The 144,179-nt window shown below is 37.8% G+C and overlaps 1 protein-coding gene and 1 pseudogene across 2 annotated transcripts; one reads left to right on the top strand and one right to left on the bottom strand.

Annotated features, from left to right (window-relative positions):
* The first annotated feature begins 32,952 nt into the window (after positions 1–32,952).
* Positions 32,953–141,423, top strand: KLHL4 (kelch like family member 4). 2 transcript variants are annotated; one of them, XM_051827398.2, is made up of 11 exons: positions 32,953–33,757; positions 98,450–98,617; positions 98,959–99,095; positions 105,850–106,046; positions 110,067–110,279; positions 115,578–115,764; positions 122,438–122,662; positions 123,447–123,609; positions 125,327–125,539; positions 138,425–138,596; positions 140,005–141,423. In XM_051827398.2, exons 1-11 carry the CDS (start codon positions 33,336–33,338, stop codon positions 140,062–140,064), a joined length of 2,157 nt encoding a protein of 718 aa, XP_051683358.1. In that variant the 5' UTR covers positions 32,953–33,335; the 3' UTR covers positions 140,065–141,423. The 2 variants fall into 2 exon arrangements, with proteins under 2 accessions (XP_051683358.1, XP_051683359.1); XM_051827399.2 differs by lacking the exons at positions 138,425–138,596; positions 140,005–141,423 and adding an exon at positions 125,886–126,332 and having other exon boundaries at positions 32,969–33,757.
* LOC103351929 (28 kDa heat- and acid-stable phosphoprotein pseudogene) lies at positions 67,190–71,058 on the bottom strand (annotated as a pseudogene).
* Positions 141,424–144,179: the final 2,756 nt, after the last annotated feature.

Raw genomic sequence — 144,179 nt, 5'->3', positions numbered from 1 at the left:
ACCCAGAGGAAAGCTCTGCAGTTTCCAAAGGATGATAGTGATTAACAGAGAGCCTCTTATCTTCACGAAGGGGCTATGATGATCCATGCAGGTCTGAGTGTCCATAGATGTTGCTCAGGGATGGATCAATGCTAAACAACTATTCCAGTTGTTATGATTGATGGATCAATCAAGGCAATGATCTATAAATGATATAGGCTTAAAGGTAAGTTTAAATTGACTCTGATTCAGTAAAACAATAAAAATCCTATTGAAACTTTTAAGAGAATTTGTATACTCCTTAGATATAAAGTATCTCAGAGAAAATGCCAGCACTGATCAAAATATGTAGGTTACAAGCTACAGCTCATAGTCCTCTTCTTGAACCTGGCGTAAGTTGCAGATGGGAGAGAGAAGCAGGGATGAGGGAAAGAAAAGAGAAGTGTTTCTACTTCACTAAGCACTTTGCATGCCATCTGAGTATCAAAAAATCTTCCTCAACTTTTTTCTATAAATAAACATAATGAGTCTACATATTAAGTTTATTGTGGCAACTTCTTAGCTTATTTGTCTTGTAATTTACTTCTATTAATTAGGAATCATATTATGTGTTTAATACCTGAGGATTATGTTAGGAACTAATTTAAAAATATATAGTATCTTTAAATCAAATATCTCAATTAAGAGCAGGACAATATCTATGCTTCGAAATATAAATTAAGAGGCTAATCCTCCACCTGCGGTGCCGGTACCACGGGTTCTAGTCCCAGTTGGGGCTGGATTCTGTTCTGGTTGCTCCTCTTCCACTCCAGCTCTCTTCTGTGGCCCAGGAGTGCAGTGGAATATGGCCCAGGTCCTTGGTCCCTGCACCTGCATGAGAGACCAGGAGGAAGCACTTGGCTCCTGGCTGCGCTGGCCGCAACACAATGGCCATAGCGGCCACTTGGGGGGTGAACCAACGGAAAAAGGGAGACCTTTCTCTCTGTCTCTCTCTCTCTCTCATTGTAACTCTGCCTATCAAAAAGTAAAAATAAATAAATAAATATGAAATGTAAATTAAGAGAATTTTCTGTCTGTGGTTCAGCCTTAGTATATGCAAGTAGAAAAAAAAGTAAAGAATAAATTACAAAAGAATCCAGAAGACTGTAATCAATACACAATTCTTCTTAAGTGCTGAAACTTAACTGAAAAGTGATCACTGTTAAATATAAGAGTGGGAATAAGAGAGGGAAGAGATGTGCAATTTGGGACATGCTCAAGCTGACTTACCTCAAACGGTAGAGTTAGAAACATACCAGGGGATTCCAATTCAGTCCCATCAAGGTGGCATGTACCAATGCCATCTCACTAGTCCAAGTGATCAATTTCTGTTCACAATTGATCATAATGATAGGACTAAGAACCAAAGGGAACACATAAACAAGAATAATGTCTGCAAATACTAGCTGATAGAATAAAAAAAGGGAGAGAACGATCCAACATGGGAAGTGAGATACACAGCAGACCCATAGAATGGCAGATGTCCTAAACAGCACTCTGGCCTCAGAATCAGCCCTTAAGGCATGCAGATCTGGCTGAAATGCCCATGAGAGTATTTCAGGCATGGAAAGCCAAGACACTCTGGGGGGAAAAAAAAAAACCTAAATGAAAGATCTCCGCGTGTGAGATCCCAGTGGAAAGAATGGGTCATCAAAGAAGGAGGTACCTTTCTCTGAAGGGAGGAGAGAACTTCCACTTTGACCATGCCTTGTCTAAATATGATCAGAGTCGGTGAACTCAGGGGGCTTCCATAGCCTTGGCAGCTCATGACAAGAGCCTAGGGTGATTACTGAGGCCATAAACAAGAGTGTCAATTTGTTAAGTCAACAACAGGAGTCACTGTGCACTTACTCCTCATGTAGGATCTTTGTCCATAGTGTGCTGTACATTGTGATTTAATGCTATAACTAGTACTCAAACAGTATTTTTCACTTTATGTTTCTGTGTGGGAGCGAACTGTTGAAATCTTTACTTAATGTATGCTAAACTGATCTTCTGTATATAAAGAGAATCGAAAATGGATCATGATGTGAATGGAAGGGGAGAGGGAGTGGGAAAGGGGAGGGTTGCGGGTGGGAGGGACGTAATGGGGGGGACCATTGTAATCCATAAGCTGTACTTTGGAAATTTATATTCATTAAATAAAAGTTAAAAAAAAAAAAGAATCCAGAAGACAAAGCAGTCAGATATATAAACTGTCAACACAAATAGAGCACTGTCAAAGGCTATTTAAAAAGGGATAATGTAAAAATCTCTTGGGATTGGTTTTTGACCTGGTAATTAAGACACCAACTCTCGGCCAATATGCACCCTTGGAAGCAGCACGTGACAGCTGAAGGTGTTGGGGCCCTGAAACCCACAAGGGAGACCTGGATGATGTTTCTTGATCCAAGATTTGGCCTTGGCCCAGCCTTCATCATTATCAGTATTTGGGAAGAGAACAAGTAGATGGGAGCTCTGTGTTTATGTGTGTATGTGTGTTCGTATGTGTGTGTTAAATAAAAAGTAGTCTCTCAGAAGATGTTAGGAGGAGGAGCTAAATATAGAAAATTTGACTTTAGGTTCCAATAGAGAGTGAAATATAATTTGTTTTTCCATTGTGTGTGTCACCCAATCTAATATTAAGTATGAAATAGAAAGCTCAAAGGTTTGGAAAGATTGCCTACTGAAACCATGGTTTCATAAGATATGAAGTAACTAAAAGTGGTTTTTAAAAGATGTATTTTATTTACTTGAAAGGCAGAATGACAGAGAGAGGGAGGGAGAGAGAGATCTTCCATTAGCTGGTTCACTCTCCAAATGGCCACAACAGTCAAGGGTGGTGCAGTCTGAAGCCAGGAGCCTGGATGATGACTCTTTCCAGGACACGAACATGAATGGCAGGAACCTAAGTACTTGCTTAGACAATCCGCTGCTTTCCCAGGCACATTAGCTGTTCAGAAGCACAGCAGCCAGGATTTGAACCGGTGTTCCAGTATAAAATGCGTGTGTCACAAGTGGTAGCTTACCCATTGCACCCCAACATTGACCCCAATTAAAAGTTATTAATACTATGTCCAGCACTAACTATCTGTGAGGTCCTCTGCAAATCACATAAACTATTTTATCTAATAATATATTTCAGTTATAAAGTTAAAGATGGAAAAGGAGAAGACAGGAGGGTGGGAGGGGGAAAGGGAGAGGAAGGGAATACTGAATCCATTAGAAACTAATTAAACTTTAAAAAAAAAAAAAAGAAATATCTTCATTCAGTGTTAGCCTTTAGTCATAGCTAAGAACATGTGAAAATGACTCCACTCCACAATTCTCTTGAGGTCTCAGCAGCTGAATGTATTGCCCAGGATATATTTGAGATAAAGCATGTATGTGTACCCTTAATGGTGATAAAATACCACAACCTATAAACTCTGCTTTCCACATAATCTGTTTTTCTGTGCCTATAAGCTATTGGAATGTGGTAAAACTCAAAGATTCCCTGTCACAGCATCACAGAAATGTTTTCATTCTAAAAGGCTTGGTTTTTCTTTTCTTTTTTTTTTTTAAGATTTATTTATTTATTTGAAAGTCAGAGTTACACAGAGAGAAGGAGAGGCAGAGAGAGAGAAATCTATCCGCTGGTTCATTCCCCAATTGGCTGCAACAGCCAGAGCTGCATTGATCTGAAGCCAGGAGCCAAGAGCTTCCTCTGGGTCTCCCATGCGGGTACAGGGGCCCAAGGACTTGGGCCATCTTTCACTGCCTTCCCAGGCCATAGCAGAGTGCTGGATTGGAAGTGGAGCAGCCGGGACTCAAACCGGCACCCATATGGGATGCTGGCACTACAGGCGGCTGCTTTACTTGCTACTCCACAGCACTGGCCCCAAAAGGCTTGGTTTTCAACTGAGACAATTAAAAGTACGGTCACTGTAACTAGAATTCAACTTGGTGCTTTCTAAGTTTTAGTTCTTCCTGCACATCAGCTTACCATTGTGGAAAAGAGTCCGTTCTTGTAACAAAATAAATGACGTGTATTTCTATTATGGAGGAAATTGTTCAAAAATGAAGGTTAACACACTAAGCTACAAGAATGTATGTCTTTATATAAGTGTATGAAACCCATCTTTCTTAAATGTAGAAATGGTTCTCTATTTTTACCTTTATAAACATGGATGACTGCTGACTTCTATGGGATTTATTTTAAAACATCTTTTGGTTTGGAATCAACTCCAATCTTGCTTCTCCTGTGTATATCCTTAAATTTTGTGTCACATTAGTGATTTGATATTTCCACCACCAATTTGGATATCAGGTAACAAATACCCTTGAGAGTAGTGTAGGACCCCAAAAGCGGTGTCCTTTTGTGACGACCCCAGAAACACAGACTCCGGACCAGACGATGCAAAAGGCAGGAGGCAGTTTTATTTCATTTGCGCAAATGGGCCCTCTTCTTGCTGCCGCAAGCAGCGGGGGCAGAGAGGAGCCCCGAACAATCATTTTACACAGTTTTTAAAGGGCAAAACCACAAAATTAACATACTATAGGGTGGCGTAAGTTTATTGGGCAACTACAAGGGGAGGAGGTCGTCGAGGAGGAGGAGAAACAGGGGGCTACGTGCCCTACGTGTCTAAGCTTGGATATGGGGAGGAGGTCCTTGAAGAGCAGAAAGGGGTGGCTACATGCCCTACGTGCCTCGTGGTTTCTTTGTTAAGCTTGAACAAGCACAGGGGAGGGGGCTTAGGTGCGTACCAGGATGTTCTGTCGCCCTTATCTCTGGGTAGTAGCCCTTATCTCTGGGTAGTAGCTATCTGCCTTCTCTGTGAACTTAGTTTACTCCCCATTTCCCAGGACTGTTTTATTAAGGCCATTCTTATGGCAGCTCTTGGCTCTCGGCCGTTCCTTTCAGTAGGATCAGAATTTGGGTACTTAACTCCAAAGGACAAAACTGGATAAATAGCAAATGGAAAGTGGTTTGGGACACTGATATTTGTAAGGTTTCCGGCGCATAACAAATTTTCCTAGGCAGACGAATCAACTAATTCACAGGCTTTTATTGGGGTTCAGCTCCCGGGCAAGGTTCCACGGCCCCAACAGAGCAACAGAGCGGGGGCCAGGGAAGTCGCACATCAGAGATTGGAAGAGCTCCTTTTATAGATTCAGGGCATGGGGGTTAAAGGTTGAGCTGGGTCTGATCCTCATTGGTTGACCTTTAGGCACCCGCAGGGACCTTGACAAGGACTTTCTTCCCCGGAAGTAGGCCTCTCCATTCCTGGAAGTGTAGGCCTTCCCTCCTTGTGGATCCCAAAGCTATCAATATTTAATTTGGATAAAGGGGTAAGCACAAGTGGTTAAGATGCCCCTAGAATGCCTGCATTCCAAATCAGCATTCCTGTGTTTGAGGTTGATGTCACTTCCAATTCCAGCTTTTTGCTAATACATCTCCTGGGAACCAGCAGGTGCTACAGTTATGTCCCCCTGTCACCCACGTGAGAGACTCAGGTTGAGTTCCTAGCTCTTGATTTTAGCCTGGACCCAGGACCCCAGCTAATATGTATATATGGGGAGTAAATCAAAGGATGGAAGTTCCCCTACTCTCTCTGTCTCTTTCTGTCTTTCAAATAACAAATAAATAATTTTAAATCCATGCATATTTTTTCATACTGAGCACTTTTATTAACTTTTTGAATACCCCTTGTGTCTGAGAAAATAACTTAGAATAATTCTTTTAAGGAAACTCAGTGAACTTCAAGAAAACAAAGAGAAAGTATTCAAGTAAATCAAAAAATAATAAAAGACTGAAATTACATATTTAAAATAAAGGTTGAAATGATAAAAAAGTAAAAAAAATTCTAGAATTGAAGAATCTAGTGCAAATAAATAAAAAATTCAATAAAGAGTGTCAATGGCAAAATTAATCAAGCAGAGAAATATTTGTGAATTTGAAGAGAACTTATTTGAAAATATACAGAGGAGAAAAAAGTAAAAAAAAAATTCATACAGCTTATGAAACTTATGTGAGAGCATCAAAAGAAAAAATACTTGAATTATAGGATTTTACATTTTATGCTTTTTTTATATATATTCTTTCTTTTTGAAAGGCAAAGAGGCAAACAAAAAGAGATCATTCAACTGTTGTTTCCCTCTCCAAATGCTCACAACAACCAAACCTGGGCCAGAACAAAGTAGGAGCCCAGAACTCAATCAAGGTCTCCTATGTGGGTGGCAGGGACCCAAGTACTGTAGCCTTCACCTGTTGCCTCCCAGGGTGAGCATTAATTAGCAGGAAGTGGGGCTGGAACTGGAACACAGGTACTCTTACTGGGTGTGAGCATCCGGAGTGGCATTTGAACTCTTATGGGAAACATCCCACCCCCACCACCACCACCAATTATAGGATTTTAAAAAGACAATAGAGAGATAAAGATGTAGAAAGACTATTTAACATAGTAATCACAGAAATCTTTCCAAATCTTAGAAAACATATATATAAATATCCAGGTACAGGAAGGTCAAAGATGTTAATCAAATTCAAGCCAAAGAAGACTACACCAAGATATGAAAATCAAGTTGTCAGCAAACCAGCACAAAGAGAAGATACAGAAATCAGCAAGAAAAAAGAAGCAAATCACATATAAAGAAATCTTATAAGCCAGAACAGAATGGGATGATATATTTAATGTGCTGAAGGAAAACTATATTTCTACCAACCAAGAAGACTTTATCTAGAAAAGTTGTCTATCAGAAGTGAAGGAAAGACTTTCTCATGTAAATGAAAACTCAAGGAGTTCATTACCATAGGGACTGTCTTTCAAGAAATGCTAACTCGTGTTCTTCAAGCTTAAAGAAACATTTGATAATAAAAACATACAGAAGTATAAAACTCACTTCGGTACACATTTAGAATCCTCTGATATTGTCATGGTGTTTTGCCAATCACTACTATAGTGCTTACATGACAAAGCTACTAAAAGTAATAATAGCTACAATAATTGGCTAAGGCACATGTAATATAACAATATGTAAATAATGACATTGTGAAGAGTCAGACAGGTTAATAGGCAGTCAAGTCGGTCCTGGTGGAAATTAAGATGTAAAATCCTTGCTTCTCCAAAAGTCACCTTTAGCATGATCAAGGTACCAAATCCCAATGCGTGTTTCTCCCCAAAAGCTGCTTTTAGCAAAACAAAAGTGCCTGCCCCACTCCTTGAGAGCTTCTAATCTTAGCATGAGAATAGCAAGGGAGTGGTGATTCCACACTTCCAGAAGGCTCTTTTGTGCAAGCCAGAAAGGGCAAATAAAAAGTAAAAAGATCATAGTCCAGCAGGAAGATTGGCAAGGGCTGTAAACAAAACTCAAATGAAAACATGTTCAACTTCACTCATATAAAGTAAATTTTTAAATAGTTATAAAATCATTAAGCTATAGCAGTATATAATTCCTATAATTTATTTGACAAAAATTTAAAACAAAAAATATCTGTTGTTATTAACTATAGTCATTATGATGTGGAATAGATCTTTTGAAATTATTCCACCCATCTAGCTAAAATTTTGTTTTTAACCAACATCTCTGTAATTTTCCCAGCTTCTCGTAACTACTATTTTTCTCTCTGTGTCTGTTAGTTTGACTGTTTTGGTTTCTACAGATAAGTGAGATCATGCAATATTTGTCTTTCTCTATCTGGCTCATTTCACTTAACAGTGTCGTCCAGATTCATCCATGTTTTCACAAATGACAGGAGCTCTCTTTCTTTTAGGCTGAAAAATATTCTATTATGTACATATACGACATTTTCTTTATTTATTCATCCATTAATGGACATTTAATTGAGCCAATATTTTGGCTATTGTAAATAATGCTGCAATAAACAAGGAAGTACAAACATCTCTCAGTAGTGGTTTCATGTCCTTTGGCTATACACCTAATAACCAGATCATATTTTTATTTCTAATTTTTTAGGGAATCTCCTGGCATATTTCATGATTGTGCCAATTTACTTTTCACTAAAAGTGTACACTAATTTTATTTTCTCTATATCCTTACCAACATTTGGTATCTTTAATGTTTTATTTTCTATTTTTAAAATTTTTTGGTTTTTAATTTTTTTCTGGAATTTATTAATACATTAGATTCCCAGGGTCACCGCAAATACATGGTAATTACTACAACACAATTTTTATCAATTCAAATGTTAATGTGATATTTATACAAAGAGAAAAGATTCAATGTAGTCCATATATACAATTTTTTTTAAGATTTTATATATTTATTTGAGAGGTAGAGTTACAGACAGTGAGAGGGAGAAATAGAAAGGTCTTCCATGCGCTGCTTCACTCCCCAAATGGCTGGAACAGCTGGAGCTGAGCTGATCGAAAGTCAGAAGCTTCCTCCGGGTCTCCCACACTGCTGCAGGGGCCCAAGCACTAAGGCCATCTTCTACTGCTTTCTCAGGGCATAGCAGAGAGCTGGATCAGAAATGGAGCAGCCAAGATTAGAACCGATGCCCATATAGGATGCCAGCACTGTAGGCAGAGGATTAACCTACTGCACTACAGCACAGGCCCCCATACATACAATTCTAAGATAATGCTATTTCCTTCCTCCCTCCTTCCCACCTCCCACCTTCTCCTTCCTTCCTTTCTTCCTTCCTTCCTTTCTTTCTTTTTTAATTTTTTAATTTTTGAGATAACATATTTATTTTATAGCCAAGACGTAATGTTCCACTAAATAAATTGTACATATTTCTGGGTGTACAATGTGAATTTTTGATACATGAATATATTGTGTAAGGATAGAATCAGAATGATTGGCTTATCACCACCTTAAGCATTTGTTATATTTTGTCTTTTCAACAGTATCCCTTCTAACAGGTGAGAGATGATCTCTCTTTGTGATTTAATTTGCATTTTCCTGATGACTAGTGATACTGAACATGCTGTCATACACCTTTTGGCCTTTTCTGCATCTTCTTTTGAAAAATGTCCCTTTAAGATATTTGCCCTTCTTTTTAATCTTTACAAAGCCAACATTTAATATTTTATCATTATCATAAAGTCTGTATATCTTAAAAACAAAGAAAATGTGTGAAAAGGGGAAATGTACTGAAATTCATGCTATTGAGATACTAATCTAATACACTGTAATATATTCTGCTAACCTTTTTTGTTTTGCCTGTGACCACACATGTAGGCAAACTGTTTAATAATGACATTCTGTTGACATGACCTTTTGCAATGTACTATTTTTACATAACTACATATATACACATGCACACATAGTGTCTTCAGTTAACAAATTTAGATTTGCAAAATGTTTAAAAGATTCTTGATGTCATAGCAAATTGGATTATGATTCCATTTTTATTAGGATTTTGTTTTTGACTGTTACAAACAATGCTTTAATAAGCATTTTAGTATATCTTTGTATGTTTTGGTTATTTCACTATAGTATTCTCTATGAACAGAACGGACTCTGAGTAAAATTGTTTTAAACTTTTAATTTCAGAAGAGTTCCTTGGAGTGTACAATTATATTATTTATTTAAGAACACATTTCTTTTTAGTGTTAGGCATTTTCCTTTATAAACGTCACTTTTAGTATTGTTTTCATTGGAGCCAATATGTTTGGGATGTTGTGTTTTCATTTTCTTTTTTCTTAAGAACTTTTTAAATTTCTTTTTTGATTTCTTATTCAATCCACTGGTTGGTCAAGGCTGTGTTGTTTAATTTGCATACATTTATTTTCTTCTTTTTGTTATTGGTTTATAGTATTATTTCATTACTATCAGAAAAGACACTTGGGATGACTTTATTTTTATTTATTTATTTACTTATTTTGACAGGCAGAGTGGACAGTGAGAGAGAGAGAGACAGAGAGAAAGGTCTTCCTTTGCCGTTGGTTCACCCTCCAATGGCCACCGCGGCCGGCGCAGTGCAGCCAGCGCACCGCGCTGCTCCAATGGCAGGAGCCAGGTGCTTCTCCTGGTCTCCCATGGGGTGCAGGGCCCAAGCACCTGGGCCATCCTCCACTGCCTTCCCGGGCCACAGCAGAGAGCTGGCCTGGAAGAGGGGCAACCGGGACAGAATCCGGCGCCCCGACCGGGACTAGAACCCGGGGTGCCAGCGCCGCAAGGCGGAGGATTAGCCTAGTGAGCTGAGGCGCCGGCCGAGATGACTTTAATTTTAAATTTATTCAGACTTCTTTTGTGACATAGCATGTCACTCATCCTAAAGAATAAGCAGGTTGCTGCAGCTGTGTGGAATGTTCTATAAATGCCCATAGAGTTCTTTTGGTCTATAATGTGATTTAAATCTGTTTCCTTATGAATTTTTGGTTTGTATGATCTATATGTTATTCAAAGTTGGGCATCAAAATCTCCTACAATTATTGTATTGCTATTTATTCCCTTGCGATCCACCAACATTTGCTTTATATAAAATAAGTAGGTGCTTTTATGTTAATTACAAATAAAGTTTTCATTTCCGTACGTACCTATTAAAGTGATCTTTTAGCAATATATGATAACATTCTTTGTCTCTTGATACATTTTCTAACTTAAAGTCTGTTTTATCTGATATAAACGTAGTACCTTTGCTCTTTTTCAGTTACCATTTTCTTGGAATATCTTTTTCTACCTTTTTTCAGCTTATATGTGTCCGTAAATCTAAAATGATTCTCTTATAGGCAGTGTATAAATTTGTCATTTTATGCATTAAACCACTATGTATCTTTTGACTGGTGAACTGAATGTATTAACATTTAAAGTAAATATTTGTAGGTAAGAACTTACTACTGCCATGTTTTCGGTCATTTTCTCACAGTTTTGTAGTTCTCTTTCTCTTTTCTTGTTGTTGTGCATGGTGTTTGATGATTTTTCATAGTAATATGCTTTTTTTTTTAAATTTTTTGACAGGCAGAGTGGACAGTGAGAGAGAGACAGAGAGAAAGGTCTTCCTTTGCCGTTGGTTCACCCTCCAATGGCTGCCGCAGCCGGCGCGCTGCAGCCGGCGCACCACGCTGATCCGATGGCAGGAGCCAGGTGCTTCTCCTGGTTTCCCATGGGCTGCAGGGCCCAAGCACCTGGGCCATCCTCCACTACACTCCCTGGCCATAGCAGAGAGCTGGCCTGGAAGAGGGGCAACCAGGAAAGAATCCGGAGCCCCAACCAGGACTAGAACCCGGGGTGCCGGCGCCGCAAGGCGGAGGATTAGCCTAGTGAGCCGCGGTGCCAGCCTAGTAATATGCTTTTATTATTTTCCCTTTACCTTTTGCTTATTTACTATAAGTTTTTCTTTGTGGTTATCATGAGTCTTGCATGGGACATCTTATAGTTACAATAATCTATTTTAAGCTGATAATAACTTCAATCATGAATGAAAGCCTATGGTTTTACTTCTTCCTTTCCCACACTATTATTTATTTCAGAGTGCATTTATTTTAATATTGGGTGTTCACTAGTAAGTTTTTATGGCTAGAGTTATTCTCAATACTTTTTAAAACTTTTATACTATTTAAAATGACTTGTGTGTCATCAAACCATTCTAGTTTGTTTATACTGGACTGCTGGATGAGCTCCCTGGTAGGGTGGTGCTGTTAACTACATTATGTAGTGCAGCTGAGGTGTCCGCTGGGCTGCCTGCTTGGGTGGAGTCTCGGCCAGTGCTTTCTAGTTGTTTGGAGCCAGAGGGTGCATTACACAGTCAGGCACAGCCAATTACAGGGGCCTTAAGGTACAAAGAGGTGGATAACCAGTGTCCTGCACTGGAAATGTAGCTACCACTGAGGTTCATGTGCTAGTAACAGAACCCTCACAGTTTTGCTGCTAGCTATCCCCAGTGGGAAATTTGTGCCAATTCCCCCTGTATTCCACCGGAAGAAAAACAAATTTGCATCTCTTGAACAGCACCTCAAATAAGTGGAGAAGTTGAGCATCTACTTTGGTCGATTTTTCCTGCACTGAAGGTCCTTGGGGTCCTTCTCCACGTGGCTCTCTGCAAGCTTTGAGGGAGGGGCGGTGAGAACTAAGTCAGATTGCCCCTTTTATCTGTTATAAGGCAATTTTCTCAGCAATATCAGAATGCTGTAGACTCACTCTCATATTTTGTATTTCACACAAAAGCATTTTTCTATGGATAATTGTTAAGTTAGTATTACTGTGAAGGGACTAGGTCTGAGAACTTCATATTCTACCATCTTACAGATGTTGCTCCTCTACTAACATTTCTTCCTTTTCCCAACTTATCTCACAACCTATTATTATCAGTCTTCACTGAATGCTATTTATTTCTTTCTTTGAATATACAATAATTTCTGCCTCATGCCTCATTCCGTAATATATCTCAAACTTTAGATTACACACTCATCTATTGATCCTCTGTAAATCCTCTGCTAGTTGTTCCATCTCATTTTGATTAGTCTCAGTATGAATGTTCAAAAAATAGTATGCCAAATTTCTATAATTAAAATAATTATAATATTATTTTCTGTGCTTTCATTGTGTATCCTAAGATATTTTGTAATTGTAAAGTGTGCTTTGAAGAGTGGGATCATTTAATCTACTGGGATATGCAGAATATGCCTGTGGAGTTCCTCAGGAAAGTGTTAGGTAGAAATATTTTGAATGATATCAGGTGCATAAAATATTCATAAAATCAATCGTCTGTTAATAATAACATTGAGTCATAAAAATAGAACTCTTTAAATGTTCTATTATTAACTGGAGTGATGATTGCATTATTGAGACAAATCTAATGACTTCACAAAGAATATTTCCAAGACCAAAATTTGCATTATTTTGGGGTTGTCTCACTATTATAAAATGTGATATCATTCTGATGATCACATTCTTTTTTATTAAGATTTATTTACTTATTTATTTGAGTTACACAGAGAGAGAAGGAGAGGCAGAGAGAGAGAGAGAGAGAGAGATCTTCCATCCACTGGTTCACTCCCCAAATGCCTGCATCGGCTGGAGCTGCACCGATCCGAAGCCAGGAGCCAGGAGCTTCCTCTGGGTCTCCCACATGGGTTCAGGGGTCCAAGGACTTGAGCCATCTTCTACTGCTTTCACTGGCCCCCATATGGGATGCAGGTGGCAGCTTTCGGGTAAATAACTAAATCTTTAAAAAAAAAAAAGAGCTATGGACTATCTCCTAACAAGAATGAAGACGGCCTTTTAGAGGATGCAAGAACTGCTTGAAAACCACTAATAATTAAGAAATCCTGAAATAAGAAGGCGGCAGGATCATTGACTGTGGAATAGGTAAAATCTGAAATGAGCCTTGAAAGATAAGTTAGATTTGAATAACGAGAAAGGAAGTGATGGCTATTCAAATCAGAGAGAACAAAGGCAAAGAGGTAATGAACAATTTTTTGTTCAACAAGTTGGCAAGAATTGTAAGTCACATTTGGGAAATTGCAAGCAATACAGATCAACAGCTAAGATTAGCACATAGATGACTTTATATACTGCTAAATGAAATGTTCAGAATAACCTTCACCTTTATCCCAATAGAACTAGCTCAAGTACTTGCTCCATCAATTTTGCTAGTACATCTCCCCCCTGCCATTGATCAGCGTCACTTCAAAACTGCAGCTAACTCTACAAATTTTAGGAACCGAAAAAGAACAATCTCAATTAGGCGTTGCTCCTTTTTATTATGAAAATGCTTCTTGTCTGTATTTTCAACTTAATTTAGGTCCGCCCTTTTAGAACCAGGATCTGAAACATTATGTTTTTTCCATAGCACGCTGCCAAAAACATGTGCAATAATAGCTGGCATTCGCATAAATGATTCTTTTCAAAAGTACAGCAAGTTGCCTACAGATTTTGCTCACATGCAAATTGATCTCTTGATTTACTGTTTTGAATTGCTACTGGATAGTCACATTTTAGTATGCAAAAATAGATGATTTGTTCTCTGGGAGAAATTGGAGCTATAAATATGCTGAATCACTATAATGTCCAAAGATTATAGTGATACCTATTACACTGCATCAAATAATTTTAGTGGAATTCATTTCTCCCATTAATGGAGAGGAGAGGAAGAGAAGACGTGTAATAGGTAATTTCAGAAATTACTTTGATTATGTTCTGGGTTACAGTAGACACAGTGACATGTGGATTCAATGTCTTCACAGATTCACTGGAGATGCAAACACACAGGGTGGGAGCACATTTGATGACTTGGGTAAGGCAGTCTCTTGAGTTTTCTCCACATCCCTTGCAGCAATGTCCCTTCTGCTTCATTCCCTCTCCCACATTCAACCTCAGGGCTTTTCAGACGTTGTACAGCATCAAGACTACATGGCAGGTGTAGTGAGATGCCTGCATCTCATATCAGGATTGCCATTTTGAGTCCCAGATACTCTGCTTCTCATCCAGCTTCTCATAATTGGGAAGATGATGGCCCAAGTACTTGGATACCCTGCCACCCATGTGGGAGACCCAGAAGGAGTTCCAGGCTCTTGGCTTGGGCCTAGCCCAGCCCAGGCGTTTGTGGGTGTTTGGGGAGTGAATCAGTGGATGGAAGACCTCCCTCTTTCTCTGTCACTCTGCCTTCCTTAACTCAGAAATGTATCACACATTAGTCCATGCCTTTCAAGTCATACTCTCACAAACTTAGCTCAGGCCCAGGCCATCTCTTACCACAGCTAATGTTTTTCTGCCATCTTAGCATGTAAAGCCCTTCTCATCTCTCAAGGACCAATTAAAATGCTCTATTTTCCCCAAGTATCATGCCATTCTTATTTTGTATTGTTATTTCTTTGTGAGAGTTCATAAAAATTCTTCGGTATCGTATGATGTCTTGTGTTCTATTCAACATAAATCTCTTCATTTTACCTAAACTGAGTTATATGTCAAGTTATATATGTAGGTGACCAACAGTGTTTTCTGCCCTGTTTTCCTATTGTTTGCTTAGTTTTGAATTATTACTGTCAATCTGCCACTCTGTTGCAGGATACACGCACTTACACACACGCATATACAAACACTCAGAATATATTTTCATAATTCATTTTAACGATGTTCCACAGCATCACTAATATCACTGTGGACCCTGAATTAGCAAATACTGAAGCCTGGCCTCTGGGTGAAATACAGGAAGAGGTTCCAGTGAGCCTCTGATCAATTCATAACACTTTTAAAAAGAATGTGTGGGGTCAGCATTGTGGCATAGCCGGCTAAGTCGCTGCCTGTGACACCGGCATCCCATATGGGTACCGGTTGGAGTCCCAGCTGCTCCACTTCTGATCCAGCTCCCTGCAAATGTGCCTGGGAAAGCAGTGGAAGATGTACCAACTGCTTGGGTCCTGTACCCAAGTGGAAGACCCAATTGGAGTTGTAGGCTCCTGGCTTCAGCCTAACTCAGCCCTGGCTGTTGTGGCCATTTGGAGAGTGAAACAGTGGATGGAAGATAACACTCTGCATATATATTTCCCCCTCTGTCTCTGTAACTCTGCCTTTCAAATAAATAAATAAATCTTAAAAAAAAATAAAGTATGCTACTATGTAAAGACACCTTACCTGTTATCTATTACCGATTTATTAACATTGACGTCCTAGCCAACAGCTCTATAATTCATACATGTGGTAAGCTTATTTAACAAGTGCATTTTTCCATAAGGTGCATCACACATCTACTTAGCAAGCTAGACAGTATTCAGCACTGTGGTGGGGTTCATTTTAAACAGCAAAACATCACAAACAACACAAAAAATGCAACACATGTGGCACTAAATAGGTCACAAAAGGCTCTCATTTACAATATAAGAGCTCATATAAGAAAGCATAGCATCACCTTATTAGGTATCAGCTGAAGATATGCATATATTTCAAAGCCTCAATTGTTTTTCTCTCCGAACATGGTTACAAACAGGCATAATAGCACTATGGATATTTATTTTTGTTGTTACAAATCAATTTTCGCCAGTATGAAATTGTGGAATTCACTAATAATGAGGATCAACTGAATTAAAAGATAACATATTTTCCTTGAACTTTTCAAAGATCCACTTATCTATACCCTCGTACACACACACACACACACACATACACACTCACATGCACACAAAGTCTTTAAAAGTGTATGGAAAGTGTGCATCATATTTTTAAAAATTATTTTGTCATTTATTAGAGAGAGAAAGAGAGCTTCATTTGTAGGTTCACTCCCCAGATGCCCATAATGATTAGGGCTGGACGGAAACCAAAGCCAGGAGCCAGAACTCAACTTAGATCTCCCATTTGGGAGGAACCCAAACGCATGAGTCATTGCTACTGCCTCCCAGGGTCTGCGTTACCAGTAAGCTGGAGTCAGTCAGGAGCCAGATTAGAGTTCAAACCCACGCTCCCTGATGTGGAATGTGGGTGACTTAAGTGCTAGGCTGAATGCCTGCTCCCTCGTCATCTTTTAACTCCATTTCCATGAATTTTTTGAAGTATTCTCATATATCCACACAAACGCACACACAAACTCACAAACACAAATACTACATATACAACACTATATATACTTTTTTTAAAATTATATGCAATACTGAACAAAAGACGTTCAGATGCTATAATGTTGTTATAGAAAAATCAGAAGCTGGGTGCCTAAATCAACTCAATTTCTGGACTACTTGTATAAAATACAGAAAGTTAAAAAATTTTATAATAGGGAAGAAATGCATTTTGTGAAAAACAATCTGTTTCCCTGTCTAGTATGTACTTTCATTTGGTAAACATGTTTAAATTTCTATGACTATAAAATAAATTATCCTTTTTTTAAAGATTTTTCTTTATTTTGAGAGGCAGAGCTACAGAGAGAGGGAGAGACAGAAAGAAAGGTCTTCCACCCACTGGTTCACTCCCCAGATGGCCACAACATCTGGAGCTAGGCTGATCCAAAGCCAAGAGTCAGGAGCTTCTTCCGGATCTCCCATGTGGGTGCAGAGGCCCAAGCACTTGGACCATCTTCTACTGCTTTCCCAGGTCATAGGCAGAGAGCTGGATTGGAAGTGGAGCAGCCAGGACACAAACCAGTGCCCATATGGGATACTGGTGCTTAACCCACTACTCCACAGAGCCAGCCCAGAAATTATCCCTAGTAATATACACACTTCCTTTAATAAATTACCATGTCTGTAAAAACCATTGAAATCTAAGAATATTACTGTAAATAAATGATAAGTTTTGTTGTTCTTCACATACATGCAAGCATTCTATTTCTACAGTCTTTGTGTCACTCAGAATTAATTTACATTTGCAATGTTAAATGTAGAGATGAAAATTGTGTGTTTTAATACTTGTTATCCAATCTCTCTCTGGCTTTCTCCACCCTTCCCAGACTCTGGTAATCACTGTTCAAATGAACTTGTTTTAAACTTCCATATATGTGGGAGATGATGCAGCATTTGTCTTTCTGTGTCTGGCTTATTTCATTTAACATCATGATCTCCAGTTACATCCACTTTACCACAAGTGACAGAATTTTATTCATTTTTTGTAGCTAAATAATATTCCATTGTGTATATTTGTGTATTTTCTTTGTGCAACCATCTGTTGATGGACATCATGGCTGATTCTCTATCTTGGCTACTGTGAATAGTGGTACAGTTAGATAAAAAGAATAAATTCCAGTATTCCTCAGCAAAGTAGATCGCATGTAATTCACAATAATGTATTTTATGAGCAAATAGAAGACAGAAGTGGAAGGCTCCAAGCATAAACTAATGGAGAGGGGGAAATATTAGCTATATTGGTTTGATCAGTGTGTATTTTATACATTTTCTGAAATATCATTTGGTATGATTATCAAGTATTAATTAAGAATTTTAGGGGCCGGCTCTGTGGCGTAGCAGGTAAAGCCGTTGCCTGCAGTGCCGGCATCCCATATGAGTGCCAGTTTGAGACCCAGCTGCTCCACTTCCGATTCAGCTCTCTGTTGTCGCCTGGGAAAGCAGTGTAAGATGGCCCAAGTCCTTGGGTCCCTGCACCCACATGGGAGACCCGGAGGAGGCTCCTGGCTCCTGGCTTCAGATCAGCACAGCTCCAGCCATTGACAGCAACTAGGGAGTGAACCAGCAGATGGAAGACCTCTCTCTCTGCCTCTCCTTCTCTCTCTGTGTAACTCTGACTTTCAAATAGATAAATAAATCTGTTAAAAAAAAAATGGTGTCTAGTAACCAGAAGGTGATGATTCACTTGATTATATATTTTTATATATGTTACTCATTATAATTTATGACTCTAGAAGTTCATGTATGTGGCTCGTATCAACAAATCAGTTTTCCCAAGTGAAAACTCATGGTGCTTTTTCATTGCTTTTTCAGGCTTACTGTATTTTATGTTGAAAAATTACTTGACAGTAGAGTGATGTAAGAAAGAACACAGACTTTAGAGAACAGGTATACCCAGTGCTTTCCATCTCAGTTCCATAATTTAAATATGTGAATCTTGGATAATTTAAGTATTAATAATTCAGTTCTTCAATCATTATAATGAAGTTAACAATACTTACCTTGGAATATCATATTGGGTACTAAATAATATATGTAAGATAATCATAAAGATCTACTTTGCTTCTTAAAGAATGCCCCTTTTCCTTTCTTCCATTGCAATTTTCACCTGGGGGAACCTGTGGCGCACTCACCATAATTCCTGGATCCCAGAGGAAGCTATAATAGCCTTGCATACATGTCCACTACTATCACTAATTAGCCATGAAAGTTTAAACACCAATTTTAGGAAATTTCATACAATTTTTTCAGTGACATTTCATTTTCACTCTCCACTAAAACATTGCTCTCTTTGGAGCATGCTACCCCATGGTGAAAGATATTGTTCATTAACGTCCAGTTAATAGTGTCGGGGACCACGCAGCATGTGACCTCTTAGTGGAAAGACAGGGCTAGACAGGCCAGACCAGATAGTACTGATAACGCAACCTTGTGTGACCTCATGCCTTAAGACCTTGTAACCTTTCCCCTACTTGCACAAGCATTGCAGCTACAAGATAAGCTCCCCCTCCTTCCCCCGCCTGACACCCTGCCTCTATGATATATAAGTGTGTGGATGAAAAATAAAGTCTCAGCTTGATCGGCACCTGTCTTGCTGCCATCTTTGTGTCTCCTGTCCCTTTCATTTCTCCTTCTAGGTGCTGGGCCCCAGTTGCTGTCCCGCGGGACGGGACAAATAGGAGGTATTAGATATTTTCAGAAACATGCACATTTGAGATTTAAAATGAAAAAGTAACCCTAGCTTAAACTCTTCCTTTGTCAATTCTCTGACCAACTTTTCTCAGACTATTTCCAGCTTAAACTATTTCTGAATTATCCATGATGACATTTACTCTATTCTCTGCAGTGTAACTGATACTGTTCATCTAGTCAAATGACCCATGACCGCTATGCAATTTTTCATAAGATCCATAGAAGACATTGTAAATAAGTGCTGAATTTTCATGGGAATTGCATTATTTGAAATGATTTCTGCTTCTCTTTTAGTTGCTATTGTATTGCGTGCATTTTGTTAAAAACAACCTTATGATGTGATTAACATAACACAATTCATCCATTTAAAATGTACAATTCAAAGGATTTTTAGTATATTCAGAGATGTGCATAATCTTCTCCTTCTCAGGATGGTCAGTATCTGTGGCACACACAAGCTGCTCTAGAACAGGAAAGCCTGTAGAAGTCTGTTTTTGCTAACTCTTATTCCTACACATTTTTCTGTTCTAACAGTACAGAGGGTCCTTTCTTCCCTCCATAACCAATTTTCCTGGAGATATTGTCCTGGTCTCTGCCTGCCTTATTTTCTTAGTTCTGAGTGCTTTGGTTACCTTTTACTCCATCTGTAACATCTGTCAGACTGCTCGTTTGTCAGACTGAATTTCTGTTTTGGGGCTCTTTGACTTCTTGTTCGCTTTGGGCATATTGCCAAATAAAGCTTTCTATTATGCTTTGTTTTGTTTCACATGTTGGTGACTCATACAGTGAAAAAAAAATTACCAGCTCATTTCACATTAAGTAATCAACAGCTGTCTTATAGTAGAAACTTACATCATATTTAACTGGAACCTGATTTGAACCAGTGACCTAAAGAAAGAATATACTCAGGGGCCAACCACTAAGTCTCCGAACCATTTGTTTCCCTATGTACTTGCAAATGTTGAAAAATTATTTTATTTAATGCTACATTGATTTCTAGACAAACTAAAATTTACTAATAATTCAGTGAATGTAAAGTTCTTTTGAGTTATTATATCCCACCTTTAATTAACAAGCATTCCTTGCCTCCTCCAAGAAAGTGCCCTACCATCTACGTGCTATTTTTAGGTGAAAGGAAATGCAAATGTGTTCGTTTCACTTTCATTTCACAACTATTAATTCTATTATTATTCTAATATAATTTTATTTAGGGGTTCCAGCTCTTCCATATTTTTATGCTTTTGAGACTTTCTAGAGAACTTTAAAAAACATTTCAATGATGGAGAGATTTCAGATTACCAAATGCACTGATTCAGGAGCAAATTGACTCTTGAAAACAGTGGAGGGAAATAACCCCAGATTAAATCAGAGTACAGAAAAATGTGAAAGAAACTTGCAAAAGAGTATGATGGTGCTAATGGAGGGAGGATAAGGGCAGAAATAAGATTTACATTGTGGAATATTATCAAAAAAGGTCAACATTAGACTAATCATTACTACTTAACAAAAATGCTTGATAGCATGCGATTGTCTCTCTCCTCCCATCCTCTCTCATCTATACTAAATAGAAAAAGAGTTTAATTCAGTGTTCTTCAGTTAATCAGAATCCTACCTCTGTCAGCAAATTCTCTAGGGATTGAGTAGATTGACTTGTAATAACATGAGTCCCTAAATCTGTTTTATTCACACTATACTATATAGACAGATACATAGTTTATATATGTATATGGTGGTATCTCAGAAAACACTATTTTAGGCCATTCTCTTATTTTTTTCAAAATATGAATTTAAATAAAGATATGATCGCGTACACAACACATGCTTTATGAAGAAAAATTTTTTTAAGAGTTTTTATTGGGCCAGCGCCGCGGCTCACCAGGCTAATCCTCGGCTTTGAGGCGCCAGCACACGGGGTTCTAGTCCCGGTTGGGGCGCCGGATTCTGTCCCGGTTGCCACTCTTCCAGGCCAGCTCTCTGCTGTGGCCAGGGAGTGCAGTGGAGGATGGCCCAAGTGCTTGGGCCCTGCACCCCATGGGAGACCAGGATAAGTACCTGGCTCCTGACATTGGATCAGCGCGGTGTGTCGGCCGCAGCATGCTGGCCACGGCAGCCATTGGAGGGTGAACCAATGGCAAAGGAAGACCTTTCTCTCTGTCTCTCTCTCTCACTGTCCACTCTGCCTGTCAAAAAAAAAAGTTTTTATTATTTGAAAGTCAGAGTTAGAGAGAGAAAGAGAGAGAGAGAATCTTCCATCAGCTGGTTCATTCCCCAAATGACTGCATCAGCCAAGACTGGGTCTGGGCCAGGCTGAAGCCCAGAGCCAGGAGCTTCATGGGGTCTCCCACATGAGTGAAGGTGCCCAAGCACTTGGTCTATCCTCTGCTGCTTTCGCAGGTGCATTAACAAGGAGCTGGATAGGAAGTGGAACAGCCAGGACTCCAACTTAACCCACTTTGTCACAATACTGGCTCTGAGGAAAATTACTGAGTATACTAAATATTACACCAATCATGCTTATTCCTGTACACCATTAGAAAATTTTTAAAAAATAGAAAAAAAAAAACAAAAAACTAAGACAGTTTGGGAATTTTACATTGATAGGAGAAAGAGAATGAGAAATAGAAATTATCATAAACTCACTCCTTTCATGAAAGCTGGGTTGATTTTGTGTGCCTCCAAAATATTTTCCATCTTTAAGAGAAGGGTGAAATGTTCCTAGGTGAATATTTCCAACTATTTTCTCACACCTCACCCAGTATTCTACAGTAAAGAATGACACAGCCTAGACTTTGTCTATCCAATGATAGCTGAATTGAATAAGGTTTATAATGGTAAATAGGGCTAATGTCTGATACAGCTTTGACTGGTACTCTGTAGTGCAGAGTAGGGATGTGGAAAACACAACCTATAATTTCCTTTGTCATTAAAGAGTCAACCTTGAAGGATTTCACGGTGAGATATTTAGTCACATACAGAATTGTCCTATACTAGTAGGACAACACGTACAAAGTGCTTCTTTAGAGAACAGCTTCATATACCCTAACATTTGCAACAAACACAGTGGAAGAGTGATATTTTGTCTTTATGCTGAGAATGGATGATTAAAGTCAGTTATAAATCTTTTTTTTTTTGTTTAATATCCTTACCCATTGAAGGTAGCTTAAAAAACAAGCATGACTTTGTTGTCTTAGATTATGTCAACACAAAGGCAATATTATCTAGTACTTTTTTTATGTAAAAGAACATTCTTATTTTTGCTTCTAGCATAACTCACAGACCCCATCCACATAAATTATTTGAGAGCTAAGGTGCTAACTATTGGGTCTCTGTGATCTGAGCTCTGTTTATAAATTTCAAAAAAAATTTCATAACTGTTATTTATAAAATGAAAAATATACAATATTATATGCATTACAAAATCAGTTAATAAGATAAATTTATATACCACAGTGTATAGAAATGAAATATTTCAATAAAAATGAACTTGAGTCCCTCAATTATACTCTCTACCTGAATGTGAACATAGCCTTGTAGCTGCCAACAATAAACCTTCCCCATTTGTGACTACTAAATTGTCCCGTCCCGCGGGACAGCAACTGGGGCCCAGCACCTAGAAGGAGAAATGAAAGGGACAGGAGACACAAAGATGGCAGCAAGACAGGTGCCGATCAAGCTGCCTTTATTTTTCAACCACACACTTATATATCATAGAGGCAGGGTGTCGGGCGGGGGAAGGAGGGGGAGCTTATCTTGTAGCTGCAATGCTAGTGCAAGTAGGGGAAAGGTTACAAGGTCTTAAGGCATGAGGTCACACAAGGTTGCGTTATCAGTACTATCTGGTCTGGCCTGTCTAGCCCTGTCTTTCCACTAAGAGGTCACATGCTGCGTGGTCCCCGACACTAAATACCTCTCCAGCAGTTGCTAAATGTCTGGGACAATACTGCAGTTGGGTATTGCTTATTAACATGACCTTTACAAAATGAGAAACAAGGTCAAGATGACTGATGACAGTGTATTAAAGCTGGTATTATCATCCTCCATCACTCCTTCAATAAATATTTATGGATTGCTTACGATCCATGAAGCATTTTGATTAATTTTAGAGATACAACAATGAACAAATAAAGAGTCCTTGTTCACATAAAGTGGAGGATACAGTATTAAAAGATAATTATAAATTTATGTAATAATTGCTTCCACAAGGGAAGTAACATTGAAATAGAGAATGGAAAAACTGGTGGGCATCAGACATGAGAAAATGCTTAGAACTTATTTTTGTCTTTAAACTATATATTCAGAGGTCAGCGTTATGATGTAGTGTCGAAAAGCCGCCGCCTGCAGTGCCAGCATCCCATATGGGAACTGGTTGGGTTTCTGGCTGCTCTTTTCTTCCCCTTGCCCTTGCCCTTGCCCTTCCTCTTCTCCTTCTCCCCCTCCTCCTCCTCCTCCTCCTCCTTCTTTCTTCTTAAAGATTCATTTATTTATTTGAAAGGCATTTAGAGATAGGCAGAGGCAGAGAAAGAGGTCTTGCATCTGCTGGTTCACTCCTCAGTTGTCGCCAATGGCCGGAGCTAGGAGCCAGGAGCTTCCCCTAGATCTCTCACACAGGTGCAATGGCCCAGGCACTTGGGCCATCTTCTACTGCTCTCCCAGGCCATAGCAGAGAGCTGGATGGAAGTGGAGCAGCCAGGACTAGAACTGGCATCCATATGGGATACCGGCACTGTAGGCAGTAGCTTTACCCGTTATGCCACAGTGCTGACCCATGCTCCACTTTTGATCCAGTTCTCTGCTATGCCCTGGGAAAGCAGTGGAAGCTGGCTCGAATGCTTGGGCCCCTGCAGCTGAGTGGGCGATCTGGAAGAATCTCCTGGCTCCTAGCGTTGGATCAGTATAGCTCCAGCCGTTGCAGCCATCTAGGTAGTGAACGAGCAGATGGAAGACTTTCTCTGTCTCTCTGTCTCTCTGTCTCTGTCTCTGTCTCTCTGCTCTGCCTCTTTGTAACTCTACCTTCAAATAAATAAATAAATCTTTAGGAATATATATATTCATATTGATGAGATATATATTCTGGATCAGTTAACATGACAATGCAGCTTGTGCGTTGCTGACAAATGCAGTTATTTTTCTCTATATGTTTCATAGAATTTCTTTGGAGAAGTTAACATCTGAAACCAAGGCAAACGCAAATCAAGAGTCAAGAGTCAAATATTTTCTTTTTAAGCAAACAGAATCTTGGTTTGTTTTTAGGATCACAGTTGCTGTAGTTTTCACTCAGCATCGAGTTTTAAGAAAACATTTTATTTCTTAACCACATCTGATGAATTTAAGTACTTTTAATGAACTTTAAGCAACCCTTTTGTGTATAGCTATATTTCTCTTAGAAATGATACTGTTAATCAATTCCTATTCTCTCATTATTTCATTGTAAAGTCAGTTAAATATGGCTATACAATAAAGGTAGACTAAGAGGTGGAAAATATGTTGTTACTGTTTTGATGCATGATTTTGCTTTCATCAATTTTTAAATCATTATTATCACTTTAACATGACTTCCATTTAGAAGATACTAAATTTTTTAGATGATAAAAGGCTGCAGACCAAAACTATTGTGGAGATTGTCAACTACTGTATGTACATTATGAATGACATGGTATTTTTTAAATTAAACTTATGCATAGACATTGTAAAATTTTCAAACCTAATAAAGGTAAAGTCACAATTAAGAATATTCTCTTTGCTAAAAAAGAAAGGCAATCTGAAACAGAATACAATTTTAAAGCAGTTCATTTGAGCAAACAATGATTCTTGAATCAGGTACCTCCAAACTGAAGTAGTTCAGGAGCTCCATCAAGGGAACAGGGGAGTAAGGTTTTTATAGGGGAAAAAAAAAAGCACAGAATGCAGAAAAGAAAATATTTGAGTTGTGGGCAGAAGAACTGCAAATAAACAAATTACTAGGGATTGAATGTGTTCCCCCAAATTCATATGATGAATCCAGTGCCTCAATGTTATTATTAGCAAGTAGGTCCTCTTGGAGGTAATTATAGTTAGATGAGGTCATGAGGGGTGGAACCCTTATCATGGAATTAGTGCCATTATAAGAAAATAAAGGAACCAGAGCTTGCTTTTCCTACACCGTGTGAAGACACAGCAAGAAGGAAGCCAACAGTCAGCTAGAAAGAGAGTGCTGACAAAGAACCCAACCATGCTTGTACCCTGATAAAGGACTGTTTGATCTCCAGAACTGTGAGAAACGTATGTTTCTTGTTTAAGTCATTTAATCCATGGCATTTTGCTATAGCAGTCTGAGGAGACAAGGATACAAATGTCACAGTGTGTTTGATGTATGTGAGCAGTAAAGTGTTTTGAAAGGATAAGAGAATTGTCTTATACTTGGTACAAATGACTGAAAAGGGGCTTAGTCAACTGGTGACTGGCAGTGCCCAGTACAGGTATAGATAATGCAAATTCCCCAGTTTTCTTTGACATTTGTACGTATCAACTCAGTGAAGATTGTTTATATTATGAAATGTTTCAAAATGATAGAAAAAAATAATTTTATAGAGTAAAATCTAAGGTTGAAAAGATGCCTATAAAACATCCTCATATATTAACACCTTTTATACTTATGATAGGTCATTTTGAAATGCAAATAAAAATCTCTTACTCTGTCACATTCTTATGTTGGCTCATTCTATTGTAGAAATCTTTCAGAAATCAAATTTACAAAACATGATGATGATGAGAAATATGGCAAAACTTAAATAAGAGTTGAAATAACAAAAAGGCACGCTCTATGAGCAAGATTTTGTAAATATTCAAAGTGAGAATACCTAGGGGAACACAGTTCCCAAGCTACCTGAAAATCACTGAAGTCCATTTCTGTAGGCTTACCCATCCTCTCAACAATGAAATGCACTTGCTCTAGCCCTCATTCCATGCTTGGTTGGAGATCCAGTATTCTTCCCCAGTGTGATGGCTTGAATCGTGCCCCCTCCTCCTTCACATGTGAAAACTTAACCCTAAGTACCTCAGAATAAGGCTGTATTTGAGGATAAGGTTTTTAAAGAGGTGCATAAACCAAAAGGGGGACATTAGGGTGAGCCCTCATCCAATCTAAACAATGAAAAGAGCAAGTATGGACACAAAGAAAGACACCAGGGATACAGGTGCACAGAAAAAAAAAAGGCCATGAGGGGGATAGAGCAGGAAGGTAAGCAGCTGCAAGTCAAGAAGAAGCTTCAGAAGAAACCAACCCTGCTGATACCTTGATCTTTAATTTCCAGCCTCCTGAACTGTAAGAAAATAAATTAGTTTGCTTAAGTCAGCCAATCTGTGGTATTTTTATGTAACTATATCAAAACAATTCTATTTTCATGTCAAGAAGAATTTGCTGTTCCCTTTTCATTCTGACAAGCAACTGTCCAACAAACATTTTTGTACACATGTATCCTCCTACATATGTGTGAAACTTTCCCGTGATCCTATATTTGGGAGAGAAATACCCAGTCTTTGGTTATGCATAAGTTCAACTCCATTAGATGATTCCAAAATCGTTTTAATAATGCATATCTCCATTATCAGTGAGAGTAACTTCCCATTACTCCCATAAATGCACTCTAACCAATACTTGATATTTTAAGGTATTTTAATTTGTGCCAATTTAATGGATATGAAAATCCATTCAACCACTGATGAACAATCAGGTTGTTTCCATATCTTGAATAATGTAAATAATACTGTAATGAACGTGGAAGTGCAAATATCTCTTTAACATACTAACTTTCAATATAGACCCAGTAGTGGGATTGCCAGATTATATACTAGTTCTACTTTCAATATTTGAGGAACTTCCAGACTGTTTTCCAAAATGGTTATGTTTAAATTCACACTAATCATGTGTAAAGATCCCCCTTTCCCTACATCCTCACCAATACTTGTCTTGTCTTTTGGATAATAGCCCATCTTACTGGAGTGACATGATACCACATTGTGGCTTTGATTTACTTTTAGTAAAGATATTGAGGATTTCTTCATATGTCTATTGGTAAATCTGTTGAACATTGCCAAATTTTCATTTCCACCCTTGACCTCTGAAATAAGCTCCATATTGAAGTTTGCAAATATCAGCTAAACATATTCATGCCAGTATTTCATTGAGATATCAGCCTCAGTCTTTTCCAAGCTAAACATGTAATTTCATTTTCTCTACTTTCCCATTCCGCCTGATCAGTTGGTCCTACCTTTCTCTTTACTACTGCTTTTATCACAAATGAAGTAAAAACTTGTGCTTCATGTCAGCATATGTATCTAATCAGTCATCTGATGCTACCTCATGCTTTCTTTCATGTCCTCCCCAACTTCCCACTCTCATCAGTCTGGTTCATGTCTCCGTCATCTTTTATCTATGCTATTCCAGCAGCCTCCTGATTTTCCCTTTTCCTCTCTTTTCTCTGTAATCCATCCTTCACAATATTGTTCTGTTTACATTTCCTTCAAATGTTATTTGTGGTTCTATAATAGCACTTATTTAATCTTGTTTCATATTATAGCTAGTTTATAAATATGCCACCCACTTGATCATAAGCCTTTTGAAAAAAGTTAATTCTAAATGTCTACCATTACCAAGCAGTAGATAAATATTTCCTGAACCAAATTGTGCAACTTTAGCTGTGTTAGCTTCTCAAAATATAGAAAAAGCAAATATCTATGGAGATAGTGTATATATATCAAATATATATACTTATATTCAAAATTTATATTCAACATTTATCTGAAGCTATAGGAATCTTTTATTCTGAATTCAATTGTCAAATCTAAACCAAACAATTATAAACAACTTATATATTGGGAACTTATTTATACAAGATAAGCTACCAAAATGAGGAGGCACACTACTTTATATTTCTTCCATATGTAGTGATTATGAAGATATAACAAATATACTTGCATGTATGTGAACACTTTTGAATGAGTTTCCTAACTGATATAAAAATATTTTGCTAAAAAAACCCTGATTTTATAGAATTGAAATGTATGCTCATATAACTGGAATAGACTTTAGTAGAGACACTAGTTCTTTACTTACTTAAATGCCTAGCTACCTGAAATCAGTGTGCGTGTGTCTGTGTGGCCTGACAGCTAAGGCATGTGCCTATGTGACTGCTTCAGTCTGTATCATTATCTGTGTCCTTTTGTAGTGACGGTAAACAAAGAGTTTCTTACCATTTAACAGAGAATTTACTGCTTGAAGTTTTTTGTTTTTAATCTATGGGCCATGATTCAGTTGGTGCTCATTCAGATACATGCATGTCTCACTCGCTGTCAGCATTTTTAAAAACACCCATGTGAAATCTTCAGTGTAGGATTGGTAAATGTGAAATACTATACTGTTCTATGCTCAGAAGTTTGGGTCTTTTTGGTAACATTTTCACTACATTATTTGACCTCATTTTGCAGAGGACTTTGACCAAAAGTCAGCATTAGTATTTTTTTTACCCTTTCCAACATTTTTGTACTGATTTTCAATACAGGGATATAACAAAAGATATTTTAAAATTATGTGTTTAGCATAAAAGCTTTTGCAATCACATATTGTTTTTGTTTTACCATTTTAGTGCTGCTCAATATGGCTCACACCAAGTGAATCATTCCAGCTCAAGGCTATGATAGATTGTTGATGTGTTGCTTTTAATACATGGAAGTCTATGTATTAGTGTATGTTATTTTTAAGTGGTGTAATCAGATAATGATGGGAAAGAAAGAAAACAAAATATGTCCAAATAAATGTGAATAATGTTAATGCTACAGTGCCGTAGCAGCTGACTGATTTGATTTGCTGGCCAGGTTTTTGCTGAGAATTTATCAAGAGAGTCAACGGTTGTCAGGTTACCCTGAATATTCAACAGGTTTGCAGTCTACTTGTATAATCAAGAAGTAGCTGGGCAACTATTTTAGCTACTTAGCTATTCTGCATTGTTTTTCATTTTAAAATTTTTGCATTCATTGAGAAAATAAATTCATGTGATAACAAATTCAATTATGATTTACTATTCACTTATTCTACATAGGCTAAATATTAGTTGCAAGGTAGATAATATGACAATGGGGAGGAAATGGTGAATAAGACATGACTTCTTTTTTTTTTTTTTTTTTTTTTTTTTTTTTACAGGCAGAGTGAGAGAGAGAACAGAGAGAAAGGTCTTCCTTTTTCCATTGGTTCACCCCCGCAAGTGGCCGCTATGGCCGGTGCACTGCGGCCAGCGTGCTGCACTGCTCCTAAGCCAGGAGCCAGGTGTTTCCTTCTGGTCTCCCATGCAGGTGCAGGGCCCAAAGACCTAAGCCATCCTCCACTGCACTGCTGGGCCACAGCAGAGAGCTGGACTGGAAGAGGAGCAACCGGGACAGAACCGGCGCCCCAACGAGGACTAGAACCCAGGGTGCCAGCGCCACAGGCGGAGGATTAGCCTAGTGAGCCGCGGCACCGGCCAAGACATGACTTCTATCCTCACAATTATTTTTTTCATTTCTGCTTCAGTTTGCCTAACTCTTTCTTGTATAATCATAAATTTAGACAGAACCTCAAAGCTTCATAAAATATCATTTCCTTTAAATTTCTTAGTCATTCTACATTTCTGTGCTCACAATCCAGGAAAATGGCCCTAGTTGTCATACTTTCATGAAGTACACACTTGGTAAATCTATTCAGAGCACTGTGCTAGCAAAATTTAGATTTTGACAGATATTAGTCATTCATCATCTTATTGCAAGTGGACACAGGTAAATACAGAATTGTATCTAAATCATAGCAAACTCAATAAATGTATTAGAAAAACAAGCTTATTGACTCCTCATATCCCTTTATCTTTTTGTTTTTTAAGGGAAAGGGTTTACTGGGGGAAACCCGACAGACCTGAGGGAAGGGCTGAAGGAAAAGAGGGAGAAGGAGAGTGTAAGAGATCAGGAGAGAGAGTGAAAGAGAGAAATCAAGAGACAGAGAAAGAGTGAGAAAGAGAGACAGAGAGAGCCACGCATATCCCTTATCTTTTGAACTCTTTATTTAGTGGATCCATTAAGCCTTTGATTATAATGTAAATTTAAAATGCACAGGCTTTGTGGCAGAATGGATTACTGAAACACCAGCATCCTATATGTACCCCAGTTCCAGTCCTGGATGCTTCACTTCCAATCCAGCTCCTTGCTAATGGCCTGGGAAAGCAGTGAAAGAGGCCTCAGGTGCTTGGGTCCCTGCATTCATGTAGGAGATCTGGAAGTAGCTCCTGGCTTAGGCATGGCCCAGCCCTGGCTGTAGTGGCCATTTGGGGATGAACCAGCAGATGGAAGACCTCTTTCTGCTTCTCCCTCTCTCATTCTGTAACTCTGACTTTCAAATAAATTTTTTTTTAAAAATTCTATTTGAAAAAATATAAATTAAATATTAAATTAAATAATTAACATTTCTTTAAATAATAAAACCCAATGAGGTATAATTTAAAGCTACTTAGATGGCCAATTCAGTACTGCTTTTTGTTACTACTACATATTACACATCTATCAGAACATTTCATTCACTCTATCTAATACTTACCACTTGCTTCATCTTTATCCATTATTGAATGGTAGATGCAGTGAGTCTAAAACACAAAACCTGACTCCAGGCAGTTTCCCTGGAATGTTACCTATTTAAGTAATAGGAAGGCAATTCATGTTTAGTTGCCAATACTCACTGACATATCTGGAGCTTATGAGAGGAACCATTTGAGAGTTCCTTCAATTATTTACAAGCTAAATATGGACAACACACTTACCAAAGAGAAAAGGTTATAAGTGTCAAAACTGGGTTTAAAGAACCTGCTGGAAAAAATAGATGGAAAGTTGTATGTGGGAATATCCTATTTGTAACTCATATAAAATTCAATTATACATCCACCAGTGTGTGTTTAATAACTTCTAAGTATGAGAAAAACCTAGAAATTAGTGAAGGTTCTCTAGAGAAATAGAACTATGGGATGTGTATGAGAAAGGCAGAGAGAGAGAAGGAGATTATAAGGAATTAGCTTACTCTTTTCGTTTGATTATTGTTTATAGGCCTTGACTCTCTTCCTACTGGAGTATGGTGTTTTTACTTTTTATTTTTTGAGTTCTTTATTTAGTAAGGTCATTAAGCCATTGACTGTAATGCATGTTAAAAATATGTCATCTAAGCAACACTGTTTTAAAAAGAAAAAGAAAATGAACTAGCTCATGTGATTATTGAGGCTGAGAAGCCAGCAGGCCGGAGACCCAGGAGAGCCCATGGTATAGGTTCAGCCTGAATGCTAGGAGGCGTTAGACCCAAGAAGAGGCGATGTTTCAGTTCAAGTCTGAAGGCCATATAAAAAGCCCACATTCCAGTTTGAAGGCAGTCAGGGAGGAGGAATTCCCTCTTAGGCCCAGGAGGATCAGCCTTCTGCCTATTCGGCCATTCAACTGATTGGATGAATCCCACCAAATCAGGAAAGGAATCCACTTTACTCAAGGTATCAATTAACATTCAAGCTCATCAAAACCATCCTCACAGAAACACCCAGAATTATCTTGTACGCCCTACCCTGGTCTAGTTGACACAGAAATTAAGCATAACATAGAAAAATAAGACAGGAAAGAATTTATATTAAAAAAAAATCCTGGAGATAAAAGTGCCTTCCAAAACATAAAGAGATTCATTTCATTCAATTTCTCATTTATTTCTAAACCCATTGTGTGTTGGTGCCGGTGGAAACCTAGAAATCTGCTCAGCTTCTTCACATTGTATATGAAGAAACTGAGATGCGAGGAAGAAAAGTGAGCTGTGTAAGGTCACACAGCTCATTAACCATAAAACCAGAAGCATACAAATTCCATATTCTTTCTAAGGATACTCTAATAAAGCTTCCTACTTACGACCAGTATGCGTGGCATTGCGACTTGGATGAAATTCAAACAGTGTCAAGATTGCATTGGTAGATGAATTTCTGATACATGAGAGTCTGTTGTAGAAACATTTACTTCTGTACAGAGTCGTGCATTCAGATCTCGAAATACCTGGGGCACTGTTATTACCCAGCAGTATGGTCATTTGGAGTGAGTTCAAAACCTGCCCTGTTGCATCCTCTCATAAGGATTTCTGAGCAATGAAAATAAACCTTTAACACTGCTTGTGGAAATAAAGGGCATGATAAGGAAGTGTTTGTACTGGCTTGGAGCCAGAATGGACTGCTCATTGTTAAGCTTTGGTCACTGAGGAGACATCTCTTAATCTAACCAGCTTAGAAATGCACTGCTCTTTTCATATGTAGGCATAAAACATCGTTACTACATTCTCTAGAGGGGTGTGTGTGTGTGTGTGTGCATGCAGAGATACATAGAAGTGTGTGTGTGTGTGCATGATTATGAATAACCAACACTTTCTTATGTTTCTGAAATTGTTCAGTTTTCAATGCAAAATTTTGTATAGAGACATCCACATTTTCAGAAGAGTTTTGGATGTAATTAATTACAACACATCAGTGTGGAGGAACTGATGACAAGATGGTTTTCCTTAATGAATTACTCTCAAAATTTCCATAAGAAGGATCCCCAACTAGAGCATAATGAATTCCCCTGTCTCTTAGGACAAAGTGGCACAATTTTAGAAGTGGGCTGGTGAAATGAACCTGGCAGGGGGCGGTGTGAAGGGAGAGAAGCTAGAAGGAAGTGAGTTTCAACATCCCACTTCTACTCACTTGCCTGGCTTTCAGCTGCAGCTCCTGTACTTCAGGACTGAAGAAGGTGGGCTAGATTGTTGCAAGCCCCGGCGGGAGGGCTGCGAGCCTGAGATCAAGCAGCTGGAGTGTGTTGTGGTAGCTGCTTTCCTGTGCTAAGCTGATTTACTTGTTTAAGGTCTGACCTCATCATCCTGTCAGTATGGGTTCCCACCTACACTGTTAGCGACAGCTTTCTGCTTCAGCTGGAAGGCTAGAAGTATTCACAGTGTTCCATAGGCAGCGGGGGAGGGGAGAGAAAGCAAGCAAGACTGCTCTCCGGGCACTTGTGCTTTTGTTAGTTCTACGAAGAGGCAGAGAAACAAGAGATAACAAAGGCTCCGTTTCCTTTCTGTGAGAGAAGGCTTTTGTCTTGCCTCCTGCTACGATGTCAGTGTCCGGCAAGAAAGAGTTTGATGTGAAACAGATCCTCAGGCTACGCTGGAGGTGGTTTAGTCATCCTTCTCAAGGCTCGCCCAGCACTGGAAGCTGCCTTCAGCAGGAAGGATATGAGCATAGAGGGACCCCGGTTCAGGGCAGGTTGAAGAACCACTCTCGGGACAGAAACGGACTAAAGAAAAGCAGCAGTCCTGTCCACCACAATATACTGGCACCAGTGCCAGGACCGGCTCCTGCCCATCAAAGAGCCCTTCAGAATTGGCACCACCAAAACCTGCTAGAACATCTTCAAGCAAATGAAGATACTCCTAAAGCAGTTACAGGAGAGAATTTGTTCAAAGAAGCTTATGAAAAACGCTCACAAGATTTGGAGATGATGGCTGATGACAACATAGAAGATTCTTCAGCAAGGTAGGAGTTTTAGTCGTATCACTGAAAGCCATATAGCATAGGTCAACTTATCCTCGAAAATACTGTCTCACTTCGAGTTTAAATAGAAAGTGCTGTAATAAACTCCGAATTTGTATACAGCCAATCAGGGACTCCAAGGAACCCTCTTCTCTAAGTCTCTAAAGGAAAACTGAAATAATATATATGTTTTGATAATTGTTGGGAATTATTTTGGGGGTGCTGAGTTTCTTCTCCTAGTCCATCCCCATTCAGTTAAGAATTTTGTTTCAGTTCTAAGATATGTTTATTGTGATTAGCAATTTTCTGCAAATATCCTCTGTGGCTGAAAATGTTCAGATAGCTGCAATTCTTTGTACAAGTGTCGTGAGTCGTACAGAACTCTTTTTGACTTTGTGAGTCAGGCCAACTGTGACAAAATCAAAGTGCAACTGCTCAGCACATCTTTGTTCCTTAGTTCATCGTTGCCATGTGGACTTTTGAAACTATGCTGTATTGATATGAGAATATAGAACAGCTTCCTTTGACATTTGAGATTCCTTGCAACAAATCAGGAAGCTCTTCCACATAAAATAAGAAATAAAATGTTTCTTACAGCAATAAGATCCTAAAGTAGAAAATGGCACATAACAGCTATTTCAGGACATTAAAGTGCAATAAAAAGTGACAATATATTGTAGTTTGGGTAAAGCTTATTAAACATTGGATTTTACATTTACTGTTGTGTCCACTGGTATTGTTGGAGGGGAAGAAACTTATGTTCTGCTCTCTTATATTGCCAAATATAACTTAGCCTAGTGAATCTTTACTTCTCTGGCTTTTTTCTTTTTGACTATCAAAAATTTCTATATTCTCAAAATGCTTTAGGCACAATTGAAAATCTTCTTAATGTAACTAAATAGTAGAAATGGCACAGAAAAGGAAATATTTTTGATATGTTTCAAATCATACAATAGTTGACAGGAAATTATGCCAAATTATTTGGAAACCTGGATATTTGGCATACTGTGTCTCTCTAGGGGACAGAAACATTTGCCCCTTGACATAAGTTTTCCCAATATATCCTCCTTGTCTTACTGCCATAAGCTCAAACCATAATATTAAAGCAACATATAACCACATCATGGCAAAAGATGACTAAACTCTGCAAAATGATGTCTTTATAGAACTCATCTGTCTTGAACTGTAAACATGAAGATTTTGTGAATGACTTTGAGTGTAATATAAATTGTCCATAATATAGACTTAAGAATAAAGTGTGTATTTGTGAATTTCTGTACACATTTTGCTATCTCCTAGGGAAATGCTATGTATCTCTTGTGATTGAAAGTTGCATTTGGTACACATAACAGATTCTCAAATAACAGGCAGTCCATACTTTAAGATTTAGCAGATTTTTAAATTCTCTTTTCTCACCATGAGCAACAGTTTTTAAAAGTGCTGATGTTTGCCATTAATAAATACTTTTAACTCTGCTGTAGGGAAGTCTAAATTACCTACTGTACTCTTCTAACAAACATCTTTGAGAATCTGTGAATGAAATTTATAGCACATGTATATTAATTAGATAATAAGAGAAAATGCTGGATAAAACATCAAATTTAAAAATGTCACCAAGCAATTTTTAAGAAATATATTTCTCTTCTCTTTTGATTTCATGCTTGACTTTTTTCATGTTCTAAATAAATGTTCTATTAATTGTCCTACCTATGGTTTCTGTGGAAAGTTAATGACTTCTTAAAATAAGTACAGGAAGTGGTTTTATTGATATGCTAGGGATACGTTAGGCAGAAAGAAAGGGGTTCATTGAATATGTTATTAAGTGAAATGTGGTGGTTTGCTACCCTTTCATTGTCCATTCTAAATCTCCAGGTCTTGGTCAAGGAAAATTCTAGGAGTTTTCTGACATCTTGTTTCTCTAACATTTCTCTTCTCCAGTAATATTGGGGAGTACAAGGAATGGATCTGGCTAAGTTGACAGTAGCCTGTCATCCCTTCACTATAACACCTGTGGTTTTTACAAAAAGGAAAATTGTGGTCAATATGGAGAATTATCAAACTAGTGCAAGGTAAACTCTGACATTCAGGGTAAAGTAAGGGTCTTTATGCCACTCCACTTTCTACAAATATTACAGACAATGAATAGAGAAAGGACCAAATTACAAACATGCATCTAACAGAAAAACTCACTATTTGTCTTAAGAAGAATATTGAAACCAATATTAAAAGCATAATAATATCTTCCTTTGAGGATTTAAATGCAACTATACTCCTGTGTAATTGAATTATGTGTGTGCAATGCATTTAAAAACAGCTCTGTATCATGATTCCATGCTGTGAGAATGTACATCAATATGTCTAGTATCAGAAACTTGGGCTCAGTGATAGTTTCACTATTGTCCTAATTATCTACTAACTGCATCTTTACATCCCCATAACTACCTTACTTAAGAATCCTTTATTGCAGTCATAACATTCAAGATACAGAATATTTAATAGTGTGTTATGATTATGATTCCTACATAATAGAATATTTAGTCATGAAATTATATATATAAATATTTGAAATTTCTCATAAATAAATGATGGCATAAGGACACAAGTGGATGCCACATTTTTAATATTAAGATTTTGCTAAACATCATTTGCTAAAACAGACTTATTTCCTCATTGTGTTTGAAGACATAAAATAAAATGCAAATAAGTTGTTTATGGGTCCAGAACATAGCCTAGTATAAAATTGGAGGTTAACATAGTTGTTTAGTTTGCAGAAATTGAAGGGAGTGGGGAGCACGGGCTCATCCTACCTGTTGGGGCTTTAAGTTTTGGCAGAACCTAGTAACTGTGCTGATATGTGATTTTGTGTGTGTTTGCTAGACACATGGTTAGACAACACTCAAAATTCCCACTGCACTTGAGTCCTTTCCAATTTTAAAGTGAAATTTGCCTGGAAACAAATGCAGCTGTCACTGTGTATGTTGATATTCCAAAGAAAGGAGAATTGGATGAATAAGACTTAGAATTCACTAATTCATTCCAGAAATACTGAGCACCATTGTGTGCCAGGAACTCTTCTAGGTATTAGTGGTAAAACAAGATCAAATCAGAGAAGCTGTTTTCATGGAATACACATTCCACTGGGGAGAGAGGTGCAATAAAATGAACTAAAGCTACAATGTTATAGAGCTATAAATCACATGAATAAAAATTGGAGGAGAAGAGATTGATGGAAAAGGTGCTCCTTCAGATAGGAAAGACTTTTCTGGAAAAGTAATCTTAGAGCAGAGATTTAACTGAAATGAAGGAAGAAGACAAAATGTCTGACTCAAGAATTTGAAGCAAATGAGAGGTTACTGTTCCTGTGTACACCATTCATGGTTTTCTATACAAATTAATGTCATATGTCCCAGCACAGTCCATTGATTAATGTTCAAAACATCCTTTAACATAACTTATGAAGTAAAAAAATATGTCCTGCCTTGTTGTTCATTATAACAATTTTAGCATCACATGCATGGCCCGTGGTCACAGAGGTGACTTTCCAGTCATCCTGTAACCATGGTGCCATTTTGTCCTCTGGGGATCTGGCTATTCAGCTACTTGATCATACGCCTCATGGACAGGGGCCTATGCCCTTGTGAAAACAGGCACATGACAGTCTATTTGCTTTCTTAACCAAGCCATTCAGATAGGATCAAATGTACTGTGGGTCTTCATCCTCATTGCACACCCATCTGTGATATGGAATCTGCTTGGGAAATATTTACTCATAAGGGAAATCCTGAATCCAAATGAGTGAAACTTATTTGAAGACACTCTCTCATGCATTGGAAAGTGAACTCTGTGGATATTTTCAAGGAGATATTTGCAGAAAGAAAGAACAGCAATTTCAAGGGCCCTGAGATGGTAGTGAGCTTGATATGTTCAAACACAAGGGAGGATAGTACATCTGGAGTAGAGTGCTCAATAGAGTGGTAGGAGATGACTTTGGAAAGGTAACAATCATGAGACAACAGCATTACAGCATTAAAAGTAAGAAGAATCTTTTGATAAACACTGTGCCAGGCATGAAGCACTTTCCATATATTTTCTCATGCTGTCAAGGAAAATCTTTAATGTGAAAATAGCATTCACAACTACAGTTCATATTTATCCAGATATCATTTTGTTGGATGTCTGTTTGTTGCTTATCTTTATCCTAGGCAAAGAATAGTATTGTTTTCTAAAGTTCAGAGCTAGGCTTGCTTCACTTTACACTGCATTATTCATTAGAGACTGCGACTGCAAAGGAAAGAACAAGGAATAGACTACGGTTTTATGGTTGTTTATAGAAAGATTAAGATGAAAATATAGTTTAAAATGATTGAAAATGCAAATTTACAAAAGATTTTCATTTGATTTACTAAATTTAAAGCATATAAACAAATAATTTATATTTAATGCAATGATTCCTAGCCTTTTCAGAATTAGAATCTGTGTTGTTTGATTTTAATTTGTTGTTACTTCTGGCCTCATTCCTGAGAGTGAGATATCTTAGTCCTCATGTCTCATTCCTGAGAATGTGGTATCGCATACCAATTGACATCAGCATCTATTAGGATACATTTGATGGATGACAAATTGGGACTTTCTTCTATATATAGCAATCTGGTGATACTTTCGGGCCACATTTCTTTAAAATGTTTGTGGAAAATGGAATTAAAGTATGAGTTTATGTAGATGCAAATAATATTTCATATTTTCAGAAATTTTTTTCATTCAAAGCACTCATATTTTAATTCTTTGCCATGAACATTTTAAAGTACCTTTGTATTATAAATAAATACCTGTGACTATTATGTCTAATATTTGAAAGGCAAGTATCACTTCACTTCTACATGTGGATATAAAAATAAAGGACTAAAATATGTTGTGCTTTATAATATGACTCCAAGAATAACATAGTAATTATATTTAGCTGTTGCAAATTGTGCAACTACTCACTTAATACGCAAGTTTGAAAATTATTTCTTAGACTTCAATGTTTTTTTTCTGACCCCTGTAAGAATTCTGCCCCTTAATGCTAACCTTGTTGATGACTTTCTCATGACTTCATAAGTGAAAATAGTTGCAACCTTTTATAAGCTAGATATACACACATATGTTTATGTTTATATATATATACATATATATGTGTATGTATTTATTGTGTACTTGTATATTGGTGTGAAATTCTTGTATTTAAAAAAGGGAAACCAGGGGCCTGTGATGTAGTGTAGTGAGTTAAGCGGCAGCCTGCAATGTCAGCATGCCATATTGGAGTGCTATTTTGAATCTCAGCCGATCTACTTTCCATCCATCTCTCTGGTATTACATCTGGAAAGCAGAGGAAGTTGGCCCAAGTACCTGGGTCCCTTTTATCCATCTGAAGTTCCAGGCTCCTGGCTATGGCCAGGCACAGCCCTGGCTGTTGTGGCCATTTGAAGAGTGAAGCAGCTGATGGAAGATCTCTCTCTTCTCTCTCTCTCTCCTTCCTCCTCAAATTAGTTACTTTAAAAAATAAAGAAGGGAAATCAAAATTAAGGGAGATGATTGTGAAACACTGGATCTTCCACAAATAGCCTTTATCCTAAATACAATATTCTGCAATATGTACCTGGGACATGTTGTAGTGTCAAAAAATAAGAATTTCTTAAAAATGCAGTGGAGACAAGTCAAAGGGACACAGGAACCAACTGAAAAATTCTTCTAATGGTCAAAAATGGAACAATTTGAACAACACAGTGATACTGGATTATAAAGCAAAATATAAAATAAGTATGCAGGATTTCATACTGTTATAGACAGATGATTGAATAAATGAGAGAAAAGAAAAACCTGCTGTGCAGAAAAATTTCAAATAATTTATGTAGGTACTCTGCTCTCAAGAAGTAGGAGCAGAATACTGAACCCTAAGAGTGGGCTGCACATAATGACTTCTTTCTAAAATGTGAGCTCTGCATGGCAAGGGGACAGGAAGATGTATATTTACACTGTTATTGGAGAAATCTGATATCAGAAGTGTATGTTTATATCAATAGCATGTACACCTCTTTTGATGTGATGAGAATAGTATTATAAATCTGTCTTCTTGCTCCCCCAAGCCCATTATCGTAATATTATTGTGAGAAAAAGATAAGTTTAAATATAGGAACATTCTACAAAATAGCTGGTCAGTAATCCTGAAACTAGCAGTGTTGTCAAAAGTCAAAGAAATTATCGCAACTAAGTAGAACCCAAGGAGACATGCTGAATAGTTGTAAGGTGGAACAGAAAGGGGATAACTGAGGAAATATGAATAAAGATAGACTTTTGCTAGTAATCATGTGTCAGTATTGATTACTTAATTGTAACATTTACCATACCAATATAAGATGTTAGTAAGGAAGGACCTGGACGTGAACTGTATGGGGACTGAAATACTATCATTAAATTATCATAGGCTTTCTGTTTCAGAAGTACATAATATTTAAGCAAGGGCTGTCTTATTAAGTCGATTTCTCAAATCAACAGTAGAGGACCATCTGATTGGGAAAACTGGATATTAGTTCTTGATTGTTTTGTGTTTTTTTTTTTTTTTTTTGGCAACTAGTTAAAAGATTACCAAGTCAAAATCAATGGGGTGTTACATTCTCCAAATATATAAATGCTATATACTGTCAACAAGATAATATCTTACAGGGAATTCTAGGGAAGTTAGCTAAAGCTATGTAATACTCAGTGACCACATACGATGTTAAGTCATATTCAGATGGCATGTGAGATTGTTATTTGATGTACACTAACTTTAATGGCCTAGCAACTACCAACTTCATAGTAGGGTTTAACAGACAAATCATTGCTTTAAAAAACACTTTATTTGAGAGTGGAGTAGAGAGAAGGCACTCCCATTGCTGATTCACTTCCCAAATGCCTGCAACAGATAGCCCTGGGCTAGGCTGAAACTGGGAGCTAGGAACTCAATCCAAGTCTGTCATGGAGGTGACAAGGATCCAAATACTTGAGCCATCACTCGCAGCCTTACATGGTGTACATCAGCTGAAAACTGGAATCAGGAGCAGAGCTGAAACCTGGACCCAGGCACTCTGATATGAGATGTGGGTGCCTTTAAGCCAAATGCCTGATTTTCTTTCTTTTATAGTCACTGAGAAAAACCCAGATCCTAATAAAGTATCATATTTATTGGAATTTTCTTTTTTCTTTCTTTTTTTATAGTCTATTTATTTATTCATCCATTCATTTCTGTAGAATAACACTAGCTGTTGCTTCCTCATGTATATTAATACAACTGTGGTTGGGTTGTCCCAACATTTGTTTGCTCTATTCTTTTCCAGAGAATAGGTAAGTCTTTTTCTTTTTCTTTTTTTTTTTTGGGTATTTTTTAGAAAGATTTATTTTATTTAGTTGAAAAGCAGAGTTAGAGAGAGAGAGAGAGAGAGAGATCTTCCATCTACTGGTTCACTCCTCAAATAACTGCAACGACCAGAGCTGGGCCAGGCCAAAGCCAGAAATTAGGAGCTTCATCTGGATCTCCCACATGGGTGCATGGGCCCAAGGAATTTGTCCATCTTCCACTGCTTTCCCAGGCATGTTAGTAGGGAGCTGGATCAGAAGTGGAGTAACCTGTGCCCCTATGGCATGCTAAGCGTTACAGGCAGCTGTTTAATCCATTATGCCACAGGCTGGTTTGTTTATGGTATTTCTTCTAGAACTATGTGTTATATCTATTTCCATTTTTTTACCTTTTATTTAATGAATACAAACTTCATGCATTTCTTAAGTACAGTTTTTGGAATATAGTGATTCTTCCCACCATGCCTGCCCTCCCACCCCCATTCCCACCCTTCTTGGCATTTTCAAATGATTTATCAAGTCCTTGATAAAGAAAACATGAAAACACAGCCTGCAACTCGTTTCTTTATTTCTTTACATTGCTATCTATGGATTGTCATATGTGACAAGTTTCCATCTATAAATCTTTGTTTTCCCTTGCTAAATGAAATATATAGCCACTGAGCACATTTTATTTGTGATGATTGAGTTCTATTCAGATAATTTCACTAAACAGAATGGAAAACGTGCAGCCATAATAATTGGAAATATTTTGTAAATAGACTTAAAAGAACTACCTAAGAAAAGACGACTGGAAGTGAAGAAATCTAAATCAAAAAATTTTCAGTTATTTGGTGCTTTAGGGTGGAATAGGTATTCTTGAAATGTTACACAAAAATCAATACATAAGAGTTTACTCTGTGGTCCAGCATTGTGACAGCGGGTAAAGCTGCCGCCTGCATTACTGGCATCCCATATGTGTGCCAGTTTGTGTTCCGACTGTGCCATTTTCGATCCAGCTCCTTGCTAATGCACCTAGGAAAGCAGCAGAAGATGGCCCAAGTGCTTGGGCCCCTGCACCCACATGGGAGACCCGGGTGAAGATCCTGGCTCCTGGCTCTTGGCTTCGGCCTGGCCCAGCCCTGGCTTTTGCTGCCATTTGGGGAGTGAACCCATGGTAGAAGATTTCGCTGTCCCTCCCTTTCTCTTTGTAACTCAACCTTTCAAGTAAAATAAATAAATCTTTTTTAAAAAAGACTTTACAATGGAAACACTGTAAGATAGATATATATCCTCAATTACTATATAGTCATCATTATTTGTGCTGAAACACAGCAATATTGATGACATGTTTATTATTCAGGAGTGAATGCAGAGTTCTTTGTTACTCCTAATTAACTTTTCTTAGCCAGTCACTATCAGTCACAGTGACTTATCCCTTGTGTGCTTTTGAATGCTACTGTACAGAGTGTATCTCTTGCCCTCTTCACCCTGTCTATTGCTATTGATTCCTCAGGAGACATATTAAACACCTTGCAATGTTTTTCAGTAGGTCTTTAATTTAAGCAATTGGTTCTTGGTAATGCCCCCTGCTACCTTACTAAATGGAAGCTCTGTTAAATCTCTTGTCTAGCTTTTCCCTAAAACACCTGACTTCTGTCAGCACTGTGGGATTCGAGTGTCCTTTATCTCCATATCTGTAACAACACTAATAAACAACTGCATGAGGAACAGATTGTCACATGAAATTTGAAGCAACACAACTATTTAATTTCGTTTTAAGTCTGTTGTATTAATCAACAAGCCAGCTGCTTACCTAAGGAGTTGGTGTTCTTTTGTGTTTTCCTCCATTCAAGAAGTATTAGTCCTACTTACCTGTATTATGCTTTCCTAGGCACCCTAAAGAATAAATAGGTAAATAACACATGCCGGTTACCACTATAGGCGCCCAGTGTAGCTAACGAAATGAATTGCATTCAGTTGAAAAGCTTCATGGCCACAAAAAAACACTGCATTATCAGAAAGTTTGAAGTTGCTTACTCATTGAGCCATGTAGACATTCAAAAGCATGAAAGTATCCTCTGGCCATGGACATCTTGTAGGAAAAATTGATGGAGGATATATGATTTGATACAGATATGATTTTGAGATAGATATGGGGCAAAATGAAATCTAGGTAGAAAGATAAGTTCAAAATGCCTTTCTCTGAAAAAAAAAAAAAAGGCAATGCAGCCTGAATAGTTAGTTAAGGTGTACTGAAATGGGATATTTTAGTTTTGTTAAAGTGAGTAATACATATTGGAGAACAGCAGAAAATTAGACTGGGAAGGAAGTCAGGGCTAAATTGTGGTGATTTCTTAAAATACAAAATAGGGTCTTTGTTTTTTCATTTTAGAAGTTAGGGATTTTTAATCTGTAAGAAATTTCTGAAATATTTTATGAATATAAATTTTTTATTAAGGGATTCTATTCACTTTTCTTAGATTCTCAAAAAGTTCCATTTCTCAAAAAGACATGAGTACAATGAAAAGTTACTGAGAGCTACCAAACTGTGAAGTAAAATAATAAAAAAAAAAAACACAAAAATTGTCACTAAACTTCCTGAGCAGCAGAAATAAATAACCCGAAATTTTTAGTTGGTGAGAATTTCTCAAGTAGTGTTTCCTAGGAATTCGGAAACACATAACTTTTATCTTCCAGGCTAATTATTGACTCATGTTAACTAATCTACCAAAAAGATTCCAGGTTTTTGAAAAATCCCTTCAAATGAATGTCTAAGTCATGGCTTGATTGCTATTCCTATTAAAAAAAAGAAATAGAATAAAATAAAATAATGAAAGTTGCAAAGACTATACACTCATATATATACATATATATACACATACATACACATATATATGTGAGTATATATATATATATACACACACACAGAGAGACATATGTGTGTATGTGTGTGTATATATATACATAATACATTAGGAAAACAAAGAAAAAATGTAGGTAAAATGTTGTGGTGTGGCACGTTAAACTGCCAGATGGGATCCCCACATCCCATCTCAGACTGTCTACTTCCAATACAGGTTATGCCACACTTCCAATCCATTTTCCTGCTAGTTCACTAGGGAGGCAGCAGATGATGCCCCAAGATCTTGGGTTCCTGCCACCTATGTAGGAGACCCGGGTGGAGTTCCTGGATCCTGGTATCAGTCTGGCCTAGCTCTAGCGGTTGTGGCCATTGGGGGAATGAAGCATCGAATGAAAGATCTCTCTCTGTCTCTGTCAATATGCTTTTCAAGCAAATAAGTAAATATTTTCAGGAATTATGTTGTAGTTGGGTCCCTGCCACATGCATGGAAAACGTGTATTGCATTTTGGCTGTCAGCTTCAGTTTGGCCCAGCCAGGACTGTTGTGTCCACTTGGAGAGTGAATCAGCAGATGGGAGCTCTCTGCATTTCTCTTTTTGACTGTCTCCCTCCCTTTCAAATTAAAAAACAAATCAAGGCCAGCGCCTTGGCTAGCTAGGCTAATCCTCCACCTGCGGCGCTGGCACCCCAGGTTCTAGTCCCGGTCGGGGTACCGGATTCTGTCCCGGTTGCCCCTCTTCCAGGCCAGCTCTCTTCTGTGGCCCGGGAGTGCAGTGGAGGATGGCCCAAGTGCTTGGGCCCTGCACCCGCATGGGAGACCAGGAGGAAGCACCTGGCTCCTGGCTTCGGATCGTCGCATCGCCAGCCGTATCGGTCATTTGGGGGGTGAACCAACAGAAGGAAGACCTTTCTCTCTGTCTCTCTCTCACTGTTTAACTCTGCCTGTTAAAAAAAAAATCAAAACAAAAAAAGCAAAACTGCTCAACTTCCCCGTTGTTAATAGTGAGCTTTTATTATTCTCACCTCCAAGATGTATCAATATAGATTTGCTGTAAGGGAAAGGAACTCAAAATTTCCTTTTTGAACCAAATGAATGAATTAACCAAAATCAGGGTATAGTCTGGGTGTTAAGAACATTAAAATAAGATCATTAAGTAAAGGGAGCTTTGATTAGGAGTTGCAGTCAGTAGATCTATTCAGGGCCTTAAGACAGGAGGTCAGAATCTGGAATAAAGATGACACAGATACACAAGTGTAAAGCTAATGTTGAAAACTCAGAAGAAAGAGAAGTACCACTGTTAAATCTCTAAGCTTACAATAGAGGGAGATCCCAGTAAAATAAGCTACTCCTGGGACAATTCTCTTGGCTAGTACTGCTAAATAAGAGCTCAGATTTTACTGAGCTCCAGAATCATCTGATAAACTTGATAAAAAATACAGTTACTCAGTATCCACCACCAGAGGATTTGAGAATTTGATGTTTTTGGTTTCGGGTGGGACATAGAAATGTGAATTTTTAACTTCTTAAGTAACATTGATTTAGGAACTAAACTTCAAGAAATAAAAAAAAAAACCTAAGTTAACTTCTAACTGCCCATTTTATCAGTATTCCTAGAAGAACACTTCATATATTAATAAAGGTAAAAACAAAAAAGTCAAGCTTGAATTTACATCGACAAGTTCTTACATGTTGAGCAAGGTAATTCCTAAAAAAATAGAGTTCACAGCATAATTAAGCCTTGTGCCCCTCCTATGTGTAATGGACTGTTAGGTTCTGAGGAAGGCGGGTAAAGGGGTAAAAATGTAGGGAGTCAGGTTAGTGGCAGTCCAGGTGGTCCCGGTGGAGGGTGGAGTTTCAGGGTGCAGAATGCTTGCTTTCCCCAGAGGTTGTCATTAGCATGGTCCAAAGTGGCTGCTTGCCCTCTCCTTTGAAGCTTCCAGTCTTTTCATAAGAATAACAAAGGAGTGGCAATTCCTTCTGAGATCCAGTTTACTGTGAAGTAAAGTACTGTAAAGTTAGGTATCCCACCCTTCTGATGGCTCTTTTTGCTTTATCTTGAGCAAGCCAGAGAGGATAAAAGATTGCAAATCAGATCTTTTGATGGATTTTGTCCCTGCTTTCTTACTGAATCTCGAGTTTTTTTTCTTCTCCAAAATTGTGCTTAGAAACCCCAGTACCACTGGCCCCTTGGCCTCTTCGGGTTTTGCCTCTCTTAGAGCCCCCCTTGATTCCTCTCTGGCTGGAGGCCTCTGACTTTAATAAATCTTGCTTTTAAACCTTCAAATCTTGCTTTTCTCTTTGCCTTGTCTGCTTGGAAATTCTTCTTCCATGTGAGACCAAGAACGCAGGTAATAATGTTTTCTCCACTGTCATTTCAACTATAATGAAAATACAGATGCTGCCCTTATGGAGTTCATAATACAGTTGGAATGGAAAAATACACTCCCCAATAAGCAACTTAGTTTAGAGCCCCTGATGTTTACCATAGAGGCTATCCAGGATAATTACAACCCAAATAGGATTAATGATTCAAGGTCTCTTGGACTTTAAACATAGAAAGGTTAATCCAAGAACATAAAAAAAGTCTTCGTGGAAATTTTTTATGTAGTTTCAATCTTTAAAATGCTGAAACAAAATTAGTAGTGATAGGCTGCCTTCACTGAGGCTGCCGTCACAAGTGATCAGTTTTGAAAGTTGGGCAATAATCCCTAACATGATACTCTATATGCACACATAGTTATTGAAAACACTGCTTGCATTCTGGCATTCTGTCCACTGACTTAGCGTCCCCTGCCTCAGTTCCTATACTTAATTGGCTGCTCTTTTACTTTCTCTTTACTTTTTGTAGTTGCTACTTTAGAGTTGTTGCTCTCTTCATCTAAATTTTTTCATTTCTGTATGGGTTAGCATAATAAAAGTACATAAATCTGGAAAAGTGCAACCTCAAATTGGAAGACAATTAAGAAGAATAAGTGTAGCATGTAAAGCCACACATGTGATGCTGGCATCCCATGCGGGCACCCGTTCAAGTTCCAGCTGCTCCACTTCTGATCCAGCTCCCTGCTAATGGCCTGGGAAAAACAATGAAAGATCGCCCAAGTGCTTGGGCCTATGCACCCACACGGGAGACCTGGAAGAAGTTCCTGGCTTCAGTCTGGTGCAGCCCTGGCTGTTGCAGCCACCTGGGGAGTGAACCAGCAGATGGAAGATCAATATTTCTCTCTTTCTCCATTTCTGACACTTGCCTTTCAAATAAATAAAAAAAATATATTTTTAAATGAAGTCTTTCTCTACAAGCGATGACTGATTAAGAAGAAATTTGCTACCTGGGGGCTGGAATTGTGGTATAGCAGTTGAAGCCACCGCTGGTGATACCAGCATCCACGTGGGCACTGGTTTGAGTCCTGCCTGCTGCACTTCTGATCCAGCTCCCTGCTAATGTGCCTGGGAAATAGCAGAGAATGGCCCAGGTATTTGAGCTCCTGCACCCACATGGGAGACCTGGAAGGAGCTCTTGGCTCCTGGCTTCAGTCTGGCCCAGCTCCAGCCATTGTGGCCATTTGGAGAGTGAACCAGCAGTTAGAAGATATCTCTATCTCTGTAACTCTGCCTTTCAAATAAATAAATCTTTAAACAAAAACAATCTTTTACCTAATCACCTCTCTGAAACACCGGGCCCATCTTGTAACATGGTGAAGAAGACTTGATAGCAGTTAGCATGCATCTTAAAATTGATCAACATGCTTTTTATTTCTACATAAAATACTATACAAATATTTGAGCTTGCCATAGATGAGCAGAACAAGTACATATGCTGTAATAATTCTAATTTATGAATATCTGAAGAGAAAGGAAATTCTCAGAAATTCTCTTTTGTTTAGTTCCATTTTATTATGTCTGTAATAATTGCTTATTTACAGATATCTTAACATTTTAGACATAGAGGGGACTGCTAAAAAACTATGCAGGTGGCAAAAAGTATCTAAAACATGGAGTGACTCCAGCTAATGTTGGCAAAACAAGAGTTATATGCTAAATGTCCTAACTCCTGAACTTTTACCACACTACTCTTACAACAGCAAATTTGACTTCCTTTTGATTAAACTCTGAGTATTCAATTATCATTAATTCAATACTGAAACCAGGAAGTACTTAGAGCAGGTGGATCACATAATTTCCTGGAATAAAATATTTGAAATAATGTGGCACTTTAAATCAGTTAACTGCCACATAAAATATGAAAACATTTCAAAAATATTAATATCATTGTGGTAGTAAATCACCTTGTTTATTTCAGTGTTTGCAGAAAATATCTGAAATACCCAGTGAACTCGTAAGTAAATGTCATGCAATATACATTGTCTATGACTTCATAGGAGCTTCTGTATACTCTCAGCAGTTCAAGAGCATGGCAAAAAAGTCCCTGGTTGGGAATGCATCTGCTCTTTTTCGTTTCTGCCCATTAATAAGAGGAGTAATCAAGAACTGAGTGAGTTCCTATTTATGGTGTTTTTATCCTAAAGCGCATTGATTGTTTTTGCAACTTTATTCAAAATGTGGAAGTAATTCAAATCCTACTGACACTTTCTCTGTAAACTAACCAACAATTACCCTACAACAGTTTAGTCTCTATTCTCTTATTTTCCCTTCACCAGTACAAAGCTGATGATAAATATGTGTGTATGTGTTTGTGTGTGTGTGTATAAAATCTCTATGGGAACATTCAAAGTTATCCTATAATTTTCTTTCCTTTAAGCCAAATTGTGAGAGTTGACATAACGTTCTTATATTTCTCTTTTTAGTTTTCTACTGACAGGTATACACTAGTAAAGGCCTGACTGTCATATATTTTTACTTTTGTGTTTAGTGACTTGCAAAGATAAATGAATAAAAATCGATGGTTCTATGCCAATTTCTGTGTCATTAAAGAGGATACTTGCAAAAACATAAAAGTTAATGAAACATCTGATATTGCTTCCAGTGAGGCACAAATAATCTACCTTTCCCCTTGCCGAAAGTCATCTCCTGTTAGCATTCTAGCACAGCATAGATGTTTACAGGTATATGAGAATTCTGGTCATTATTAGTGAAAGTATAAATGTGAAAAAAGTGTGGAGAAGGCCCACATGAGGCATATATTTCAAAAATTAAAATATAATGTTTCATGTTTTTCATTTTGAATGAATGAATATGATAGTATTCCTAATTTAACTGGAGGAAAACTGAGTAACTGTCATTTTTTAAAAAATTTATTTATTTATTCACTTGAAAGGCAGAATTACAGAGAGAGATCTTCCATTCGCCAGCACACTCCCCAAAGGTCCACGACAGCCAGTGCTGAGACAGGACAAAGCCAAGAGTCATGAGCTTCATCTGGGTGTTCCTTGTGGGTACAGGGGTCCAAGCACTTGGGCTACTTTTCCCTGATTATCCAGGTGCATTAACAGGGAGCTGGATTGAAAGTGTAGCAATCAGGACTTGAACTGGTGCCCATATGGGATGCTGGCATCACAGGCACCCGTTAGCCTGCTAGGCCACAACCCTGGCCCCTTAAGCCATTCTTAAGTAGCTTAATCATCACACTCTTCAAAATTCAATTTCCAAATTTTTGAAGAACAGAATTTAAATATCCATATGTATGTTTTTACTTTTCATACTGAATCACAATTTTTAAAATTTTATTAATAGAACAGATTTCAAGTATCTCATAGATACAATTCTAACAAGATAACCATACTTCCCTCCCTCCCTCCCTCCCTCAATCCCCACCTCGTTCCTACCTTTCTTTTTTTTTCTTTAATTTTTGAAAAAAAATTGCAGTCCTCTCTATAATCACAGGCTTAATGCACCACTAACCATTATGTTCAACAAATAATAAGTGGAAAGACCTTGTTCCACAGGAGTATAGATCGCAGTTAAAAACAGTAATCAGATCTAAAGATGCCAGTCTCATTCTTATACATTTTTTATTCTATATTAACTACTACATACCAGAGAAACACATATGGGGACCACTATGCTTAATGAAATAAGCCAGTCACATTTTTTTTTTTTTTTGAAAGAGAGAGAGAGAGAGAGAGAGAGAGAGAGAGAGAGAGAAATCCTCCATTTGCTGGTTCACTTCCCAAATGACCACAACAGTCCATGGGAGGGCCAGGGTGAAGCCTGGAGCCTGGAACTCCAACCAGGTCTCCCATGTGGGTGGCAAGGGCCCAGGCACTCAAGCCATCTTCTGCAGCATGCCCAGGTGAGTTTGCAGGAAGTTGAATCAGAAATGGAGCACCTGGGACTCAAACTGGCACCTATAAGTGTTTAACCTGCTGCACTACAATGCTGGTCCCACATATATCAATTTACTGTCAATGAAGAATTAGAAAGAAAATTACTCTTGTTTTTATTGAATGATAATAGTTTCACTTAAAAATGGGTATCTTAGAAGCATTTGTAAGTCTAATGGACTATTAAGTATTTTTAGTGATTAAAGAATTTGTATCTCTAGTATTTATAAGGCTTTTTCTAATTTTTCTGATGGCTGCAAGACCATTTGTGAATTACACTGCAGTCTCTACAGCACTGAGCATTTGAAATGGTGTATTAATAATTTAGAGCATTGTAACACCAGAATCGGCTCTATTTGTTGAATTCAAGCTTGTTATTACACCTATTTGTGCTGATGTTGAGCCTTCTTGATCGTTCATACTTGTGCTGATGTTGAGCCTTCTTGATCGTTCATACTTGCTACCCCTATGTTATAGTGTTATTTCCAGAATGCTTGTTTGACTCTTGATGTGAACAAAAGAAGTAAAATGCATGGAACTCATTATATCTAGTAGGATGATATGTCTCTTCCTCTCCACTTCCATCACCTTAAAAAGAAAATGGTTCTGAGCTTTACAACAACAGGCTCATATCGCTGCGAGAGATGTATGGTCAGGGTTACAGCAACAGTGCTGGAAAACAATAAAGAACATTTATGAGTAAAAGAGTAACTAAAGATCTTTCAATACTTCTGGAATCTTTTTGCTGTAGTTGTCATGTGGGAATCAAGACATCTCTGTATTGGAGCAAATTGTTCTTTACAAACACATTTATTTAGCTACATCAGGAAGATATAAAATACAAAATGATGATTATTTGTAACGTTAATTTGAATTTTAAAGAATGTTTTATTCAAAATGAATTTTCATTTTATGTAATGCTTTGATTTTTTTGTGATTTTTCTAGTTTTTCTACTTTAAATTAAAATTACAAGAATGCTTTTATGACCTTCAACTCAAAGCTTCCACAATCTTGTTCAAGTTTTTTATGAGGCTATACACACGTATGTAAACACTTCCTGGAAAAGGTTAAATTTTCAAAAACTACATCCTGTTCTCAAGATATAGTTAACTAAATGTGTTTTGTTTTACTGAGGAAATTCTTAAATGAACTTTAAATAGCATAAATATCATTGCGTGCCCTTTAAGTCTTACTTTATTATTTTAAAAGCTTCCCATATTTATTTAGTTAATAGCTAATACTCTTACTGTTCTCATTTGCTGAAAATTAAAACACATGGCCAGAAACAAAGGGAGACATGAACAACTTCCATATTGATTTGGTCCTTGTAATTCTGGCAAGTGTTGTAAAAATGGAATAGGATTCAACCTCAAATCACTTCTTTGGTATTTCATTAACACATGTTTCAGGGCACACATTTAGCTGTAAGTCAGTGTGCTGTGATGTAAAGTCACAATCATCCTATACTTCATGTCAAATAATAATGTAGAAATCAAAAGGCTGAGAGTCTCACTGCAGATCTCTATACTATACTAGGTATAAGCAACTCTAAGCTCCTGATATTTCCCAAAGACTGTTTCCTTTTTCTTCTTTTCCTAACTCCTTCTTTCTTTCTTTTCTATTTTGATTCCTTTCTTAAGAAACGATGAACACAGTAGAAGCTGATTCACTGAAGGGCCTGTCAGCTATAGTTTTTTTTTTTTTTTTTTAAGATTTATTTATTTGAAAGGCAGAGTTACAGAGAAGCAGAGGCAGAGAGAGTGAGAGAGAGAAAGAGAGAGATGTATCTGCTGATTTACTCCCCAAATGGCCGCGATGGTCAGAGCTGGGCTGAGCCGAAGCCAGGAGCTAGGAGCTTCTTCTGGTTCTCTCACGTGGGTGCAGGGGCCCAAGGATTTGGGCCGTCTTCTACTGCTTTCCGGACCTTGTCAGCTATAGTTTTGCTCCAAGAAGTTACTCCAGGGTACAACCAAAATCAACATGAATCAAAGGGGTATGTTAATCTGAGCTCCATATATGAGACATCTTCCAAAACTTAGCAGAAAATGTGTATCATGAAAAAATTATACACAAATTTAAAAATGTTTTCACCAATTGTTTAATTTTATTTTTCCACGGACTTTTTGAAGTCCCTTTGCATGTCATGCTTGGCTATGCCATAAATTCATGATTACATAAGGAATTGACTATGTCATAAAAATCATGTCCATATACCTAAATATGACCTATGATGGCTATTGATACTTGCTTTGGGGAGTTACTGTATTTATGCCATCAGTTTTTTCTGTGTGTGTTAATTTTATTATCAGAGGAGAAAGATACTGTAAAATGATGGAACTGGCCTTGAAAAGTGGCAATGAGTATTTTAGAATATTACTATATTTAGTACATCTAATTAAATGATCAAATACTCTTTAGATGTTTCCATCCAGCAGATTCTGCTCATACGGAGGGACTTGGGAAACCAATATTTGAACTTACATTGTTTTATTTGTTTTTAAGGAAGAGCTTTATTTTCTGGTAGCTTGCTTGTATCCCTTGATGAAATGTAATAGAAAGCTGCAAACTCTGCTATCATGTATTACTCGTGAAATGTTGACCATTTACTTCACCTTGCTCTACATCTTTCTCTCCATTCCTTTGTCTTCCTCCTCTTAAACTTTAAGGATTTATTGTAGGAAAAAAAAAAAAAACAGAAAGGAGACAGACAGTATCATGGACTCCAAGCTGCACTTAATCTTGTATTTGAGCTCTTTACTTGCAAGACATTGTTGCCAGTACCCTTTGATTTTCTCATATTTCATTCAAGAGCATGAACACTCTAAATGCTAAACAAAGCAAGCTACAAAAGATTCTTTTCATCTCATTTTCCTATCTTATGAATATTTATGGCCAAAATATATAGTAACATTTGAAAAGAGAGCACTGCAAAGTAGATAAATTATTTGTGATTTTCATGCAATTAGCAGATCCAAACAGAACAAGAATATGTAGACTATACTTTTATGTTATATATACAGTATAATACCAATTATATATGTGTGTGTATATATAGTATATACATGGCAATGGTTAGATTTTTCATCCCTTTTTATTTATTTATTTTTAGCCCTTTTTAAAGACTGTTTTCATGCTATTATCTCTGAAATTTTCTACACTTAAAGGTTCTCATCATTATGCTGTATCTACTACATTTTATGAAGGATAAAAGGGAAGACATCAAACCCTTCTCTTCAATTCAATCTTTTTGTCATAGTTTTCTTTTAGATATAAAATATGCTCCATTACCACCACCCCCCCCCCCCAGAGTCTCCAGTTCCTTTGATATCTTCATCCTACTTGGAAAATAATTTTTTCCTTTCTACCAAAACATTGTTTGTTGGTAACTTCTTCATCTTTTCTTTTTCTGCTTGTTGTACCTCATTTTTTTTTAGATTTATGTATTTATTTGAAATGCAGAGTGGGGGGGGGGAGAGAGAGAGAGAGAGAGAGAAAGTCTCCTGTCTGCTGGTTCACTCCCCCCCAATTGCCTACACAACCACAATGGGCCTGGCCAAAGGAACCAGGAATTCCATTATTGTCTCACATGGGTGACAGGGACCCAAGCACTTGGGCCCTCTTTTGCGTCTCTGCCTTTCCCAGACACATTAGCAGGAGCTGTATCAGAAGCAGAACAGCCAGTACCTGAACCATCACTCCAATATGGGATGCAGTTGCAGGCAGTGGCTTAGCCAAGTGCACTACAATGCCAGCCCCTCTGTACCTCCTTTTATAGACTCCATTTTTTCCTGGGCTTTTGCAATAATAAGCAGCCTGGTTTTATGATTTTCTTTTGCCATTTTTCTGAAATTATTATTATATACATGCAATTTTTCACATTGAAGATTCACTTTGTAACAGTGTGTTGTGTTCATGAGAGGTTGGTAATGGTTTTAACTTCCCTCACATCCATCTTTGCCTCATTTAGTGAAATTCTTCACTAACAAATTGATTATTGAGTCATATTCATGCATATCCCCACCAATCATGAGGTCTTTCCTTAGTATTTAGTGTTCAATTATGATTTCCATGTGAGCCTCATAGTTCTCAGATGGCCAGTAGTGTAGCCTGTATTTTGCAGGTATTTGTTGAGTAGATACCTGGAACAAAAACTATGAATTAATATACTCATGTTCCTGAATCCTACCAATTGTAAATAAGGAAATAATAATATAATTCTTGGAATTTGACTCACTGCAATTGTTATCAATTCCTGATTATTTAATGAGCTATAATACTTGAAATTTTACTGCATTTTAATCTACAGAGTGCTCCGAAGTGCATATTGTGAAAAAATGCATGAATTTCAAAATTTCTTGCTTCAAAATAAACTTGTCCTTTATTTCTGTTTTTCCGTGAATGCTTTGAAGTCCCCTTGTACATTGTTGGTGTCTTTCCTAGATTAAAGTAGTAGTGAACCTTGCAACTTCACCACAATCTCATTATTCCCAGTTACAAACTTCAACCAGGTACCAATTTTTGTACTTCGCGTATTAGTGTCTTTATTTACAGGAAATCCCCAAGAAGAGAATACCTTACTCTAACATCAATTTGTCTTTAATAGTGATCATTACAATAATGAAAAATCATTTCTGCTTCGAGAGTATTCCTTCCTGTTCCTAAAGTAGCCACAAAAGCATACATTAGTGGTTTATTTTCCAAAAGTAATCATCTGTTATTGGCTTTTTATTTGGAAGCATTTTAAAATAATTGTAACATCACCGGAGTTATACAAAGGTGCTAAACAATAACCTTTGCTCTCTTAGAAAAAATCTTGAGATCTGAGAATGTGTTATTTATCATCTCACATGGAAGAAGAAGTTATCTCTTTTCCTAGTCAATCGACTTCATAAATGTGTTGTATTTGATCCTGAAAGAAATGTAATGAAAGGACACTGTCATAAAAACCAGGTAGATAAGATGAAGCCAAAAGTTGGATGGACTTCATTTATTTAAAATTGACAGATAACATTGTGTATTTTTATTGTGTACAATATAGTAATTTAAAATATTTATACATCTTGGAGTGGATAAATATAGATAATTAACAAAGTAGAATTGCAACTGGAAATTGATTTCACAGATTATTTCCCAGGTTATCTCTGAACACTTTGAACTAGCAAGCGGACTTTCCATAAGGGCAGTTTACACGGTGATAAGGTAAAAATAACAATGGTGAAATAAATTATTTCTATAAGACTTCTAAAGTAATATGCCATCATCAAAATATACCTGGTTGATTTTCTGAGTGAGCTATGACTAACAAGCAGCAGTGGAAATTTTCCACCATTAAGTTCTTAAATCAGTTCTATGAATTTTATGTAGCATCGCTGCGAAGTCAGGCTTATATATGAAAGTGTCTTTTGCTGCTGTGGTAAATGCAAGCCAGTTTTCTTCCATCTTTGATCTTCTGTGCTTCTGACTCCAAATATGGCGAACAATTTGTAATGGTTTTGCATATCAGACAAAGTGAGACTTCAGAGTTTATGGTTTGTTCTCCCTAGAAGAATAATTATGCTTTTGGTCTATGTCAGTTTGTATTCAATCCACTCAAAACATATGGTATAATTTCTTTTATAAACAAATAGGAATTAAAAATCATTCTTATAGATATGCTGAAGGAATTAATTTGTTGATGTAAAGAATGTAGTTTATCATCTATTCATGCTATCCATCATAAAATGTTCATTGTTTTTTACATAAAAGATATTTGTGGTCCCATATTCACCACCAAGTAAAATATGTTTGTATCCAGAGGCATTTTCCTACCACATCCTATATAAGAAGGCAAGATGCGGTGCATTCTGTATTCAGGGTCTCTGAATTCAAATGCCGATTTGGCTACTTATTTGCTGTTATGACCTCAAGTGAGTAATTTAATTTCATAGTCTCAGTTTCTCTCATTTTTAAAATGAGATAAGTACATGTACAATCTCATAGGACTGTGTGGAAGATTAACTGTGGCAATAAATACAACGTTTCTGGAACAGTGCCTCACATATTAGTGTTCAATAAGTGATAACATTATCGTTTTCCATTTTCGGACAATTTTTAACATGACTCACTTGAGTCATCATGTAGATTATTAAGCATACTATAATTGCTTGGATGTGATGAAAAGCTCCTTCCTAATTATTTACTCATTGCTTAGTCATTCAGTTAATAATTTTAAGGAAATCAATGTTATTTTACAAATTCTTTCATTTAACTTCTCATTTGCAGAAATTTCTACATATAACCATAATCCAGTCACTAGCAAACATCCTTTCCCCATTTGCTAAGCAGATCTCTAGAATAGTAATGTTTAGAAGATAACATTTTCTAGTCATCCCAGCAGTGGATGGAATGTGAGAGAACTAAGAATCCAATAAAATATTATCATAGTTTGCACATGATTTGAGTTAATTTTCTAGAGATTCTCATGAGCTGGAAGTCTGATCCCAATGATGTCATATTGAAAGGTGGTAGATCCTTTTAGGTGAGGGGCCAAGTGGGATGTGATTTGATCATGACTTCTTTTGGAAGGGAGTAACTAAAGCTTGTCTCACTGAGTGAATTTGTTCTTATGAGAGCAGGTTGTTATAAAGCGAGCTCTCCCCGTTGGCTTAGTCCCTTTGGCATGTGGCCAGTTCCTTTTATGTCTCTTCACCATATTCTGATGCAGGCGGGGTTTCCTTGCCAGGATGTTAGTATCATGCTGATTGGATCCCCCAGCTACCAGAATCCTGAGCCAAATAAACCTCTGTAGAAAGTACCCAACCTTAAGTGTTTTGACAAAGCTATTCAAAATGGATTAATACCTACATTGCTGTCTTATTTGGAGTGCGATAAAATCAAACTAATAAAATATAGAAAGTAGTACAACGAAAACTGTTAGATCCTTGCTGGATATTCTACAAGCACTTATAAGGCGTGAGAGCAGTGAATATTTCAAAACACTATAGGCAAGCATTGTTTGTAAAGGGACAGACAGTAAGTATGAGGGAGATTTAAAATGTTCATAGAATAATAGAATTAAAAGACAATTTTGGTGCAAAATTTTTTTTAAATCCTTGCATTTTTTTTTCATGGTACTTGTTTTTCATAACTTTTTGAAGAACCTTGCATGCACAAATTTCAATTTTTTTTGCACCATAGTAAGCTTACCTTTTAATTCCATTTTCCACGAACTTTTTGGCATTCTCTTGTATTTCAGGCTTTGCAGGCCATCTGGTCTCTGTTGTACCTACTCTGAGGTTCACTTGAAAGCAACCATAAGTAACATGTAGTTGAATGAGTGTGACAGTGTTCCAATAAAACATTTATGGACACAGAATTTTGAATTTCATAATTTTGAAGCTTCCTTTATCCTTGTGATTTGAACTATTTAAAAGTATATAAAAAATCCATTCCTAGCTCTCAAACTATACAAATGGATGGATGGTAGAAGTTAGCCTATAGGTGATAGTTTGTCCATCACAAGTCTAGGAGCACTTTGCGAGACATGAAGGGGATGTTTTCTACAAAAGAAAGCCATGAACATTGTATCATGTTGTTACAGCCTTAGTTGAAATGCTTTACAGCTTGGAATCTTCCCACTCAGTGAATCTTGCTCACTTTCAGAAGTGTTTTAATTTTACATTCTATTTAGATTCAACTTTATATGTCAAAATGATCTCACTACTGTTAAAGAAACTAAAATACTTCTGCCTGTGAGAGTTTTTACACTGATACACAGCAGCATCTTATTTAACAGCTATAAATTCCTCTCATCTGTAGAACACAAGTCACATGAAAGTACAAATTCTGCGGAGCCATGCTCCATTCACAAGTTCCAAAAGCTTATAGAATGTATAGTAGATGCATGCACCTTGACAAACAGAAAGACGCATAAAAACAACTACATTAAAAGTTTCTTACCGTTTAGCAGACAGCAAGAAATATAGCAATAATTACAATGCTGGATGGAACATTGTAGGTGCTGTCAAAGTAGTATATCTAACAAGTCACAGATAATGTATTTTTAAAGCAAATTATAAAAAAAAAATGCTTACAAAAATTGTACCATTCATCCCAGTATGTTAATCACTGATGCATAAGTATATATGTATGTATGTGGGATATACTTACTCTTTTGTGCAGTAGTTAGGTAACTTGTAGTTCCATAAGTAATTTGCTGTTCCTCTGTATATACAGAAGGAATATTTATGTTATGGTCCAGATACCTAAAGAGAGTGTTGCCAACCAGTATTTGCTTTTAGAGCTTGTGACAAAATTAGTTCACTCTTGCTTTAGGACGCCTTGTGATAGGATATGTCCCTGAAGTAGGCAGAGTTTAATTTAAGGAGTACTAGAAAAACATTGCATGATCTAAATAGTTTGTCCTTATCCATCACGCTAATTTCCACATTTATTTTTGGAGATTACTTCCTCTTTTTCAAGGAGTCATTGTCCTTTGTTAAGCTGTAAATAGTCACGGCCTCTCTGATAGTGCTTCAGTAGAAATGTGTTCATTTGCAGGCCTCTGATACAATTTTCCATATGTTGCTTTTTTTTTTTTTACTGTGGCAAGAAAATGTAAAATGAAATCTGCTCTCTTAATAAAATGTAAAATACATAGTGCAGCATTTTGTTAACTATTGGCACAATGTTGTACAACAGATCTCTAGAGCTTATTCTTACATAGCTGAAACATTAGGGGTGGGAGTTTTGTGCAGCAGTTAAGCCATACCTATGTGCCATTTCTTAGTGCCCGGATTCAAGTCCTGGCTCTGTTCTTAGTGCTACCTTCCTGCTAACAGACACCCTGGGAGGCAGTGGATTTTAGCTCAAGTACTTGGCTCCTTACTATCCACATGGCAGACCCCAGTGGAGTTCTTAGCTCCTGGTCCAGCCTGCCTGTTGCAGGCATTTGGCAAGTGAATCAGTGTATGGGAGATACCTCTTCCCCACTCCCTCCCTCTCCCTCTCCCTCTCCCTCCCCCTCATCTCTTTCTGCCTTTTAAATAAATAAAATAAAATATTGTAGTCATTGAACGGCAGTCCCCCATTGCCTCTACCTTCCAGCTTCCACAAACCACCATTCTACTCCCTATCTCAATGACTTTCATTATTTTAGGAAGTTCATGTAAGTGTAATCAGGCAGTATTTGTCCTGCTGTGACTGGTCAGTTTCACTTATCATGTCCTCCACGTTCATCTATATTATCACATACATCAGGATTTCCTTCTTTTTAAAGACTGAATGCTGTTTCATTGTCTGTAGTTTATTTATCCATTCCAATTTATCTGTTCTGCTGTCCTTGGCCATTTAGATAATTTTATATTTGTGAATAATTTTGAAATAAATATTGGAATGTTGTTATCCCTTCAAGATTTTGATTTCAATTCTTTTGGATAATTACCCAGAAGTGGGATTTCCTTGATAATATGGCATCTATATCTTTAATTATTTTAGAATTTATTTATTTATATTTATTTTTTCACTTTTACTTGAAAGGCAGAGAGACAAAGATGGAGAGAGAGAGAGAGAGAGAGAGAGAGAGATGCAGAAATGGAAACAAAAGAGAAATTTTCCATCTACTGATTCAGTCCCCAAATGCTTGCAGCAGCCAGGGTTCAGCCAAACCAAAGCCAGGAGCTTGGGATCCAGTGTGAGCCATCACCTATTGCCTCCAAAGATGTGCATTAACAGGAAGCTGGATCAGAAGTGGAGCCAGGACTTGTACTAGCCACTCAGATATGGGATGTGGGCTTCCTGAGTGGCATCTTCATCAGTGTGTCAAACACCTGCCCTTACTTTTACTTTTTGAGGAACATTCATACTGTTTTCCATAGTGGCTACAACATTGTACATTCTCACCAATACTACCCAGGGTTCCAATTTCTCCTTGTCCTTATTGACACTTGTTATATTTTTGTTATATTGATAATAGCTACTTTAACACGTGTGAGGTGATTTTTCATTGTGATTTAAATTTGTATTACTTTGATGATTAGTATTGTTGAGTGTCTTTTAAAAATATTGTTCTTCTACTTGATGAAAAAGAGTGGGAGGGAGAGAGAGAGAGAATCTTCCATCTGCTGGTTCACTCCCCAAATACCCACAATAGCCAGGGCTGAGCCAAGACAAAGCCAAAAGCCAGGACCTCCATCGAAGTTTCCTACATGAGCAGCAGGGGCCTAAGCATTTGAACCATTACGTGCTGCCTCCTGTGATGCAGCAGCAGGAAGTTGGATAGGAAGCAGAGTAGCCAGGACTTGAACAGGCACTCTGAGATGGGATGCAGGCATCCAAGCAGGGTCTTTATCACCTTGGTCAAACACCTGCCCATGAGTGTCTTTTTATATACCTATTGATCATTTGTAAATGTTTTTGAAGAAATGTCTGTTCAGGTTGTTGGCCCATTTTTAATTGTTTTTTTTTTCTACTATTGAGTTTTAGTAGTTACTTACTTTTATATTAACACTTTATCAGATACATGCTTTACAAATATTTTCATCCATTATATAGATTACACATGTACTCTGTGAATGGTTCTCTTTTCTGTGAAGGAGCTTTTTTGGCTTGATGCAGTCCCACAGGTCTATTTTGCTTTGCTGTTGAGTTTTTATGTCTTATCCAAGAAAACATTGCCTAGACCAGTGTTACAAAGAGTTTCTTCTGTTTTTATTTTTTGGGAGCTTTATAGATTCAGGTCTGGCATTTATACTCTTAATCAATTTGAGTTCATTTTGTGTGTATAGTGTCAGGTATAGGTATATAGGTAAGAGTCCAGTTTTATTTACTACATATTTTCCCAACACCAGTTCTTGAAGGGATTGCCTGTTTTCCATTGTGTATTCTTGATACTCTTGTCAAAAATCAGTTGAACCTAAACGTATGGGTTTATTTCTGAGCCCTCTGTTCTGTTCCACATTTCTCTTCACCTGATTTTATGCAGTAGCATACTATTTTAATGATGGCCACTGTGTTATCAAAGTTGGAATCATGAAATGTGATACCTCCAGGTCTTTTACTCTTTCTCAATTTTTTTTGGATATTTGTTGTCTCATGTAATCCCATATGTATCTTGAAATTTTTTCTGTGATTGTAACAAATGTCATTTGCATTTGTATAAGTGCAGCATCGAATCTGTAGATCAGTTAGTATGAAGATTTTAAAAATATTAAGCCTTCTGGTCAGCAGACACAGGACATTTTTCATTTGTGTCTTCTTTAATTTCTTTTATCAATGCTATATAATATTGATTATATGAGTTTTTCACCTCTTTGAGTCTATTTCTAAATATTTTATTCTTTTTAATGCTATCTATAAATGGAATTTTGACTCTTTTTTTGGATAGCTTATTTATGTTTAGAAACACAGCTGATTTTTGTATGATGATTTTGTATTCTGCAACTTTCCTTAGTTTATTTAAGTTTCTTTAGAAATTTATTAGGACTTTTAGTATGTAGGATTGTGATATCTCCAGACAAAAAAAATTTTTGCTTCTTCCTTTCAGGAATGACTATTATTTATTTCTTTTTCTGCCTAAATCGATCTTGGTAGTACTACCAGTATTGTGTTAAAAAAAGTGTCAAGAGTGAGTATTCTTTTGTTCTTCCCAATCTTAGAAGATAAAGGGAAAAACATTCTTTTTTTTTACCCTCAAGTATAACATTAGCTGTGGGCCTTTTTTTCTTAAAGATTATTTATTTATTTATTTATTTATTTATTTCAGAGATAGAGTTACAGACAGAGAGAGGAAGACACAGAGAAAAAGATCTTCCATCTGCTAGTTCACTCCCCAAATGGCTGCAACAGCCAGAGCTAGGGCCATCCAAAGTCAGGAACCAGGAGCCTCCTCCAGGTCTCCCAGGTGGGTGCAGGGGCCCAAGCACTTGAGCCATCTTCCACTGCTTTCCCACGGGCTTTAGCAGGGAGTTGGATTGGAAGTGGAACAACCTGAACACAAACCAGCACCCATATGGGGTACTGACACTTTAGGCAGAGGCTTAACCTACTACGCCAGAGCACCAGCCCCAGCAAGCTTTCCTTTATGATGTTGAGGCAAATTCTTTCTAGATCTAGTTTGTTGAGAGCTTTCATGATGAAATATTGTTGAAGTTTTTCAAATTCCATTTGATGCATGATAGTCTTCATTCTGTTGATTTGATGTATCATATTAATTGATTCGTACATAACAAAATATCCTTGAACCCCAGTGATAAATGTCACTTTAAATTTTCCTTTCAGAAATGATTTGATTGTTTTAATGTGCTATGGAAATCAGTTTTCTCACATTTCATTGAAGAATTTTGCATCGGTTAGTACATCCATTGACCTATAGTTTTCTTTTCTTGTGTCTTTATTTGGCTTTGATATTGGTGTAATGTTGGCCTCTAAAGTGAGTTTGAAAGTGTTCCTTCTTCAGTTTTTGAGAGGGGATTCACAAGGATTGATTTTAATTATTCTTTAAATGTTTAATAGTGGGGGGAGGGCATTTGGCACAGCAGTTAAGCTGAAGCTTGGGATGCCTTCTACTAGTATTCGAGAGCTTACTTCAATTCCCTGCTCAGCTTCCTGCTAATTTGCACCCTGAGAGGCAGCAGATGATAGCCAAAGCAGGAACCCAACCATTTAAGTCATCCTCACCGCTTCCTAGGATCTGCATTAGCAGGAAGCCTGAATCAGGAGAGAGAGCAGGGAGTGAAGCCCCCACACATTGATATAAACATCCTAACCATTGTCTTAACTGCTAGGCCAAATACCTTCCCAAATTTCATGCTTGCTTTCTTTTGTGAAGATTTACTTATTAATTTGAAAAACAGAGTGACAAGAGAGAGGAACACACACACACACACACACACACACTAACACCTGCTGGTTCATTCTCCAAATGGCCACAACAGTCCTGGCTCAAGCCAGGAGCCAGGAACTCCATCCAGGCCACCCATATGGTAGGCAGAGCCCAAGTACTTGATTCATCTTCTGCTGTCTTCCCAGGGGCATTAGTGGGAAGCTGGATTGGAAGCAGAGCACTGGGACCGGCATTCTGATATAGGGTGCCTATGTCTCAAGTGTTGGTGTGACTGCACCACAATGCTGATCTTAATTTTCATTTTTTATGCTATCATGTAATGTTTAGTAGCCTTCATTTTAACTAGAACTCCCTTTAGCATTTCTCATAAAGCAGATCCAATGGTGATGTACTCTATCAATTTTTAATTTTCTGGGAAATTTTTTTATCTTTCCTTCATTTTTGAAAAAAAAATTCAGGTATAGTATTCTTGGTTAGCCATTCTTTTTTTTTTTTTTGACACTTTTACTATCTCGCCCCACTGCCATTGTGGCCTGCGAAGTTTCATTAGATTTTGAGTTCTTTGTGTGTGATAAGTTGTTTTTATCTTACTGCTTTCAAAATTCTCTGTCCTCGAATTTTATTTTAATTTGTCTTGTTGGAGGTGTCTTTGGATTCCTCCTTTCTGGTGTCCTGTGAGCTTTGTGAATCTAGGTGTCCATTTCTCTCTGCAGACTTGAACATTTGGTCTTAATATTTTTAGATAAGCTCTCTGCCCCCTCTTCCTTCTCTTCTTCCATAACTTCTAAAAACTTGTTTTATGTATTATTATTTTTCCTCTGAGTATTATGTGAACTTCTCCAGCCTTTTCTATGGATGTGTTTTCTCTGTACTTCTGTATGTAGATTCCTAATTTGATAGAATTTACAAATTTCTGTGGCCAGTGTTATGGCATAGCAGATTAAGCCACTGCCTACAACACTTACATCTCATATGAGCATGGGTTTGAGTCTCAACTGCTCTACTTCCAGTCCAGCTCCCTGTAATGTACTTGGGAAAGCAGCAGATGATGGCTCAAGTACTTGGGTTCCTGCCACCCAATTGGGAGACCCGGATGGAGTTCCAGGATTCTGGTTTAGGCCTGTTACAGTCCCGGCCATTGTGGTCATTTTGAAGAGTGAGCTAGCAGATGAAAGATCTCTCTCTCTTTCTCTCTCTTTTTCTCCTCTCTCTCTCTCTCTCTCCTCTCTCTCTCTCTCTCTTTCTCCCTTTCAGATAAATAAATATATCTTAAAAATAATTTGCAAGTTTCTTTTTTTTTTTTTTTTTTTTTTTTTTTTAGGAGCCTGTAATCCCTTGCTCCTTCTAGTGTTTGACTGCTGTATCATGGGCCAGGGCACTTGGGAGTATGTTCCATTCCTGTTCCACCTTCCCTCTGGAGAAATGTTTAGTTCTAAAACTTCCAAGCTCACAGAACCGTACCAGGTCCAACAAGTTGCCTGCCCCTTTTGGTTCTGAGCTGTCCCCACTAAGCTCTGTGGGTGCTTTCGGTGCTCCAGTGAGGCAAGACAGCACCTCACGCAGTGCAGTGAAAGGTCACAATGTTGGTGGCATGCCCCATTCCTCTCCCTTCCTCCTGGGGAGAAGCCTCAATCTCTCACCCAGAATTGTGCTACGCACAGCAAGCAAGCCACTCATGCCTTTCCCTTTGTTATTGGCTTCCCTCATGCATCCCAACTATGCCAGTTCCGTAAGCTCTCCGTAGATGTCAGGACAGAACACTGGCCGCACACTCCAGACTCTCATTTCACTCAAGGAAAAAGTTGCATCCTGATGCTGTGTTTCTCAGTGTGACCCGTGCTGGTTTTTTGGGAAGGGCAGATGCAGCTGGATTGAAATTGCTTTTCTAATCCACTTCAGTGCAGCTTTTCTTGGCTTTGTGTTCATCTGAAGTATTGTGACTTCTCAATTGTATTTTAGATTTCTCATAAAAGCATTTTGATCCACATAGCAGTGTTAAATCAGAGTTTCTGTGGAGAACTAGGACAATGATGTATAAAAGTGGGTTCTTAAATGTTTTTCATTCTATCCATTGCTTAGTTTGCTATAAGATATTCCCTTGTAAACATTGACATTCTAGAAATTCACAAAAGTAAGTGGGGGCAATATTTTAATTTAACCTAATTATTATCTAGAAATATATTTGGAAATATCCAATGTCATCCAAAAATAGAAAAGAATCTTTTTTTTTTTTAACAGGCAGAGTTAGACAGTGAGAGAAAGAGAGAGAGAAAGGTCTTCCTTCCTTTGGTTCACCCCCCAAATGGCCGCTATGGCCAGCATGCTGCGCCAATCTGAAACCAGGAGCCAGGTGCTTCCTTCTGGTCTCCCATGTGGGTGCAGGGCCCAAGCACCTGGGCCATCCTCTACTACCTTCCCGGGCCACAGCAGAAAGCTGGACTGGAAGAGGAGCAACCGGGACAGAACCGGCACCCCAACCGGGACGAGAAACCGGAGTGCCAGTGCCGCAGGTGGAGGATTAGCCTAGTGAGCCGTGGCGGCGGCCCAAGAAACATTTTTTTAAAGATTTATTTATTTATTTGAGAGGCAGAATTACAGAAAGAGAGAGGAAGAGACAGAGAAAGATATTCCATCCACTGGTTCACTCCCCAAATGGCCGCAATGGCCGGAGCTCAGACAATCCGAAACCAGGAGCCAGGACCTTCTTCTAGGTCTCTCATGCAGCTGCAGGGGCCCAAGCACTTGGCCATCCTCCACTGCTTTCCCAGACCATAGCAGAGAGCTGCACTGGAAGAGGAGCAGCCGAGACACGAACCTGAGCCCATATGGGATGCCAGCGCTGTAGGCGGATGCTTAGCCTACTACGCCACAGCGTCGGCCCCAGAAAAAAAAATTATCAAGAAGAATCAATTCTAGAAATTACCACTATATTCTGAAAATCTAAAAACTATATACTAAGAAACATTTAGGGGCCAGCGCTGTGGCTCACTTGGTTACTCCTTCCGCCTTCGGCGCTGGCATCCCATATGAGCACTGGGTTCTAGTCCTGACTGCTCCTCTTCCAGTCCAGCTCTCTGTTATGGCCTGGGAAAGCAGTGGAGGATGGTCCAAGTCCTTGGGCCTCTGCACCGGCATGGGAGACCAGGAAGAAGCACTGGCTCCTGGCTTCGGATCAGCACAGCGCCAGCCGTGGAGGCCATTTGGGGAGTGAAGCCAACGGAAGGAAGACCTTTCTCTCTCTCTCTCTCTCTCTCTCTCACTGCCTGTAATTCTACCTGTCAAATTAAAAAAAAAAAAATTTAACATTGTGATGGTATTAAAATACACGTATTGTTCATAGGCATTTCATCAAAATTATCATTTACTTGCAACATATCTTTTAAGACTTTATTTATTTATTTAAAGTCAGCATTACACGGTGTGTGGAAGGGAATCGTTCATTGCTGGTTCACTCCCCAGATGACTCTTAACAACCAAGGCTGGGTCAAGATGAAGCCTTGGGTCAGCAGTTTCATCTGAGTTTCCCATGTGGCTGCAGCAGCCCAAACACTTGAGCCATCCTCTACTGCTTTCCCAGGCCATTAGCAGGGAGCTGGCTCAGAAGTGGAGAAACTGGGACATGAACCGAACTGGCACCCATATAGGATGCTGGCACTACAGGCAGTGGCTTTACCTGCTAGGCCACAACACCGGCTTCTAATTTACAATATATTCATAACCAAATGATAGAGACATAAATATGCATATTTTTGTAAGATTTTTCTAGCATAATATTTATGTTCATATTATCAAAGATGAGGTGGTGGGTTTTTTTTTTTTTGATAATGTCAAGTTTAATTTGCCAAGTAAACATATAAGATGTATTTGTGGAGCATTCCTTGGCAGAGTTCTGCATAATAAACAGAGATTTCTTGAAATGATTTGTGGTAGGGTTAAAAACAGGCACTGACCCTGGCCACGTAGGAGCCAGTGGGGCCGGGAAAAGCAGAAAGGAGAGGCTTCAGCCAGAGGAGACTGGCCAAGGATAAGCCATGACCTTCAGGGACCTAGAGACCCAAACGAACAGCCCCTGTCTGAGTGAGCACCCAGGCAACACAGACTAGGGCTGGTGTCAGATCTGTCAGCAGTGGCCTCTGGCACAATCGCCTACTTCCAGACACGTGGAAGCTCTTCTTACCCAGCCCCCAACACCCGATGGTGCAGTCCGGCTCCCCAACATGTCATCCCACAGGCTGCACTTGTTCAGGGGCAGTCACTGCCTTCGTTTTCCTGACAGTCACGTCATGACTTTGCTTTCCTTTCCTCTTCTTTCTTCCTTGCTGCCTCCTTCTGCTGCTTCTGAAAGATCGCCAGCCGGGCAAGGACAGTGTCGGCTTCCACAGTCTTCCCAGCTAAACGCATTCTCATGTAACGCTTTTATTGTCTTCTGCTTCGCCATTTCTTCTCATTCTCTCCTTAAAAGTTCTTGCGCCTGGCCCAGATCCAGTTGTGTTGGTTGTCTGTACCATTCGCTTCGGGTTCTCAATGTCAAGGTCCCCTTGCACGCCTTTGCACTTTTGCTGGTAGTCTTCATCTTTAGCCTCACTCGCTCAGTCTGGGCTGAGTCTGAGTCTAGTGATTTCTTCTCCCTTTTGGAGTCACCTCCACTTTCTTGTTGCTTGTCTTCCCTGGCCTTCTGCTTTTCAACCTGGAACTGAGTGTCAGTCTCCTCAGGGGTCCTATACGGCCTTGCTGCCTTGCTGGGTCTTTGTGGCCTCCCTTCCTCCCTCCTTCAAGGCATCCCGGGTCCAGTGGCTGCGGCAGCGGCACCTGGAGCTGACACCGGAACCCGACATTTTAAGATGAGTTCTGGATTAAGATCCATCTAAATGTTCTGTGATATCAGCATGATTATAGTGTTCACTTGTTTAAAAGAAAGATACTGCATTTTATTTTTTTTAACTTTTATTTAAGAATATACATTTCCAAAGTACAGCTTATGGATTACAATGGCTCCCCCCCCATAACTTCCCTCCCACCCGTAGCCCTCCACTTTCCCGCTCCCTCTCCCCTTCCATTCACATCAAGATTCATTTTCAATTCTCTTTATATACAGAAGATCAGTTTAGCATATATTAAGTAAAAAAGATTCAACAGTTTGCACCCACATAGAAACACAAAGTGAAAAATACTGCTTGAGTACTAGTTATAGCATTAAATCACAATGTACAGCACATTAAGGACAGAGATCCTACATGAGGAGTAAGTGCACAGTGACTCCTGTTGTTGACTTAACAAATTGACACTCTTGTTTATGGCCTCAGTAATCACCCTAGGCTCTTGTCATGAGCTGCCAAGGCTATGGAAGCCCCCTGAGTTCACCGACTCTGATCATATTTAGACAAGGTCGTAGTCAAAGTAGAAGTTCTCTCCTCCCTTCAGAGAAAGGTACCTCTTTCTTTGATGGCCCTGTTCTTACCACTGGGATCTCACTTGCAGAGATCTTTCATTTAGGTGTTTTGTTTTTTTTTTTTTTTTTTTTTTTTTTTTTTTGCCAGAGTGTCTTGGCTTTCCATGCTTGAAATACTCTCATGGGCTTTTCAGCCGGATCTGCATGCCTTAAGGGCTGATTCTGAGGCCAGAGTGCTGTTTAGGACATCCGCCATTCTATGAGTCTGCTGTGTATCCCGCTTCCCATGTTGGATCGTTCTCTCCCTTTTTGATTCTATCAGTTAGTATTTGCAGACACTAGTCTTGTTTATGTGCTCCCTTTGACTCTTAGTCCTATCATTATGATCAACTGAGACACTGCATTTTAAAAACTTACTGGAGAGGCAGGCTTTGTAGCACAAAGGGTTAAGTTCCTAAGGATGCCTACATCCCACATGAAAGAGCAGGTTGGAGTCCAGGCTACTCCCCCTCCAATCCTGCTTCCTGTTAATGTGATCCTGGGAGGCCACAGGTGGCATTCAAGTGTTTTAGTCCTGTCACCAACATAGGAAACCCGGATGGAATTCAGGGCTCCTTGCTTTGGCCCAGTCCTGGCTATTGCAGTCATTGACAATGAACCAGTGGATGGAAGATCTCTCTCTCTCCCTCCCTCCCTCTCTCTCTCTCTCCCTCTCTCTCCTTCCTTCTGTCTCTCTCTCAAATAAATATAAGTAAATAAACTTTCAAAATTTGCTAGAAAGAAAGAAAAGAGGAGGGAGGGAAGAATATTTTTATAACTATATCTGAATTACATGGAATCTGCCCTATTAATATCGCACTAACATAAGGATTGATAAGAATTGTGTTGCAGTAATTATCATGCATTTGCTGTGACCCTGGGAATCTACTGTACTAATAAATTCCTTACAAAAGTAAAAAAATAAAATTTACAGGAAATACAGCGATATATAAACTAGACTGAGGAAGGCATTTGTAAAACGGAGCAAAGTATGATTGTATTATATGAAAATAGCTATAATTATGGGTTGATATTTTTTTAACTTTTATTTAATGAATATAAATTTCCAAAGTACAGAATATGGATTACAATGTCTTCCCCCCCATAACGTCTCTCCAACCCGCAACCTTCCCCTTATCCACTCCCTCCCCCCTTCCATTCACATCAAGATTCGTTTTCATTTCTCTTTATATAGAGAAGATCAGTTTAGCATACATTCAGTAAAGATTTCAACAGTTTGCTCCCACACAGAAACATAAAGTGAAAAATACTGTTTGAGTACTAGTTTAAAAATAAAGTTAACTGTAGCTAATATTTTAGCATTCCCTCGAATACTATGTTTTAGTCTCTTAGCAGCTAGTTATATGTTGTAATACAAGGCAGTGTAGCTTATTTAGTGATGAATGTTCTTGCTGTGTAACTTTATTGCACTTTAAAAATGCAAACTGACCTAATTAAGAAGATAATATTTCAAACTCTCTCCTTCCTTTGCTGCCTCCATCATACTTGGTTGACTCTAAGTCCAGATTTTAACTATGGAGAGTTCTAATGTGTTCCTCTTGTCCTGGTATAATCATTGAAACCAAGTCCCTGAAAAGCATTCATATTCGGAAAATAAGTGAAACAGTTACCCACTTCACTTCTCTTGGTTCCATTAGGCTGCTATGGTCTCTCAGGGCCTTGTGGCTCCCTCTGTCTAGAACATTTGCTCTTTACATCTCTATTGAACTCTAGAAGCAAGTGTGATCCCTCTGCTATATCCACAGAACAATTACACTTTTCTTTCCTAATATTTATTATATTTGCAATTGTTTAATGCTGTTAGACTTCTATGAGAAAAAATGCAGGTGAACAAATATCTCTTGTACTCACTATTGTATTATCAGTACCTAGAACACTGATATTACTCAGAAAAGGCAGCCTACAAATATTTATCAGCTTACTTACCCCTATGTACACATAACATATGCCCACATACTAACCACCATGTTGTTCAAGGATCATGTAAACTGTCTCCTCTTTTTACAAGCCTCTCCCAATACTCCTAAACTAGATATAGTGTCTTTCTTTATCTTAAATCCATATATTTTGTTTGTCCCTGTGTTATATTTTTTTAAGTTATCTTTCTTTAAGTTTGTAACTTTCTTTAGGTAAGGAACTGTGTCTTATTTACCTTGTCCTCAACAATGTATGTAGCACATTTCCCTAAACATAACACATGTGCTCAATAAAAATGATTTTGATAAAATTCATGTAACATGAAATTCACCATTCAACCAATTTTAAGTATAAAATTCAGTGGCATTTAGCTTAGCCAAAATGTTGTATAACCATCATCACTGTCTAGTTTACAAAATTTTTCATCACCCCAAAAAGAAACTGTAACCATAGAGCAGTTCCACCTCTTTCTCCACTCCCCCTTACCTACCTGCAACTGTTAGTCTGTTGGCTGCCAATTTTTTATAAGCGATGTTTTTCAAGTTAAGGAAATTCCCTTCTACTTCTAGTTCATTATTTTGATCATGAAAGGATTTTGGACTTTTCAAATGATTTTTCTGCATCGGTATTGTTGTATACTTTTTCCATTCATTACATTAATATAGTTTACTACATTAAATGACTTTTGAATTTTTGAACCAACTTTTCCTGAACAAAACTCACTTGATCATCATGTATAAAGCTTGTAATATGCTGCTGAATTTGGTTTACTAGTATTTTGTTAATTTTTATATCTGCATTTGTAATTCATTTTTATTGTTTTGTGATGACTTTGTTAACATTGTAATGCTGGCCTCATACGATGAGTTGGAAAGTGTTATCTTCTCTTCTGTTTATTGGAAGAGTTATAAATATTGATGTTAATTCCTTTACAAAATTTTGGTATCCGTTTACAAAAGTCAAGCCAAGCAGTCCTGACTTTTCTTCATGGGGAAGTTTTTTATTAACAGTTCAGTCACTTTAATCATGATAGGCCTGTTCAGATTTTCTGTTTCATCTTTATGGATTTGTTATTTTGAGTCTTTCTAGAAGTTTGTCTATTTCACTTAAGATAATGAATTTGTTGGCATAAAATTGCTTATAGTGTACTCTTTTTTTAATAAACATTTATTTATTTATTTGAAAGGCAGAGTTACAGAGAAAGACAGAGGGAGAGATAGAGTGAAATCTTTCATCTGTTGGTTCATTCCCCAACAGCTGAGGCTGGGCATTGTCAAAGTCAGGAGCCTGGAACTCCATCTGGGTCTCTCATGTGGGTGGCAGGGGCCCAAATACTTGGATCATCTTCTCTGCCTTCCAAGATGTGTTAGCAGGGTGCTGGATCAGAAGTGGGGCAGCCAGGATGCAAACTGGTGCTCATATAGGATGCTGACATCGCACACAGCAGCTTACCCTCCTGTACAACAATGCTGGTCCCTCTGGTGTATTGTTGTAATCCTTTTTATTCTGCAAGATCAATAGTATTGTTGAAAATTTTGTTTATGATTTGAGTGAGGTCTCTGTTCTTTGCTTGGTCAGTCTAACTAAATGTTTGCTGATTTATTTTTTTCAAAAAAACCAACTTTTAGTTTCACTGATTCTGTTATTTTATAGTCTCCTCTTTTGAGAATCTCCCCTGCAACGCCAGCTTCCCCTCTTCAGTTAGATGTGTGTTCATATTGTCCTTTCTTATTTCCTTAAGAGGTAAAATTAGGTTAATATCTTTCTTGTTTTCTAATGTATATGTTTGAGACTATGAAATCCCATCTAATCACTGCTTTCACTATATCCCATAATTTTAAGTATTTTGTGCTTTTAAGAATTCATCTAGATTTTTTTTTCATTTCTGTTGTGATTGTTTTGATATTGCACTGGTTATTTAAAAATGTGTCATTTAATTTCTAAATATTTGTGAATTTTCCACTTTTCCTTCCATTATTATTTATTTATAGTTGTGTTCCATTGTGGTCAGAGAAGACATTTTGTGTATTTTCCTTCTAAAAAAATTCATCAGGACTTGTTGTATAGCCTAACATACAGAATATCCCATGTGCTCTTGAGAGGAATATACATTATGCTCTTTTGGAGTGGAGAGTTCTGTATGGGTTTGTTAGGTCTTGCCAGTTTATAGTATTGTTCAATCCCATTATTTCCTTGTAATCCTTCCACCACGTTGTTCTATTATTGAAAGTTGATATTGAAGTCTCCAACTATGATTATTAAACAATGTACTTCTCACTGAAATTCTGTAAGATTTTGCTTCATATGATTTGTTCCTGTGTTTTTGGTATGTATGTGATGATGATTGTTAGGTTTTTCTAATGAATCTAATATTCTAATGTATTTTAATTAAGATCTGTTTTATTTGATACCATAGTCCCTACTTATCTGCATTTTTCCCTTCCAGCAGTTTTATTTACCTGTGATAATCCATAGTATGAAAATATTAAATATGAAAAATTCTAGAAATAAACATTTCATAGCTTTACATTTTGTGCTGTTCTGAGTGCCATGAAGAAATCTCACAGCATCCTGCTCTATCCCGCTTGGGGCATGAATCATCATTTTGTGCAGCTTAGTCCAACAGGACCTGCTACCAACTGTTAGTCACTTAGTAACCCTTTCAGTTATCAGATCCCCGTGCTCTGACCACACTGAAGACAGATGGCAACATTGTCATGGCTGCAGTCCAGAACCTGGCCCTCATCACCCTCCCCACCTCCATCTAGACAGCCGCCCTGGGAAAACAAATCATACTGTAATGCTCTATTAGTCTTTGTGTTAGCCTTCATCATCTGATTGCATATAATAACTGTGTATTAATTACAAAATTAAACCAGTAGTATTAAGTAGAACAGATAAAAAAATACTAAGAGGGATAATGTATTAAGTTGTTCATTAACAGTCAGGGCTATGCTGATCAAGTCACCGTTTCTCATAGTGTCCATTTCACTTCAACAGGTTTCCTTTTTGGTGTTCAGTCAGTTGTCACCTGGTGCCCATATGTGATGCCGAGCCACAGCGCCGGCCCAAGGGATGGGGGATTCTTTAGAAATAATCCCAGTCCTCTGTGTTCTGTGAATATTATATCAAAAAATACGAATCATGCATTCATTCACTTAAATATAAGGAATAGCTGGCTTTTAAAAAAGATTCATTTATTTTGTTTGAAAGGCAGAGTTACAGAGAGAGGGGTAGGAGAGACAGAAAGAAATCTTCCATGCTTTGGGTCACTCCCTAAATGGCCTCAACAGCCAGGGCTGGACCACATCCAAGCCAAGAGCCAAGAGCTTCATCTGGGTCTCCCACATGGGTGGCAGGAGCCCAGGCACTTGGGACCATCTTCTACTGTTTTTCTCAGGCCATTAGCAGGGAGCTGGATCAGAAGTGGAGCAGCCAGGACCCATTTGGGATGCCAGTGTCACAGGTGCGATTTATCCCCTATGCCACAACTCCAGCCTTAGAATATCCGACTTTGATATGCTTCACCTGTTCAAGGATTGCAAAACTAAAATGCTCATTAAAAGAAATATTTTTATTTCTCTAAAACCAAAAGAGTGGTAGGATATCAAATGTCATATTTAATTTGTCTCTACATGGAACTAAAGACAACTTTATTTGATACATTTATACAGTCTGCATCATTTTAGATTCTTACAAATAAAATGAATCTGTCCAAGAATTTAAGCAAACTTTGTCAGTTTCAATTCTTTGCTTTGCATCTTCATGTAAGATATGATGCACATTTATGCATGCTGTCTTACAGGCTGTGTTTATATAGAAAATATTAACAGGAAATTTAATTACAACCTTTCTACCATACACATCAAAGGTCACAGAGTGGAGCTGAATTAAGTCCAAATTTCTGTGCCATTTCAAAGTGCCTGTGAGTGATGCAGCTAAGCAGCTGCTGAATCAGGAACATTTTGGCATTGATCTGCTTCTTCTGTCTTTGTGTGCTCAACTGGAAAGTGTGGGAACTTGTGTTTCATTCCTACCCACTCAAGTATTATATTGGTCTATTTATTTTTAACTTTTTTATTTGAAAGAGTGACTGAAAGAAAGAGGGAGGGAGGGAGAACAAAGGGAAAAGGAGGGAGGAAGGGAGGACGGAAGGAGGGAGGGAGAGAGAGAGAGAGAGAGAGAGAGAGAAAGATCATCCATCTGCTGGTTCACTCCCCAAGTGGGTGTGACACCTAGAGTTGGGTCAGGTTGAAGCTAGGAGCCAGGAGCTCCATTGTGGTCTCCCACATGAGTGCCAAGGGGCCCAAGCACTTCGGCCATCTTCCATTGATTTCTCAGGCACATTTGCTAAATGGACAAATACATTTCTACATTCTGTTTAGAACATCCTTCGGATAGCAAGAGACTATATAACCTTCTATGAAGTGTGCCTCAAAGGACTTTAGGAAATAAATTATACAAGAAGTGAGTGGTAGTTCTATCTCCACACACAGTGTGGATGCAGCATCAGTAACATCACAGCTCCATTAAAACATAGCTATAGGGAAACGGGCTGAACCCATTGGGACTTTTGAAGCTTTGTTTCTCTCTGTAGAATTCTGCAGCTATCACTTCTAATTTACATGTAAAAATACTGAAACTACAAACAGTCCCTTGGGCAGCCTTCCAAACTCTGAATTGCCTGAAAGAATCAGGCCTGTGCTATCTGTTACAGTTATGCAGACGCTGACAAAATTTAAACTATCATTAGTCACTATTAATTTGCATTTAATCTCCAAAATTAATTAAGAAAAATACAAATTAGACAAGATGTTCTAGAAAAAGAGATGGTTTTGTTTGTGGTTAAGGCTGGCTTTCTAGAGAAAAGCTACCTGTATTCAAAACATGATTGTGTTGGTTTAAGCAGTTTATATAATCACTCTGTACAGCCCGTTGCCTCATCAATGACAGTAGCATCATAAGAATATAGTTGAGACGATTAAGTTATTTTTATATAGAGAGTATTTGGAAAAATATGTCTTGTTGCAAGTGATCATTCAATATTGACTGGTTATTATTAATTTTTGTTTATTTTTTGAGTGTCAGGCAGAGAGAAAGAGACAAACATGCACATATACAGAGAGAGAGAGAGAGAGAGAGAGAGAGAGAGAGATGAGAGAGATGAAAGGTCTTCCATCCACTGGTTCACTCCACAAATGCCCGAAACACCCAGGGATCAGCCAGACTGAAGCCTAGAGTCTGGAGTTCGATCTGCATTTCCCATGTGGTTGGCAGAGACTCAGTTACTGGAGCAATCAGTTGTTGCCTCCCAGGGTGTTCATGGTTAGGAAGTTAGAATTGAAAGCAATGCCAGGACTCAAACCTAAGCATTCCAAAACAACATCTTAACCACTGCACCAAGTGCATGTCTCAACTGTGAGTATTATTGATATTGACAGTGAACCTAGAGATCATTCAAGTATAGAAAAATTGCTTTAACTTAAGGAATTGAAATTCCAATATCTTTTCATCACTTTACTTTGATTGGGAAGAATAATATCTTCAGTGTTTGTCTAAATCTCTGCTTATATTTCTTGATGGCACAAGTATTCACTCAGACTTTTCTTGTAGCAAAATATCTTCTTACTCTTCTTCTTCATTTTGTTCCTAATATTTGTAATGTAATCTTGACTGAAACTCTCTGAGAAAAAGAAATCATGGTAAACTTCAGACTTACAGAATACATATAGAAATGAGATACAATAGAGTTTATTTCAAGGAGCCAGCATTTTGATAGTTCATGTTTGTTTTAACATCTGTAGAAGCTGAAGACGGCACTAGGCTGAAAACAGTTTCCAGGGAAACTGTAAGAGCGTCTACGGAAGGTCATGGACTGTTCACATATGTTATACTGTATGATGGATCAGCACGGTGCCTTGTACATGGTGGACTGTCAATAAATATTTTAAGTTGAATGAACTGGCTTTGTACATACTATTTTATAGTAGTTTTTAGAAAGTGCCATCTTCCCATCAGTTGGTATTGGATGCAGAGGGATCATCCCAGGGACAAGAACACTGAATTTATCATATTCTCCCTGTGCAGAGAAAGCTGATTTGTACATTTGAATTTGCCTTTTTTTTTACTAATTGATTTTATGGAATTTGACAATATAGGGATAGAACTCTTAATTTGAGAAGAAACAAAGTTACATTTAATACAGATAACCCAGGTAACAATATTAACAATATATATTCAAGGATTTCTTCCAATAAGTATAAGCACACTTCAAAAAGTTTGTGGAAAATATAAGCAATATGTTTATGTTCATGCAACAAATTTTGAGATTCATATGCATGAAGTCTTCAAAAAATTCATTTAAATACATATTCTGAAAAACTATGCATGATGTTTTTTATAATTTTGTACTAAAATAAACTTATCTTAATTACATTCTCTGAACTTCTTGAAGTACGCTCATGTATCAAAACTAAAAGTTTTCTTATACTAGAGTTATATTTTGACACGTAAATTAGTGTTTCCAAAATACGTTAAAATCTTGTATTCTTTTTATTTGGTAAGTATTTTCCCTTTGCTGTTCATTAACTTGCTTGATAAACTCTTTTCAGTTGTATCAATCTATGACCTGATTGAAGTATTACAAAATCTCAATTCATGAATTTTAAATTAGCAAGTTTTGACAAGGCTATTATAATAGTGAATGACGATACAGAATGTTAATATAGAATACACTGATACTTTAGCATCCCATTTAGTAAAACCAAATGGTAACAAGTCCTTTTCAGAGTTACCATGAATGTATTTATTCAGTAAAGCAATCTTACTATTTAATGGAAAGATTAACTAGTTTTATAATCTACTTACTTCAGTGTAAGCTCATTTAGTTTTTGTACAATAATTAGAAAGGAGAAAAATACCAATTTAGGGAAGAGGTATAAATGAATAAAGTAAGTATATTGGTAAAAATAATATTTTTGATAACTATTGGCATTTTCACCTTAGTTTTTGGCCAAATCAAATGGGAAAGAGGCAAAATTAAGATTTCCCCTATTATCTGAATAATAAAGGTTTTATGAACCTAATGTAACAGATTCTGATTGTTTAATTTTCATATTTTCCCCACCAGGAGGCTAGAAAAGTGCTAGATCCTGCTGTACTTCCCTGTTGAATATAGTGGGTCCCTAAAATGTTTTATGCCATGGAAAATTACAAATTGCAAAAAATACATGCATAGTGGAACTCGCGCACTGTGTGAGATCCAGAAATAATAACCATCCATGGCTAGATCACAGGAAATGAGACTGACACACATTTAGTCATGTGTTTTCATTTCTTCTATGGATTATCAAAATTAATATAACATTTCATAATGTGAAATTATGTATAATAGTATATGTTATTTCTTTGATTCCATAAGTTCTTCCTAGGTAAATGCTTAGACTTCTGACTCTGTGTCTTGTCTTTCTATACATCTATGTCCGTTTTCTCCTCATTATGTACTTGGATAGTGTGCCCTTTGTTTTCTGAGATTTTCATCTAATTTGTTTTGCAGAACTTCCAACTGCTTGACTAGATCAAAACATGTTGCCTCACCTAGATGGCAAATGCAAAAATATTATGAAAGAAAAAGAGACATGTTTCCTAGAAATATTCAGTTCAGCCTAGAAAACATATTTTACGTTTTCTGATTCAAATATTCAAATTAAATCCAGATTTGAGAATAGAAAGAATTTTTATTATGCTTTTTAAAAAACATATGTACCATGCATGAATCACATTTATATGTTACTTCTATTCAGACAGCAATATTTTTGAAAAGTACTGTTGGTGTTCCTTTCTACACATGTAGGCCCAGGATATTTTAAACATTTGAAGTAAAGATGTAACCAGATTCACTTGCTTCTATCAATAGTTTTGAAATCTGAAAACTATAAGTAGCCTTAGCGAGTGCCAAACACAGACTTGGAGGATTATGCCACCTGTAGTGCTTTGAATAGAGTATTTTCAGATCTCTGAGAGGATGTTGTGGGGAGCAACTCGGACTAGACCGTTACTGGAATTAAGACTTATTCTATGCATCTGCTCTCCCACAATATGGCGCTGAGAAGGGAGTAACAACTTCTATACAGCTGCCTCTCGCCAATTTGATTGAGCTGCAGGAGCTGATCCTGCTCCTGATTGGAGGAGAGCAGCGTACTTGGCGTGTGGGTAGCAGAGTTGGGATTGGCGGAAGAGGACTATAAAGGAGGAGAGAGACAACATGCACGAGGAACATCTATCTGAAGGAACACCTGTGCAGCCCCCGAGAGAGCCGGCCGGCGGTGTGCCGCTCCCCTGCGGAAGTGGGGAAGGTGGCAGGGGGAACCGCCCTTCCACGGAGGTGGAGGGACGGCAGCCAACCCGGGAAGAACCAGCAGCAAACCCGGGGAGGGCCGAGCAGACAAAAGAACAGCGCAGGGTCCTGTGTCGTTCCTCCACGAAGACGGGGAGCGACAGATGTGATTACTTTAATTCAGTATTTCTGCTTCTGATACTTGCCCATCAGCAACTCTACTTTGGATTTAGCAATAGCTAGCACCACTCCACGAAAAAAAAAATCAGGAAAACTGAATGGTCAAAAAAATAATATATGCAAATGCAACAAATTCAGTGCTATTAGACTGAGGAAACCCATTATTCTACATTTATGTTTTGTTGTAGTTCTTACTTTCCAACTAACTACAAATCAAAGCTTTAGTATAGAAGTCTTCAAAATATAATTCAAAACCAAAAGACTTCATAATCAATCTGCAAACTATTTCAAACAGAAATACTATTTTTTCTTTACTTGTACCCCCTCTAAAATCTGATACAAATGGTAATTAGCTTGGTTTAATCATTCCACAGTGCACACATTGTACCTCATAAACATATAAAAATAATATTTGTTAAAAATTAGATAAAATATCCACAGATGTTTACTTTGAGATAACAGCAAATGGCATCGGCTCAAGAGCTTTCTCTTCCTGAAACAAATTCTAAAAGTAGAGCATCTAAAATGCCAAAATTAGTAGGTCCCCCAAAGAAACAAGTGCACCTCTCAAATGACTTCTAAGACATACGATTTTCAAGTCCCTTGACTTACTACCTTAAAATATCTTGAACTAAAAATGTCAGTTATAGGTCACTAACCTGTAATCCTTAAATTTTATCAGGATAATAAATTGCTTAACAAGCTTTCAAAAGTTAATCTAATTTACCAAAATTCTCGTTTAAATTTTTCTAAGATTTTCTTTATTTTAAATGTTTTCTTTTTCTTTTTATAAGTTTCAATGGGCACGAAAATATTGTACCTATTGGGGCCAGCATTGTGATGCAACAGGTTAAGCCACCGCCTGTGATGCCGGCATTCGGCATGGGTGCACATCCCGTATGTGGGTGCTGATTCAAGTCCCTGTTGCTTCATTTCCCATGTAGCTCCCTGTTAACGTGCCTGGGAAAGCAGCAAATATTTGGGCCCCTGACATCCACATGGGAGACCTGGAACAGGCTTCTGGCTCCTGGCTTCCTCCTGGTCCAACCTTAAATGTTGTGGTCATTTGGGAGTGAACCAGCAGATGGAAGATCACTCTCTTTCTCTCCCTCTCCCCTCTGTAACTCTGCCTTTCAAATAGATAGAGATCTTAAAAATATTATACAGCTTTATGGGGTAATTTGTGATGTTTCAGTTCATGTCTGCACTGTGTAAGTTCCAATCAGGGTAAACTATATTTATTTAATATTTCTTATTTCTTTAGAGTGAAAACATCCAAAATTATGTCTTCCAGGTTATTTTTAGAAATGTACAGTACATTGCCATTGTCAGTAGTCAACTCACTAGGCAATAGGACCCCCAAATTTCTTACTTTTACCTAGCTATAAAGCTAATATTCATCAATTTGTCCCTCTCTCCCATCTTCCTTCCTGAGCCTTAATGTCTAAGAGGTCACATTTTAATTATTTAAATATTTATTAATTCATTCAAAAAGTAGTGACAGAGAGAGAGAGAGAGAAGACACACACACACACACACACACACACACACGGAGAGAGAGAGAGAGAGATTTTCTATCTACCGGTTCACCCCCAAATGCCCTCAACAGCCAGGGCTGTGTGACTCCAGAGTCAGGAGCCAGGAGCCAGGAACTCCATCTGGATATCCCACATGAATAGCAGGGACCCTAGTACACAGGCTCTCATCTACGGCTTTCTCGGGAGCATCAGCAGGAAGCTGGATCAGAAACGGAGGAGCTGGGACTTGAACCGGCACTCAGATATGGGATGTGTTTGTTGCAGGAGGCAGCTTAACTTTCTGTGCTGCACCACTACTCTCAAGATCATCCTTTTTATAGACTTCCTATATGAGTGAGATTAATATGACAGGACATGGAGGAATGGGAATGTTTATACACTGTTCATGGGAATATAAATTATTCCTGGAAAACAGCGCAGAGGTTCCTCCCAAAACAAAAAATAGAATTACTATATGATCCAGCAATCCTACTTCTGGATGTATGTCCAAAAAAATGAAATCAATCTGTTGAAAACACATCTGCACTCATATGTTTACTACAGCATTATTCACAACAGCCAGGAAATGGCAACAAAAAAATGTCCATCCACTGATGAGTGGATAAAGAAAATGTGTTACATATACATAAATACAATACTATTCAGCCATAAAAAATATGAAGTCTTGCCATTTGCAGCAACATAGATGGAACTGGACATCATTATGTTAGGTGAGATCAGCTAAAACTTTCTTTCAAATAAACACATACTTTATCTGTACACGTCTACTTCCTATGAATTCAATGTCATGTAACGTGAGTACTTTAGCATTGTGGAATACCATAATGAACAACACCTTAGCATCAGACAGATTGTGGCTGAAAACAGAGCTATCCATTTACTAGTGTTGAATTATGGGATCCGAGACCTTTCCCAATTAACCCACAAAAGACAGTCACAGATGCAAGGGCAAGAGAATTTATTATTTTAATGCCAGCCAGCTGGGGCTGCCACCGACACATACAACATAGTGCAGTGCGGGCCTGAGAAGCCCCGCCTCTCTTGTTCTCAGCGTTTTTATACACTTGAGTGAACAAGTATATTCGTCATTACACACGTATGCTAGTTCCTTACTCTTTATATGTCAATTACCTAAATTTGAGCATTTTATTGGTGTATCTCAGCAGTCCGGGACTACACGTCTCAGAAGGAAGTGGTCACACTAGGAAGTAGGAGACCATTAATTTCAGGAAGTAATTACTAAGTTTCGTTTTCTAAGAATTGGGCCTTCCCGTCTTCCTGGAGTTTGTGAAGCCTGTCACAGAGGTACAATTATCCCCACCCCCCTTTTCTTATGCTGGACATCCCACTTTAAGTCATTGAGCAAGCAGTGCAGTACAGAAGCAAAAAGCAATTGATATTCAGCATCTGCTAGTTCTATATATATATATATTTTTTCATTTCAACACTAGATGTATAAAGATGAACAGTTTTTTACACTTTACAAACTTAATTTCCATATCTGAAAAATGCGGATAAAAGTTAACTCATATACTGTGATGATTAGCTGGATTAATACATTACAAGAAAATATCTGGGGGCCAGTGCTGTGGCGCAGTAGGTTAAGCCTCGGCCTGCGGTGCCGGCATCCCATATGGGCACCGGTTCTAGTCCCAGCTGCTCCTCTTCCAATCCAGCTCCCTGCTATGGCCTGGGGAAGCAGTAGAGGATGGCCCAAGTCTTTGGGCCTCTGCACCTGCATGGGAGACTGGAGGAAGCTCCTGGTCCTGGCTTTGGATCGGCGCAGCTCTGGCCGTAGCGGCCATTTGGGGAGTGAACCAACGGAAGGAAGACCTCTCTCTCTGTCTCTCCCTCTCATTGTCTATAACTCTAACTCTCAAATAAATAAATGAATCTTAAAAAAAAAAAGAAAGAAAATATCTGGTGTATTGCCTGGCTCATAACTGATATTCACTAGTCTATTATTATTATATTGGTAATATAGGAGGATATGTAAGTCTTCATTTCCAATAAGTATAGACAAAAATAAAAGATTATGTTATATTTTCAGGGGAATTTGTACCACAGTGAAAGCAAATTTAAAAATATGCATTCCACTTTAAAATAGATTTAAATTATGTAAAATGGGTTCAAATTATGTCTCCTAATACATAGCAACTCTGAAAGAAATAGGTCATAACTTGGCTACCTGATCAAGCAAGTATCAGTTATCACTTACCACTTATTGCTCCAAGCTTATGAGGTGGTTTTGCTTTTTATTTTGGCGAAATCTCTTTATATAAATATAACTTTCCACTGTTTAGCCTGCAAACATTTGTTTTACTTTGCTTAAAGAATAAATACTTGGAAGATATTTGAATATTACCTTCAATAAATATACTAGTAAGACAGTCTCTCTCTCTTTATTGCTAATTATAATAATTATGTTTCATAGAGGCATATAAAATAGATAAATCTTTAACTGTATTCCAGAATGAAGAACAAGAGGGAGATTAAAAGTACAACCCGAAAAACAATTTTAACTAATATTTCCTATAGCATTTTGTCATTAAAATGCACCATTAATAACATGCTTATTTTGTTCTATGATTATTTTTCTTACATTAAATTGTACTTCAAAATTAAGAAAGACAACAGAAAACATATCTGGAGTATAAGCCAATTGGATGACTTACTTTGATTAAATGACACACTTAGGTTTCAAGGATTTTCCTTAGTAATCTTTTGAAAAAATATATTCTTTTACCTTTATTTCATGATTTTGGAAGCTGAAATGTTGTATTGTCTTTATTTCATTGTCCACATAGTCTTCATGTGAGACGTAAGTGAGATTATGCATTTCTTGTTTCACCTTTAGCTCTACATGTCAATCTAGGACTTGATTTACAGATAAACTGCAAATACTTGGTAGCATGTTTTCACCCAACACGGACAGAACTATGATATGTGCATCTGGGCAGGATCACTAACTTCAGACAGTCTCAAATATGACATTGAGACCTGGAAGAAGCTCCTGGCTTTGGATAGGCCCAGCTCCATCTGATGTGGCCATTTGGAGAGTGAACCAGCGGATGGAAGACCTTGCTCTCTATCTCTCCCTCTCTCTGTAACTCTACCTCTCAAATATAAATAAATCTTTTTTAAAAAAAGATGTTTTGAGGATTGTCTACTTCCCTTTACTTCACTTAGCATTTCCTTTGGAAAACTCAAAGGTTAAGCAATAGTTACAAAAATCTTTTATCAGCCTGAGCTGATATAATTTAATGCATTGATTTTGACATTTAAAGGATTTTCATTTATGTATTTCATTTTATTTATGTATTCATTTCATTTCATGTTGGCCCATGATGTATAATACAAAAAGCATGAAGTTCCTTGCAGTTAAATAATTCGAGCAAATTAAGCACAAGCAAGGAAAAGAAACCATAAAATGTAAAACAGCCAACTTCTCTTGACCCTGCTGCTGCTTAAATACCCATTGCATATTAATCTTGCTAGTTCTTGCTATATTTCATGAAATCTAATACTTGATGTAATTTGCTGCTTTCACTCTAGTTTCACATGTAACCTGTGTACTTCTATGAATCTGATCAAAGGCAAGTGCTAAATATGCTGAACACTTTTCTGCATCCAGGCACCTGGCTCATAATTTGTATATTTTACTCAGGGAAGAACTTTGGGCCTCACGGAAGGGAAATACTGACTCATTTCACTCTCCTTGCTTTTTTGTCACTGTAACAGCCAATGCTCAGACTACGTCATGCACAGCAGCTCCTTCCTGTTGAATCAGTTCCTGGTTCCAGTTTTCTCTTTACTCACTTTCTAGTTACACACACCAAGTTTGATACATGGACATTATTTTTCCTGGAGTTTAAACTTTTCATAGTCTGCTTTTGTGCTACTTTCACATTTCCTTCTAACACTTGAAAGTAGCATAGCTAGGGCAAATAACACTAGACCTAACACTTATAAGCTTGGGCCCAGCCTTCTCTCTATTCCTCCAATGCCTTTCTTTCTCACTCTTTTATACATATTCACCCAGGCTCCATCTGTCACTCAAGGCTAAGTTGATCTGTATATTTTCTGTGTGCTACCTTAAGTTTTTGCTATTGCCTTCACTGATCATTCAATCTACTTTCTTTTATTAAATACCTGCAATGCCTTCATCAAATATTTATAAGCCATTGTTACCTGACTTTATCACATTTAATTTTATACATAGCTTAGTTTAATTTTCTAGGGCTACCATAATCAAAACCATAAACTGGGTGACCTAAACAATGTAAATTTATTTTCTGACTATTCTGGCGGGCCAAAACCCAAGACTAAGTAAAATTTAAAATCCTAAATGAAAGTGGCTTAAATTTTGATGTCATTATCACATTTATATAATTAAATAATAAAAATTTAGAGGTAATATCCTAAGTATTAATAGTAGATATGTTGTAATGGATGGCCATAAGCTTTGAATTTATGGAAATATTACAGTCCCTTCTTTATGGAAATATTACAGTGCCCACATCCCATATGGGTGCCAGTTTGAGTCCCAGCTGCTCCACTTCCAATCCAACTCCCTGTGAATGTGCCTGGGAAAGCAGTGGAAGATGGCCCAAATGCTTGGGCCCCTGCACTTATGTGGGAGACCTGGAAGAAGCTCCTGGCTTCTGGTTTCCGATCGGACTAGCTCCAGGTGTTTTGGCCATTTGGGGAGTGAACCAATGGATCGAAGATCTCTCTCTCTACCTCCCTCTGCGTCTCCTTCTCTGTAACTCTGGCTTTTAAATAAATGAATATATCTTAAAATGTAATTACCAGTAATATATTAAAACACTTATTCACACATATAGATGTATCATCTCTTCAAAGAAAATTCTCTGCTTTGTATATGTTCAGCTTCTGGCTCCTGGTTCTGGATCAGCTCAGTTCTAGCCACTGTAGCCATTTAGGGAGTGAACCAGTGGATAGAAGATCTCTCTTTCTTTCTATCTCTCCCTCTTGCTCTCTTTAACTCTGCTTTTCAAATAAATATATACATTTTTAAAACAAATAAAAGAATCATAATTTTGCCCATGTCACTGAAATTTTCTCACTAGGTACCATGGTGATCATAACAAGAGCAAAGTTTAAGTGTGATTTACTTTGGAGATGCACTTCCAATGGACTAAATATGGTATAGTTCAAACTGCACTATCATTAAATACTGCATAAATTAATATACTCAACAGAGATTTATTGAGTACCTTTCATGATCTAGGAAAAGAACATAGATCAAGCTTTAACAACTCTCCAAAGAGCATAAGTACAAATATTTCACTTAAGCAATAATTTTTCCTCTGAATCTTCAGAACTATATTTCATACACATAGAAAAAATAGAGATTAATTCTTCTTTGAATATGTACATTTTCTCAGTAAGAAATTAACCTTTCCTATAATGAGCTTTGGGAACTTAGGTAGCACCATTAGAAGAAGATTGAATTGCCACTTACCTCTCATGCTTTCCTTGAAACATGAGACAAGTGTGTGAAAAAAAGAAAACTAGGAAAAAATTCTTATTAAGCTATTTGAGCAGAGAGGTGCCTAAATATTGTGATAATACTCTGTTAGCAACAACTGGTTCTGTCTCTTTGTAGCATTTCAACTATGGCAAAAGATAGTTTCCTTAATATATTGCTACGCAGCTTTTCTACACCAAATTCGGGAAGCTTCTCTGAAGATCCCCCAGAATGCTTTTATAGTGTGTGTGTGTGTGTGCATGTGTGTGTAATTTATACTATCAAATACCCTTTCAAGGAGGCTACCAAAATTAGCACTCCTTCAAATATTCTAATTCCTTTCTTTTTTGAAATAAAATTGTTACAAAATAATTCTATAGCAAAATCTATCTAAAGAGTTTATTTTTTTCATGTGTGTTTTATGGCTATCCTAAAAAACAGAAACCTAGAATATTCTGGCAATAACGCAAATCATATAATGGTAGCTTCTGTGATGTTAGCAAAAACTCTAGGTACCACTTTCCTCCACATAAACACAGAACTAAAGGCTGACAGAAATAGTTCTTTTGGAGAAATGAGTTAATGGTATGTAGCAACCAAGAAGATGCTTAAGAAACAAAGTCAAAACACTGGGAAATTTTGTGGCATTTGCGTTTGCCCTTACAATATCCCCTCCACAAAGTGTCATGTTGTAGTCAGCAGGAGGAGGCACATTTCTCAGTTTCCTTTCTTAAAAAAAAAAAAAAGAAATTATTTGCAATGTTCTGCTTTATCTGTAGGCTACCTGAAGATCTGCATTTAATATTTCTTGACTTAGAGCTCAGAAGAGAAAAGCAGCATAGTTTGCATGGCACGTTAGAAGTGAGAGAAGGCAGTGAAGGAAATGGTATAGTGAGTGAAATCTGCAGGAGGACTACAAAGTCACAGACAACTGGGAACAAGTGATTATGGTCAAAAGAACACAATAGAACATCTAAGACCCCAAGAAGAAGCAGGAGTGACATTTAACGTTTTACAAAATTAAACATACTTTTGTCACCAATGGAAACCAAACCAAGAACAGGAAACTGTGTCAACATAATGAAAGTCATTATGATACGGCCGGTGCCGCGGCTCACTAGGCTAATCCTCCGCCTTGCGGCGCCGGCACACCGGGTTCTAGTCCCGGTCAGGGCACCGGATTCTGTCCCGGTTGCCCCTCTTCCAGGCCAGCTCTCTGCTGTGGCCAGGTAGTGCAGTGGAGGATGGCCCAAGTGCTTGGGCCCTGCACCCCATGGGAGACCAGGAGAAGCACCTGGCTCCTGACTTCGGATCAGCATGGTGCGCCGGCCGCAGCAGCCATTAGAGGGTGAACCAACAGCAAAGGAAGACCTTTCTCTCTGTCTCTCTCTCTCTCACTGTCCACTCTGCCTATCAAAAAAAAAAAAAAAAAAAAAAAAAGAAAAGAAAGTCATTATGAAAGTACCACACCTAGCCCCATATTAAATGGTTAAAAATTGAAGATTTTTCTTATAATGTCAGGAATAAGACACAAGATTCAGTGTCAGAGTAATGTGATATGAAAAAATTCCCAGAAAATTCCTAGCTTTGTTGCTAGCCATGTTTTCTACTTTCCATCAACATAGTACTGGAAATCTTTGCCAGAGTAATTAGGCCAACCAAAAAAGTAAATATATAAAAGACATCAAAATTGGAAAGGAATAAGAAAAGTTATCTCCATTCACAAATGACATGATTTTATATTGCAAAAGCCCTTAAATTTTAGAAAAAAAAATGATTAAAACTAATAATCAAATTCAATATGGAAGGATATAATATAAGCATGCAGCAGTATATTGCATATCAGTATTAGGAAAAAAACATTTTCACGGAAGATGAAATTAAAACAAATTTGCAAGAAATGTTAAAATACATGTTATGAGTATGTAGAAAGTTCATGGAATATACATATACCTAGAAAGCTATGCATGGATTTCAAACTTTTATACCAAGATAAAATTCAATTCCCCTTTTCAACAAACTCTTCTAAAAATTAACAATCTAAGAGGAAATTAAAAATTAATTTAACTTACAATGGCATAAAAAATAAATAAGTAGGAATAAACCTAACAGGAAACTAATCATTAATCATTCAGGATATATGTAAATCTGAACAACAATTAAATATCACTTCACATCTATTAGGATTGCTATTATTACAATAAGGAAAAAAGTGAGAAATAACAGATGTTGGTAAGAATGTATAGAAATTGGGGCCTGTGTTGTGGCACAGAGGATTAAGCCACTGCCTGTGGTGCAGTCATTCATATGAGCACAGGTTCGGGTCCTGGCTGCTTGACTTCCAGTCCAGCTCCTAGCTAATGCACCTGGAAAATCAGTGGAAGATGGCCTAAGTGCTTGGACTCCTACATCCATATGGGAAATCCAGGTGAAGCTCCTGGTTTCTGGCTTCAGTCTGGCCCAGCCCCGGCCATAGTGGGCATTTGGAAAGTGAACCAGCAGATAGAAAATCTCTCTCTCTCTCTCTCTCTCTTTCTCTCTCTTTCTCTCTCTTTCTCTCTCTTTCTCTCTCTGTAACTCTTCTAAATAAGCAAACAAATACATAAATAAAGCTTAAGAAAAGAAAGTACAGAAATTGTATCCTTTTTACTTAGTTGGTGAGGAGAAAAAAACAATGCTATCAGTATGAAAACCATTATGGTGATTTTTCAAAACATAAAATAAGAATTTTCATATGATCCAGCAATTTAAATCTACTTCTGGGAATATACCTCAAAAAATTGAAAGCAAGAACTGGAACAATTTTTGTGCACTCATGTTCCTAATAATATTATTCACAATAGACAAAGACTGGAAGCATTGCATGTGTCCACTAATGGCTGAAAAGATAGACAAAATATGACCTGTTAGTACAGTGAGATATTATTTAGCTTTAAAAAGGAAAGGATTTCTGAAACATACTATAACACATAGTTATAAGTCAATCACAACACATAGTTGTAAGTCAATCACAACACATAGTTATAAGTCAATCACAAACACATTATATATGTTATTCACTTATATGAGGTATTAAGAGTAGTCATAGAGGTGAAGTAAAATAGTGTTTGCTACAGGATGGAGGAAAGCAGAATGTGGGTTGTTGTTAAATGGGCATAGAGTTAAATTTTGCAAGAGTTCTGGAGATTTGTTATGCAGCAATGTGTACATAATCAACACAATTGAACTGTACACTTAAAACAATGAAAATGTTTTATGCTTCTGCATTTTTTTAAAGATTTATTTTATTTATTTGAAAGACAAAGTGACAGAGAGAGGCAGAGAGAGAGAGAGAAAGGTCTTCCATCCACTGGTTCACTCCCCAGATGGCCCATCTGAAGGCAGGAGCCAGGAGCTTTCCGGGTCCCCCACGAGAGTGCAGGGGCCCATCCTCTACTGCTTTCCAAGGCCATAGCAGAGAGCTGGATCGGAAGAGGAGCAACCAGGACTAGAACCAGCACCCATATGGGATGCCGGTGCTGCAGGCCGGGGCTTTAACCCGCTGCCCCACAGCACCGGCCCCTGCTTTTGTATTTTGTGAAGGATATTTTTTAAGTGGGAGGCCGTGGCAGTGGCAGAAGACTCAATGTCAGAATGATGTTACATTGCTAGCTTTGAAGACAGAAGGGATCCCATGAGCTTCTAACAGCTGAAAAAAACAAGGATACAGATCCTCCTCTAGATCATCCTCAAAGATATGCAGCTCTGCCTACACTTTCATTTTAGTCCAGGGAGACCCATTGCAAACTTCTGTCTTTCAGAATTGTAAGATAATCTCTGTGAGTGAGATCCCAGTGGAAAGAACAGGTCTTCAAAGAAGGAGGTACCTTTCTCTGAAGGGAGGAGAGAACCTCCACTTTGACTATGACCTTGTCTAAACAAGATAAGAATCGGAGAACTCAGAGGGCTTCCATAGCCTTGGAAACTCATGACTGGAGCATAGGGAGATTACTGATGCCATAAACAGGAGTGTCAACTGGTAAAGTCAACAACAGGAGTCACTGTGCACTTACTCCTCATGTAGGATCTCTGTCCTTAATGTGCTGTACATTGTGATTTAATGCTATAACGAGTACTCAAACAATATATTTCACTTTGTGTTTCTATGGGGGTGCAAACTGTTGAAATCTTTACTTAATGTATACTAAACTGATCCTCTGTAAAAAAAAAAAAAAAAAGAAAAAAAAAGAAAAGAAATTATCAACTCCCAACTTGACTCTCACTGGGATTAAACATGACAATAGGTCTGATCTGATTTCATCATCATTTAAAATAATCATCTATTTATTTTCACTTTATGTTTCTGTGTGGGAGCAAACTGTTGAAATCCTTACTTAATGTATACTAAGCTGATCTTCTGTATATTAAGATAATCAAAAATGAATCTTGATGTGAATGGAAGGGGAGAGGGAGTGGGAAAGGGGAGGGTTGTGGGTGGGAGGGACGGTATGGGGGGGAAGCCATTGTAATCCATAAATCGTACTTTGGAAATTTATATTCATTAAATAAAAGTTAAAAAAAAAGAATTGTAAGATAATGCATTTGTGTAAATCAAACCAAAATGTTTAAGCATAAAACTACCATATGTTCTTTCAATTGCACTCTTAAGTTTTTATATATATATATATACACACACACACACACACACAAGAATGAAAAGGAGTTGAACAGATATGTATACACCGATATTTGTGATAGTATTATTCACAGTAGCCACATATACAAAGAACTTAAATGTCTATTGACAGACTGGTGGATAAAATTGTAATATAGTCACATGATGGAACACTACTCATGAAAAGAAATGAAATTTTAATATGGGTTACATTGTGGATGGTCCTTGAAAACATTATGCTAAGTGAAATGAACTAGCCACAAAATGGCAAATACTATATGATTCTGCTTATGTGAGATATCTTATAGTAATCAAATTCATAGGGAAGTAAACTAGAATGATGGATGTCAGAGTATGGGGAAGGAGGGAATTGGAATTATTATTAAAGAAGTACAGAATTTGTTTCTATAAAATGAGAAATGTTCTATAAATAAATGGTGACACTTGCAAAATAATGTAAATGTTCTTAATGCCACTAAACTATATACTTAAAAAAGTAAAAATGTTAAATTTTAGCTTAGACATATTTCACCACAAATTTAGGAAATCAGAAAAAAGTAGACAATGCAAATCCATTCTCAACCAGTATTTGCCAGAAAACTAAACTGATCATGCATTTAAATAATTGTTCTGGAGTCTGAAGATGCTTGACCACATTCTGAGTTTATTCAAGAAAAAGGCTCTTATTCCATGTCTGAACAGAACAAAGAAGTGACTTTTCATAGAACTTTGCTGGGTCCTGACAGTGTCGGATGTAGAAGAGCTTTCCATAAGAATATCATGATCCTTGACACATAACAGGCACTGAGTGTGTCTCCTGAATATATGCATGGATAAATTCATTTTAACTTATGCACTTAGCAACTATGTATTCTTTTTTTTTTTTTTTTTTTTTTTTTTTTGTCAGGCAGAGTTAGTGAAAGAGAGAGAGACAGAGAGAAAGGTCTTCTTTCTGTCGGTTCACTCTCCTAATGGTCGCTATGGCTGGCGCTGTGCTGATCCGAAGCCAGGAGCCAGGCACTTCCTCCCGGTCTCCCATGCAGGTGCAGGGACCCAAGCACTTGGACCATCCTCCACTGCCCTCCCGGGCCACAGCAGAGAGTTGGACTGGAAGAGGAGCAACTGGGACTAGTACCCGGCGCCCCAACCGGAACTAGAACCTGGGGTGCCGGCGCCGCAGGCGGAAGATTAGCCAAGTGAGCCATGGTGCCGGCCACAACTATGTATTCTTTAAGTCCCACTACTGAATCATAAGCTTATTGAAGGCAGATACTGTGCTTCATTATATTAGTGATTTTTGTAGAAGGTAAATATCAAAAGAACAATACAAACAAACCAGGAGAAATTTTCAAGTAAGAGATAATATCAAATCCTGAAGCAGACAGATTATAGAATATGAATACAACAGCCAAATATGGAATAGGGAATTACAGAAAGACAAAATAGAGTAGGTAAAGGTAGAAAGTGCACGGGATGGTCAAAGACGAAGTAACAGTCAACAGCAGACAATTTGTATAAAGGAAGAAGATGTGGTAGAAATTGTCAATTTGAGGTCGTATTGCAGTATCACGATGATAGACAAAGGGGTGCTACAGGATGGTCTTGAGAACATGAAAGGTAGAGCTGTGTGCTAGTGTTACTAAGAGTCATCTAGCAACTTTTTACAGGCTGGAATAGAAAATGGAAAATCATAGGCATGAAAGTTAATTGGAAATTGTGAAAACAAATGTAAGCCTGGACTGGGCTGAGGATAACTCATGGGAAAAAGAAACGAAAGGAAGTAAGCTAATATTTTTGATTGCCATGTACTTTTATATAGTCTCTAAGATTGAAAACAACTACTCATAGTGAGTGCTGTTATCATCAGATTTACCAATAAGGAATCAAGGATTCAATAGGAATAACTAGCTTGCCAATGGTTAGGTACCTGCCAGGTCTAACTAAATTCAAGCAAGGGCTTGAGCCTAATCTTTAATTCTAAAAGTCATGCTCTTTTCATAAAACCACACTTCATGAACCACTGTGTATGAAAAGGCAATACTACTCAGAAAAAATAATTATAGGGCATGAGGAAGAAGGAGGAGTACCACATGACTCTTAGCTTTGGGAGGAAATGAATGAGATGTTTAAACATACTGAGTTTGAAATGACAGATAAATCTTCTTGCAGAAGTGTCAGGTTGTCTGGAAAATCTGCCTGTATAACTCAGCAGACAGGATTGGTTACAAGCATTTGAACTTTTCTACATTTGAATAATAGTTGAAATAATGAAAGTGTATGAAATTCCAAGGGCACCGAGCAAACTAAAGCTAAAATCTTAAGATCCTCACATTTAGGAAGCGAAAAGAAGAGAGACCAATGAAGATTATCCAAAAAATGAAAAAAAGTAACCAAAATCAGCAAGGTCTCAAGTAAAACAGGACATACAAGTCAGTATCAACACAACGGGCTCTGATTCTAGGTGTAGGGCGCTATTATGTATCCAAATACACAATTCATATTATTATCAGAATTTTTCACATAGGACTTTTAAGTATATGTACTCAGAGATACAGATTTTTACTATCATTTTTCCAAATATTTTCTTTAACCTTAACTTTAACGTGTGGGACTAGTCAGTAAACATGTTTCCAGGAAGCATTTGAATTCTATCTCTAAGATATTATAGCAAGATTTTCAATAATAATTTTTGTTTCTCGACTTCTTTTTTTTTTTTTGAAAGATTTATTTATTTATTTGAAAAACAGAGTTACAGAGAGAGAGGGAGAAACAGAGAGAGATCTTCCATCCACTGGTTCACTCCCCAAATGGTCACAATGGCCAGGCCCAAGGTATGTGAATGGCAGGGGCTCAAACACTTGGGCTATCTTCCACTGCTTTTCTAAGGCCATTATCAGAGAGCTGGATCAGAAGTGGAGCAGCCAGGACTCAAACCAGCACCCATGTGGGATACCAGCGTCAGGCAGTGGCTTTATTGAGTGGCTTTAATACCGGTCTCAACTTTTCAGTATTGTATGAACCAATTGTTTTTTTAAAATTTTATTTAAGGAATCCAAACTTCATGCATTTCATATATTCAAATTTAAGAATACCCTCTCTCCCTCCCACCCTTCTTCCTCCTCCTTCTCCCATTCCCATTCTTATATTTTACAAAGATCTATCTTCAGTTAACTTCATATTCATAAGATTAACTCTATACTAAGTAGAGAGTTCGACAAATAGCATGAATAAAAAAAAAGAAAGAAAAAACATTGTTCCTGAGCCCATTTTGAATACTGAAATGCTACTTAGAAGGCACAACTTGGCTTGAACATTGTGCAACATAATGGGGATTTAAGGAGATGTTTAAAGTACACTGATAGTAGTAACTGTGTTTTTGCTTCATTTTAGTTGGTTTGGATTATTATTTCTGTTTTCAATTCTCATTCACACCTTAAATTTCATGCCATCCTAAATTTTGATTATCTAAGAGAAAAATAATTTTGACTTAAATTTATAATAGTCATGTTAAGTGTTGCTTAACCAAAAAATACTGTATATACCTTGTGCACTAAATTGACACTTGAATATCAGCATTGAAACGCAATTTATTGAGTTAGTATGTATACAAGCACATATATTCCCTTGTTCTGTCAGCTGAGGGAGCCTAGCATCAATGATGTCCAGTAGCAACAAGCATAGCTAGTACCCAGACTTTGATTTCTAATACAATTTTGCTATGAAAGGAACTAAGGTTCCATGATAAGATGACTGATTCTCCTGAAGTTGAGCCTAGGGTCCCTTCTAGTGCTAGAAAGTAAGGAAAAGCTAAATACAACCCATAGTAATTCGTTAAGTCAAAGCAACACAGGAATCAACTGCAAGAGCTCTCAATGACCAAAGCTGGAAAAATGTATACAACACAATGACTAAAATGGTATTGGATTATAAGCCAAAACATTGCAGAAATAACTGTGAGTTGATAACTATATAAACAAATGTTAAATAGGCAGGTAGAAATTTTCTCTAATTCCGTTACTGGCTTTAAAAAAAAAAACAACTAACTAAACAAAATTGATGAAATTTTGAATTATTTATTTATTTGAAAGGCAGAATTCTAGAGAGAAAGGGAGAGGCAGGGGTCTTCCATCAGCTGGTTCTCTCCCCAAATGGCTAAAATGGCCAGGGCTGGATGAGGAATCAGAAACTCCATCGTGATCTCTCACATGAGTGGCAGGGACTAAAGCACTTGGGCCATCTTCCACTGCTTTCCCAGGGACATTAGTGGGAAACTGATTTAGAAGGGGAGCAGCTGGGACTCCAACTGGAGCTCATAGGGGATGCTGGCATAGCAGGGGGTGGCTTAACCTGCTGCACCATGAAGCAGGCTCTGAGACACAATTTTTAAAGTATGTTTATAGAAACAAATATATATTGGTAGTAATAACTAACCAAATGTGAGATGTTACATTTAAACAGAATATGTAAACTATTTCATCTCATGCCTCTACTGTTGAGGAACAGTGTTTTTTTCTTCAAAATATTGTTGAACTCTTAGTGTAGGGTTAACCTTATGAGTATTAAGTAAACTGAAAACAGATCTTTGTAAAAATTAAGAGTGGGAATAGGAGAGGGAGGAGGAAGAAGGGTTGGAGCATGAGAGGGAGGGAGGGTAGGGTAGGAAGTATCACTATGTTCCTGAATCTGTATATATGAAATACATGAAACTTGCATACCTTAAATAAAATAAAAAAAAAAGAGTTCTATGGCTTCAGTATTCTTGTTGGTAGTATTAGTATAGTTCCATTCCCATTTTATAAGAGAAAACTAAGGCTGGGAAAGATACAGTAATTAGCCCAAAATGACTCATCCAGTAAGTAGCAAGGGCTGGAAGTAAATCCCAGCTTTTCCCCAAGCTTTCTGATGTCATACCATAGGTTCTTTTTATTTCACCACGCTACCTCTCATGTCACAATTGGTAGGTACCATATGATAAAGAGACAAATTGAAATTTTCTATGTAGTAGCTTCCATGAAAATACCTACCTGACCTACCATTAGAGTATCTACAATGCAAGCAAGAGAACTGTAATTTATGAGCTCTGGGAACTAAAATAAGGTTAAGTATCAATAGGCTAATTTTGTTGTTGATGGTGATGTCTCATTATATACTCTAGATGCTAACAGTGAGTAGATGATTTTTTTCTATTTTTATATCTTTTAATATGTTTATTATATATTTGATATATGTTCATCTATTTAGGTTTCTCTGAGTTTTGATTTCTTGTTTCTTGAAGTGACAGAAGATAGAACTGCTTGTGTCCTTTGAAATCAAATGAACTCATGTGTGATTCATAGTAAAAGGATTTTTTTAAATCTGCATTTTAATTATGAAATATATTTAAAATATCTAGTACATTTGTTATGCCAAGATAAAGACATCTCACATTAGCTGGCAGTTGAAGACACTATTTTTTTGTGTTCTTAGCCAAATTAGGCTAAAGAAAATTCAGGGAATGAAACTGATTCCTGGCTAGAATTTCCCAATTTCTGCCTTTAGAACATGCTGTGCTCCAATATATTGTGCAGCATACATGAGGATAGCTAAGAAAATAAGGCACTGAATGCTTGACTCTGTTCGTGTTAACATAACAATTACTAGAGCAGAGGAAAGATTAGGATAAGGTGAGCTAAATATTACATGAATGCTTTCCAGTTTATTATGAGAAAGGATTGATCCTTTCCTAAACAATTATACAATAGTGCATCTGAAGAAGGATATTAGGCAAGTTTTTAGTTAGCTATCCATACCATGTGTTAAAGAAAAATTGAGACAAGTTAAATTTAGCAGTTTATTTCAGCAAGAACAAACTCGAGAACTTGGCAGCGTTCCACACTGATGACGGTATAGAATGCCTTCACCTTGAACATAGTGGGTTGTATTTATAATCAGAAAAAAACAGGAAACGATGTGCAGAGATTCGTTGGTTGGTGCAATTCAGCCTTTACCTTAACTTGGGGATAATTTGCCCATCTTAAGGCTGGGATTGGCTAAGTATTTGGCTGCTATGATTGACTAAGACTCAGTTGCTTGGTACAAGTGCATACTATCAGGTTAGGTTGCAATTTGCACATCAAACCAGGTTTCAGTTCATTATGTACAGAGGCCACATTGGGCCAAATGTTGTCACCTAAGACAAGAAACAGGCTTAGATCACTATTAATTATGAAAAAAGTATTATGATTGAATGTATCCAAGATTATTTAAAGGTTAAGAAGATTCCTAGATGAATTGTTTATTTGAATTCAGAAGAGAGACTAAGGGGCCAGCATCATGGCATAGCAGGTAAAGCTGCCATCTGCAATGCCAGCATCACATATGGGGGCCTGTTCATGTCCTGGCTGCTCCACTTCCAATCTAGGTCCGTGCAAGACCCTGAGAAAAGCAACAGAAGCTGACTCAAGTGTTTGGGCCCCCACCACCCATGTAGAAGACCCAAAGGAAGCTCCTGGCTCCTGACTTCAGTCTAACTAAACCCTGGCCCTTGAGACCATTTGGGGAGTGAACCTGCTGATGGAAGATTCGCTCTCTCTCTCCCTCTCTTTCTCTCTCTGTAACCCTTTCAAATAAATAAATAAAGGCCGGCGCCGCGGCTCACTAGGCTAATCCTCCGCCTAGCGGCGCCGGCACACCGGGTTCTAGTCCCGGTCGGGGCATCGGATCCTGTCCCGGTTGCCCCTCTTCCAGGCCAGCTCTCTGCTGTGGCCCGGGAGTACAGTGGAGGATGGCCCAGGTGCTTGGGCCCTGCACCCCATGGGAGACCAGGAAAAGCACCTGGCTCCTGGCTCCTGCCATCGGATCAGCGCGGTGCGCCGGCCGCAGCGCGCCGGCCGCGGCGGCCATTGGAGGGTGAACCAACGGCAAAAGGAAGACCTTTCTCTCTGTCTCTCTCTCTCACTGTCCACTCTGCCTGTCAAAAAAAAAAATTAAAAAAAAAATTTAAAAAAAAAAAATAAATAATTTCTTTAAAAAGAGATAATAATGTCACCTTGGACCAACTGTCTTCAAAAAAACACAGGCTGAATTGAGGGTGGGGGAACCTGACTAATCCTAACTAGTGATTAGAAAATGGTGCACAGAAACAAGAAAGGTAACAAGCAAAACACTTAATTGTGTTCATCCAATCATCAAATTTTTAAGTTCCCATCAATTGTATGTCTATGTGTACTTGTGTTGGCATTTAAATACTATCATTGTGTGATACTGAAAATACATGTGGATAGCTTTCACTGTTGTAAATTAAATACTGATAACATTTTCCTAAATACTGGGAAGTAAAAGGTAGAAATACATATATCATTTATTGATGAGATGGACATACAATAAAAAATGCAGTGGGAATCTCAGACTTGAGATTCTTCAAGAAATAATATTGCTATGCAATGAGTATTCCCATGGAGAAGCTCAGGACATTATCAAATTTTCAAAATTGTTGTGAATCAGGTCTAAGGGTTCCATGCCTAATGACATAACCAATAGTTATACCTATAAGAATCAAAAAAGAGGATATTTCTGTCTGTGTATAAACAATTGTTATTAGTCCTGTAGATGAAGCAACACTAACATGATGCTTCACTTTAATGTAAGATCAGACAGTAATCACAGTGAATTATTTAAGATTGGAGAGCAAAGTTTACTTTAACCTAATATACTTCTATTAGAAGTTGATGTGCCTGAAATGTCCATTGGAGACGTGAATACTCACAAGGAGAAAAGTTACAATTTTTACAAGATGATATGATAAAGCATATTCTTACTCACACTTCTCTTTCAGATTAGATACTCAACATCCTGAAGAAATGAATGTTTGCAGGTCTGAGGAGCAGTTCCACGCTGTAAACCATGCACAGCAAACTCTTCGTAGAATGGAGAACTACTTGAAAGAGAAACAACTTTGTGATGTGCTACTCATTGCTGGACACCTTCGAATCCCAGCTCATCGGTAAGCATTTTTATGCAGATGGAAAATTGGTGGGCGGGACAAATATGAATAACACAGAACCAGCACATTGATTACATTTTTATTTTCCTGTGTTGACAAAGCATTAGTGTAGGCGATCCATTTCTCTGTGCAGTATTTAGAAGAGTCAAACTTTGGAAAAACTGATGAACAAAAGATTAAAAGGAAAATTTACCTACTTGGCATTTCTAACATCGCTATGCCTTACTGAATTTTATGCAGAAAACAGACTCACCAGTGTTACAAACTTACTGAATGTATTTTGTGTTTTTCAATGAGATTATGGACTTATTTGAAATCCAATGAAACACTCTTATTTCCAGATTGGTTCTCAGTGCAGTGTCTGATTACTTTGCCGCAATGTTTACTAATGATGTTCTTGAAGCCAAACAAGAGGAGGTCAAGATGGAAGGAGTAGATCCACATGCACTTAATTCCTTGGTGCAGTATGCTTACACAGGTAAGCGTGTGACATGCACTTACTCACAGCAACCCCACATTTCTAGCACACATTATTATTATTTCCACTCCACAGTGGCAGAAACCAAAGGGTAGGTATTTTAAGAAATTTTCCTTTGGGTAATAAGAAGGTAGAGTAATCATTTAAGTTCAGTAACATGTAAGATATAAAAGATTGAGATAGATAATATACTGTCAAATATTTTTTTGCCCTGAGGAAAGAGGGATACTTTAACATAAACATAAAAGACATGGATCTCTGAAATGGTTCTGGCTCATGAAAAAAAGTGAAAGAGGAATTTTCCAATTTGACAGTAGAGATTTAATTAGTCTCTTCCTCTGGAATAATAAAGTCATATTTACTTAAACTATCAAACAAAGCTAACAGGATGACTTTGGGATCCCAAAAGTATTTTGTCCTTTTTTCCATAATCATTATTTCATATTTAGCATTTCCTAGTATTTAAGAACATGTATTCGATTGTATATTCTTACACCTTTCTAAACACTAAAACTTACCTCCTGGTTTTCTTCAATAAAGTTATTTTCACACATGTTTGCTTGCATTTCTCTTAAAAGAATTTTGAAAAACTATGTGTTCATATTACATTATTCCATTAATGATTATAATTTGTAATTTTTAGTCGTTGTATATCATCTCAATATTTTTTTGAAAGTCAGAGTTACACAGATAGAAGGAGAGGCAGAGGGAGAGAGGGCTTCCATCCTCTGGGTCATTCCCCAATTGGCTGCAACAGCTGGAGCTGCACTGATCTGAAGCCCGGGGCTTCTTCCGAGTCTCCCAAGCGGGTGCAGGGGCCCAAGGACTTGAGCCATCTTCTACTGCTTCCCCAAGCCATAGCAGAGAGCTGCATAGGAAGAGGAGCAGCTGGGACTCGAACCAGTGCCCATATGGGATGCTGGCAATGCAGGCAGCGGCTTTACCTGCTACACCACAGCACCGGCCTCTATCTTCTCAATATTTGGTAAATATTGATGTCTTTTTATCTGAGAGGCAGAAACAGAAAGAGAAACAGACACATAGGCAGAGAAAGAAAGTTTCCATCCACTATTTCAATCCCCAAATGTTTGTAATGGCCAAGGCTAGGCATCGCTGAACCGGGGAGCTGAGAACTCAATCCAGGTCTCCCGCGTGACTGGCAAAGATCCAAGTACTTCAACCATCACCTGATCAAGGGCAGGCATTTCCAAAAGCTAAGACCAGAGGCAGAGCCAGAACTCAAACTGAGACACTCTGAGATAGAATATGGATGTCTTACCTGGCATCTTAACCACTATGCCAAATGTCTACCTCAATAGTGATGTCTTTTAAAAAGCACTATAGCATTTGCATTTTAATAATATCCAACAAAATGACAACCTAATAGCAATTTGTTATCCGTAACTATTCATTTGAAATATATATACATATGGAATTTCCTCAAAGTTCATTAAATGCTATAACCCAGAAATTCCAATTCTATGTATATATCCAAAAAGAACTGAAACTGTATCCACAAAAAAAGTGTATGTGAATGTTCATAATAGCATTATTTATAATAAACACAAAAAGAAACATTCCAAATATTTGTAGCCTAAGGAATGAATAAATTCATTGCAGTATATGCATACAGTGGGATATTAATAGACAATAAAACCGAAGAGAGCACTGATAAATGCTACAACATAGATGAACTTTGAAAACCTTATGTCAGGTGAAAGAGTCCTATCAAGGGGCCCATTGTTGTGGCCCGGTGTGTTAAGTTCATTGCCTGCAATGTCAGCATCCCATATCAGAGAACCTACAGTTAAAGTCCCGGCTGTTCTGCTTCTGATCCAGCTCCCTGCTAATGCAACTGGGAAAGCAGAGAAAGATGGCCAAAGTGCATGTGGGAGGCCCAGTTAGAGCTCTAGCTCCTAGCTTTGGCCTGGCCAAACCCTGGCCATTGTAGTCATTTGGGGAGGGAACTAGTGGTTGGACAATTTCTCTTTTTCTTTTGTCTCCCTCCCTCTCTGTAACTCTGCCTTTCAAATAAATAAAACTTTAAAAACAAAAAGGAAAGAATCCTATTACAAGAGACCATCCATATTAAATATCCAATATTGGAAATTTCATACATACAGAAAGTAGATTCGTAGTTTCAAGAATCTGGGGACACTTGGGAATCAGTGTGAACAGGTATGGGGTTATTCTTGGGAGTGGTGAAATACTCTGGAATTTTTTTTTAGGGTCATTTTTTTAACTTTTATTTAATGAATATAAATTTCCAAAGTACAGAATATGGATTACAATGGCTTCCCTCCCTTAACGTCCCTCCCACCCGCAACCCTCCCCTTATCCACTCCCTCTCCCCTTCCATTCATATCAAGATTCATTTTCGATTCTCTTTATATACAGAAGATCAGTTGAGCATACATTAAGTAAAGATTTCAACAGTTTGCTCCCACACAGAAACATAAAGTGAAAAATACTGTTTGAGTACTAGTTATAGCATTAGATCTCAATGTACAGCACACTAAGGACAAAGATCCTACATGAGGAGTAAGTGCACAGTGACTCCTGTTGTTGACTTAACAAATTGACACTCTTGTTTATGGCATCAGTAATCACCCAAAGCTCTTGTCATGAGTTGCCAAGGCTATGGAAGCCCCCTGAGTTCACTGACTCTGATCATTTTTAGACAAGGCCATGGTCAAAGTGGAAGTTCTCTCCTCCCTTCAGAGAAAGGTACCTCCTTCTTTGATGACCCATTCTTTCTACTGGGATCTCACTCGTGGAGATCTTTCATTTAGGTTTTTTTTTCCCCCAGAATACTCTGGAATTAATCATAATGACTGCACAATTTTGTGAATATACAAAAAACTGAATTGTACTCTTCAAAAAAGTGCATTTGATGTGAAGTAGATACATCTCACCTTCTAATATAGCATAGAGAACTTATGGATGAGGGAGGAATATGGTTTTCTTTCATGAGATAAGAGAAAGACAATTGTGGAAGAGACATTGTAAAAGGAGATTGTGGGTGACAATCTCCTTGTGGGTGACAATCTCTTTTTTTAAAAAAATGTTATTTATTTTTTTTGAGAGTCAGAGTTAGAGATAGGGAGAGACAAAGAGAGATAAAGAGGTCTTCCCTTTGCTGGTTCAATACCCAGATGGCTGCAATGGCCAGAGCTGGGCCAGGCCAAAGCCAGGAGCCAAGAGCCTCCTCTGGGTCTCCCACATGAGTTCCGGGCCTCAAGCACTTGGGTCATCTTCCGCTGCTTTCCAAAGTTCATTAGCAGGGAGATGGCTCGGAAGTGGAGCAGCCAGATGTGAAGGGGTGCCCATTTGGGATGCCAGCGTCACAGGAGGCAGCTTCAACTGCCACATCACAATGCTGGTCCCATTTCATCTTTAAAGAAGAGTATACATGAAAGTTGAGGTTTTAAAATTTGTTTATATAAAATTGATGTGTGCCTTGCAAAGGTATTATGTATGCCTAGTGTTATTCATAGTACTGGAATATCCCTGTTCTAACAAAATAACTTCTAAATTTCACTTTTTCCTACTCTCTTTCTTCAACTCCTATCTTTCTTCTGACAAGACGTTAGAGAGGGAGAGACAGACAGACAAACGAACACAGAAAGACAGAGACAGAGAGAATACCGAGAGGGTTCTCATCTGCTGGTTCACTTCCCAGACAACTGGGGCTGGGTCATGCCAGAGCCAGGAACCTAGAACTCATTTTGGGTTTCCCACCAGGGCGGCAGGAACCCAACTTCTTGAGCCATCATCTGCTGCCTCCCAGATGCACAGCAGCAGGAAGATGGAATTGAAAGTGGAGCCAGGATTCAAACCAGGCACTCTGAATGGGCATCCTCTAAATTTTCTTAAATTTTTAAAAGCTCTATAGACTTCTTTAAAACAGGAACTGAGGTAGAGCATTTTTGAATCATCAGAGACTTCTGTTTTCTTTTCTAGACTTTTAAGGATTTTATTTCTCCTAGCTAAGACATTTTAGTCATTGGAAAACACCTTTTTCTTCCTAACGAATCTCTTTTTTGTAATTGTGTGAAGACTGAGATGACCAGGCCAGCTGGCTTGTGTATCTTTTTAAAAAATATGTTTATTTATTTTGGAGGCATAGAGAAAGAAAGACTGCTTCCATCTGCTGGTTCACTCATCAAATGCCTACACTTCTGGGACAGAAGCCAGGAAGTCCATCCTGGTCTCCCACATGGATGTCAAGGACCAAATTACTTAAGCTATCATCTACAAAGGAAGCTGGTATCAGCAACTTGAGCCAGAACTGAAATCCAGGCACTCTGATACGGGATTCAGATGTTGGTCCCAATGGATGTCTTAACTGCTAGGCCAGGTGCCCACAGCCTTTTACTCTTTAATGAGATAAAACCTGCATCCAGCTGTTAATAGCCTTTGTTACGCTTTTTTACAGTTGAATAATTAGAATACACAGATGTTTTCATAGTGTATGCTAGACTTCTATAACTGAAATACTCCTGCGAATTAATTTTCTTCTTAATAATCAGGCCAATCAGGTGAATCTTTATAGGTAAATATGAGAATATTTTGTACTTCTTTGGGTCTTATGAGATGGGCAGCCAATCATCTCAAAATCCAGGGCAAAACAGCACAAGAAATTCTGCAGATGGACTGGATCTCTTTAGAACACATTCTCCTTGTTGCAGGTTGAATTAAGTAGAGAGCAGCAGGCAATGTGTATTGCTCTTTTCCTTATGGATAGGCAATCATGTAGAACCAATATGAAACTATTTTGAAGTAAAAACTTTGAAGAAGTAGTCCATAGTTTAAAATTGCCATTTGAAACATTCTTTATAAATTATATACAGCTTGACTAAAGCAATAAAGTGTAGTGCTATATCTTTTTTTAACAACATACTTTTAATTTACTTTATAATCACAGGCTTAATGCACCACTGACCATAATTTTCAACAAATAAAAAGTAGAAACACCATTGTTCCACAAGAATAAAGACAAGGGCTATAAACAACAATTAAACCTTAAGATGTCAGTTTCATTCTCACACATTGTTGGGGTCTTTTTGTATTCTATATTAACTATCACAAATCAGAGAAAACATGATATTTGTCTTTTTGGAACTGGCTTATTTTACTAAGCATAATGGTCTCCTGTTGCATCCTTTTGGTTGCAAAATACAGCATTTCATTCTTTTTATGGCTGAGTAGCAGTCCACCATGTGTATATGTATATATCACATTTTTTTTTACCAGTCATCAGTTGATGGACATCTGGGTTGATTCCATATTCAAAAGATATATTTATTTAAAGGCTGAGTTAGAGAGTGAGAGCGAGAGAGAAAGAAATATTCCATCAACTGGTTCACTCCACTCTTCAAATGGCTACAAAGACCGAGATTGGGCCAGGCTGAAACCAGGGGCCCAAGCACTTGTGCCATCTTCTACTTTCCCAAATGCATTAGCAGGAACCTGTATCAGAAGCGAAGTAGCCAGGACTCCAACCAGCACTTATATAGGATGCCAGCATCGCAAGCGGCTGTTTAATTTGCTGGGTCACAATGCCAGGACCAGAACTATATCTTATAAAGATAATTTACAATGCTTATAATAAATCAATAATGCTTGCTTTAAAATGATATAGATATACCAGTATAAAGGAGATGACTCAAACTTCTGATCTCATTTGAATAAACTCATTACAGACATTTTAAACAGATACTGTTCTTTTATACCAAAGCAAATGATCATATAAACAATTCTTCATTTGTGGACTGTTAGCATAATGTTTTTTTTCTTTTTGAGACAATGCAGAGAGGAATTCCCGACATAATATTTGAGCAAACACATCTTTTTTTTTTAAGGTTAAATTATTTGAAAGACAGAGTTACAGAGAGAGAGAGAGACCGAGAGGTCTTCCATTTGCTGGTTCACTCCCCAAATGGCCGCAATGGCCGGAGCTGCACTGATCTGAAGCCAGGAGCCAGGGGCTTCTTCTGGATCTCCCACATGGGTGCCCAAGGACTTGGACTATTCTCCACTGCTTTCCCAGGCCATAGCAGAGACCTGGATCAGAAATGGAGCAGCCCGGACTCAAACTGGTGCCCATATGGGATGCTGGCACTGCAGGCCTGGGCTTTAGACTGTGGTACTACAGTGCTGGACCAAGCAAACAAAAAAATGGAGATATAAGGTCAATGTTCTTCCCAAAATAACAGAGGCACAAAATTATTCTTATTTACCAGGGTGTTTGGCTCCACACAAATGACAATTACCTGTAGGGCCAATTGTATCATACTTAACACAATATGACACAATGTTACTTGAGTAATAATATAAACAATTCTCCCACCCTTATTTTAGTGTGATTGCTAATTAAAAATTGTATGTATCTAAGGAATACAATGCGATTTTCTCTTGCACGAATACATTATGAAATGATATCAAATTTTAATGCAGACCAAGCTAAATTGATAAAGAAATAACAAATTACTTTTCTTTGCAATGATGGTATTTACTGCTCATTTGTTTCATTTTTGATAACCCAGGCTAGTTCCCATCAGTCATTTTATTAATATTTACTCCAAGATTCCTTTGTGTAGGTAAACCTCAACACATATTCTCAGAGTTGCTATTGTACACTAAAAATCATAGCCTTACTAGAGAGGAAACTGATAACATTTTAACCAGCCATAATATTTGTGTCTCATTTTATGGAGCATATAATCCTTCTTTATTTTTTGAAACCATCTAGGTGTCCTGCAATTGAAAGAAGATACCATTGAAAGTTTGCTGGCTGCAGCTTGTCTCCTGCAGCTGACACAAGTCATTGAAGTCTGCTCCAATTTCCTCATAAAGCAGCTCCATCCCTCCAACTGCTTAGGGATTCGATCATTCGGAGATGCCCAGGGTTGTACAGAGCTCCTGAATGTGGCACATAAGTACACCATGGTAAAATCAATTGCTTGAATCTAATTTGTGTTAATAATATGATTATATTGTGATAAAATCAGTAGGCAATTGGAACTTATGAAACTTGTAGGTGACTAGCACATCATGTATATTAGAGAAATATATTTTTCTTATTGAACTGTACAAAAGAACATTTTTTCATGCTTTGAATCAAAAAGATTTAATTAAATCTCAAAACTTGGAGAAATGAAAATACTGCCCAAAATTCAATTGTGCAAGTGTCTATTTAAAACAGAATCTACAGTATTAGGAAAATGTTAATTCCCTGATGTTTTTGCACAATTAGAACTATAGCTTCTAAACTATAGAATTGCTTTAGAATTAAAATTTCTAAAGCTGCATAAATTATTTTTTAATGAAAGTGAAATATCATTCAATAAGGAAAAAAACTCATAATAATAGATAAGTATCCATTGGAAAGATTTAATGAACTACCAAAATTATTAAGGCGGACAATTTATTGAATGGATTTTTTTATGCCTTAGTAAAAACTTGTGCTTTGGCTAAAAAACAATTTGCATTTCAATCCTTTAAATTAACTTATAAAATCCCTTTCTATTCTACTAGCTGTTATAGTAAATTGAATGAACATGTCCATATGTGGTAATTATTTAAAAGTTGCATAGGGTACAATGATCTTTATTCAGTCAGGTGTTAATCACATGAAAGATAGATTGTTGGGAAGCAAAAATGTGAACAGAAGATATGAAATGAATACTTACCATAAATGTTTATACTTCTCTGAAAAGAAATGAAGTAGTGAATGACAAAAGAGATAAAACTTCCTGTAAAATCCAATTACAAGACAAAAGTTCCAAGCAACGGAAATTCTTCCCATTGCTTAAGATTAAAAAAACAAAGTCAATTGCATATAAGTGAGCACTGGAGAACTGGATGTAAAGATGATAAGTAGAAGTAGTGTTATCTTTTAGGATAGAGATGTTTATAAATGATACTTTCAAATTTCTAAAGTTGAATTCTCTGAAGGTTTCTTCTAAGTCTTTCTCCCTCCTTCTCACCCCGGGTCATTGTTGAAATTTGAGGTTTCAAAGATATTCCTGAAACAACACCATTATGCAGGGAATCACATTATAATGGTTGGCATCTTAAAATATGTCATTTAATTATTCTATTTATAGCCCTGTGTCCTAAATACAGATGCCATATAATCTGAAAGAACAGCAGTTATGTAGTTCAAAGGTTAGTTCTACCACAAAAGCCAAACATGACAACTTCCTGTTAAATTACTTAAATTCTTGAACTAAGTATTAACAGTTTCCTGTCTGGTATCTTACTCTTGCAGACAAAATACATTCTGATAAACAGCTTGAATTATTTTTGTTGCTCAAAATGAACTTGTCTTCCTTTTCCTATTATGCGACCAAACTGAGTGTTAAAACAGGATGTGCATAAAAATGCATTGCTGTGGTCTTCCTTAATCGTCCTTCATTGGTTATTTTAGTATCTATTGTGAATACAGTAAAATAGGCAAAAGCCTTGTTATAATTATGCCTTTGTAGTACTGTATTGATAGTATAAGGTTATAAATAATTCTGATGTCTAGGAAGACAAAGACACTTCATTAAGTTCATGGAAATGTGTCTTACTAAAAATTATGCATGGATTTCAAAAACTTTTATACCAGAATAAACTTAAATTTCATTTTCTATCAACTTTCTGAATTACCCTCAGAGAGTCAAGCATTTTATGGATTTAATTATAATCATGACGCAATTGTTAGACTGAGTAAAGCAGGTTGCCCTCCCTAACATGGGTGAGCCTCATCCAGAAACACTCTCAGAAACACCCAGAATAATGTTTGACCAAATGTCTCGGCACAGCATGACCCAGTCAAGTTGACACAAAATCAGTCATCTCAATCATATAAGTAGCTGTTAGCTTGGAAGAAACATTCAACTAGAATGCTATATTCGTTTACTAAATTTTGAAGCAATTTAGGTGTGGACTAAATAAAATAAATAATGAAGTAAAGACACAAAAATGGTTCATGGGAAAGTGCATAGGAGGGTGTTTATTTTTAAATTAGAGGCCAAATAATTCCAAAATCAAACAAGGTAAGATTGTCCTTTAAGTATAACTATTTTTTCTACAGTACTTCATGCTGGAGTGCCATACATAGATACTTTAAACCTATATGTTTATTTTTCTAGTTACGTTAATCTATTGCGTAGCAATTTTCAATACTGTCTTGTCAGATAGTAAATCTAAAGTCATAAGAAATCTGTCAGAATATATAATTTCTGGTTATATCTAAATATGGCCATGATATAAATAATTTGTCATTTTAGCTGTCTAAAATGCATAACTAAGTGAAATAGGCATATTGTAAACAACATTGGTCATTGAGTAGGGAATACACATTGAGATAATTTCTTCTTATCTTATTTTCTTTACTTTTCACTGGTGGGTACACAAGAAAAGAGAAGGAAATACAGATTTTCCATAATATTACTGCAGTTTCAGAGTTTGTATGTAATAAGAGCAATAGGTAACTGTAAGTTTTATAGGGTTTTATATTTTTCTTAACCCTTTCAGAAAAATTATATTAATTATGAAAATCAGTTGCAGTAATTGAGCAAAGTGCAACACATGATGTCAGAGGCTTTTGTCTGAGTACAGACTTTGCCACTAAATTGTAAAAAAAAAAAAAAAGATCAAACTGATATCACTGGTTTTCTTATTGAAGAAGTTGGACCCTCACAAGATCACATGAGTGATGACTTAATTCTTGTGAAATAATTTGGTAAAGTGTGAAGTACTGTACAAGTGTTTAATAGTAGTAGAAGTACTAGTGCTATTAGCATTATATTCTGTGAGAGGATTCTCAACCATAGACCTCTGCTACCATAAGAATACCAGTTTTCACTCAATTGCTTGCCTTAATTCCAGAAGGATTCTTTGTCTAAATAGGTAAGTTAATTTGACCTTGTGACGTTAGAGCTATCAACTCTGATGATTGCTATGTAGATAATTTTGCTTTTAGCCAAACTCAGTTCTACAATGACTAAATTAAGAGAAGAGCAGAATGAGTGATTTAATTTTTCCAGAGGCCTCAGAGGTTGTCTTCAACTGTTCCCTGAATATCTGGTTATTTTGCAACATTAATATCAAGTAAGCATGATTGCCTCTATTTCAGAAATATCTTTTATTGCATTTAAAATATGAGATCTTTATTATGAAGAATTTGAGAAATGATAATTGTGTTGTCAAATAAAAAGCATATAATATTTATGTACTGGAAAAATATATGGTGTTTGATAAGAAATTGCAACATGGCTTTTTGAAGTTTGATACTTGACAAAATACAACATGATGATGAAAGTGAGAATTAAGATATAATATATAAAAATGTAAATTCAACCACACTTCCTTCTAAAGAAACACTCCAAAGAAATCCATTTAAATTGTCTTGAATCTATAGATTGTGATCCATTGTAAAAGGATACATTTCCCTTGGTCAGTAGAAATCATTTTTTTTCCCTAAGAGTTTTTCATCAATCTCTTTTTCTTAAACTCTCAAAAGATTTTAGTCTGTTGCCTCCTCAGATGCATGGCAAGAGTTAATTCATCAAGGCCTTCAAGTTAGCCTCCACTTTGAAAACATTCATCCTTTGTCTTAGAGCTTTTGGCTAAAGACCAACAGGACAGTTAGGTCTGGAGTCATAGCTGTTGTCCCATACAACAGCTGAAGGCAAAAAGCACTTCTATGGGCTGCAACATTGTGCTCATGCAACCTGTGAGAGTTAAGGATTTTCCTTGTGCTTGATAAGAAATTACTAGTGGAAGCATTTAGTCTCTCAGCTTCAGAAGACTCCCCATACCCCTGTGTGCAATAACATCTGTTTGTTATACATAGTTATATTTGTCTTTCTGCCATTTTCTGATGTTTTACAGAGTGAAATGCTTTGATACTTGTTGTTGTTGTTGTTAAGAAGTTTCTAAAGTGTAAAGATTGAATGGATTTCCTTCCTTTCTTAGGAACACTTCATTGAGGTAATAAAGAACCAGGAATTCCTCCTACTTCCAGCCACTGAAATTTCAAAACTTCTGTGTAGTGATGACATTAATGTACCTGATGAAGAAACCATTTTCCACGCTCTAATGCAGTGGGTAGGGCATGATGCGCAGACCAGGCAACGAGACCTGGCGATGCTGCTTTCCTATATCCGACTGCCATTACTTCCTCCACAGGTATGGAAATGTACCCAGGTAATAGAATTAGAGTTCAAAACCCCCACTAGGCATTAACTCATTCCTTATTTGCTTATTTAATCAGAGGATTTCTGGTAATTGGTGTGTTCAGGGCTTGCTTAGCGGAAGGATCTATCCAGCCTTCAATTAGAGGCATTAATAATGGAGACACAGGAAATGTGGATTAAAAAAAAACTACAGATGATGCCTAAATGTCAGAACAGTCATCGAATTCAGTTCCCTCGCTCACCAAATAGTACGTGTCACAAGCAGGGAAAATGACTAAGCCAAATCTTCCTCTTTTTTTCTGTTCACCTTCTGGAGTGATATATTGGATGATGCCTGCTACTATGAATAATTATCTGCTATGATTGAAAGCACGCATCATACTTTCAGATGCACTAGAGCATCGTTATAATGGCAGCCTCATCCTGCGTGCTGAACCAAAGGATTACAGCAAAGACGACCGTGAAAACAAACTCCCTTGGATAAGACATGAGATTGACTCACCTCGTATTGAATTTCAGCATGTGAAGTTTAGTGAGAATGTTCTGCAGTACTGCTACATAACTCCACCATTAGTGATAACCACAATTTTTTCCCTCTAATTGATCAATAACAGATCTAATTCACACTACGTATTTATATATAGGAATATGTTGAACATATTCATGTCATATTTATTGAGTCTGTGACTAAATTCCTCAATATCATCTACATTGGAAAAAGAGAACTTATCTGCATATAATGGATCAATAGTTTTGTAATTATTAAAATACATTTATTTTCAGCAAAATAACTAATTGTTAATATTGAAAAATAGATTGTTAATGTACTGATGATTTTCCTATATACATATATTTTTACATTTAGTAGTTAATTAAATTCTATGAAATTACATGCTTGCTCTTAAGAATCTATACTATGAAATAACAAAAATGGACTTCCCTTCAAGGAATAAAAAATTTATACAAAAGGAAAGGCAATGGTAACACCTAAAAGAGAAATGTCAACATTTATATGTAATTTTAGACCCAAAGTTCTAATCTGAGATTATAGATGAGCTTCCGAATCTATAGAAATTTTATGTCTTAGTGAGCATGGATACACTTATTTGTTATATTCAAGAGAGGTTCTATATGATTTATCAGATTCTATAAAACAGTGTCATTCAAAATGTTTCTGGACCATCAGTGTAGGATTTCCTGTGAGCTTACTGCAAAAATAATTTCTCAGGTACCACCTCAGAGTCACAAAAGCAATTTCTGAGGGTGAGGTTGAAGAATTGTATTTTACTAAGTTCTCCAAATGATTCTTAGACATGCAAAAATTTGAGATGCAATTGTATAAGAAGTATTTAACCACCTTTGTTAGTAGGGTGTTTCTTGTAGGCAGCAAATAGATGGATCTTGTTTTTAAATCCATTCAGGGGGCTGGCGCTGTCACATAACAGGTAAAGCCACCATCTGTAGTGCCAGCATCCCATATGGGCACCAGTTCGAATCCCGGCTGCTCCACTTCTGATTCAGCTCTCTGCTATGGCCTGGGAAAGCAGTAGAAGATGGTCTAAGTCCTTGGGCCCCTGCACCCACATGGGAGACCCGGAGGAAGCTCCTGGCTTTGGATTGGTGCAGCTCCGGCCATTGCAGCCAATTGGGGAGTGAACCAGCAGATGGAAGACACCTCTTTTCTCTCTCTCTCTCTCTCCTCTCTCTCTCCTCTCTCTGTGTGGCTCTGACTTTCAAATAAATAAGTCTTTAAAAACTAAAAATAAATCCCAGTCAGTTTGTATCTTTTAATTAGAAAATTTAGGCCATTTGCATTCAAGGTTACTATTGAAAAATAATGACTTGGCCCTGCCATTTTTCCGTAAATATTCCTATTTGCTTTGGATTTCCTTTGTACTCTGACTAGGAGATTTTCTGCCTTCACATTCTTTCATGATGGTGACTATCTTTCTCTGTTTCTGTGTGTACACATTCCTAAGTATCATTTGTAAGACTAGAAGAGAGTGGTGACAAATTCTTTCAATTTCTGTTTGTTTTGGAATGTCTTTATTTCACCTTCATTTATAAATGAGAGCTTTGTAGAGTGCAATATTCTGAGGTGACAGTTTTTTGTTTTAGGACTTGGTCTTTGTCTCTCCATTCTCTCCTAGCTTGTAGGATTTCTGATGCAAAATCAGCTGTGAATCTAATTGGAGACCCTTTGAAAATAATCTGGCATTTCTCTTGTGCACATTTTAGAAAGCTTTCTTTATGTTTTAATATTGAACGCTTGAATATAATATGTCTTGGTGAAGAACTTTTCTGATCATGTCTGTTAGGAGTTCAATGTGCTTCCTGTACTTGAATGTCCCTATCTTTCTCTAAATTAAGGAAGTTTTCTGCTATTATTTCACTGGATAAGACTTATAATCACTTTCTCTTTCCACACCTTCATGAACTCCTAAGACAAGTATGTTAGCTTGTTTAATAGTATCCCATACTGTTTTCAGTTTTTCTAGTATTTTTCTTCTTTTGTTTTCTGTTTGATTGAGATACATCCAAAGATTTTTCTGCTTGCTCAGAAGACAACAACCAAGTATGTTGTTAAGGCTTTCCACTGTATTTTTTATTTGACATATTGAATTCATTCTAATATTTCAGTTTGATTTCTCTTCAATATCTCTATCTCTGGCAAAACTTTTCATCCATGTAGTGTATGGATTTCTTTAACTCATGTATTTGCTTCTCTGTGTTTTTGAGTAATCTTATGATCATTCTTTTGAATTCTTTTTTAGGCATTTCATCAACCTGTTTGTCTTCACATTGCAACAGTGAAGCATTGTTGTTATCCTTTTAGGAAGTTATATTGTCTTCCTTGTTCATGTTTCTTGTATTTCTACATTTATTTTTTGGCATTTGTGGAAACACTTGTTGGTTTTCGCATCTGATGAATTTCATCTTTAAAATATGCTTCCTTTAGTGGATATCTCGAGGCGTTTTGAGGTGTGTGCTGGGTGGAGCCAGGGAGCTCTGGTCTGTACTTGAGGGCGAGGCAAGAGTCCAGGGTGACACCCAAATTGGGTGTGGTGGAACTCCTCTATGGTCAGCTGGCATGATCACAGCCTCACCTCCTCTCTGTCAAGGTGACCAATGCCTAGTGTGAGCCCACAGCGGCTACACACGCCACCCACTCAGGCTTATGAACTACACGAAGGATCCGTGTGGTCCTCAGTGTGAGCACGGACCCCTCTGCAATGACCCACACACATCAGGCACTCAGGGGACTCTGTACCTCTGAAGCCAGATGCCGTCCAGAGACCCAGCTATAACCCACGCCCCATCATGCAGTCACAGAATGCCCACAGTCACAGCTCACAGGGCTCCCACAGTCACAGGGATCAGGGGGTCCACTCTTAGTCCCTTGAAGCTGCCTCAACCACAGACAGAGCCAAGGCATTCCCAGAAGTCCCTGCCTGTGGCTGTTCCATTTTGGCAGTTTGAGTCGGGGCACCCATGATAGAGTGAGGGGAGGGGAGCACTTCACAGGCCTAAAAAGATGCCCCACCCCCTGCTAACCCTCCAAACCAGCCTCTAAGTCAGTGAGGACTGCAGGTTTATGAGCCAAATAAAATCCAGTAGTTACACACTCATGAGAGCAGCCTCTGCTTATGTTATTAATATGGCATGGTCTCACTGCTAGTCACCAGGTGCCCTTGTTGGGGGATGGGGAGGAAGAAATATGCTCTCCATTCACAGAGTTAGATGGGCACCCTGCCCCCGACTAGTGCTCCAGGCTGGACTCAGATCAGTGTGGTTCCCAAAGTTCTCCCTCAGGTGCTATCACCAGTGACAGGGGCTCCACACTGTGCTCTCAGCTCGATCTCATAATGTGATGTTTTCTCCGCCCCTGGCTGCAGGAGTCACCACTAGTTTCTCTGCTCACTGCTGTGCGTTTGTAGCGTCCACGCTGCTCTATGGTGTCTCTTTTTCTTTCTGTAGAATTTCTACTGCAAGCTTCTCTCCAACTTTCCCCCTGGAAATGCAGTTCCTCCTTTTTTCTTCTGTTGCTTCCTCATGGTCAAAATCAACACATATTCAGCCATCTTGAATCCTCTCTCTTAATTTATTGTAACAAAGAGAAATTTCCAGTCCAGCTGCCCAACCAGTGGTACCTGGGCCTCTCACATTCAGTGTGCTTTCTGCCTGGAATGTGACCATGTGAACTTTTCATAATTGCAGTGTTGGGCAATGGCATACCAGTATAGGCTTTCAAAAAGAATGTAAAGGCTACCTTAAGCAAATATTTTAGAAATGAAATATATGAAGAGAATGGTGATGAATTTCTGAAGAAAAAATTACACAACTTAATTTTTAGATATATTTCTAACAGCCTGTGCATTTAGGAAATGTCTGGGAACTCATCAAGCAAGTCAAAATAATGATCTACCTGAGATTACATGTGGGGTGAGAACAAAGCCAGAGTTAGTCAGGGCAGGCCAAGAAAATTCAGAGAAGCTTTGTAGACTGAGATTAGTCCTTGCATTCCAATACGCTGCTTGCTGTTCCTCTCAATAGCCAATGATACAGTGGACCCAAAACTCCAGGGGAATCAATCTGACCCTTGAAAACACTCCTAAACATATTCTTGACTTATCTCCAACTCATCCCAGGAAAAAACAATTTTTCTAGATTTTATCAGTATCAGGTACAATCTTATTGTATGCCAAGTAGTGATAGTTGAGAGCATTGATCTTCTTTTGCTGTTGTGTTATACAGTTACTAACACATGCACATTAACTCAGTTAAAAAGTATCTTTCACAATATCATTCAGAAACGATTTCATGATAAAGATGCAGTCCCCTGTGGGTGATGTTATTTCAACTGGGCATATTTGCATGACTGCCACCTCTACCCTCAACCCACTTCACCGAAGGTGCCTGTTTGCATTAGCTACATGTATTGGACTAAAAGATGCTTGCTGTTTGAAAGCACAGTCATTATTTTTAATTACTTTCAGTAATATTTTTATGGGTGACTTTTCACTTTGACTCCTTCAGATTGTATATTTACATCTTTGAAAGTTGAATAGTGTTTCAATTAATAAATATGTGTAGATCATTAGCTATTACCACGAGGCTTTTAGTCATTATAACACGACACCTGAAAATACAAATATTTAAGTTAAAATATTAAATAATAAAACTTCTACATTTCAATTAGGTCTAGTTTTCTCCAAACATATGTAAACCAAAATATGTTCTTTCTAATGGTGACCTCTTCATTCACATGCCATTCATCATTACTTTTCAGTTACTGGCAGATCTTGAAAACAGTTCCATGTTTAGTGGTGATCTGGAGTGTCAGAAGCTCCTGATGGAAGCTATGAAATATCATCTCTTACCTGAGAGAAGACCCATGATGCAAAGTCCTCGGACAAAACCTAGAAAATCAACTGTAGGGGCCCTTTATGCTGTGGGAGGCATGGATGCTTTAAAAGGTAAAAGGAATAAATTAATTCATTTATAAAATGTCTCTATTCAAAATAGATGAGATATTCTCAACACTTTCAAATTAAGAGAGTGTATTAAAACCATGTTAAATGAGTGCATTGAAAGTTATCTTTCGGGCCCGGTGCCGTGGCACACTAGGTTAGTCCTCTGCCTGTGGCACTGACATCCCATATGGGCACCAGTTCTAGTCCCGGCTGCTGCACTTCCAGTCCAGCTCTCTGCTGTGGCCTGGGAAAGCAGTAGAAGATGGCCCAAGTCCTTGGGTCCCTGCACCCACGTGGGAGACCAGGAAAAAACGCTTGGCTCCTGGGTTCGGATCGGTGCAGCGCCGGCCGTGGCGGCCATCTGGGGAGTGAACCAGCGGAAGGAAGACCTTTCTCTTTGTCTCTCCCTCTCACTGTCTGTAACTCTACCTCTCAAATAAAATAAATAAAATCTTTAAAAAAAAAGAAAAAAAGAAAGTTATCATAAATATGGTATTTTATGTGATTTTTTTCTGACCACAGTTTTCTTTCCCCTTATGGCATATAACCCTTTAATTCGTGTTAGCAAAACACTTTAGTAGGTCCTTTTCTTTCATGGAAGCAATTCTGCAATAGTCTTTTCAGGGGATATTTATTGAAAGTTGGTCATAAAAACAAAGAAATGAGGCTTTCAAAAGAGTACTTTTTTGAAGATTTATTTTTTTTATTTGAAAGGCAAAATTATAGAGAGAGGGAGAGACAAACAGATATTCCATCAGCTAGTTTGCTCCCCAAATGGTCACAATAGCCAGGGCTACGCCAGGCCAAAGCCAGGAGTCCTGTTGCTATAACGAAATAGCTGACACTGGATAGTTTATAAAGAATAGAGGTTTATTTACCACATGGTTCTGGAGGCTGAAAGTCCAAGATTGGACAGCTGAATCTGGCTGTATCACAATATGACAGAAAAAGAGAAGTGCGAGTGTGCACAGCCAAAGGGAGACAACAATAGGGGTGTATTTGCATTACAACAGCCTGCTCTTATGCTTACTTATCCAGCCATGCAAAAGCAGCTTTAATTACATTCATAAGGCCATTTCCCATGACCTACTCACCTATTAAAGACTCAACCACCTTTCTGTGCTGCCACATTGTGGACTAATTTTCCAATATGAATTCCTGGGGACATGTTCAAATCAAAGCACCTATAAAACAAGAGATTGAAAATGCAGTCATTTTCAAAATTGTAAGGCTACTTTACAGAACTACTGTTTTTTTTTTAGAAAATAACAAATATAATGGGATCTTATGCTTATTTTCATGCCTGGTAATTTGATACTTTATTGCATTTTGTTGAATAAAATTAGTGTTAATAGCATGTTTGAAGGTTTCTTGTTTGATATTTAAATTAAAAAGGCACTAAGTGCAAATGTGGTTATTCTTAGATTATGTGTTAAATTATATATATTTATATATATATTTACATACATATGGTGTGCAATGAGAGAAAAGGAATATCTTGTATTTGTGTTTGTGTTTGTATGTGTGTCAGTATTTGTTGTCTATTTTTGTCATTTTTTTCAGGCTTTTCTTATTTCAGTCATCATTACATAAAGTAATATATTACATAAATGGTTATAAGCTCCTCAACTCCTTACCAGTTTCTAAAAAATGAGTGAAAAGTTAATCTCTAACTCCTGGATTCTGTTAAAACAGCTTGGTATGGAAAGAAGCAAGACCCTCATTTTGGGACTCTTTTGAGTTCCTAGTATATAGAAACACCATATGAGAGTTTATGGGAAGCTGCAGACTACCAGAAGGGTAGTAAAAATTACCATCTCTTTGGGGCCAGCACAGTGGCAGACAAGGTTAAGCCTCCGCCTGCAGTGCCAGCACCCATGGGGTGCAGGTTCAGGTCCCAGATTCTCCATTTTTGATCCAGCTCCCTGCTAATGCACCTGGGAAAGCAGTGGAAGATGACCCAAAGTACTTGGGTCCCTGCACCCACGTGGGAGACCCGGGAAAAGTTTCTGGTTCCTGGCTTCAGCTTGGCCCAGACCAGGTTGTTGCAGCCATTTGGGAAGTGAACCAGTGAATGAAAGATCTCTCTCTATCTTTCACTCTGTGTATTTCTGGCTTTCAAATAAATAAATTGTTTTAAAATCTACTACTGGAGCCTGCACTGTGGCAAAGTAGGCTAAGCCTCTGCCTGTGGCACCAGCATCCCACATGGGCATCAGTTCCTGTCCCCCGGCTGCTCTTCTGTCCAGCTCTCTTCTTATGGCCTGGGAAAGCAGTACAAGATGGCCCAAGTGCTTAGGCCCCTGCACCCACAAGAGAGACCCGGAAGAAGCTCCTGGCTTCGGATTGGCTCAGCTCCAGCCGCTGCAGCGTTTTGGAGAGTGAACCAGTAGATGGAAGACCTTTCTCTCAATCTCTCCCTCTCTCTGTCTGTAATTCTATCAAGCAAATAAACAAATAAATAAATAAATCGTTAAAAAGACAAACAAAAATAATATTTTTGAGTACTTGATTGGTATTTTTCAAATCCTCACAATAATGCTACAAAATAGATTTTATTACCCTTACTAGGGTAATAAATCTTTTTAAAGATTTATTTATTTATTTTGAAAGGCAAAGTCACAGTGAGAGAGGGATAGACAAAAAGATGGACCTTCCATCTACTTGTTTACTCTTCAGATGGCTCAAAATGCCAGCATGGGGCCAGGCTGAAACCAGGAGCCAGGAGCTTCACCCAGGTGTCCCATATGGGTTGCAGGGTCCCCAGTACTTGGACCATCTTCCACTGCTTTTACGGGCGCATTATCAAGGGAGCTGGATTGGAAGTAGAGCAGCTGGGACAGCAACCGGCATCCACATGGGATGGTGGTGACTTAACCTACTACATCACAACACAAGCCCCACTAGGTACATCTTAAGGTTAGATAACTAAGCCAAGAACAAGCATCCATAAAATCTGGAAATGTAATTCTTACTCAAATGCTATGTTCTTTTTTCTGCACTGCCACTGTTACAAAAAGAAATAACAGCCACAAAACTGCCCCCCCCCCCCCACCGTAAAGGTCTTAGAATCTTTTGAAAAACCAAGATATACTTAGGACCAAAACGAAAAGGAAAAGCAAGATATTAAAAGTAAGCAGTGTAAGAAAAATATTGGGTAAAACAAGAAGAGTAATATTTATCTCTAAAAATCAGTATTGCATTGAAAAAGTATACCTATTTACATTCATTCACAAAAAGCATAGATAAAGAATTTCTATACGCATGCCTTTTCTTATAGGTACTGTTTTAGTTTTTTTAAAAGATACTTTTTTAAAAAAAAAATTAAGTTGGGCCGGCGCTGCAGCTCAATAGGCTAATCCTCCGCCTGTGGCGCCGGCACCCTGGGTTCTAGTCCCAGTTGGGGTGCTGGATTCTGTCCCGGTTGCCCCTCTTCCAGTCCAGCTCTCTGCTATGGCCCGGGAGTGGAGTGGAGGATGGCCCAGGTGCTTGGGCCCTGCACCCACATGGGAGACCAGGAGGAAGCACCTGGCTCCTGGCTTCAGATCGGCGCAGCGCGCCGGCCATAGCAGCCACTTGGGGGGTGAACCAACAGAAAAAGGAAGACCTTTCTCTCTGTCTCTCTCTCTCTCTCTCACTGTCTAACTCTGCCTGTCAAAAAAATAAAAAATAAAAAAATTTAAGTTATACAAGTTTCATGCATTTCATATGTACAGATTTAAGAACATAGTGACACTTCATCCCTCACCTTCCCTCCTTACCAGACTGAAACCCTTCCTCCTCCTCCCTCTCACATTCCCACTCTTAATTTATACAAAGATCTATTTTCAGTTTACTTAATGATCATATAGTTAACCCTACACCACTAATTAAAAGTGTTCAACAAATAGTATGAAGAGAGAGAGAGAGAAAAAAAAAAACACTGTTCCTCAATGGAAGAGACATAGGCTGTAAACAATAAAAGATACTTTTTAAACTTTTGCTTTTTGATGTCTAGGAAATACAGTACTTCCTCAATCTTTAATTTCCTCTCTTACTCACACAGTAAAGTCAGAAATAGCTGCTAAATATTGATATCATACAAATGGCTAGAGTTTGCTATAAATCCTACAGTATATCAAAAATAATCATCAGAAAGTTTTAAAGTATCATCAGAGTCAAAATTCAGAAGTAGACAAATGGTAAACTTTGGATGTCTTGTACACATAAACATTTATAAATTATTTATTAAAAATAACTTTCTGAGAGACAGTACATCAGGGAACAATGTAAAAGCTAATATAGTATCTTTAGATAATTTTAAAGTTGATATAGAAAATCACTAAATCAGATATATTCAAAGCTACTATCTATACTACTATGCTCAGAGAACCCACAGCAATACGTCAAATTTGCTGGCTTTTGCTTGTTGTTGAACAGATGATACATGAGTATTAAGTGAAAGCTTAGAAATGAATTGATGCACAATATGTGCAAAACTTTAGGGCAGAAAATCACCTTAAATAAAAAAAAAATTCTAAAGAGTTGAGTAAGGACTATAAGATTAATGCACTGTATATTTCTATATAAAAACAAACAGAAAAAAAACTCAGAAGATAGGATTTTGAATGTTTTCAGCAAAAAGAAATGCTAAACATTTGAGGGGATAGTTATAATTATCCTAATTGGACATAACACAATGTGTACATGTATCAGAACATCACATGATATCCCATAAATATGTTCAACTTCTAAGTGTCTGCTAAATTTTTGGATAAAATAAAATAATAGAAATTTAAAAATCTACTTTATATTTTTTCACCAAACACAGAGCTGTCATACTAAGCCAGCTGAAGGCTTTACATTTTAATTAGTTGGAGTTTTGGTGGGGGTGGGCAGATGGTCTTCAAAAACGTACACAATTCAGATACAGACACATAAATGTTTGTGGTTGCAATGAAAAAGTGTGGGATAGTTGTTCTTCTATGTTAATATAATGTTGGGAAAATCAATCTGACATAAAGCAAATATCTGTATCTTGCAATATAAATCTATATAGGGATGATTAGTATAGCTTGTTACAATTTCTTAACTAATTATTTCACCATTCATATCTCCATAATCTTAATAATGAGAGCAGCCTAGCTCTCATTTCCTGATATAAATTGGCTCTTTGGTAAATCCACTAATGAAAAGAGTTAGAAGTAAAAGTTAAAATCAGCAGTGGCAGCCATGAAGACAGATATGGGAAGACAGGAAACTGTTCAGGGAAGTCTATGAATGCAAACAAAATGAACATAGATGTGAATTTGTTTGTAGCTATTCCTTTCTTAATGGTTACATCCAAAGGTATTTAGTATAGAAAAGATAGGTGCTGTAATATAAGCTCTCAGTAGTAAATACACTCAACAGAGCAGTACCTGATCTAGAAATCAGCAATTAGCCCGATCCACATTATCAGTGAATGATGCAGCAATGAAAGGGAAGGAGTAAATGTGTGCCTGTGGATTCACAAGTTTATTGTGAAAATCCAAAATCCTGGGACATGAATAATGTAGTGCATGGTTCGCTAGGAAATACATAAAATTAGAAGAAGGAAACAAATACTATTCCCACTAATCCAAGACAAACTTTCAGAAGCAGCACAGATCTAGTATACACTCAAATCTGTTTAAATTTTCATTTGATATGACCCCATAGAGTGGACTTTTAACTGCCAACAGATATACTTCCATGACAACCATATTTTAATCCTAACTCATGGATAATATTCTATCCACAAATTTCCCAGGAAAACAAAAACTGGGAAGTGTTTTTGCACATTCCTGTGTTGGGATTTGTGCAATTAGGATGAAATTCCCCAAACCAGTCACAAGCTGTTTTAGGTACAACATAGGTGTGAGTAATAATTCTATTATTCCACACTTTGGTTATTAGGCAGAAGCGTCCCTCTTGTACAAAATCAGCTTTTACTAAAATATAGCAGTAGTTATGATGAATAAATGGAAAGCAGAATTATCTATAAAATGATGAATTATTATGACAGTAGTAACAATTTATTATGACAGTTATAAGCTTGGTATTTTGGTAATTGAGAATAAAATGAAATATTCTTAAAACAAATAGAAAGTATTGCATCAGATTTTTATACTCTAAACTATAATGCATCATGGAACATTATGTGAATCAATGCTAGAGGCCTATTAAAAGAATTTTCAATCTTAAATCTTTAGCCATTTTTCCTTTAAATACACACACACACACACACACACACACACCCCTCACAAACTGAGAAAAAAATGAAAGAAGATAAGTTAACACATTAAATGGTTATAAGTCATTAAAACTATAATGGATGTGTAAATATTTCATAGTAGAATCCATGCTACTTTTTTGTCACCAGATATTCTGGTTGACACCTGTGTTAGTTCTTCTGTCAGAATAGTATAGCAAAAGAAAGGATTACAGGACGTAAATGATGAAGACATACCTTAAAAATCTATTTTTTTCTGATTCTTCCATTTGAATCCAGAGCAGTAAGATATTCCCAGATTGTAGAATCATCTGGGTGCTTAATTTGATTTGCAGTCACTACTATTGCACTGTAAGTAATACACACATAAATATAACATGAATTACATCAATTCAAAATTATAATACAGGGTTTTTTTATGATTGTTCAATATTATTTTAACAGGTACCACTACAATTGAAAAATATGACCTCAGGACCAACAGCTGGCTGCATATTGGCACCATGAGTGGCCGCAGACTTCAGTTTGGAGTTGCAGTTATTGATAATAAACTTTATGTTGTGGGAGGAAGAGATGGTTTAAAAACTTTAAATACTGTGGAATGTTTTAACCCAGTTGGCAAAATCTGGACTGTGATGCCTCCCATGTCAACTCATAGGCATGGCTTAGGTAAGAACATCATGTTACTGTGGCTTCTTGAGAATGTATACTTAGTTGAGTTCTTAATATTTAAACTCAGCTTCTGATAAATTATGTCTGCCAAATGACACACTATACAATTATTCAGTTCAGTTATGTCACTGTGATTCTAGACGTAACTTAGAAAGTGTGTCCCACAGAGAACAAAGAACTAGCTTCTCCCAATCAAACTGATATTATGAAGAAGTAGGAGAAAAAAGGAAGATATACTACTGAGAGGCTGATTGGAATGGTGAGGAAAGTGGGGATAAAAGGCAATTATGGGAATTCCCAGAAGAGATAAGAAACACACAAGGGCTATTTATAGTATCTAGCAGAACTTCAAACTAAACCTCAAAAAGCCCTGTTTAGTTATTTGTATTACAGGAATCTATTTGTAACTATATTAAAAAAGTGATTATAAAGATCTACCATAGTCCACCTACCATTCTAAGGTGCATCTAAGATTAAATACCATATCTAAACTATCCTGTACATTAAAAAAAAGCTATATTGACATGAAGAAAGAAAAAAAGTAGCATCCCTTTCCTATCACACATGAACAAAAGTTCTATTCCACTATTTCAGTTGACTTCAATGTTATGACAGTGGTACCTTTCCATGACACAGTAATGATGATTGAAAGTTTCCTAGGGTTACAAAAGCATATTTAGCTTTATATCAGAATCATTAGATACTTCCAATATATGTAAAATCATTTAATAAGCAAAACGCAAGGTCTTGGGTGATCCCTCATACTAATTTTATTCTTTAGGTGTAGCCACTCTTGAAGGACCAATGTATGCTGTAGGTGGTCATGATGGATGGAGTTATCTAAATACTGTAGAAAGATGGGATCCTGAGGGACGCCAATGGAATTACGTGGCCAGTATGTCAACGCCTAGAAGTACAGTTGGTGTTGTTGCATTAAACAACAAGTAAGTCCAAACATGCATACTTTTTGTTCCCAATGCATATGGTACAGAACTTCAGGGACATATTCCATTCATCAATATGTATTCCAAATAACCAAGACAACCTTGTTATCAATGATGAAAAGCCTTTAATGGAGTCCTCCTTTCATTATTACTGGGACTCTTGCCAATCAAAGTGCAGTCCTAGGACCAGCAGCATTAGCGTTTCTTGCTAACTGTTACAAAATACTGAATCTTAGACCTACCCCAGATCTTCTGAATCAGAATCTGCCCTTTAACAAGATCCTTGGGTGACTTGTGTGCTCATTAAATATGAGAAGAAAAATTATAATCAAACTAATTATAATTGTCCCCCAAGAAACTACCACTTTTTATGTTGACTTATTCTTGACTTACTAAAACTTTGGTTTGACTGTATTTATAACAAGGAAAAAGATAAGTCTTTTGGTTTTTTTCAATCATTTCTCCCCTAAGCATTCAGAGTTCCCAAATATAGAATCCTCACCAGTTTCAACTTCTTGAATACTCATATTCATGTTCTTCCTTATCACTTGCCTATGAAAGGAAAGTAATATACTAAAATATAGTGATATTAGAGATTTCTGAGATCTAAAATTAATGCCAAATAATTATTACTTTTAGCTCTCAGAAATCTCTAGCATCACTATGTCCTGTCCTGACATGGGACTCATGGAGACAATTAACAGAATATAGGAGGGGCTTGAAGGATGACAGTTTCAGACAATAGGATAAGTTGGTGGCGGGATGCAGTCTTCTGTGCTGTACTGACTCTGCAGAAAGCCAATCTCTCATCACAGAAGCTGGCTTTGTAGAAATTGCAACACAGATACGTTTTAGCGCCTTACATAAGAAGAAATAGGCAATATCTATGGTTAACATGATTTGTGATGTTTTAGAGCTTAATGTACTTTTAAATCTGATCATCTCTGGCTTATCCTAAATGATACTTGGTGATTCAGTAAGGTAATCTCCAATCCTTTGTCAAACAGCCTGAAATCATCAAATTTGACTTAATTTTGTTTTAAGTTGCAGTTGTTCAAAATCCAACATGAATGGCAGTTACAGACATGTGGTTTCTACTTATCTTCTTTATTCATGCAAAATTAAATGTAAAGTATATTTAAAAAATACTTCCCATCAGAAAATTTACCAGTTCAAAGTTTTTGGGAGAAATGCAACAGCCAACATCTCTTCCTAGGAAAAATTCAGTTTCTATGTTCTATCTGATTCCTTTAGTTTATTAAGGTAATGCCTTCTTACTGATACTGTTTTTACACAAAATAAAGTAGCAAAAACAACAGGGATTCTGATGCTAGGTGTTGAGCCTGGCTATAATTTTAAGATTGTTGGAGCTGGTCTTTGGAACTATTCTGCCAACCTATTTGATATACCTTCCCTTTTCCTCTGCATCACTTCCCATGTAATATTTTAGTCAATTGTGTCAAAGTTACTTTGACAAAAGTGATAAAGAAAGGTCTTAGGTAGAGTAGACTTAACAGATGCCCTTAGACATCTATCCCTTAACAAAGCCTGACTACTTACTACAAAATAATGGAGAAGACCATACAGTCAGAAACTTCAGAAATTTGAATGCTTTTTATAAAGTTTTCACATACTTATTCTATGCATATATTTTCTATATGTACATACACACACACACAAACACACAAAGCTCTACGTTCTATCATTTCCCCCCTAGATTATATGCTATCGGTGGACGTGATGGAAGTTCCTGCCTCAAATCAATGGAATACTTTGACCCACATACCAACAAATGGAGTCTGTGTGCTCCAATGTCCAAAAGACGTGGAGGTGTGGGAGTTGCAACACACAATGGATTCTTATATGTTGTAGGAGGTCATGATGCCCCTGCTTCTAATCACTGCTCCAGGCTTTCCGACTGCGTGGAAAGGTAAATTGTTTCTGTTTATTTATGCATGTGATGATTTGGTTACTTTTTTTACAGAAATGAGAAAGATTTTTAAGCTAATAGAAAGCCGACTTCCATATAAGTATTAATTTTTTCAACAGATTAGCCCTTTGTTAAATTGTACACATAACCTTAGACTCAACATATTTTAGGAAAAATCCTCCTCATTCACTTCAGATCCACAATCAGTGTGTGTGTGTGTGTGTGTGTGTGTATTCTGCCTTATCTTTGGCTAATCACATTTGGGAAAAAATAGGGTTAATTCACCACTTCTGATGCCCACATCCCATATTGGGTACTCTTTCAATTACCAGCTACTCTGTTTCAGATCCAGGTTCCTGTCCATGCATCCTGAGAGGCAGAAGATGATAGCCCAAGTACTTGGGCCCCTGCCACCCACATGGGAGACCTGAATCGAGTGCCTGGCTCCTGGATTTACCCTTGCACAGCTCCAACTGTTGGGACCTGCAGAAGGAAACTCTCTCTCTCTCTCTCTCTCTCTCTCTCTCCCCCTCTACTTGTCTCTCTGCCTTTTAAACAGATGAAGAAATAAATCTTTAAAAATACTGAGACGAAATGATGAAAAGTAAGGCAGTTTTTTGCCAGGCTATATCACACAACCAAATCACAGACTTAAATCAAAATATGTTTACTATTTCTAAAATCAAGTCAGTCTTCAAAGATGTGGAGACTTTTCTATCCCAAAATGCCAAAGAGAAGTTCCAAAAGCATGTTAATAATATTGTGAACAATGACTTTGTTGCAGTAAATATTTTGTGAAGTAATATCTCATTGGGGTTGTGATTTGCTTTTACTTAGTGAGTAGAAATGTTGAGTATATCATCAGGTACTATTGGACAGTGGTATATCTTCTTTTTTTGTGTTATTCATTTGTTTGAAAAGGAGAGAGACAGACAGACACACACACACACACACACACACAGAAAGTGCTCTTTTCTGCCAGTTCGCTCCTCAAATGTCCCCAACAGCTGAATTTGGGACAGGGCTGAAGCCTGGAGGTGAGAACTCAATCCAGATCTTCCATGTGGGTGGCAGGGACCCACTACCTCATCCATCACCACTACCTCCCTACCTCCCAGGGTCTGCATTAGCAGGAAATTGGAGTCTGGAGCCAGAGATAAGTATGGAATCTGTACTCTGATTTGGAATGCTGATCTTTCAACCACTAGGCTAAATGGCTAGTCACTCTACATCTTCTTTAGAAAAATTTCTGTTCAAGCTGTTTGCACATTTTCAAAAATTGGGATGTTTGTCTTCTGTTGTTCAATTATAAGTTCTTTATCTTTTACCAGATATAAAAATCTCATTCTATGGGTTTCCTTTTCACTGTTAAAAATTCCCTTTGAAGTACTATTTCTAGAAATTTTGGAAGTCTATTTAAAATAGTTTCTTACTGACTGTCTTTTTGGTGTTCTATCCAAGGAATATTTGCCAAATCTACTGTCATGAATCTTTTCACCTATGTTTTCTTCTTGGAATTTTATAATTTTGACTCTTAAGTTCACATCTTTTATTGATTTGTGTTAATTTTTTGTATATGAGTAAAGATACAACTATATTCTTTTGCAATTGAATATCCAATTTTCCCTTAAACATTTGTTGAAAATACCCTGCTTTCCACAATGAGTGGCATTGACAAAAATCAATTGTCTGTGTTTGTGAGAGTTTATTTCTGGGTTATCTCTGTTCCATTGTTATTTTTTTAAGATTTTTTTATTTATTTACTTATTTAAAATTTATTTATTTATTTGAAAGACAGAGTTACAAATAGGCAGAGGCAGAAAGAGAGTGAGAGAGAGCGAGAGGTCTTCCATCCCCTGGTTCACTCCCCAAATGACCGCAACAGCCAGAGCTGTGCCAATCCAAAGCCAGGAGCCAGGAGCTTCCTCCAGGCCTCTCACATGGGTGCAGGCGCCCAAGGACTTGGGCCATCTTCCTCTGCTTTCCCAGGCCACAGCTGAGAGCTGGATTGGAAGCGGAGCAGCCAGGACTCGAACCAGCACCCATATGGGATGCTGGCACTGCAAGTGTTGGCTTTACCTACTATGCCACAGCACCAGCCCCGTGTTCAGAAATGTTTCTAATTTCTTTTCTACTCTTGAATCCTAGTTTCTTTCCATTATGACCTGAAAAGAGTACCTAGCATGTTTTCAATCTTTTTAAGTTTATTAAATACTTGTTTTACGGTATAATACTTTCTTCTGGAAATAGTCCACATTTTCTTGAGAAAATTATGTTCTGCTATAGTAGAGTAGATTTTTTTTGTGTGTGCATATGACCAGTTGGCCTATAATGTTCACTTTCTGTAGCAACTTATTGATAGTCTGGTCTCACTTTTCTATCCATTATTTAAAGTGAAGAATTGAAGCTTTCTACTATTATTATAGAGTTTTCTGATTCTTCCTGCAGTTCTGTTAATGTCAGCTTCATATATTTAGGAGCTCTGATAGTTGGTTAATATGTTTATAATTACTATATTTTTGTGAATTTACTCTTTTATTATTATATAACATCTTTCTTTTATCTTTTGTAACCATTGTTGTTTTCAAGTCTGTTTTGCCTAATAACTCACTATCTTTTGACAGCTTCCCACATTAAATATCTTTGTCTAGTCTTTCATTTTTGATCTAGGTATGTCCTAAGATCTAAAATCTAAGATATTTTTTTTTGTAGACAATTGGATACTGTTTTAAAAATCCATTATTCCAAGATATGTCTTCTGATTGAGGAATTTTAATTCATCTACCTTTAAAATAACTAATAACAGGGAAAAATTTACTGTATTTACAAACTTTTGGTTCCTTACTTTATCACTTACAGTTTTTCTTTGCGTTTTATTGAATTTTATACTGAAAAGTTGTGATTCCCTTCTGAATTCCTTGTGTGTATACCTTATAAATGTTTTCTTTGTAGTTACAATGGAGACTATATATAATATCCTAAAGATTTTCCAATCTTTTAAACTGATAGCAACTTTTCTATCATATTGAAAGACTTTAAACTGCCTTCCTCAATACCTTTACTATTGATGTTACACCTTTCTGTTTTGTGTACCCATTAACATGGATTTATAATTTTTATACTATTGTCTTTTAAATCTCATAGAAGAATAAAAAGTAGAGTTATCAACCAAAATTACCACAACATTGATTCTTATTTTTGTCTATATAATAATCTTTACCAGAGAACCTTATATTTCCATACAATCTCAACTTACTGTCTGGGACCGTTTTGTTACAACTTGAAGAATTTACTTTTCCATAGGGAACTTCTAGTGAAAATGAATTTTTATACTCACATTGTTTATTTTTGCAGCATAGTTTAGTTAGATGTCTTTCTGTCTTTCAGCATTTTAATATCTTTTCATAGCCTGTCATCTTCAAAGGTTTCTACTGATAATCTTGAGAATTTCTTAAATGTGGCAAGTTACTTTCCTTACTATTAAGATTGTCTTTTTGTCTTTTAACAATTGGCTTATAGATTTTAGTCTTGTCAGAAATTTTCAGCTATTATTACTCCAAGTATTTATTATTTGAAGTAACAAATAAATACGAGTACTCTTGTTCCTTCTTTTGAGATTTTTACAACACATACATTGGTCTAATTGATATTCCTTTAGTGCCTTAGATACTATGTTAATTAGATTTCCATGGTAAAACTAAATCCACTGTAAGCTACTTAGGAAGAAATGAAGGTTTATTTTAGTTTATGGTTTTGGAGGTTCACAGTTCAAGATCTGTTGATCTCAACGGATGAGGGTGGTAAATCGTGGAATATGTACAGAGGTAGAATTGTATGGCAAGGCAGCAAGCAGAGAGAGGGAGAGAGGGAGAGAGAGAGAGAGACAGAGAGAACAGGCTTATATAATCAACCTTCTTTTGAGAACTGTTCTGGCCGGCGCCGTGGCTCAATAGGCTAATCCTCTGCCTGCGGCGCCGGCACACCAAGTTCTAGTCCCGGTCGGGGCGCTGGATTCTGTCCTGGTTGCTCCTCTTCCAGGCCAGCTCTCTGCTGTGGCCCGGGAGTGCAGTGGAGGATGGCCCAAGTCCTTGGGCCCTGCACCCCATGGGAGACCAGGAGAAGCACCTGGCTCCTGCCTTCGGATCAGCGCGGTGCACCGGCCACGGCGGCCATTGGAGGGTGAACGAACAGCAAAGGAAGACCTTTCTGTCTGTCTCTCTCTCACTGTCCACTCTGCCTGTCAAAAAAAAAAAAAAAAAGAAAAAAGAAAAAAAGAAAGAAAGAAAGAAAGAAAGAAAGAACTGTTCTAAGCACATGCCTCCAATGACCAAAGGATGACCCACTAGGCATACCACCTAAACCTAATTAGATCAGGTATCCATGCTTTTTCTTGCTTTTTTTTTTAAGATTCATTTATTTATTTCATTTAAAGGCAGAGTTACAGAGAGGCAGAGAAGGAGAGAGAGGAAGATATCTTCATCCACTGGTAACTCCGCCAGAGCTGGGCCGATCTGAAGCCAGAAGCCAGGAGCCTCTTCCAGGTCTCCCATGAAGGTGCAGGGGTCCAAGGACTTGGGCCATCTTCCACTGCTTTCCCAGGCCATAGCAGAGAGCTGGATGGGAAGTAGAGCAGCTGGGACTGAAACCAGCACCCAAAAGAGATGCAGGCCCTGAAGTTGCAGCTTTACCCTCTACACCATTGCGCTGGCCCCCATGCTTATTCAGTAGCACCATCCTGAGGCTAAGTCTTTAAAATTTACACATTGAGGAAATCAAAACTAATATCTAAACAGTAGCAGACTTTGTTCACTTTTCTTCATGCTTTTTGATCTTCAGACTCAATCATTTGTAATCACCTGTCATCAAGTTCATTTATACTTTCTTCTACCTCTCAGGTCTCCTACTGAACCTCTCTGGTGAATATTCTAAGTCAGTCACTTTATTTTACTTTCAACTGCAGAATTTCTGTTTGGTTATTCCCTAAAATTTCTTGCTTCTGTTTGACATTCTCATCAGTTCATATATTATTTTCCTGACTTCTTTCCATTATTTGAGTTTTCCTTTTAACCAAAGAATGTACAAATTGTACTTCAAATTTATTTCCCTTGCAAGTCAGATCCTTATATTTTGTAATGGTTTATTTATTTATTTGAAAGAGTTACAGAGAGGGAGAGACAGAGAGGTCGTCCATTCAGTGGTTCAATACCGAAATGCCTACAGCTGTAGGGACTGCATCTGGCCTGACACTCCATCCAGATCTCCCACGTGGGTGGCAGGGGCCTTCTGCTGTTTAATAAGGTTCATTAGCAGGGAACTGGATCAGAAGTAGCTTAGCAAGGGAGAGGGACAGAGGGGAGAACTCTGCGTTGTGTCATAGCAGGTAAAGGTGTCACCTGTGATACCAGCATCACATATGGGTGCCAGTTTGTGTCATGGCTGGCTGCTTCACTTCTGATCCAGCTCCCTGCTAATGGCCTGGGAAAGCAGTAGAAGATGGCCCAAGTGTTTGTGCCCTGTCACTCATGTGGGAGATCCAGATGAAGCTCCTGGCTCCTACCTTCAGCCTGGTCCACCACTGGCTGTAGCCATCCAGGAAGTAAACAAATAGAAGGTCTCTCTCTTTCTCTTTCTCCCTCCCTCTCTCCCTCCCTCCCTCTTTCTCTCTGTAACTTTGCTTTTCAAAATATTTTTTTTAACTTTTATTCAGTAAATATAAATTTCCAAAGTACAGTTTATGGATTACAATGGCTCCCCCCCCCATAATTTCCCTCCCACTCGCACCCCTCCCATCTCCCACTCCGTCTCCCATTCCATTCACATCAAGATTCATTTTCAATTCTCTTTATATACAGAAGATCGATTTAGTATATATTAAGTAAAGATTTCAACAGTTTGCACCCACACAGAAACACAAAGTGTAAAATACTGTTTCAGTACTAGTTATAGCATTATTTCACATTGGACAACACATTAAGGACAGATCCCACATGAGGAGTAAGTATACAGTGACTCCTGTTGTTGACTTAACAATTTGACACTCTTGTTTATGGTGTCAGTAATCTCCCTAGGCTCTTGTCATGAGTTGCCAAGGATATGGAAGCCTTTTGAGTTCGCTGACTTCGATCTTATTCCATCAGGGTCATAGTCAAAGTGGAAGTCCTCTCCTCCCTTCAGAGAAAGGTACCTCTTTCTTTGATGGCCCTGTTCTTTCCCCTGGGATCTCACTCGCAGAGATCTTTCATTTAGGTTTTTTTTTTTTTTTTTTCCCAGAGTGTCTCGGCTTTCCATGCCTAAAATACTCTCATGGGCTCTTCAGCCGTATCCAAATGCCTTAAGGGCTTATTCTGAGGCCAGAGTGCTATTTAGGACATCTGCCATTCTATGAGTCTGCTGTGTATCCTGCTTCCAATGTTGGATCGTTCTCTCCCTTTTTTATTCTATCAGCTAGTATTAGCAGACACTAGTCTTGTTTATGTGATCCCTTTGACTCTTAGACCTATCAGTGTGATCAATTGTAAACTGAAATTGATCACTTGGACTAGTGAGATGGCATTGGTACATGCAACCTTGATGGGATTGTATTGGAATCCCCTGGCACGTTTCTAACTCCACCATTTGGGGCAAATCCAATTGAGCATGTCCCAAATTGTACATCTCCTCCCTCTCTTATTCCCACTCTTATATTTAACAGGGATCACTTTTCCGTTAAAATTTAAACACCTAAGAATAATTGTGTGTTAATTACAGAGTTCAACCAATAGTACTAGAACAAAAAAAAATATTTTTTTTAAAAAAGGGAAGAACTGAGCCGGTGCCGCGGCTCACTAGGCTAATCCTCCGCCTTGCGGCGCCGGCACACCAGGTTCTAGTCCTGGTCGGGGCACCGAATTCTGTCCCGGTTGCCCCTCTTCCAGGCCAGCTCTCTGCTGTGGCCCGGGAGTGCAGCGGAGGATGGCCCAAGTGCTTGGGCCCTGCACTCCATGGGAGACCAGGAGAAGCACCTGGCTCCTGCCTTCGGATCAGCGCGCTGTGCTAGCTGCAGTGAGCCGGCCGCGGCGGCCATTGGAGGGTGAACCAACGGCCAAAAGGAAGACCTTTCTCTCTGTCTCTCTCTCTCACTGTCCACTCTGCCTGTCAAAAAATAAAAAAATAAAAAATAAATAAATAAAAATATATTAAAAAGGGGAAGAAGTGAGCTTAACCTGTTGTGTCACAATGCTGCCCCCCACCCAAGACAGTTTCTGAAGGTTCCTCTTGTTCTTTTGAATGGGATTTGTGTTTCTTTCTTTGTATTTTTTGTCATCTTTTTGTGAAAAGTGGGCATTTTAAGTAAGAAACATCTTTCTCAATTTTTGCAGATTGGCTTCATGCATGAGAAGACCATCATTGATTAGCAGGTCATGTTCTGTGCCTGGAATCAGTCCAACAAAAGGATTGAGATCTTAAGCTTTTTTCAGAGTGTGCATGCTTTCTGGGCTTGTGTGTGTGCATTTGATTCCCCAAATAATAGCAGCTTTTGTAATTGGTATTATTCTTATTACTAACATTATTCCCTTATTGTCATTTTCCTTGAAAATACTTCGAGAAAATGGCTCATGCTAAAGTATAATTTTCAAAAATTAAAATCACTGGGGCACATTTCTGGCATAGCAGATTAAGCTGCACTGCATATCTAAGTGCCTGGGTTCAAGACCAGCCTCTGTTTCTGATCTGGGTTACTATTTATATACCTAGGAGGCATCAGATGATATCTCAAGTACTTGTGTCCCTGATAACCATATAGGGATTGGGATAAAGTTCCTGGCTCTTGCCTTACCTGCCCTGGTTGCAGATGTTGTAGGCATTTGGAGAATGAACCAGCAGGTAGAAAATCTGTCTCTCAATCTCTGCCTCTCTCTCTCTTTCACACACACTCTGCCTCTGACATAAATAAAAATGGGTACGTAATTTTAAAACTATCAAAATTTTCATGCAAATATAAAATGAACATATATCAACAATTTTATGTGATCCATTAGTTAATAAAGTAACTCCAAGATAAAAACAAGTTCAAAAGAGTATTTGAAGAAAAGACAGTTAAGAATGTTGAAAAATTATTAATAGACTCAAACCTAATATATAGTCTTTGTAAGTCATCATTTCTACATAGTGGAAATCAATTCTATCTCTATTAGGCAAAATGCATCTATATCGTTAATATAGAGCAACTTCCAAAATTGGTTGGACTTGCTTTGGAACCCCAAAACAGATGTGCAGAAAGCCCATGACTGACAGTGATGGTGTTTATTGCAGAATAAGGAGCTGGGCAACCGTGGCTTAATTCCCCAGGCTTCCTGAGGGGTTTGGATGAAAGTCCTTGTAGACTGAAGATGCAAGTGAAAAGCACATGCTCAGTTCATGTCCAATTTCCTAGTTGGTATGCAGTGCTCAGGGCTTTCCCCTGATTGGTCAGTGATCTCATGTCCTTTAGCAATTTCGATGATAGGAAACTGAGCTCCAGTCAGTGTTAGGGCTATGTTCAGGCCTGGGATTCCTGGAAAAGACAAGACCAAATATCTAGATGGTATCTATTAAGGAAACATGGCCTTATGAGTCTCAAGGTTAAGACCTTGTAGGGTGGGTGTTTAAGGTCCTTGTAGGACCAGCTGTACCACTCCCTCAAGTCAGTAGTACATTTTCGCATGGGACCTTCTGCTATCCTGCATCTGCATTCAATACACCATATGGGGAGCTCAGGTTCATTATGAAAAGGAGTGACAAGTAAACTCAGTTTTCTGTAACTTAACTTCCACACATGCAGAGTTGTAAAGTGTACTTACCAGTAGAAAGTAAATAAAATTGCACATTTTGGAGATCAGATAAGCCTCATTTCTGTATCTTGGACTTTTTTTTTTTCCTGACACTATTTTCTGCTAAAACACTGTTGGCCTACGCAGTACCTTAGGAGTCTCTTATCCAATTATTTAAGATAATCATTTAAATTAAAGGTTTCTAAAGCTATCACACTGGTTGGGTCAGGGATTATTATTTCTGTAACATTAATGAGAAAATTGAAGCAAAGAAGTCAAGCAAATTATCCCAAATTACCCTAAGTGGGAGTATAAATCCATGACTAATTCTCTTGACTTCACGCTCAATTTTATTTCCACTAGTGTGACTACACTTATATGGGAAGTAAGGGAAGACAGAAAAGCAAAAGAGAAACTAAGTGTTGTGATTTTAATTTGAATGTGTAGTGTCCTTAAAGATGCTAATTATGTTGCCAAATTTTTTTCTTCAAAAGTTCCCCAAACTCCTCTTTGTTATTCAAGCAGTAACCAGATAATGTCAAGTTAGCCAGACTTAGGGGCATTAATTTTCAAGCACATGCAGAAAAGTCTTGAGTCTTTGGGTGGAAATCTACGAGGAAATCCTTCTGTGAGTTCTGTTCACTATTCATGTATTGGCATACCCTGATTATTGGCTGAGTACAACATCAATTGACAGTAGCTATTGTTCTGAAGATTCTGCTTAGTTTGAGCACAGATGGATTCTCTAGTTCTGGGTTTTTATTACAACATCAGAATTTAAGGTGCTATCATAAATGACAATGGATAATATAATGGACATAAAAGTGATCTTAATTATTGCTGGCTTCAGAAGACATTAAAATATTCCTGCGGTAGACCTTTGGTACAACAGTTAAGTCACCCTTTGGGATGCCTGCATTTCATATCAGTGTGCCTGATTTGAGTCCAGCCTCCTCCATTCCCAACCTGATATTGGAGATGACCCCCTAAAATCTATACTAACATGTGGCCCCTTAAAGTTCCTCAGAAGCACCATCTGGGGTGCCACATATGCTACCGGAACTTGGGGTGCCATATATCACCATATGCTTATTAATAAATCCCCAATATTAATAAGCCCAAGAGGGTTCTTGCCTAATATTTAGAGGAAGAATTCTAAATACCGACATAAATAAACGAGGCAGCATGGTACCTTTATTTAGTGAGAAAGATGCACAGGAGAGTGAGAGCTTTATTTAAGAGAGATAAATCTGGGTTCATACCTAGCACCAGGAACCAGCCACGTGGAGGAGCATCTAGGCCAGGAAGCCTAGGGCGGGTGGACCGAAGGCCACGCGCCCTGGGGGCACAGGGCTACAGAAAGCCCCCTCCTGGCAAGAGGCCAGGGGAGAAGGGCGGACACACCACCATGTCCCAGGCTTTTAACCCAGTTCCAAAAGTGAGTGGTTAATTAACCTGATTGGCTGGTGGGCACCCAGATGTGGCAAGGTAGGGGCATGAGGTCACACAGGGGCGTGGTGAAGGTATCAGGTAGGGCGTGAGGTCACACAGGGGCTTGGTGAAGGTGTGGTCCTCCAGCTCACAAACCTAATTGATTTTAACCTGTATGCCTGCCTACTTTAAATCCAGCTTCCTGCTAATGTACACCCTGGGAGACAGCAGGTGATGGCTCAAATACCTGTGTTTCTGCAATGCATGTGGGAGACCCAGATTGAGTTCTGGGCTCCTGGCTTTGACCTGTTTCAGCTTTGGCTATTTGGGCATTTAGAAAGTGAACCAGAGGATACAAGATATCTCTCTCTCTCTCTCTCTCTCTCTCTCTCTTTCTCGCATTCTATCTCTCTGTTCTCTTTCAAATAAAATGGACATGATTTTTTTTAATAAGGGAAATTCCTAAATGTTAAGAAACTTTCTTAGGTAAGCTCAGATCAGATGATTTAGAATGTAATTTAAAAGGCAAGAAAACATTTAGGTGATATAATGGAAATATAGGTAAATGGGTAGAATTTGATAAATAAAAATTCATCTTCAAAAATAAATATTTTTCATTGAACTTGTTTAAATAGGTCATTATAAAATCAGAGAGTATTTCCATGTATAATTATATGTGGTTTCTTTCTTCTTCACCCCTTTTAGATTTCAATGTCATGTATTATTTTAAATAGACTTCAAAATTTAAGAAAGCAATCCTGTAAAGTGTGATGGGAAGTAACCAGTTGAGGCCAGTGTCCTGCGCAGTGAGAATTCACCAGTAGCTGAACACAGGGAGGAGTGAGCACAGTTAAATGTATTAAAATACATTGCGGAGGCCGGCGCCGCGGCTCACTAGGCTAATCCTCCGCCTAGCGGCGCCGGCATACCGGGTTCTAGTCCCGGTCGGGGAACCGGATTCTGTCCCGGTTGCCCCTCTTCCAGGCCAGCTCTCTGCTGTGGCCAGGGAGTGCAGTGGAGGATGGCCCAAGTACTTGGGCCCTGCACCCCATGGGAGACCAGGAGAAGCACCTGGTTCCTGCCATCAGATCAGCGCGGTGCGCCAGCCGCAGCGTGCCAGCCATGGCGGCCATTGGAGGGTGAACCAACGGCAAAGGAAGACCTTTCTCTCTGTCTCTCTCTCTCAATGTCCACTCTGCCTGTCAAGAAAAAAAAAAAAATACATTGCGGAAAGCCTAGGGTGCGTGGCCCTAAGGCCATGAGCCCTGGAGGCGCAGGGCTACAGAAAGCCCCCTCCTGGTAAGAGGCCAGGGAAGAAGAGAAGGGCCGGACACACCGTGTCCCAGACTTTTAACCCACTTCCAAAGGGGAGTGGTTAATTAACCTGATTGGCTGGTGGGCCCCCAGCTGTGGTCAGGTAGGGGCATGAGGTCACACAGGGGCGTGGTGAAGGTGGCGATGTGGTGTAGCAGGTAAAGCCACTGCCTGCAGTGTTTGCATCCCATATGGGCACCAGTTCAAGTCTGGACTGCCCCACTTCTGATTCAGCTGTCTGCTATGACCTGGGAAAGCAGTAGAGAATGGACCAAGCGCTTGGGCCCCTCCACTCATGTTGGAGAGCAGGAAGAAGCTTCTGGCTCCTGGCTTCCAATCGGCGCAGCTCTGGCCTTTGCAGCCATCTGGGGAGTGAACCAACGGATGGAAGACCTCTCTCTCCCTCTCTCTGTCTCCCTCTCTGTAACTCTACCTTTCAAATAAATTTTTTAAAAATGTAAAAAATAAAATAAAATATATTGCAAGGGAGCAGTGGGTGAGCAGGTCAGGTGGAAGCTGAAAACTGCTGAAATGTGGGTTATAGCCTGGGAGATACATACCTTAGGCAGACTGCTGCTGGCTACAGGCTTTTCTGTCACTAGTCACTAGTGATTACTTTATTGCTGAGGATTTTTTTTTTTTTAAATCAGGAGCTTCCTTATTGCCAGGGCCCCATGTGACCTCCATAGGAAGAATTTTAATTAACATTACTTACTGAGTTGTTGTTCATTCTGGTTATTGAGAAGGTTTGGGAATAAGGTGTTAACTTCAGATTAAAATGGAAAAACAAATCGCAGACCAACTCCTGTAAAGGTAAGTAAGAGCTCTCAGAAAAGAAAATGACAGGATAAGGATATGATCCTTTTAACTGAAAATAGTATTTAGACCTGGGTACTGCATTCTATAAAGCACAACTAAACCAGAAAGACCATTATATTAAAACATGAGTTTTCACCTAAATAGGATCAGGCAACTAACTCATGTATAACTTTGAAGAATAAAGAGTAAGAAAAAAACAAAAGCTCTCTCACCAGAATACTGCATGAAAGAGGGGCATTTTCCATGTAATATTAAGATCTCAATATGTGAATTCCCTCAAAGAGATTCAGAGTATTGAGTACAGAAATGTGTGGTAGCTCAGAAAGGAAATACTTATTTCATATGCTTTGAGAGACCTCTGGTGGTTAAAGAGAATTTTTTCATGTACCTATTTTTAACATTTATTAGTCAATCTATACTTGATATTTATAATGTGCTTTTAATTCCATATTTTAGAGTAACATGCACTTTATTTATGCCTTTTTTAACACTATTGGACTTTCACTCTCCATTGTTTCCTAAACTTCTTAAGGTATGATCCAAAAAATGATTCATGGTCGACTGTGGCACCTCTGAGTGTCCCTCGAGATGCTGTTGCTGTGTGCCCCCTTGGAGACAAACTTTACGTGGTTGGAGGATATGATGGTCATACCTACTTGAACACTGTTGAGTCGTATGATGCACAGAAAAACGAGTGGAAAGAGGTACTCTCATAGAAATATTAAAATTAATATGTTTCAGTTTTTAATAAAAGGTTTTCAAATGTATTCTTGGAATGAATTGCATTCTCTTCCTAAGACTTAACCAGAACCAAATGTACACGATGTGCTTTATCTGTCTTAGAGAGTTACTAATTGACCTAAGTGACCATTAACGGGATTCATCAGTACTGACATGAAAGAGGACAGACCATTCTCTTGACTTCCCTTCAAAGAAATAAGTGAATAAGATTCAATATCCCAGAGCCGTACGCTACCCAACTATATATGTATTGAAACTTGAAAGCCAGAGCAATATCTTCTACAAATGTCTGCCCTTCTTATTGTCTGGTGCCCGGGAGAAAAGCCTTCAATTTTCTTTTTATAAAAAATGTTTAAATCACAATACTCCAAACTTTCTCAGTCATTGGAGGAATGCAGTATACAGCAAGAGATCAGAACTAAACCCTTTCTAAAGTGCTAGCCATCTAATAGACAAAAATTCCAAGGAAGGTGCAAAAAGGAACACAGAGAGGGCATCTTGGAGACGTCAAATGCAAACTTTAAGGTTTTGCCAATGGTCGTCCTAGATTTAGTCCACAACATAATGACATTTAGTCAACGGAATAATGGGTTAAAAAAAAGTGAAACAGCATGAATCCTTTACCAATGTCCACAAACAGGCAAATTTTGTATTTAGGGACCTAATTTATTCTTCCTTTATACTGACTTAATGCTACTCTGTGTTCTTCAGGGTAGAGCTGGCTACTGTTTTAAATAGATAAGTGTTAATATAATGATAACTGCTAGTGATTTTCTGTCTCTCTCCTGCAAAAATCTGATTCATTAAGGCTCTCAGAAACGCTCAAGTCCTATCATGTAGGTAATTACTTTATATTCATGCTTAACCAAACCAGAAATGCAGGATTCAAATGAGGCAAACAGGAGGTTACATCAAAGACAATAATCAAAATGCTTGACTAAATTTGTGGAATTTACTTTTTAGAAGATTTTAGAGCAGCAGCTAAGGGTCCTAAATTCTATTCTTGGCTGTATCATCGTTTCATTGTGTTAAAGAGAACTAGCAGACAGTGAGATTATAACTACTCTGTGCCAAATTCTTGTCACTTATTAACCCTCACAAAAGCCTTGAGAGGTATGTATTATTAGCTGTTTTTCAAGTGAAGAAATTAGCAGTGAGGTGAAACATACTTAAGATTATCTGATCCTCAAACTCAGTTCTATATTAGTCTAACTGCTGTGTTCTATCCAACTCACTACACTGGGTTTCAGTTTCCCTTGCCTTTATACAGGGAGATGGTTGGAGCATATTAATTAAGGCCTTTTCAACTTCAACATTCCGTATTATGCTAAAGACGAAGATCAAGTGTTTCTTGTCTTGTTTTTGTTTTAGGAAGTCCCCGTGAACATTGGAAGAGCTGGTGCGTGTGTGGTGGTTGTGAAGCTGCCCTAAAGCTATCTGTATCAAATGGAATCAAACTAGAAAATGTTATGAAATGTAGCAGGAAGAGAAAGAGGAAACATGTTATTTTCTGCAACTAATAATCAAACTCAAAAATTGTTGTGTTGTTTTACTGTGTAGCTATAGTTTCATCTGTGAAGCCATTGCGAATTTTTAAACATGTGTGACATATGAGTGTTAAGTGTATGTGTTGTCACAGCTGATAATATAAAGCAAAATCTAGTAGTCTAGGTTTCATCTTCTTGCTATAAAATGTTAAAATACTTAATGAAAATTGACAGTGGCCAAAGCTGGAAGGTTATAAAAGCATTAGAAATTTACAAGTTAAAAGCCTGAGAAGTTAAAAGGATGTTCTATTTTTATTTTTTTAAAAAAGCTATTATCTAGAATACAACTTGATTGAAAGAGATAATCTAAAGCTTAGAATATAAAGTATGGTTCTTAGTAAGACATAATTCTCTTGTTCAAACTGTATCCCAAATAGATAAATAGTATCCTAAATTTACCAAGAATAAAGATTTTTTTCAGTAACACAGTTTCTCAAAATTTTCACAAATTACTCTTTTTTCAGTATCTGTCAGAGTATACATATAGATTTGGTATGTATTGACATATTGTGTTGGATTAGCTACCAGTAAAATATTATTGTAATTTCATTTCCACAATCTATACAACAAGACACTGGAAATTTATCTATTAATAAAATTGTGACCTCAGCTTCAGAGTGTCAGGGTCTCACTTGTTTAGAAAATAATATTCCTCTGAAACATTTATGTGAATTGTCTAAACACCTACCACTAAGTAAAACAAGATTTAAAAAAAAAAACTTTAATTCTCAAAATGCATTAAAATGGAAAAGATGTTATACAATGATAACAGATGGAAAAAGCAAAGTATTCAATATACATGGTCAATTCTATAGTTATCTTTTGTATGCCAATATGTGTGTTCCTGTTAATGTTATATTTATCCAGTAGAAAATTTCAAGAAAATGTGTACTACAAAAAAGGATTATAAATTAAAAAACAACAAAAAAGCTAGTTGAGTAGTATTTTAGCTTTAGATTCTTGAGTTTATTCCATCGAATTTAAAACTATTTAAAATGAAATATTGATAAAGCTTCTTTATGAAAGTAACTTTTCAAGTAAATGTACAATTTTAGAATTTCTATAATATGTTCTTTTAACCAGACTTTGTATTGTAGATTGTGAAACCAATAAATAAAATCCAGAGAAATGCTTATGAAACGTACTTCTACCTTTTAAGTTTTTCAAAAGAAAAGTATGAGTTGAACAAAGACATTTGTACTTTGAACAATTGAATTTAAATAAAACCTATTTCCTCTGGTTATAGTGTGCCTTTACAATATATCAAGTGTAGCCTGAATTGACTTTTTGTTATTGTATTTCCCCAGGTACTGAAATATTAACTACAAACATAAAATTCTCCTGCTTTGTTAGACCTGCCATTGTCTCTACTTCTAAATAGGGAACTGCAGATTTTTCCCTAACTGAAAGTAGAGATGGAGATAGAGAGAGGCTAAAGCTCATATACAGCCCTGGTGGATCTTCCGAATCCACATAGCAAGGATGGGGAACTTAAAGCCTGCATTCCATGAATGGCCCACAAAATCATTTGGTTTGGCCCTACCAAGGTAACCGCAGATGGGACTCAAAATTCAGCAAAGCTAGAGCAAGATGATCTTCAGGTTGATAACTTTGTATTGTCTGCAAATAATGTTATAAATATCCAAATGGCCCTTAACAGAAAAATGTTCCCCACCCTCAGTTATCCAAATCAAAGTAGAAATAGAACCACCTAAGTTTGTATCCCCAGCACACAACTTGGCTTATTAAGTTAAATGAGGGTGTGCACCTATGAACTAGTGGATAAGGGAAAGATCAAAGGACCTATCAGATGCTAACTTATTAATGCTCTAGTTAGTAACAGGAGAGTATCAGTAGGAAGATTGTTGGAGTGAAGCAAGTGGAGGTTAAATGCCATCCTCTTGATGATGCAGTAGGCCTTGTTTCAATTTGATTAAATGTTGACTCATAGGTGACATGGATGTCGCCTAGGGCTACCAGCTGTATTTGAAAATCATTGGAGGGCCACTATGGCCTAGAATGAACTGCCAAAATCCGAGCATAATTGTGCTATTGTGAAATCTACTTGAGAAAAGGAAGGATATATGCAGAGCCCTTACAGGCAAGATTTTGTGGAGAGGAACAATCAGAGCTAGTTTAAGCCAAAAAAAAAAAAAAAAAGGAAAGGGATAGGAAAGGGGTTTGTTAATTTATATATTCTCATGCATAAGAGCTCATGCATTTAGACAATAAACTTGGATTGGAAAGAAAGTGTTGCCTCTTTGATTTTTCTATAAATCACTATGACCACACTCCTGTCCCGCAACCTTCAGCCTGCATCAAAATAATCCTCTGGGCAGCACAATTATCTGCTTTCCCCATATTTCAGCAGAGCGTGCAGCAATTTCTAAATACCTTCTATATGACACAGCAGCTGAAGGCCACTGTGGGTCACTAAATCCAGGTCCTATCTGGGCCTAAATATGCCCTTCTGACTCAGACATAGCTGCTGCCCCATTTTGATGTATAGGGAACATTAAATGGTAGTTTCCATCTGAAGTCCCATATTCAATTGCAATATGGTGAAATATATATTTGGTCCTTGCCCCAGTTTCCAGGCATTCAGCTCCTACAATCTTTGTAATCTCCAAAGGACTATGTTCCTTTTTCTGTGTTAATGAATTAACAAATGATTGGCATCCTATAGTTAGCTTCAAAGTGAGAGCTGATTACGGAACAACCAACCTCAGGATTAGAGGTTTGGAGTTTTCAGCCCCACCCCTAACCTCCCAGGAAGTGAAAGGCTGAATGTTAGGTTGATCACCAATGGCCAACAGTTTGATCAATTTTGTGTACTGAAACTTCTGTAAAAACCCAGGATGACTGGATTTGGGGATCTTTCAGATTGCTGAACATGCAATCTGTCCAGGAAAAAAAACAGGCCATGAAACATGTTTCTTCAGCGGTCACCATTCTTTGTCTACTTTCTCATATCACCTTCATGTAAGGTAAAGGGAGAGTTACTTTTCCTATCTGTCGTGACTTCTTCATGCAATATCTCCTTTGCTGGAGGTATTGAACCCAAATCTAAATGTTGGAAAGAAGGATAGGCATTGTGGTGCAGCAGGTGAAGCAACTGCTTCCATTGCCTGCATTCCATATTAGAGTGCTAATTTGAATCCCAGCTGCTCCACCTCTGATGCAGTTTCCTGCTAATGCATCCTGAGAGGCAGTGGATGATGGCTCAAGTGCTTAGGTTCCTGACTCATGTGGGAGATTCAGATGGCATTCTCGGTTCCTAGCTTCAGCCTGGCTCAGCCCTGGCTATTGCAGACATTTGGGGAGTGATCAAGCAGATGAAAAGTCAATCTCTCTCTCTCTCTCTCTCTCCCCACTCTTTCAAGTAGATGAAAAATAAATAAACTAACCGAAAATTATGGAAAAGGTAGCTCCTCTCTGCTCTGCAGAAGATACTACACGAACTACTTAATTCATACTCATGGCTACCCATGTCAAAGGAAAATTTTAAAGACTTTTAAATGTCAAATGTCTCCCATGGAAAACATTAGATAAGTGAGCTGATGTATACATGAATTTGATTCAATCATTTTACATTATATGCATATATAAAAATATTGCATTGTTTAAAATAATTATACAGTTTTGTCAGTTAAAATAAGATTGATTTAAAATTAAAAAAATATTTGTCTCTTCACAATGCTTATTTCTTCAAGATTATGGTCTGCTACAGACTAGGGAAAATAGCTTTCTAGGTGATAAAAGTTTAATACTGGGTGGCGCCGCGGCTCACTTGGCTAATCCTCCACCTGTGGCGCCGGTACCCCAGGTTCTAGTCCCGGTTGGGGCACCAGATTCTGTCCCGGTTGCTCCTCTTCCAGTCCAGCTCACTGCTGTGTCCCAGGAGTGCAGTGGAGGATGGCCCAAGTGCTTGGGTCCCTGCACCTGCATGGGAGACTGGGAGGAAGCACCTGGCTCCTGGCTTCGGATTGGAGCAGCGCT

The sequence above is a fragment of the Oryctolagus cuniculus genome, chromosome X (assembly GCF_964237555.1).
Source record: "Oryctolagus cuniculus chromosome X, mOryCun1.1, whole genome shotgun sequence".
Taxonomy (NCBI): domain Eukaryota; kingdom Metazoa; phylum Chordata; class Mammalia; order Lagomorpha; family Leporidae; genus Oryctolagus; species Oryctolagus cuniculus.
The sequence above is the reverse complement of the archived record's forward strand: the minus strand, read 5'-3'. Positions and strand labels throughout refer to the sequence as shown.

Bases quoted from the DNA above. Each gene is read 5' to 3' on its own strand.
- KLHL4 (XM_051827398.2), top strand. From the start codon at position 33,336: ATGTCAGTGTCCGGCAAGAAAGAGTTTGATGTGAAACAGATCCTCAGG. The intron at 98,618-98,958 runs GTAAGCATTTTT...TCTTATTTCCAG, and splicing joins CTTCGAATCCCAGCTCATCG to ATTGGTTCTCAGTGCAGTGT. The intron at 106,047-110,066 runs GTAAAATCAATT...TTCCTTTCTTAG, and splicing joins TGGCACATAAGTACACCATG to GAACACTTCATTGAGGTAAT.